The sequence below is a fragment of the Amblyomma americanum genome, chromosome 3, assembly GCF_052857255.1.
Source record: "Amblyomma americanum isolate KBUSLIRL-KWMA chromosome 3, ASM5285725v1, whole genome shotgun sequence".
NCBI lineage: Eukaryota > Metazoa > Arthropoda > Arachnida > Ixodida > Ixodidae > Amblyomma > Amblyomma americanum.
Genome location: NC_135499.1, coordinates 36,670,364 through 36,790,495, shown reverse-complemented (window position 1 = coordinate 36,790,495; position 120,132 = coordinate 36,670,364). Strand labels below are relative to the sequence as shown.

Genomic DNA, 120,132 nt, shown 5'->3' with positions numbered 1-120,132 from the left:
AAGCCCTGCCAATGCGTCAGGGGATGTTACTCGGATATTCCGCGTGGAACGCCCAAGATTCACTAATTCAAACCCTTCCAACGGCGCGTCAAGTAGGGAGCCCTGGTTATGTGCCGCTGGCTCTGACAGCATAAACAAAGACTGCAAGTCACTCCTGTCGGCTGCCATCCTTTGTTAGGGAGACGGTAGTCGTTTGCTCCAACAAAGGTCACTGCTCAATTGCCTAGTTCGCCCCACGTTCTGGCGACAAGATATGGGGTCACTCTACGTCCAGCCGGCCGGGAAGGCGAGCTTCTGTGCAAGCTACACGCAGGCGTTATTCAAGTACGCAACACGTTTCCCCAACCCGTGGCGCAGAGTCGCAGCCACGGCAGGTCCGGACGAAATAGGCAACGGCAGGGCACGCTAGGAAATAGTTTAGGAAGTAGTTCTCGCAATTGAAGAATACAAAGAAACACAAGGACGAGACATGTTTTTGTTCTTCCTTCTATGTTTGTCATTTTGTTTTCACAAGTTAACAGTAGATGTTCGTTGTAGTTTCACTTTTTGAGGAAAATGGGGAAGGGGTTGTTCATCTTGAGACATACAGCCCAAAAGACAGAGCACAGGAGTGGCTCACACATTAGTGTTTGCGTTTTGTTCCTACTGTTCTGTGTGCTTGCACCCCTTGTCCCCAAATGAGGCATTGACATGATCTTACGTGGTGCTATGCTGGTAAAGGATGTCTGCTGCATGCATATGGGTGTGTGGCATTCAGTTTCAAGCACCAACACACGGCTTCTAGTGCAGTAGGAATTATGGGAGCAAAAAAACCTCAAGGATGTGGATGAATAGTTTAGCTCTTCTACACGATAGCAAGGCGGGCGAGTTGGTGATACATATTTAAAAAACTAACAGCGCGGAAAACGGGGACTTCAAGGGTACAAAACACAGGACAAGCGCTTGTCCTGTGTTTTCTATCCTTGAAGTCCCCGTTTTCCGCGCTGTTATCTTTTTAACTCCTCAGTTTGCCTTTTCTGAAAAAATTCTGTGACAGGAGGTTCTAATACATGTCAGCCCACCCCTCATGTAATACTCCCTTGTGGCCCTTTGAAGTACAAATAATGTACAAATAAATAAAAAAAGTAGTGCCCTTTCAAACAGTATAATTTGCAACTTTGGTGCAAGATTTTCAGTGGCCCCTTCAGGGAGTGTTTGTCCAGTGCTTGTAGTGATTGCTTAATGTCACTTGGTCCCAAGAACCAGACAGTTAACCAATTGCCCTTGTGCCTCTTGATGAGAAAATCTGAGAGGTAAAAATGACAATTTACCATAGCTGTGAACAGTAATGAGCTGGATGTATTGCCGAAGAGAATCGAAGTCATCTACTTGACAGTGGTAAGAATTTTGGGTTGGTTAGGGCATAGATGGCTTAACATCATCTTCCGTATCTTAATAGATGTGGCATTGTTGAGCTCAGGGCAAGAGCTTTGAGCGAGGCCACTGCACTACGTCCTTGTTGTACATTTGGCTTTCATGGTGCTCCAACTTCCTCCTTCCCCCACCTCTGTTAGGAATGTCGCCATGGGGCCGAGCGAAAGTGGTAGGGTGTAATTAGAGCAGTTGCATGGCGATAAGGTCCATCCGAACAGTACTGCGTAAGACTTGTTTGCTGGATTGGCCCCGCAGTCAGAACTGAGGTGAGTTATGAGTGGGCCACTGTGGAGAAAGATAGTAGAGCAGCGGAAAACATGCCACGAATGGTGGAGAGCTATAGTTTGGAGGCAACCTTTGATGCCTTTGTTGCCATTGCGGTGAAAGTTATCTGCGAGACCATCAAGGGCAGCACCTGTTCTGAATGTATCGCATAGCAATAGATCAGAGCTTCAATTTTATAGTTGGATCATGGGCATTACTGCAGGAGGTGTATGAATCGGTTCAGATTTCACGTTGAGACGCATCAAATTCAGCAACGTTAGTACTCACAGGTACAGTAAAACCTCGTTAAGGCATACCTCGCGGCACTGTGGAAAAACTGTGCAAAGCGGCAATATTGTCACGAAGACGACGAAGCTGGCAGTGGTGCGGGAACGGAAAAGTCACGTTATAGGCGAGCGGCCATTAAAATCACCTCACTGCCATCGTTCATCGCCGCTTATTATTCGGCTGGTCGCCACTTAACATTTGGTGTGAGATGCGGGGTATCATCCCCATCCTGGTCCTGGATTCCTTCACTTGTGGAGTTGTACTGAATCTCTGTTCACAATGTTGAAAGCCGTCGCAAAGCTCTGGAAATATTTTATTTTGGGTCGGCGTAGACATCAGGTGAGATGAGCAAATGTGAAAAGGTGATATAGCACTAATAAAGATAGTGTTTGCCTTGTATTTAGATTCTTCTAAGGGGCCATTGAAGATAATTATGTGATACGCTCCTCCGGCCTGACCTATACGACATATTTGCAATTCCGGGGCAGAGTATTTACTTCACCTAACTGTTCATAACGCCCTTTAAGCGTATAGGATACCACCTTCACCTGAACATGCCCACAGATTGCTAGCGGAAAAGTCCTTCAACAAGACCGCCGTTTCAAGAAGTGTGGATTCCAAAAACGTTTGAGAGAAAACCCGTATTAGCAGCTGCGGCAATGTGCTAATTAGAAGTTTTGTTTCAACCGTAAGGAGAGGGATAGCTACCGCACCGAGCCTCTACCTGACTGAAGTTTTTTTAATAACCATTTTATGCACTGCAAAAACTGGCTAACATGTATTTTTAATTGCCCTTCTCTTAATTTTATGCACTACTTTTATGTTCTTGATCCGACATCGAATTATTTTTAGGAAGCGGGGTTTTCGGCATATAAGGAACGTGCGGCTTGAATTCCAATATTCCTCAGGTACGAGTATAATGCAATGCTGTTTTTCTGATCTACTTTTGAATGCAGACAAAAAGAAATACAACGTCGCGTATTCATCATTTCTGCCATCTCTTTTTATGCACTGCAGAATTTCAGAGGTCAGCACTGCCTTCAATAGCATCGATGACGAGGACGAATCAAAGGCAACGGAGGATTTCCAAGGCGCTGCCGTCCACGCCTCGGTCCATCGCAGACATCGTATTAGATAGAGAACTCGTGCAGTTGGCCAGAGGTGACAATTTTCTGCTCTTCGATGGTGGACCGGGAGACCCAGAGAGACTCATTCTTCTTGGAACGAAGGAAAACCTTGAAAACCTGGCCTCCTGTCCACACTGGTTCGCGGATGGAACATTTTCAGTGGCGCCAGCTGTGTTTTATCAGCTGTACACAATTCACGCTCTGCAGTCTGGCAGGGTGCTGCGAATAGTGTATTGTCTGCTAAAGAGGAAAACGACAGCAACCTATACACGGGTGCTCAAGAAAATGCTGGAACTCGAGCCGGCTCGGTCCCTAATGAGTTTGCTCACAGATTTCGAGCAAGCAGTCTGTCCGAAGGAAGGTCCGAGAGATCGGCCTTATCCGAAAGAACGCTACCGACTCCTACTTCCGTGAAGCAGTGCAGCTACTTCCAGCGTTGAGTTTCCTGAGAGCGGAAGATGTTGCCAAAGGTGAGTTGGGCTCTTGCAGCCCATGTTTCTTTCAAGTATTTGTTAAGAAGTTAAGGTAATTACCTCCTACCTCCAATGCACACGCGTTCGACGCCCGAAAATTTTCGCTAAAACGCCGACTTTGCATATGTGAAAGAATGCAGTTCTGCCTTCATACGCTTAAAAATGTGCTTAAGGCGAAGCATTTAGAACAATGGTAAAAATAAGTGAAGGGAATGTCTCCCGTAAGTGCAGTTGTAGGGTGTGCATTTGTTTTCGTTTTAATTAATAATGGGCTTCCAAATTTTCCAGGCTACGAAGAGCTTCAGGACCATGTGCAAGTCCTGGACCACCAAGAGTCAGAAGTTTTTGACTATTTTGGCGGACATACGTAGCTGTCCCATGTGGACGAAATCGAACGCGGAAGGACAGCCCGTTTGCGCCCACTTTGTAGCTGCCACGACCCCGTGCTGGATGGTCTGCTGAAGCATGACACAACCGCCTGCAGCAATCGCTAGGTTTCCGACACCCAGACCCCTACCGCCTCATTGCGGCCCTGACGCAGGAGCAGTCCCTAACGTAGCAAAAGCAGGCGGAGGCTAGACGTGGGATTGCAGTTCCCCAAAGGGCAGCCTATGCTAACATCGCTGAGGGCCTGCAAGGAGTCCTGGCAAACTACTCAACGACGCCTTTAATAGATATTATGCTAGGCTGCCGGTTTGCTTACGAGTCGTAAACCTCTACAGTGCGAGCTTCTCGCGAAATAAATGTTTTCTACAAGCTCCTACTTCTATTAGCCGTCGTGTTGGTTTCTCGCCGCAGTCCTGAAGCATGCCGTGGGTTTGACACGCATTTATTCTTTACATCCTCATTTTTCTTGATTCCGCTCTCTCTCTCTCTTTTATTTGCACGCTTCACTGATAGTGGCCGAGTTGGTGCCGATTGACGGGTTCATGCCCATTCTTGTTTATAAATCTACTTACTAGTACCACTAGTCTATTTGTGGAAACCCGTCTTGCCTTTCCCGATACACCTGCCCACTAGGCCACACAACGGCGACAAACTAATTAAGAATGAGCGCCGTCGTTTGGCGTGTCTCGTAGCCCACAATGTCACTTTGGGACGTATAGAAATTCATCAGTAAATCAGCAGCGTACGTAGACGGATATTTTAGTAAAGCATTGTGCGAAATTCTGTCATAGGCGTAATTGTTAAATTCCGCTTGTCTTAATATTATTTTATAATTATAATTCATAATAATTAGCAATAAAGGTATTGAGTAATTCAAGAACATCAAGAGAATTCCAGAAGATCGTGATGCACCCTTCGATTCCTGCGAAAAAGGTCATGGTTTATTGCGCTACTATGACAAACATTATTCCAGCTGTTTTGCGAGCCGTGCGTGAAAGGTACACAACAGTGGGATTTTGAAATATTTAGAAAAATTTATCATGCCACAGTAGTCATTCCAAGTATTTTCTCAGATTGTTCAAAATGCAAAGAAGCCGAGAAAATTGTTTCAAACATCAGGAAACATAAGTCGTGTCAGATTAGAAATTCTAAATTTGAGAAAATTTGCTTCTTGCGCCATATTCAGGCCTCATTTTCGCAGTGAGGTGTTCGTCAAAATATGGAAGTTGGTGCGTAGGACAGCACGATTCATTGCTTTTATTTCCGGAACACTTTTTTTTAAGGGAAGAAATAATTTTTAATGCTGCGTCCCCGCGTCTGATTCCGGCGTTGCCCTGTACCTGCTCTTCATTGCAGTACATTTCGCCGCCGGCTGCGAACATACACAGAACCAGCTCCCCACTGCACTGGGATTGGAGGCTGCCAGTTTCGGCAATGCAGATATATGCTCAAGGGCACGGTCACAGAAAAACGAAAATGAAGCGGCCACGTAGCCGGAGCATCAGGATAACGGGAGATGCGGACAAAAGAGCACTGCAGCCACGCTCCCCACCCCGCAGCTGCGAGAAGCACTGTGAAATGCAGGTGCCGCTTCAGATCCGAGCACAAGCAGACTGGCTAGTGTTCCACCAGGCCAACAGTACTGCTCTGCCCTCCTGCCAGGAAGCACAATTTGCGTTCTGATAACAAGGAGAGTGAAAGCCGCCCCAAGAGATCGTGCCGCATTCTGTGAGCGAATCGGAGTTGTGCTTTTCGTGAGTTTGGCCACGGGAGATCCAGCGGCCGTGGTTTGATTGTGCCCATGGGCGGAAAAAAGTAGAACCGAACGAGATGGCCATTTTACACCTCCTTTTGCAGCAGACGAAGGTGCTGCGCAGCAAGAACCAGTATTTAGAGGCCATAGAGAGGACAGGTACTGACTCCTTATGAGCTACTTACAGGACGGAGAAAACTATAAAGTCTGCCGTAGCCCTCTGGATGCCAGAAGAACTTATTCAAGAAAAAAAGTTTGACTGACTCGACGGTTAGAAAGCGCACTGCCTTTGAACGGAATACGGGCAATTCATCACATCAAGCCTTCACCTGTCTCAAATGGATCATTACACTATTGTTTAGGCTCATCGTCAAAGTTCAGAAAAATCGACTGCTGGGCGAGTTGGTGCATGACTCGACGATACAAGGCGCAGGAGTAGGCAGGACGAACAAAGAAGGAACACGGACAAGGCGCTTACTGCAACCGTAGTTTAAGGGACGAGCTCGCCTTTTACAGTCGGATGCAACTCATTTTATTATTTTCTCGCTTAAAATAAAAAGCTACAAACAGCCACGCTTTCCGCTGCGCTGCCTTGGAGCACTCGACCACTGCAGCAGCCTCTTCAGCGCTGCACCGCACTGCGCTGCGCTTTTCTGTCGTCGTGCTGTTTTGTCGCTGTGCCGTTCTGTCGCTGCGCCGTTTTGTCCGGCGTTCCGTTTTGACGCATGCTGTTTTGTCGCCATGCTCTTTTTTCCCTGCGCTATTTTGTTGCTGCGCTGTTTCTTCCCTGCGCTGTTTCATCGCATGCTGTTTTGTCGTGTGCTGTTCTTTCGTGTCCCCGGCACTGCCACTCACCCCAAACTGTTCTGCCATCGCCAAAGCAGGGAGCTCCGGCCCACGCGTCGGCGCCCCGCAGGATTTCCCCCTGCCGGGAAAGGCCTAAAACTAACACATTCGCTGCTTCGCGGTCCCCCACCACCTCTGGATGTAACTCTCACTCCGCCTGCTTTGCAGCGGTGGAACAGATCTCTCGAGTGAAAAAAGGACAGAGCCCCGATAACGGGCCCAGAAAACTAAATTCCTTCCGTTTCATGATTACCCAGAAAACACAAACATATGACCTTTGTGGCTCTATGGAACTGTAGAGCACTGCTGAGGAATTACAGTGACATAACACATATTTTTGGGTCAATGTTGCCTCTAGCTTTGTGTCTTCGGGATACCAGAAATGGCCCACAACATGTGAATATCTTAAAACACATGCCTTTTCGACGCGATCGCGAGCCGGCAAATAGACTCTCGGGAGGCGTCGCAGTTGTCATTCAAAGCGCCGTCCCTGCTCAAGAAATCAAACTTAACACAAAACTTGAGGCAGTTGCCGTTAGCGTCGATGCGTACATAACAAAAATTGGCAGTGGCTTATTCTCTCAAGTAATGTCCGTCTCTTAAATACGGGAAAAGCCATATATTGTTGCCCAAGCTCAGCAAAAATCAGCTTCCTCGATTTAGCTTTCGCATAACCATTAACCATTAGTGCGGCGTTCGCGTGTCCCGGCAAGGAAGAAGCGATAAGAAGGCTGCGTAGTACTGTACTGGGCGACAGCTCGGATGCTTTTTTCAGGCTGCGCTCATGCAGGTGCTCGCGTTTTGTAGAGCCACTGTTGACGTCACTTGGCGCGTCACTTATCACGCCGGTAACACTGCGGCGGCACGCATCACTTCCTCCATCGCAATTTGGAGAGTCACGGTGGCTGGTATCGGTCAGGCGGCTTCCTGACTCGTTGACGGCACCGCCTCGCAGGGCTGTTTCCGCTGACCACGGGTGCAGGGCTTGTTGCGGAGCCAGCGGTTGATGGTGGCGGACAGTCTGAAAGTTCTGGATAACAGGTGTCGGTATCTCCTCCCCCACCGCAAATGGGGACGCCGTCGTCGCAGCAAATGGTCGTAATTGTGCCGCCTCCACGTGCAGGATCCGTTGGGTGTCTGCACCTTGGCCTCGTACGACACTGGCCCGGTGCGCTGCAAGGTAGTTGCGTTGAGCCTCCTTGGTCCGCTCCAGAAATTGTGCACCAGAACCTGTTTATCCACTTGACAAACAGCATGATCAGCAATTCGCAGCGTCGTTTGCTGGAACTGGCTTGCACTGACTGTATGCGACAGGGCGGGCTTTAAAGCGCCCAAATGAGTGCGCAGCTGCCGACCGAGGAAAAGATAATTAGACGGTGTCTCAAGTGTCGTCGCATGCGGTGTGTTCCGATATGCCGTCAGGAATTTACATAATGTTTCTTCAAGGCTTTCTGTTGCCGGGCCTTTGCGTAAGGCGCTCTTTACCGTCGGCACAAAGCTTTCAGCCAGTCCATTGCTGTTTGGGTGATAGGCACAAGTGAAAACTTGCCGAACGGCGTGCTCTTTCATGAACGCTTTGAGCTCTGACGATGTGAACTGTGCGCCGTTATCACTTACAACTGTCTCCGGCGCGCCGTATCGAGCGAACAAATCGCGTAATCTTGCTATGGTTGCTTGCGCGGACGCACATGTCATGACGTACACCTCCGGCCATTTTGAATGTGCGTCTACAGCCACTAGCAGCATATGATTACGGAACGGACCCGCAAAGTCAATATGGACACGTCACCATGGACGCGTAGGCCACGACCACGGGTGCAATGACGCCTTTTGTGGCATGTTGCACTGCTGCAGGCATAGCATGCAGTGTATCGCTTGATTTTCGAGGTCTTTGTCCACGGATGGCCACCATACGTAGCTTCGGGCGAGTTCCTTGCTTCGTACGATACCTGGAAGTCTCTGGTGTAGCTTCTCCAAAACAGGATGTTGTAGCTCTGGTGGCACGACCACTCGCATTCCATGCATCAGGCATCCTTCGTGGACAGTCAGTTCACTGCGTCTGTCAAAGTAGGGTTTCAGGAATTTATCAATATGCGAAGGCCACCCTTTCTTGGTGAAATTCAGGACTAGGCTGAGAACAGGATCACGAGCTGTGTGGCGCGCGATCTCTTTGCTTGTCACAGGACGAGATGCCAAGCGAAGCGCATAAGATGTCTCACTCGTGTTGTCCTCACCACCCATTGTTCATAACGGAAGTCGCGGAAAACAATCCGCGTCAACGTTGTCGGCTGACTTTCGGTAGTCAAGGTTATACTTGTAAGCTGAAAGCGTTACAGCCCACCGTTGTAGTCTTGTGGCAGCTATTGCTGGGATGCCGCTCTTCGGGCCAAGAATTGTTTGTAGGGGCTTATGGTCAGCGATTAACGTAAATTGCCGACCATAAATATAGAAATGAAATTTCTTGATGCCAAAAATTAAGGCAAGCGCCTCCTTTTCAATCCGGCTATAGTTCTCTTCTGCCTTTGATAGAGTCCTGGAAGCGTAAGCAATTAGTCTCACCGAGTTGTGTTTCATAACATGCGATAACACGGCGCCGAGACCGTACGCAGACGCATCGCACGACAGTTGCAGCGGTAGTGCCGGGTCGTAGTGCGCAAGCACTTTGGCTGATAACAACACTGCTTTGATGGCTTGAAACGAGTCCTTGCATTTTCGGTCCCAGGACCAGGAGACGTCCTACTGTAACAATCTGTAGAAGGGTCTTGCAAGCGTTGCCAGTTGCGGCGCAAACTTGCCATAGTAGTTAATGAGACCAAGTAGGGAGCGCAGCTGTGCCACGTTAGTAGGCGCCGGGGCTCTTTCTGCTTCAACAGCTTCAAGATTTCTTAGGTTATCTTCGGCAGTAGCTCCTGTCACAAGAATGTCGTCTAGATAGCATATTAGTCCTGACAGTCCCTTCAAAAGGTTATCCATAATACGCTGAAACAACGAAGATGCTGAGGCGACTCCGAAGGGTAGCCTGTTTACAGCAAACAGCCCTTTATGCGCATTCAACGCGAGGAGCTTTTTAGAGCCCTCCGACATAGGCTCTGTTTAGATCCAGCTTCGAAAAGTACCGCCCTCCTGCAGGTGCACATAGTATCTCATCAAGCCTAGGGAGAGGGTACTGCTCTGTGTGTAAAACAGGGTTCACAGTCGTCTTGTCCCCTCACACACGTATTGTCCGTCCCTTTTAACAACCGGCACGATAGGTGATGCAAACTCGCTAGTATAATCTTCCGTAATGACGCCCATCTCCTCTAGCTTTCGCAGCTCTTCCTCCTCTGCTGAACGTAGTGCGAAAGGCACGTTTCTAGCTTTGAGAAACGTTGGACGTTTTTCCTTAAGAAATAAAGAAGCTTGCTCACCTTCTATTTTGCCAAAGGTATCGTCAAAAATGGTGCTATATTTGTCTAGGAGTACTTTCAGTCGCGCGCCGTAGCTATCTTGGCTTGCGTCAAGGTGTGAATCGTTGCCTAGCTTGTGCAAACTGCAGATTTCGTCCCCGTCCAAGCACAAATTAAGCTTCGAGCCTCTCGCGTCTTAGAAGAGCTGGTCCGCCGTAGTCTATGACGTACAACAGAAGGTCATCGGCTTGATCTTTGTACCTTACGGCTGCTTTGAAGACGCCGCAGGGCTGGACAACTTCTCCTGTGTATGTTTTCAGTCGAGGTTCCGTCGGGTGGAGTTTTAAAGGCGGCCTAAGTCTCTTGAACTGTTGCCTTGATATTACAGACAGCGTAGCGCCTGTGTCTAACTCCGTATCACCTTGAATTTCGACATCGACGGTAATGGGACAACGGGTTTTCGGAGACAGCATCTGGACGTTTCCCGTGTATCCACTTCCTTGAACTCGTTGGCTCCTGCTTGGGACCACGGCAGGCACGTTGAACGTGGCCTTTCTTGCCGCAGTTCGTGCACTTATCTGCGATATGCGGACAAGCGCGGGAAAAATGCTTGTCAGAGCCGCAGGGATAACACCCGAAAGAATGCTTTCTTTGGGCTGAGCCTTCAGCGCTCATTTTGTGAAACTCGTCGACAGCTTCTGTAGCGTGCGCTTCCTGAACATTTTTTCTGAGCGTCTTCCAAAGCAAGTGCGCGCTCAACGACTTTTTGGAATGTCAGCGTTTTGTCTTCCGAAAATAAGTATCGCTGAATGTCGGTGCGGAATAAACCGCACACAAACCTGTCACGAAGCGATTCGTCCAAAAAGGTGCCGAATTCACAAGTCTGAGTGTTTTTTCTGAGCTCGCCTACGTACTGTGCGATACTTTCATGTTGCAGCTGACATCTTCTGTAAAAATTTGCTCGCGCTCCGGTCACCGACACTCTCGGGGTGAAGTTCCTTGAACGTCTTTTCCGACGGCTTGTTTGGTGCAGTCAAAGATTTCAAGAGGCTGTATGACTTCGGCCCAATAACGCTTAGCAAAGCATGCACGGGCGCCTTAGCGTTTTTTTATGGAGGAAAAACGCTAAGGCGCCCGTGTGCTGTGCGATGTCAGTGCACGTTAAAGATCCCCAGGAGGTCGAAATTATTCCGGAGCCCTCCACTACGGTACCTCTTTCTTACTTTCTTCTTTCACTCCCTCCTTTATCCCTTCCCTTACGGCGCGGTTCGGGTGTCCAACGATATATGAGACAGATACTGCGCCATTTTCTTTCCCCCAAAACCAATTATTAAAGTGACCAGTCGGCGAGGTGAATTTTCCAGCGCCATGGTTTTGTGGGGATGATTAGAGTAGACGACGAGAGGCCTACTGGTCACTTGTTACAGCAAGTGCCACACTATAAAAAGAATTTTTGTCAAAACCTCAGCATAAATAAAATTAATGAAAATTTACTACATGCATAATATTGCTCGCTACACTAGCTACGTCACAAACAGATCTCGTACAGAAGAAACGCAAAGTATGGTGGACACAAGAGTGCACATTGGCAAAAAACAAACAAACAGCAAAGTAAAGCCTCGGTGTCACATATATTTAGGACCCTAAATTAAATTTTAAAGGAAAGAGGTGTGAAGAAGACGAAGTGGATTAACCGAAGAATAAAGAAGAGGAAGAAGCATTCGATGAGGTGGAGAAAGATGATTGGTGGAGAAGCATTCGGTGAGGTGGAGAAAGATCATTGGTGGAGAAGAGAAGAAGACGACAAGGCATACGTGGACTAACACCGAGGCTATAAAAGGGCGAGGGAGAGCGTGGCACGGGGGATGCGAATGTCCGGACCCCGTAGAGTATCTGTTACGGGTCCAATTGGACTTATTTTTGGAAATGTGGCGGAGAGTTTGAAGGATGCTTCACTCCCGCCACCGGTTGGCGCGGTATTGCACTACCTCCGGGATCGGCCTTGTCTTTAGCGCGTCTTTACTATCGTGTCTTTCTATCCCATCTTTCATATCTCCTACTATCTGCACGTGGTAGCGATTGTGGCTCGGCTTGAGCCAGTGAGCAGGCCTGTGCACTTTCCTTTTCTTTCTTCCTGGCAACCACAGACAGACAGACGTGGCACGGGGGGGAACAGCAGAGAAGCAGCAGAGAAGCGGAAGCTCCGGCGGGTCAGGGACACATCGGCTGGAAGAGAGCGACGCCGGCTACTGCTCCGGTGAGCTCGCGTTCTACGGCTTCGCATCGTGGACTTCCTGCCGTGCCTGAGCCCGTTCTGGGGAGTCAACGGAGGACGCTACCACCTGCTACGGCCAGGGGTGTCTCCAGCGCTGTTGCCACCCATCCGGGTGGTGCCCCCAACGCCAACAACAGCATAACCTCCACGGGCGCTTGTACGGCGAAACCAGCGACGCCAGCCCAAGCACGTCAAAAGCCGCATCGACGCCGGCTACTGGATCCATACAACGCCGCAGCCGCACCGAACCAACCGTGAGCACGAACGCCGACCGCTAACAGTAGGACGCTAATAGTAGACGCTTGTAGCAGTGATCCCGCGTCGTGTGTATTTATAGTCTTTGTGTGTTGGTTAGCTTTGTTAGTTTTGTGTGCCAGTGTGTGTGTCACGTAGGGTGATTAAATGTGCTTGTGTGTGGGTACACCTGTCGCCTAGTCCACTCTTTCGGTCCGAGTGTTCTCCGGGGAAATCCGTGACAAAGAGAACTCGAAGAGAAGGAACGCAAAGTATGGTGGACACAAGAGTCCACATTGACAAAAAAAAACAGCAAAGTAAAGCCTGGGGCACTCTCCATAGATATCCCACTACGGAGAACTTGCTCACCTTTAAAGGGCTACAGAAAGGGGTGTTTGAGCTTGATTTTTAAAATGCTTGCGCTATGTAGAGTACAGACCACCGAGCGTCCACGCCGCGTACAAGACCTCAAAAGCGAGCGGGAAATTTACAAAACATTTTTTTTAAAATTCCCGCTTTCGCACCTCGCGGTGGCGGGCTTTCGCGCGAAAACCTGGCATACGACGTCACTTCGTGCAAATGACGTCAGCAGCCGGGGAGTTATCAAATTCTTTCAGACGTCACGCGCGCCGCAGCCGGAGGAGGTAAGGGAGGGGCCGAGTGAGCGGGGCCAGGCGATAAGCGTCGCCGTTCTGGCGTGCGAGAGGAGAGGGAAAGGCTCGGAGACGCGGAAGTTCAAATTTTATCTGCATATAACTCAGCTTCCACAAAACGCATTAAATAATTCTTGCTGGAGGATAATTATGAACCGTCGTCTTTTAACATCCCAGACATATCGCACCTTTACTGAGACCCCCTTTCTGGGTCCCTTTAAGAGGACCAAGGCCAGAGCTCGATTCATTCGAAGAAATGCTGAGAAATCCTCGTGGCAGAAATGTGTCAGTAAAAAGTTCAATGCCGTCAAAGAAGTACTTTTTTGCATGCAGTCTACAGTTCATCTCACTATGCACTCATTCCTAAAATACAAAAACACAACTGGAAAACAGATTGCCGACAAGTCACGGTACAAATGAATCTTATAATTTGACGATTATGGATTTTTATGGCGCATGGGCGTCTATGGCCAAAGAGCGCTCCATGGCACAAGGTACTTTCGACTTCTCAAGGTGGGGTCAAAGGTCCATTTCCCAAGCATTTCACCCTAAATAAGCCGAGCACCAGACCAGGGGAAAGCTTGTACCCATGTATCACCGGTTGGTATCCGGCGGCACTGGGGATCGAACCCCGCACCTCCAGCATGCGAGGCGGATGCTCAACCACTTGGCCACCGCTGCGGTAATCTTAAAACCTACTTACAGTTCAGGAAATTCACAAAGTCCTGTCTGCCGGCAAGCAGACTGCAAACGGCCCTGATAAAGTACATTATCAAATGCTAGCCCATCTCTCTGAACTACCTGTAGAGGCACTTTGAAATTTTTTTAGCTAAGTTCGGGTATCGGAGAGAATGCCTGAAGCCTGGAAGAAGGCCATTATTGTTCCATTTTTAAAACCCGGAAAACCACATAACATTGCTAGCAGCTATAGGGCGATAGCCCTCACCAGCTGTCTAGCGAAATCCTTTGAAAGTGTATTGCATATCAGAATAATCTTCGCGCTCGGCTACTGGCCCGGAGCTCCCAGGTTCGAACCCGACCTCGGCGGCTGCGTTTTTATGGAAGCACAACGCTAAGGCGCCCGTGTGCTGTGCGATGTCAATGCACGTTAAAGATCCCCAGGTGGTCGAAATTATTCCGGAGCCCTCCACTACGGCACCTCATTCTTCCTTTCACTCCCTCCTTTATCCCCTCCATTACGGGCCCGGTTCAGTTGTCCAACGATAGGAGACAGATACTGCGCTATTCCATTCCCCAAAAACCAATTATTATTATTATCATTAACCTTCGTGTTAGAAGACCGTGAGCTTCTCGATCAGAGGTGGGCATTTGACCTAAAAATCTCGACCTCACCTCAACATAAAAAAAAAATTGGCGGTGGTTTAGCTCTGGTTAAACCTGGAGTGACGCGATAGCTACAGCTGGCCGGGTGGAACTTGCTCAGTTGTGTTGCAAAGTCAGTCCTTCGCCGCTCCGTTTCGCTGGGCGTTCCTTCATCTTCGTCCCACTTGACACGGCGCATGCGCGCAGCTGTTGCAACTCGGTTCACCCTAGCTCGGTTTCGCCGGTGCGCCGCCAGCAGCTGCTCCGCACTACGTGACCAACAACGTGACAACGTGGCGGCGCAGCCACAGGGTGGCGGTGCCGCCACGCTGAAGGCTCGAAATGCTACTGTAATGTAGCGATCGCTACAAAAATTTGTCGACCTCACTCAACCTCATCAGGTGAGGTCTCCTGAGATGCCCTCACCTCACTTTTCCTGAGGCCACTGGCGACTGCACTCAACCTCAAATTTGAGGTCGGCTGCTCGACCTCAGAAAACAAAAACGAAAAGCGATTAACAATTTGTTCAGTGAAAAACAATTTTGAGAATCTGTTGAGACAGGAAAGCCAAAATGATGATGGTTTTATTGTGATGACAATAGCGGCACTAAGCTTTCTGTAATTATTTATTAAGGTGCATACAGATTCTATTTATGTGCACGAATTAGGAGCTTATAATCTGGGATGAACCCTTGGTGAGTTTATGGCCTACGGGTAGGGGTGTCCCTTACGCGGTTACCATGAGTATGTCGGAGGTACTTTGTTGATTAAGTTTGCTCCACTAGTGTAATAACATAATTAGTGATGACATATGAGTGCGACCTCATACCAGGTCACGTGACAACGATGTACTGTGACGTCATACCAGGTCCCCACCTGCCCCCCTTTTAAGGTCCATATGGATCCCACCTTGCTACACATGCGCGCATGAAGCATTACAATGAGTGCCCACAACCTGGTCCACATTAATGACACTGGGATTTTCCAGTAGGTAAACACGCGAGCTCTCATGTACGACTACCGCAACGATCATGAAACGACCCGCCGTTGACCCTCGAGATGTTGGCGATGATGATATTGTGACGAAGAAGACAACGAATTATGCAGTGGTGAGAGCAGGAGCGCTCGTGCTCCGCCAGCAGCCATTAAATTCACCTCACTGCCATCGATCATCGCGTCTCTTTCTTCGGCTGGCCACCACGCAACATTTGGTGGAGCTTGCGGGGTATCATCGGCATCCCGCGCGTCAGCCATGGTCGTCGGCTGCGAGTTCTTGGCCTGCGTCGCCTGGCCGTGCCCCAGCCTTTCAGACCCAAACAGACCTCGCCTTGCATAGTTTTGCATTTTTTGGTGCAATAACACCGCTATGCTGGTACGTTCGCCCTGTGCTGCGGTGTCAGCATAACATTTGATTTTCCAAGGAAAAACAAGGAACAGGATGCTAAAGAAACCTTATTTGGAAGGATATAAAATGAAATTGTATTTGCATCTGCTTGCATTATGGAACGGGAATATACAGAAGTAGTGCGAGATTCGAAAGGGGAAGACACCGATCAAAAGCCTCGATGATGTTATACAGGGTTTTCTGGCTTCGTGATTTCATCATCAGATCAGCAGATGTCCTTGTTAGGAACCGCCTGAATCCCATCCATTCTCTCACCTGTGCCGATTGCTCCAGTTTCTGTTAAGTCGCTGTGTAATGTACAGCCCGATCCCCCTTACTCGATTCCAAGGCAAGCGACGTCAGCGCCAGCAACGAGCATCACAAAAACCAAGCAGTCTTGCTTTCGGCCATCCACGCGGTGACGGATTCATTGCATGTTGGACTGAACTTATTTGTTTGCGGCATCAGCCAGAGCTACCACGGGTCAACGTGAGTTATGTGCTTTGCGCACTCCCGGGAGTTTGAGCCGACCGGCAGGCAGCTACGACTGCTATGCCAACGGAGAAGCGGGAGGAAGAGTGGTGAGCCGTGATAGCAGCACTCCTTCCAGGAAGACGAGAGGGGTGCCTCCTCCTGTAAGCTAGGGCTTAGCGGACATTACAGTGCCGCACCAAAGGCTGGCTAAGAGCGGACTACGGCATCCGGTTGTGCAGACAGGGGAAACTGAACGCCAGCGTCATTGTATGAATACTGCGGTGGTGCACTCAAACTCCACTTTAGAAGCGGCACTCGTCGGAGTAAGTCGCGGCAACTGAAAAAAGTCTCGACCTCAACGAACGACCTCACTCAACCTCAAGTGTGAGGCTAAGGTCTGATTTGCTGACCTCACTTACAAAATTTCGAGCCGTCGCTGACCTCACCGCACGACATAAGTCTGAGGTCATTTTAAGGTTGAGGTCGACCTCTTGAGGTTGCCCACCTCTGTGGTTTTAAAAAGGTGTGTTCCACTACCGATCACCTGGTTCGTCTTGGAAATACTGTCCGAGAAGCTTTCATACACAAACAGCACTGCCTTGCTGTATTTTTAATTTGGAGAAGGCATATGACACAATGTGGAGATTTGGGATTATTCAGGACCTGGTTGAACTGGGCATCAATGGCAGGATGTTGAAATGCCTTAAAGACTTTTTGTCTAACCGTTCATTTAATTTCTGTCTAGGCTCTACCCTTTCGACGCAATTTATTCAGGAAGAGGAGTACCTCAGGGGTGCATTTTAAGCACACCTCTATTGTAAAAATGAATTTTCTTAGGAAAGTAATTCCAAGGTCCGTTATATATTCTATGTAGGCGATTTCCAGATAGCTTGCACATCCTCCAACACATCAACATGTGAAAGACAAACAATAGACTGGCCACTTGGGCAGACAGAAGTGGCTTCCGTTTTTCTCCACAGAAATCGCCGGCCATTCTTTTCTCGCTCAGATGAGGCATAGAGATAGAGCCCACCCTACACCTGAATGAAATAGATTTACCCGTGAAAAATAAACAAATTTCTAGGCATAAAATTTGACAAAGCTCACTTTCCTGCCTCACATAAACGCATTGAAAAAGAAAGCCTCTCGATCCCTGAACATACTCAAAGTGCTGTTGCAAAAACGCTGGGGGGCCGATAAGGCATGTCTCTTACAAGTTTACCATTTCGTAGTACGCTTTACCCTGGATTATGGATGTATTATGTATGGGTCAGCGGTACCGTCGTACCTTAAACAAATGGTCCCAGTACGTAATTTAGGTTTGCGTTTTTCCACTGGTGCATACAGGACGTCGCCCATAAACAGCCTTTATGTAGAAGCTAACAAGCCATCACTTGCAGACAGAACGGTGCTCACATGTTCATACATTCTAAAAATTCGTTCACTACCTAAGCACGCCTGTCATGAAATAGTCACAAAGTGTCCATCTAAAACACTGTTTAACAACAGGCCGCAAAGCACCAGGCCACTGCTCTTGCATTTTTAAGAGATGTGCCAAAACCTCGGCGTACTGGACACATTACCTGGCATTGCTGGAAGATGAGATCTACTACTGCCATGGTGCAATTTCCCTGAAAATTGATTTCACTCTTACACAGTTCCGCAAAAAACAAACTCCACAACAACATACAATGAAAGAATTTCTTGCACTCGAGGAAAAAATACGGTACTTGCATAGCTTTTCATACAGATGGCTCAAAAACAGATGTTTATGTTGGAAGTGCAGTGGTACAAGGGAACTACAATCAAATAGTAAGGCTAACATCTGCCTTCACTGTTGAATGTTATGCAGTCTGTGTAGCCATTGAAGAAATAGTAAACGAGAATCTCTCAAACAGTATTACTTAGACTCCTTAAGTTTACTTACTCATCTCCACCCTAGAAATGCTATCACTCCTATACTTGGTGGTATCATACACAACATAGCAAGAGCCACAGTTCAAGGACAAAACATAAAACTCTACTGGGTACAGAGTCATTCGGAATTAAAAGGCGGCGAGAGAGCATACTTATGCGCTGCTCCATCTCGTGACAATAAAAAAAGGTAAATATACCTTTAAAGATTGCAGTAACTTAGTTCATCGTAACATAAGGAAGGAATGCCAGTCCACATGCAACAACGAAGTAAATAATAAACTGCACATGGTGAAACCAGTTTTAGGTGAATAGAAGTCCTGCACCCACAAGGAACATTTCAAGGAAATGATTATCTGCCGTCTTCGTATAGGACACACACACACCTCCCACACAATTTCGTACTGACAAAACAACATAAATCTGTTTGCGAAAAATGTGGAGATAAACTTACAGTTAACCATATTTTATTCTCGTGTGAAACTGGAAAAACAAAGGACAAAGTACTTTATGGAATTTCATAACGAACACATTCTTCATTCTACACTACTTTAGGAGATAATGCAATTGATATGTCATGTGTTTTTAGCTTTTTTAGAGAAATGGAATTTCTTAAACAATTTTTTACTGACTGGTCTGTTTGAATTTTAATAAACCTCAGCCATTTTCTCACCCTTAGAAAAAGGCTGAGTCTTTTATTTAATTCGTTGGAAGCCTCGAGATCCTTGCCCAGCCAAAGATAGCTGCTGAGACTACCCAACCCTCTTAAAAGCTTTTACTAGCACCCATTTCTATCCAATGTGTTCACTAGGTAGTAGTAACTTTTGAGGCCCTGAACACCATGTATGGTTTTTCAGATTTCTATAAAATTCAGCAGAAAACTTTTCCTCTCACTCATGCTCGGCGCATGATGGCCTTAGTTGCCTATGTGCCATAAAACACAACACAACAACTTACCAACTCTATCGCACAGCTTTTGCAGATTTCATGGAAGTTTTAAGGTTTTCATTTGAAACGCCCTTGTATATAGCTATGCATGTTTGCTGAAATTAGTACAGTGGTGTTGAAATGAACACTTTCGTGATTCTAACAAAACAGTCAGCATCGCTACTCTGAATTAAGTCCACGCTTAGTGGTATTTGCCACTTGATCACATTTGCTTTCGCAGTGAGGGATAGTAGCGCGCCGCCGCTTATTCGCTCTATGTATCTCTGGCGGGGCGTCGCACCGGCGGGATGATTCTTGCCGCGCGCACTTCTTCAAAAAAAATGTCGCATGTATTCCGGGCTTTACGAAGAAAAGTTGTCATCGAATGTAATAACTTTTCAGCTCCTTATTGCCTGAACCTGGCTATGATTTGCAGCACCACAGGCTTGGTCACCCATTCTTGTACAAACAACGCGGTGGGCATAAAACAAGACTAGCTGTATTTTTTTTTTGTAGGCTGCTGCAAGCAACTGCAATGAAGCATCTGTTGACTTGTCTTTGCAACTTGGGTGGGACAAAAAGTTAAGAAACAGTCCTTCCACAATTTATTATAAAAAACGCATGAGTGGGGCAGCAGAGAGGCAATTTACAAATGAGGACGTCCAGCGTTCTCTGAAAGGAGGTCCTGCTCACTGCCGAAAGATCAGCATCGTGACGAGGCCTGCACAAAGAAAAAGTCATGAGACACATATTGTGTTGGGACAATGCTCAAACCAAGTTGCAATGCTGAAGCACTACTGTACGTCACTCTCATAGTGACTGAAAAAGCTTGGAACGCTTCTACTCTGCAGCAATGTTGTTGAAAAAATAACATTATTAGCACCATCAAACATGCAGCTTTCACAAGGCTGAAATGCCATTTTGCTCCGCAACACACAGAATATGAGGAGCATCTTTTTTTGCAAATCATACTCAAGGCAACTTTGATAGTTATGGTGCAATTTTCACAAAATTTCTGCAGTATAATGAATGATGGCAGCAGAATGAAAGAGCGAATAAAACAATATGCCTGCATAGCTTCAATTCACTGCCGAGTGACAGCAAACAACCTCTGAAAAAATCCTGCATTAAAACCAGAGAGGGTGAGAAGAGATTGTCAGGTAAGGGAGGGCAACTTGCTCAAGGTGGGGATGAGGTTAATGAAAAGGGTTAAGCTTAAGGACAACGCATCGAGCTATGGAAAGAAAAATGATAGGTGTAATGTTAAGAGACCGGAACCGGGCCGAGTGGGTGAGGGAACAAACGAGTGTTAATCATATCCTAGTTGAAATAAAGAGGAAGAAATGGGCTTGGGCAGGGCATGTAATCCGAAGGCATGATATCAGACCACCGCAGCACTGTCAGTTTCACCATGTGTTCTGTGGTAAAATAAACCGCTTATAACAATGCTGTCTTTGCGCATCATCGGTTATAACAAATGAATCTGGTTACTGACAGCCAACCTTAAAAGATACAAAACCACGGAAATGCTAGAATGACACCAGCCAAACCACGCTCAACACAAAAGTGCACGTTGTAGTGAAAGAGCATATACAGTAGCCAAAAGGTGATTCGGACTCCAATAATTCGGACTTGTAGGATATTTCGGACCTCGATGAGACACCATCAGTCACCCCATAGAAGCGCATACATATTCGTGATGGATATTTCGTACTTAAAAAGTCCGAAAGTTCGATGTTTCGGACTAATTTCAGTCGCCTGCGATCCAAAATCGGCCACCATATCGGCTTTTCGCCGGCGCAAAAGGCGCCATCTTGGATTGAGGTGGATTTACGCTGCAGTTGGATTGGCTTGACATACAACTTTCGGTACCTCATTTTTGCCAGTAGAGGTCCCTGTGATCTCTTACACTTCGAGGTGGCAGCCAGATTGTCATCGCCGTCAACTTCCTTTTGTTGCCGACGTGAAGGTGGCCAGATTGGAAAGGTGTGAAAACCGGCGTGGGAAACATGGCCCCGCAGCGTGCCGAGGCCGTGCGGCGGCGCTGACGGCAGAGGCGCGGTAAGGCGCGCAGCGAAAATGAGCGCATCGCGTAGGCTAAATTTAACCACTGAAGCGAAAATGAGCCCCGTTTGCATATCGCGCGTTTTCTACTAGTGTCAAAGAATGGATCTTTATCATAAAATAGTGTTTCGTCAACTTGCATCATTATTCCCATGAAATGTGCTGCTTCACAAGCAGAGTTTGCATTGCATAGCTGGACTGAAGCGCATTTTGTGCGTGCACATTTAGGACTTGAGGGACTCTGTTAATGCCCGAAATAATTTAAATAATAATATTAATTGGTTTTTGGGGAAAGGAAATCCCTAAGGGAAGGAATAAGGAGGGACTAAGAGAAGAAAGGGGTGCCGTAGTGGAGGGCTCCGGAATAATTTCCACCACCTGGGGATCTTTAACCACAGCACACAGGTGCCTTAGCGTTTTTGCTCCATAAAAACGCAGCCGCCGTGGTCGGGTTCGAACCCAAGAACTCCGGATCAGTAGCCGAGCGCTCTAACCACTAGTAGCCACCGCGGTGGGTAGGATGAAGGCGCCCCAAAGCACAAACCAGGTGCCCCAACGCACGAACCGGTTTTTTTTTGCCGCTTGCGAACCTGTAGCATGTATGCCATCTTGACGCTCATGTTAGCAATGAAGCAGCACATCTGGCCATGAAATCGTTTATTTACAAGTGAGGGGGAAAATTTTTCAGAATTTGATCTACAACACACAAAGCTTCGGTGTTTTCCGTTTCTTCTCACTATCCTCCTGATTTATATATATCCTTAAGGAAAAAAATAATCCTTGTGAGGAAATAAAAACGTACAACTATGCTGTCAGCGTAACAGAATGCTCAAAACGACTAATTATTGGCACATATCACTAATTGACTGTAAAATACCTCTTCCGCAGCTTCGACATGCAAGCGCGTTCGGCTGAATGCATGCGCAAGTTCGTTTTCAAGGATGGTGACAATACTGTAAAATGATACTGAAGGCCTTGTCGGCACTTGGGATCGCTCGAGACCACTTGGCAAACATTACCTGGCAGGCAGGGGAAGGGAACAGAAAGTTTTTTTTTGTTTTTCTGTATCCCATGCCACACCCAGGCGCAAAGCACAAATGCCCCACCTTCTTTTTTGTTGTTGAAGGCATCTCGCCCTCGGATGAGAAAACGCTGCTACAGACACTCCAATACAGGCGACGAAACGAACTGAACTGACTAACTGCTACGGGGTGCGCAAGGCCGACGCGGCTGAGCTTACCGCGCCACTAATAGCAGCGCCACATTCCTCCTGGCGGCATCGGTGTACAGAGGGGTCACGTGTGGCCGACGGAAAGCGCCGCGGTCTTCACACTTTCCCAATCTAGCCACCTTACCGACGTTGTCGCGGGCAGTTATTGCTTGTCCCATACGTTGAAAATTGGTTGTTGGGGGAAGGAAATTGTGCAGGAGTTATCTCACACCTTGGTGGAAAGGGATAAAGGAGGGACTGAGAGAAGAAAAGAAGAAAGAGGTGCCGTAATGGAGGGCTTTGGTATAATTCCGACCACCTGGGGATCTTTAACGTGCACTGACATAGCACAGCACACGGGTGCCTTTGCACTTCGCCTCCACCGAAAAGCGGTCACCGCGGCCGGGTTACAACCCGGGTACTCCGCATCAGTAGCCGAGCGCCCTAACCACTAAGCCACCGTGGCTGGGCCCCTTACGTTTGCCATTCACCGTTTCGTCACTTGGGTTTCTCTGACCCCGTCGACCGAGTGGCGCTCAGTCTTCACGAAGTTACATCCATTCGCCGTTTTGTGATTGCGTCCGGCGGTTCCGCCGCTTTGACCGAAAAGTGCCTTATCTTTGTGTGTGTTTGACGAGCAGTGTGGTGCACACTCGGGTTGTGGACAACATGGCCCTGCCGGGTCCGTCAAAGAAGCATGGGAAGTATTCCATCTAAATGCGGTGACCTTGCTGTCTAGCATGTACGGTGAAAGCACAACTTTGGCGCGAATACAGGTGCAAATCGTCGCCAGCAAGAGAAAGTTGCCATAAGGCAAAATCAGCGACATTTTTAAGCCGATTTCATCTCAATAAAGTGATTTTTTTGAACTTCACGGATTTTTCGGACTGTGATTATTTGGACCATTTTTCGGGTCCCTTCGAGTGCAAAAAATCCGTCGGCGACTGTACCTCTAGTTTCATGAATTAACCAGCGGACTCTTTCTGGTATTATCCCTGGGTTGCGTTGGTGCCCGCAAAGACTTAATTAGCCACTTCACCGTCCAACGGTGAGTCACGGGGGTCCGCTTCTACGAAAAAAAAAGCTTGCTTGCTTTCACCAATGTTCGTGATTCTTACTTCTGCAGAATTCCATGAAAACATCTAAGAGAGAACGTCCCAGACCAGCCCATTCAACGAGCAGAACACGTCATGTTCAGGAACGACACGTGATCCCCTTTCTCTCTCTCTTGCTTCGCCGCCCACTGTGCTACTGCGGCTCCTGGAAGCTTGAGAAGGTTCTAGGAACTGACCGGGAAAAGTTCCAAGAAAACGGAAGATTCCCAGCTGTAGCATTGGGATACGCGTCCATGATTCTTCCCAAGGGTCGTGCCCATGAAACCTGCTGCTTGGCTGGCAAGGGCGAGAACTGGAGGCGAAAACTCTATTAAAGGGCACCTGTCTGCCTCATCGGGAGGACTTCCGTCATCATTTCTTATCCTGTACAGTCTTTCATTTGCTGCATGATGTAAAGAGAAATGTCTTGTTTTCTCCGAGTCTCCCTCCCAGTCTCCTCCTAATTTCTCTTGCGGGCCACCACTGTGGAATGTGGCACACAACAACATGTGTGCGATGCACACCTGACCATGCATATGAATACAGTGGGCACACTGGGGAAGCTTGCATGCCACAGCGATGCAAAGAAAGATAAAAGATTTTCTACTGTGCCAAGGCAAAGGAGAAAGTGGGGGTCCTTTCAGTGGAGAAGTCCATTACTTTGAGGTGTGCCACTGATAAAAAACACACCAGTGCATTTTTTTTTTTTTTTGCATTCTGTACGGAGACTGACCACGAGAACTCAAGTGCTGCCTAATCCTCCTTTCCCGGTTTCCCGCGGCGCGCGCTACATTGGGGATACCTATACCCTATCACCCCACTGAAGCAAGCGGTGTGTGTGTGTGTGTGTGTGTGTGTGTGTGTGTGTGTGTGTGTGTGTGTGTGTGTGTGTGTGTGTGTGTGTGTGTGTGTGTGTGTGTGTGTGTGTGTGTGTGTGTGTGTGTGTGTGTGTGTGTGTGTGTGTGTGTGTGTGTGTGTGTGTGTGTGTGTGTGTGTGTGTGTGTGTGTGTGTGTGTGTGTGTGTGTGTGTGTGTGTGTGTGTGTGTGTGTGTGTGTGTGTGTGTGTGTGTGTGTGTGTGTGTGTGTGTGTGTGTGTGTGTGTGTGTGTGTGTGTGTGTGTGTGTGTGTGTGTGTGTGTGTGTGTGTGTGTGTGTGTGTGTGTGTGTGTGTGTGTGTGTGTGTGTGTGTGTGTGTGTGTGTGTGTGTGTGTGTGTGTGTGTGTGTGTGTGTGTGTGTGTGTGTGTGTGTGTGTGTGTGTGTGTGTGTGTGTGTGTGTGTGTGTGTGTGTGTGTGTGTGTGTGTGTGTGTGTGTGTGTGTGTGTGTGTGTGTGTGTGTGTGTGTGTGTGTGTGTGTGTGTGTGTGTGTGTGTGTGTGTGTGTGTGTGTGTGTGTGTGTGTGTGTGTGTGTGTGTGTGTGTGTGTGTGTGTGTGTGTGTGTGTGTGTGTGTGTGTGTGTGTGTGTGTGTGTGTGTGTGTGTGTGTGTGTGTGTGTGTGTGTGTGTGTGTGTGTGTGTGTGTGTGTGTGTGTGTGTGCGCGCGCCGTCAACCCCGAGGAACTCCCCAGCTAGCTTTGCCTCAAGTGCTCCCAGATGATGGACATCCGACGCTTCTTCAAGTGTCAGTGGGTGTCTGACGGAGTTTGACAGCTGCCCGGTTGAAGATTCTAGTTTGTCATGTGAGAACGCTGCAGCATTTGACCAGAATTATGCAAGCTTTCATCAGCAGACAGTAGCTGAGGTCGTCGACTCAATGGAAGGGACTCCACCAACAGTGAGCTCCCGTGACGCAATAAGCCATGATGATTCTCCTTCTCCTTGCTTGGGACTAAATTGCAGTGACAACAGCGAGAAAGCAACTAACCTGTCTCAAGAATGTGACTTCGGAGAGTTTCTATGCAAAGCTAGAATCACAGGCATCCCGGACTGTTTGAAGTACACTTCCGTCCGCATTCATGACGAGATCATCACAATCTGTGGCGACATCCTGAGAGGGCAAATAGTAGCCGACGCTAACACAGTGTTTGCTTTTTTTGGCCTTACGGACGAAACTGAAGATATTGCAGGAACAGAGCAGATGTCAATAGGCATTCGCTTCATTGGCAAGGCAGGAACCAAGGTTTGCCTCCGAGAGCAGTTTTTGGGATTTGTAGGGCTGGAGCAACTGAACTTTGCTTTCAAGATCGCTGCGATCTTGAAGTTTTTAACTGATGCTGGGCTGATTCACACCTTGTTGGGCAGGGGTACAAAGGATGCCCTACAATGGCTGGAAAAGAAGCTGGACTGAAAAGAATAATACAGAAAGAGCTTCCAAAGGCACTGTTCTTCTACTACACAACCAGTCACAAACTGAACCCCGCGATAAACGATTTGAACAAGGTCTCTGAAATTCGAAATACAATAGGGATCATTAAACAAATGATAAACTTTTTCCGTGTGAGGGTGCTCTGAAGGAAATTGGTGCCTAACATTCCGATGCTGTGTGAAACAAGATGGTCTGCAAAATACAAGTCATTTAGGATCTTCTCTCAGCATTATGTGGCCATAGTCAAAGCACTCGAGGAGCTCGCATCAATGGAATCAAACTTGAACGCTGCAACTCGGCAACAAGCTCACATCTTCTAGTGTGCAACAACAAGCTCATCTTTAATTGTTGCTTGTACATTGTGGCGAAGTACAGCACACAACTGGAAACAGTTACGAACGTATTTCAAAGTGTACCATTAGACTTCCATTCTGGACATGATCCCATCACTGAGTTGCAGAATATTTTTCGTGGCCACTGGATTAATGCTGAAGAGCAGTTCTCCGACATCATGAACACAAAAAGTGAAGCGGCCAATCACTTAAACATGTTAATATCTGTACCAAGATAAGCCTCTCATCAGACCCACCAAGACAACTACGTGAATCATTCGCCAGAGGCACACTATTGCGTGGCAATATACGTGCACTACTTGGACTCTCTCACTGCCTCTTTGGCTCGTCGCTTTCCTGAAAGCAATGCGAAGAGCTTCCCCACTTCTCAGCTGCATGCCAGCTGAACTCCCGCTGCATCCCAGCAAAAATGAAGTATATTTGAGCCATGTTGAGTTTGTTGCCCTCACTGAAGAACTCCAAGGTTTTTACTGCATCGAAAACTTCAAGAAGAGGGCACCTCATGGTACGGGACGTGGAGATGCAGAACTAGGGACTCGTCAGAAATAACATACTCTGAACTTCTGTTTGAGGCCAAGGCATTCTTCCCCGCTGCTGCAAAAAGCTTTGGGGTGGCTCTGGCTTTGCAAGTTACCACTTGCACTGTTGAATGCTCCTTCAGTACAATGAGAAGAGTGTTGTGTTGGGTTTCATGGCACATAGGCAGCTAAGGCCATCATCTGCCAAACACAAGTTTTAATATGTCTGCTTGGTGTGAAGAAGTTTAAAGATTATTTTGTAACACTACAGCAGGTTTAGGACATTTTCATCTTTTAGGAACGAAACAAGAGAAGAGGTTTCGACTAGCGAATTTTCTCCTTGGAGTATGCAAGGATGTAATGGGATGTACTTGTCATAAAAGTGAGGGAAATGCTTTTTTCTAAGTTCATCAAGTTTTGTACAGGATATTATTATGTTGTTTGTGGTGACCATCTCTCTGCAGTGTACGCATGTAGGTTCGTCTTTCTTTGCAAGAATGAAGTAATGTGCTAAGGGCGTGTGTCCAATGCGAAGGTGACATAAAATAACTTCAATGAAACGCTCTCAATGACTGCATGTCTTCCATTCTTCTATAACCAGCTTTACTAGGTGCAGCTTGTGTAAGCTTTTCACCATCGGCTGCTCTCTAGCGCACCCTACGTAGGGTTGTGCGAATGGGGTGTTTGAGGCATGGCTTATGAAGAATGTGGGCGACAGCACGTTCGGCGTCTGTGGTGCGTCGGTGTGTGCGAGTGTGATGATACAGCCAGTCAACTGGCAACACTGTGACAACTGGCATAACTGTGTATGTGATCCTAAGCGAGTCCCACCTAACCTAAGTGCGAACCTAAGTGAGGTGGCTCGGTAGCTGTGTGAAAGCACAGTCTACTAATCCGTTACTTTTCGCAATGCAGGCACTTTCCGCCACAAGAAAATTCAAACAGCGCTAGACAACAGGACCAGAAAGAGGAGGAGACAAACACGGCGCTGAACTTACAACTGATTCATTTGAAGTAAGAACTCAATTTATACGTACACAACTGGGCACACATGCGCACGGTCATACATCGATGATGAGATAAAAAATCCAAAATGCCAACATACACCCGTGATGTATCTGCCTTCATATTGCCACAGTACCAAGCAATCCAGTGGCGCCATACCGCGGGCGAACTGTGTTAGATGGGACTTGCCATGCCTTGCGCACTCGAGGGGCTAGGGGGATTCGTCTTCTTCCTCGCTCGAGCTCCCTGCTGTCTTGCACTCCCAGCACGTCTAATTAAACCTGGTTTGAGTGCTTCGCCTGTTTGTCGGTGACATATTTAGTGGAGGTCCATGTACGCTGACCTCGAGGACACTCTTGACGTCAGTTCTCAACGCATGGCTACAACACCTGTCCACAAGGCGAGCCGCCGCCTGCGAGGCCTACACCCAACTCGCAAGACCAGCAAGGGCCATGACGTCCGCTACGGCTAGCCAGACAAGTCAGCATTCCGGGAATGCCCCACCGCTCGTCCTTCACACGCCTCGGTCGCCCCCATCATTCCACAGTGAGAGGTTTGAGGACGCCGAAGACTGGTTGTCAAGCTTTGACCAAGTGGCGGGTTTCAATGAGTGGGACGGCAAGCGCAAGCTGTGCAACGTCTACTTTGCGCTGCAGGACTCGGCCAAAACATGGTTTGAGAACCACGAAGCTTCCTTTACCACCTGGGAGGCTTTTCGTCAAGCGCTGCTAGCGACATTTACCAGCAGCGAAAGAAAAGAGAAGGCTGAAATCACTCTGCGCTCAAGATCACAGCAGCCGAATGAGCGTCGCGATGTTCATAGAGGACATGATGCGACTGTTCAATCGGGCCGACCCAGCTATGCCCGAAGCCCAGAAGGTACGCCACTTAATACGTGATGTAAAAGGGCAGCTATTTGCCGGACTGGTCCGTGAACCGCCACGAACAGTGTCCGACTTACCAAGGAGGCAATGGGTATCGAGCGCTCTCTGCAGGAACGGGGCGCCCACTACAGACGTCAGGCTTCTGTAGCAGCCACTTCCCAGTACAAGCCTACATCGCTGCCCGCCGAAGATCTTCGGGAGCTTGTAAGAAGCCTTGTGCACGAGGAACCGGTGAAACTTCACTTTGAAGCTCCACAGGTCAGTGTCGCTGCCATAACGGACATGGTCTGTGAAGAAATCCGACGAGTTGTGCAGCCACCCCCAACTCCACACCCGGCGCCCTCCGTTATGACGTACAGCGAGGCGCTACGAAGTCCCAGGCCAGCGATGCGAGCCTTTTCCCCCGTTGCTCCTGTGCCGTACCTGCAGGAGCCAGTCGCAACTGTACCCTCCATGCTGCAGGAGTTCAGGCCACCCGTGAGCAAAGCACACAACAATCGGCCGCTCTGTTACCACTGCGGGGAGCCCGGCCACATCCTCCGCCACTGCCCCTACCGCAGAATGGGTTTCAGGGGGTTTTCACCTGACGCACCTCGACCACGCTACGGTGAAAGACCATGGGATATCGAACAGTACTTGGCTGATAACGTGCAATCTTCAACCTCGCAGCGACGCCAGTCCCGATCGCCATCCCCAAGGCGGTTCTCTTCGCCCGGCCGCCCGTCATCCTCTGGCCAGTTCAGAGGCACGTCCCCACGTCGGGAAAACTGAAGACGGCGTCCTCCGGGGGTAGGGCTGCCACTACAGGATCGAGTCAAGAGCCTCTATCAGACGATTCGCAGCGACGTTCCGACTGACGACGACGCGCTGCGACCGACTGGTCTCCACCGAAATACCGGTATCCGCCAACAACCACGACGCTACCGCACTCGTGGATACCGGCGCCGATTTTTCTGTAATGAGCAGACGGTTAGCCACGGCCTTGAGGAAGGTTCTGACCCCTTGGTCTGGGCCGCAGATCCGGACAGCTGGTGGCCACGCGGTAACTCCGATCGGTGTCTGCACTTTGCGAATCCAGATCCGCGGTGTTACTTTCCCTGGCTGCTTTGCTGTGTTACCCGAGTGCTCTAAAGACCTCATACTCGGTTTGGATTTCCTTCAGGAGTACGGTGCCGTTGTCAACCTCCAGGAGCTAATAGTGTCGTTTTCCACCCAAGGCCCTGTCGACGACGATACCGAGCCACGCAGGGCGAAGTTATGCGTCTGTGACGACCATGTATTGATCCCGTCCAGAGCCAGCATGTTTGTTACCATCGAGTGTGATAACAGCCCCAGCACTCGTGGCATCGCTGAAACCAACATCTCACTGCTCCTGTGTCGGCAAATCTGTAGCCCGCGGAATTATTGAATTGAACAGTGGGGGAACCGAACCTTTAGTGACCAATTTTGGTTCTGAACTCCAGTGTTTGCCTGACAAAACAGCTATAGCATATTTCGAAGAACTTAGCGAATTTGTGGGACAGCACTCGCTGTCCGAAATCCCGGCATCAGTGGAGGCACCGACCACTCCCGTAAAAACCGACATGAACCCGAACCTCCCGTCTAATCAGAAACGCTGCCTCGGGAACATTTATCGAATCTTTCCGCGACTGTTTTGCCTCGACCTCCAAGGTTGGGCAGACTCCGCTCATAAAGCACCGCATTATAGTTGACACAAACCAGCGACCGTTATGCCAGCCGCCTTATCGGATCTCTTCGAAGGAACGGGATGCCATTCGCCGACAAGTTCAAGAAATGCTCCAAGACGACGTGATACAACCGTCGACGAGCCCGTGGGCATCGCCTGTTGTTCTAGTGACGAAGAAAGATGGAACCATACGGTTCTGTGCTGATTACAGGCATCTTAACAAAGTCACCAAAAAAGACGTTTATCCTCTGCCACGCATTGATGACTTCATAGACCGGTTACGCCATGCCACGCACTTCTCGTCACTAGATTTAAGCAGTGGCTATTGGCAAATCGAGGTGGACGAACGCGACCGAGAAAAGACCACCTTTATTACACCAGATGGTCCGTACGAATTCCGGGTGCTTCCTTTTGGCCTGTGCACGGCTCCTGCTACCTTTCAGCGGATGATGGACACCGTGCTTGCCGATCTAAAATGGCAGTCCTGCCTAGTGTACCTAGATGACGTAGTCATCTTTTCCGCCACGTTCGAAGAGCACCTGAGGTGCCTGCGCGCTGTGTTTGTGGCAATTCGTTCGGCCGGTCTTTCCCTCAAGCCCGAAAAGTGTCACTTCGCCTTCCAGGAGTTGAAGTTTCTCGGCCGCATCGTGAGCGCTAAGGGAGTCGGTCCTGACCCTGATAAGACAGCCGCCGTCGCTGCTTTTCCTGTGCCAACCGATAAGCGCAGTGTGCACTGCTTTCTGGGTCTCTGCGCCTATTATCAGCGTTTTGTGCCGAACTTTTCCCAGATCGCTGAGCCCCTCACCTGCCTCACGAAAGATGCCGAGCCGTTCCTCTGGGGCCAGGAGCAACAACAGGCCTTCGAAGACCCCCGCACTCGTCTCCAGAGTACGCCCATCCTTGGCCACTTCGATGAGTCAGCCGACACTGAACTGCACACCGACACCATCAACATCGGCCTCGGTGTGGTCCTTGTGCAGTGGCAGGATGGTATCGAACGTGTCATCGCATATGCAAGCTGCACCTTGTCACGCTTGGAGGCGAACTATTCCACTACTGAAAAAGAATGCCTGGCAATTCTGTGTGGAGTGACCAAATTTCGCCCGTATTTATACGGCCGCCCTTTTAGAGTCGTCAATGATCACCATTCGCTTTGTTGGCTGGCGAACCTCAAAGATCCCTCGGGACGGCTTGCATGCTGGAACCTTCGCCTTCAAGAGTTTGATGTCACCATCGTTTATAAGTCCGGAAGGAAGCACAGTGATGCCGACTGTCTGTCTCGTGCTCCTATCGAGGATAACCGAGCTGATCCCGACGACGATTCTATTTTTCTCGGCGCCATCTCCACGTCCGTCCTCACTCAACACCAAAGGGACGACAGTGAACTACGGCCTCTCATTGAGTACCGTATTTACTCGCGTAATCCTCGCACTTTTTTCCCTGAAAATCAACGCGAAGTTTGGGGGTGCGATAATTATGCGGGGAAAATTTTCAAGCAAACGTTTCGGAGTGTTAAATGCAAAGATGAATGGGTGCAAGATCAGGATTGTCAGGTCTGCAATTGTAAATATAACGAAAACATTACTTTCAAGCGTAACTTACCTTCGTTATGAAAGTACAGGGTGACCATAAGCTCAAGCTGCTAAAGCACTTTATTTGCCGCGCGCAACCTCCCCATCACTACTCACGTTGCGTACGTCCTGCAGGCAATTCTACTCTTCATCAGAGTCCGTGTCGACAATGGACTCGATGGTTTCTTCATCTTCCGATGCTTCTTCGTCGTCCCACACCAGGTGGTCCTCGGTCGCATCCAGGGCGTTCGAAATTCCCGTTTTCTTGAAGCTTCTGGCCACCATGTTTACATCAATCATCCCCCATGCCTCTGATACCCAGCTGCACAGCAGCTCCACGGACGGTCTTTTGATCTTGCCGCCCGGCGTCAGAGCATGTTCACCTTCGGCCATCCATTCTGCGTACAGCCTCCGAACGTTATCTTTAAATGGCTTGTTCAAAGATACGTCAAGAGGCTGTAGCATTGATGTGAGGCCGCCGGGTATAACAGCCAGCCAGGTCCGTGCGCAGTTCCTTGAACTTCGCCCGAACCGACTCTTGAAGATGGCCCCGAAAGCTATCAAGCACGAGGAGCGACGGAAAAAGAAGCGCTCCCGGTCGCCGCCCCCACACAGTCTTCACCCAGTCCACCATAAGGTCCGCGGTCATCCACCCCTTTTCTTGGATGTGCATGTGTATACCAGGGGGGAGCTTTCCTTTCGGGAGGGTCTTCCGCTTGAAAATGACGTACGGTGGGAGCTTCCGCCCGTCCGCCGTCACGCCTAGCATGACCGTGCACCTGTTTTCCGGCACCTGTAGTCCTGACGTGCACAGTCCGAGCACCTGTCTGTTCGACTGTCCTGCTGCTGGGCATATCGAAATTCAGCGGAGTTTGGTCCGCGTTCCCTATCTGGGAGAGCAAGAAGTTTTTCTCCTGCCGGATCCTGATAACGAATCGATGGAAGTCCACTATTTTCTCTTCATAGGCTGCGGGCAGGCGCTGGCAAAGCGTCGTTCGCCTCCTGAGTGAGAGTCCATTGCGCAGCATAAATCGTGTGGCCCACCCGTTACTAGCGCGGAAGTCTTGCACCGGGATGCCCTCCTTTCTTGCGATTACGAACGCCTGGTTCCGTATCAAATCAATCGACACAGCACACCCATCCGCTCGTCGAGCCTTGGTATATTCCAGTAAAGAGGATTCGACGGCAGGAAATTTCCCAGTCTTCGGTCCACGGAAGGCCCGGCACGTCTTACCTGTCGTCTTGAGTTCGTCGTGCTGCCGTCTCCAATACCGGACGCAAAACTCGTTGACGCCGAAGTGTCTGCTCGCGGCGCAGTTGCCATGTTCCAACGCATACTCAATAGCTTTTAGCTTAAAAGCAGCTGTGTAGCTTGCGTAGCGTCCCACGGCGAAGCGGCACAAAGAGCACGGTGCAACACGCAAACAAGGCAAACGAGGCCTACGAGACACCGGAGAGCTGGAGACACCTTCGCAAAATGGCGTAGCGGTGGTGAGTGGATGAGCGATAGCGGCGGTGGCAGCGGATGATAGCACAGTACCGCCGCTTAGTAGCACGCGCGCCCAACCATGGCAGTTAGTTGTGGCCGCAGTCAATAGATGGCGATCACTACGACAAGCAGACGGCTCGCGGCAGTAATTTTGGGGGTGCGATGATTATGCGGGGAAAAAAAATTTCCCAATTTTTGATAGCCAATGTGGGGGGTGCGAGATTATGCGAGTAAATAGGGTATCTTGAAGGAAGTGCTGCGTCGCCCCCGCGAATCTTCTCACGTGGACTGTCATCATTCTGTTTGTGCAATGGCGTTCTGTATAAAAAAAACTACAACCCGACGGAAGCTGCCTATCTGCTCGTCGTACCTGCGGCCTTGCGCGACGAAGTCCTGCAGGCGTGCCATGATGACCCATCTTCTGGTCACCTGGGTTTTTCCCGCACTTTGGCGTGGATACGCCAAAAGTACTACTGGCCCAGGGTGGCTGCAATTGTCCAGCATTACGTCAGAACTTGCCGCGAGTGCCAACGTCGCAAGATGCCGCCGACTAAGCCAGCCGGACTACTGCAGCCTATTGATCCGCCACAAGTCCCCTTCCACCAAGTCGGCATGGACTTACTCGGCCCTTTCCGGAGACCTCGCTGGGTGACCATTACATTGTTGTCGCCACCCGCTACCTCAGCCGGTACTGTGAAACTAAAGCTCTCCCTCCTGGTACCGCTGACGAAATTGCGAACTTTTCGTTCAGAATACTGTGCTTTGTCACGGTGCACCCATCATCATTGTAACTGACAGGGGAACGGCGTTCACCTCGGCCCTTACGCAGGAAGTTATGCGCATGAGCGGCACAAGTCACCGCAACACAACAGCTTACCACCCTCAAACGAACGGACTCATCGAACGGCTCAACAAGACGATCGCTGACATGATTTCTATGTATGTTGACGCAGACCACCGCAACCGGGACGCCATACTCCCTTACGTCACATTTGCCTACAACACTGCTCTACAAGAAACGACACGATTCACTCCATTTCATTTAGTGCATGGTCGCGAAGCCACAACCATGCTGGACGCCATGTTGCTTCCGACTCGTAGTACGTTATCTGTTATGGGTGCTGCCCAATTCGTTCGTCACGCCGAGGCCGCCCGTCAACTCGCCCGACAGCGCATCCGACACCAGCAAGCCCTCGACGCTCGCCGCTATAACTTCCGCCACCGAGCTGTTAGTTCCCAGCCTGGCGAACAAGTCTGGGTTTGGAGCCCAATCCGTATGCGTCGGCGCTCCGAAAAGCTTCTGCGCCGATATTTTGGCCCCTACAAGGTACTCCGCCAAGTCAGTGAGGTGAACTATGAAGTTCTCCCCCAGGGAACAGTTCGCTCCTTTAGACGGCCGACCCCCGAAGTCATCCATGTCGCACGGATGAAGCCTTACCACGCCTGCTAGCGCTTCAGGCGTGTCTATACCAGCCGCCGGAACATTTGCCGTCCCTTGCTTTCCTGCTTCTCATTGCTGTGGCACCAAGTCATTGCCCTTCAGAGAGGGTGAGTAACGCCACAGTACCAAGCAATCCAGTGGCGCCATACCCCGGCCGAACTGTTTTAGATGGGACTTGCCATGCCTTGCGCACTCGAGGGGCTAGGGGGATTCGTCTTCTTCCTCGCTCGAGCTCCCTGCTGTCTTGCACTCCCAGCACGTCTAATTAAACCTGGTATGAGTGCTTCGCCTGTTTGTCGGTGACAATATCTACCCTTTATGCAGCAATGTTTGTAACAATGGAACACCAGCTCGCCCAATCTGCCGTCCTACTTTCCGTCACCGTCCAACTGGTCTTTGCCACTTTGCTGGCTGCCTCCCCCCCTTGGATCTTCATCACACGTGTTCATCACAGAAGATGAACATTGAACCAATCTCGGAATAACATCGTCATCGATACTGGATTTGCCTGCGCATCCAGCCGCCACAATATCGCCTCCCGGACATTGGATGGCTACCATCATCGATGTCACCTTCAACGACTTCGCCGGCTATAAAAGGTGCACATCTGTCGCCGCCGCTATGTGGACTCGCTTGGTAACAGTGTGAGAGCACAGTCTACCACATCCGTTCCGCTTCGCAATGCAGGTTGGTAATATGTTCTCTCTTTATGCTCAGAAAATCAGCAATTACATACTAATGCAGCTGCCGAGCCCGCAGTGCTGCGCTAGTGTTGTTATGGAATGCTTACGCATGATCCGTATGCTTCTACTCCTGTCGGGTGATGTGGGGACCAATCCTGGGCTGAACAACTATGAAACCGTAATTTCCGAACTGCAGAAATTAACAGCTGGCCAAATTACCCTAATCTCCGACTTGCAGGACATTAAGACACAGCTCAGAACAACTGACTCAACTCTGGCCAATTTAAGCAAGCGCATGATTGCTCTGAAATCTCACTACGCTACGCTTTCTACAACCAATTTTAAAATAGACAGCCTTAAAACTTTACCCAACTAAGCCAACAGATCGTGAGATTGGAAGCCCGTGTAGACGATGCTGAAAACCCCTATCGCCGTAATAACCCAATATTTTTTACAATATTCCCGACACTAATCCTTCTGAAAGTTTTGCGGATTCAGAGGAAACAAGTAATTAGCCACTGCTCTACGCATCTAGATTTCCCCATACTTCCTAATCAAATCAAGCACGCTCACCGCCTTGGGCACCGCTCGACAGATCGCAACCGGCCGATCATCGTAAAATTCATGTCGTTCAAAACTGAAGGGACAGACTACAGCATTGGCAAAGACTTTTCTCCTCTTGTTTGTCATGTTCGCGAACAGCTAGTTGCCCATGCGCGGTCAATAACAGATAAATTCATCTTGCATTTCACAGTTTCAAAACACTACACATCGGTCTAAAACTTTATATCTTCGACGAGACATCGCAAACCGTAAAAGAAGCACAGTAGCAATCATCTCAGCAACAAATTTCGGCAAAGCGTTTGAAACATTCACCGCAACCCGCTTTTTCCTTGTCAGCAACCTTCACGAATGTTTGCAGTTTTATTTCAAAGCAGGACATCGTTTCTAATCTCGTCTCATAGTCTTCCAGTAACTTAACCCTGATTGAAACGTGGCTCAACACTGACATATCTGACAGTGAAGTCCTCGCTGACTTGCCAAATTTCCGTGTTTATCGCAATGACTGCAAAGATAGGAGGGAAGGCGTACTTATAGCAACCAGGCAAGAAATGTCATGCACGGCCATCAACCTTTCATCAGACATCGAAATATTGTGGATCCTATTCCACTCTTCACCACAATCAGTTGTCACTGGCGTTTGCTATAAACCCCCTCATAACAGTCCAAATTTTCCATACAAATTTAATAATGCATTAAATGAAATCAAAACTAAGCATTCTAATGCCGGCATTTTCGTCGTCGGTAACTTAGATTTTCCTAGCATTGACTTAACCGCTACAGATAGCAATGAAGCGAACGAATTTCATGATGTCTGCCTTAATTTTAACCTGCTACAAGTAATATCTGAACCAACGCATGTAACAGAAGGCAGCGCTAATACCCTTGATCTAATATTAACCGATAATCCAGAACGTGTTCATTCCATCACGTATCATCCAGGTGTTCGCGATCACAAAATAATACATGCATGCCTCACCATTAAACTGCTGCCCCGCGCAACCCATAGACAAACCATCTGATTATATGCTCAGGGAAACTATGCTGCTATTAATAACGAACTTCGCGCCTCCCTAGCCCTTGTTGAACCCAACTTTCATCAAAGAACGATTCATGAAAACTGGTTATTATTCAAAAGGAAAATTGAAGAATTGGTAGACAAATTTATTCCAAAAGTGATCATATGAAACAGCCCGCGAAACCCACGGTTCAACAGTTGTCTGAAACATCTGGAAAAAAAAAAGAAACACCTCTTCCGCTCAGCAAAATTGCAACCCAGTGAGAATGCTTGAAAAAAATAATATGGGGCAGAAAAAGCGTACCTAAAAAAAACTCGTGAAACAAAGCGTGCTCTTTTTCAGTCAAATTTGCCTAAAATGTTCACATCTATTTCCCGTAAATTCTGGCAACCCACAGCACACGCATAACATTTCTCTTGCCAATGCATCAGGTGAACCCATCTCAGATACAGACTGCACCAATCTATTTAATGAGGCCTTTTCATCTGTGTTTACGAAGAAGCTAGCATGTCACTTCTTTCAGAACCATATATATTATGGAACTTATGCCTCTGCTAATATTTTCTCCAACAGGAATCTCATCATTAATAGAAAAAATGAAGCTGTAATCCTCTGCCGTCACCGACAACATCAACACTAAAATACTAAAAAACACAAAAGATAATGTGCGTCTTTCTTGTTGTTATTCATGCAGTCACTCCTCACTGGCCAACTGCCCAAGGATTGGAAACATGGGAGGTCGTTCCAGTCTACAAATCAGGTGACAAAAATTTGTCCTTAAATTACCGCCGTGTACCCTGCAAAATCATGGAGCACGTCATCTATACCCATATCATGGCCTTCCTTGACTCTAACAACTTTTTTCACCTGGCACAGCATGGATTTCGCAGGGGCTACTCCTGCGAGACCCAACTGGCAACTTTCTTACAAGATCTGCGCATCAACGTTCATTCTAATCAACAAACCGACGGCATATATTTAGATTTCGTTAAAGCCTTCGATAAAGTATCCCATAAACGCTTACTGACAAAACTTTCCAGATTAAATTTTCACCCCTGCATAATGAAATGGATTGAAGCCTTCCTATCTAATCGTTCCCGATTTGTTTCTGTCAACAATAATAACTCTGTCTTCCGGTAACAGCAGGTGTTCCAACAGGGATCTGTACTCTGCCCGCTACTTTTCCTAATATACGTTAATGATTTACCATCACAAGCCACGTCTAATATACGAATGTTTGCTGACGACTGTGTAATTTATCGTGCAGTTACTAAACCCGCTAACCAAGCATCTCTGCATCTCTTCAAAGTGACCTTAATGCTGTCCAGAAATGGTGTAACCAATGGCTAATGGAACTCAACCCTCATAAGTGCAAGCCTTTATTCGTCCACCGCTATCGTAATCCTGTTATTCGTTCCTATGTAATCTCTGATGTGTCCATAGAACCAGTCTTACAAGTATTTAGGCGTAACACTTTCTAGTGGTCTTTCCTAGAGTTTGCATATCACTAACACAATATCATCAGCTAACAGAACATTAGGATTCTTAAAACGTCATCTAATCACGCTCCTCGACATGTTAAGTTACTAACCTATAAATCGTTCATTAGGTCAAAGTTGGAATTCGCATCACCAGTTTGGAATCCTCATCAAGCTTATCTCATTCTCTTGAGTCCATTCAAAAACGCGCAGCCAGGTTTATTGATGCATCCTATGCTTATGACATTAGCATTTCCGCCTTGAAAATGGCATCCGGTTTACCGTCCTTACTACTCTGCCGTCGCACTTCCAGCTTATCTTTAATAGCTCCATGCGCACTGCTCCTTATATTCTTCCATATCCAGCACGCATATCACTCTGCACCAGCCATCATTTTCATGTGGCCCGTCCACTCTCGCGCACTGTCACCTTTGTCAGTTTCTTTTTTCCCCCACAGCTGCAGACTAGAATGGCCTTCCAGGCGACATTGCCACCATCACCTGCTGATCCAAGTTCAATGAAAATGTAAAAAATTATGTACAATTGTAAGAATGCTTTTTTGATTATGAGTTCTCACCCCTTATGTAATACCCCAGTCACGGGGCCTTTAAGGAAATAAAATGAAATGAAATGAAATCACCATTTAAGCGCAACTTCATTAAATCATTTTCTTCTCATCAACGTGCGTCTCACCCAGTGGTACTGAGTGACTTTGCATGAATATAGCATTTCAGAAGTGGGATACTAGGCCTAACATACTCAACAGTATTGGTGAACGGCGCCATGAACAAAGACGAAGCCCCAAGTGGAAGCGTCTCAGCCGACAGTGACAACGTGAGTGGTCTGACTGATGCGACTGTGCGTGATTCTGTTTCATAAATGAGTGCAGACCAAGGTGATGGTGTTACCGTGCGGGAACTGTCGAATGCCCTAATGGAAAAAGACTGCGTACTGACAATTTTACTGGAAAGCTCGACTCAGTCAGTGACGCCACAGCCAATGTCAGCGGGGACGCCCGGTAGCATCACTGCGTTCCTGGTAATGCCCAACCACATAATGAGTTTTGACGGCTGTGACGATGCACCCTCAGCAAAAGATTAGATTGAGAATCTTCGTACGATTCCGATCCTGCACAGCTGGCCTGAGTCTTTCATGCTTGAGACCGCAATGTCCCATTTGAATGGACTTGCGAGAGATTGGCTGCGTTCGAGAAGATCCGAAATCCGAACTTGAAGGGATTTCGGGAGAGCGTTTCCAGAGAACACTGGCGCAAAATGCACGAGCGTGTGCAACAGTGCAGCAAAAGCTCAGTGGCTTATTTTCACGCTAAGGTGCGGTTGTGCAGAGAGGCAAACTTTGACTTCTGGGACACTCGTGAACACGGAACTGCGCTCAAAACAACTTAGCCCGATGCTGCCTGGAAAAAGTAATGAAGACAACTGTCAGACATGCATCTTTAGGCGGTGTCAAGTGGCTGCCCGTATTTATTGTGGTGATGTTTAATATATACAGAAGCGGTGATCACATGCCTTTTGTTATAGTGCTGAATATCAGAGTGAAAGAAGCATGCTCGTTCTTATCAACATCTTTCCTTTTTTTGAAGCTAAGTACATTCATAGGAACTCTACAACACAGCTCAGAGTTAATCATTGATTCCAAGTCGTTTCGGCTGCAGCGTGTGGCTCTGTGATGTCCGGTAGCTTTACTGGCTTGTTGACCACCATCTGAGGGCTGCTGTACATCAGCATACTTCACTGGCAACGCGGAAGAAACTTGCGGCTTCTTCGGTGTTGCATCAATCCCCTCTGGGTGCTGATCCCATTGAATCGTCGATGATGCCCTATCGTCGTTTTCAGCCTCTGGCAATAGGAAGAGGTGGCGTCTGTTGCGGCGAACTACACCATTGTCTGTACCAACCCAGTAGGACCGTGGTGTTTGGGATGGTCGTAGGACAGTTCCGGAAGCACCCTTGTCTTTCTGCCATACCCGATTCCCTGCACAAAGTCTGGGCAAAGATCGAGCAGCATGACGCTTGTCAAAGTATTTTTTCTGCCTGTTCCTGTACTCCTCGTGTGTTTTCTGCTAGGAGGAACTAATGACAGAAGGCTTTAGCCTAGACTGAACACAGGGTATTCTTGAGCGCAGCTGACGGCTCATCAAAAGTTGCACTGGACTGTTAACCTGTGAGACCTGGTGAGTTCCGGTAGTTCAGCAAGGAAATGTAGGGGTCCTCTGGTTTCTACAAAAGTAGCTTTAGCGTTCTTACCATGCGCTCAGCTTCAGCATTAGCTTGCAAGAAGCGAGGACTAGTTGTAACGTGCTTGAACCTGTAGACATTTGAACACTTCTTGAAAAGAAACGAGACAAACTGCGGCCCTTTATCTCAAACCACAGTGTTTGGGATGGTGTGCCCGACGAAGATGCTCTTCGAACTGGATAGTGACGCCGTTGATCGGCTTTCCTTTTCAACGTTTGGGATCATTTGGCAAGAAACCGGTGACTGCTTCTGGCAACACTCGGCCATTGGCAGCGAGATCTGCTTTCCCGGACTTCAACGGGGGGCGTATTTCGTGGTGAATTTTGGAAGCGACGGCAGCTCGAGCAACAAGTCGATAACGTTGTTCTTCTGCACATTGCAGGTTGGTGGTCGTCACTTGCTCTTGCCGATTATCGCGTGCTTTCGCTGCCGTTGTTGCCAACTTGCTGCAGTGTTGAATGTTTGAACTGCGTTAAGTGCCTCGCTGTTGTACTTGTCGCGAGACGCTTCGCGATGACGAGCCTACAATCGTTTGCTCTGAGTGGGGGTTTGGCTTTCACGCTGTTGAATGTTCAGGCATGACAGAAGAAGCGTTCAATTCTAAAAGTCGTCAATCAAAACAGTCCTGGAAATGTGAAATTTGCAATCCACATGGTGCTAAGGGTAGCAATGCCATGGCATCTAGAAAGGAGGATGCCAAGCTGAAGTTACTATTCTTGGAGATTAATCAGAAGCTATCCACCCTTCTTCCTTTCACCGAGAAAGTAGACGGGATTGGACTCTCGATTCAGATGCTGTCAAACCAGTTTGATGCAGTAAAAGAAAAACTAGATGTACAAGAATAGGAAAGGAAAAGGGACTGCCCCCGTTTATTGCGATGATGTCCAATATATACAGATGCGCTTATCACATGACTTTTGTGATAGTGCTGAATGTCTGAGCGAAAGAAGCGTGCTCATTCTTATAAACAGGCTGATGTCACAACGACGCCATCCTACATGACATACAAGGATTTGAGAGGATTGAGCGTGAGAGACAAGAGTTTTTCGATTCAGTGCGTGACCATAGACCTGTGAGCGACAAAGCACGTGCTCAGAGTGCTAGCGTGCTGCACGCAAGAAAGCCAGTAGACGAGGGAAGCGCCAAGGACAAGCGGCCCCCCCTGTCAAACGAAAAAGAACGCAAGTGCTACAACTGTAGCCAGTACAGTCATACGACAAGAGACTGTCCTCAACCAAAACGACTGATGAAATGTTTCTGCTGCAACAGAACAGACCACACGCAGTCACTGCAAGGAGGTGCCACAGCGAAATGAAGCAATCACAGTGAATGAGCCAATATGTGAAGTAAAGAGCGCAAGCGCCTAACTGAAAGAAGTAACAATGAACAGAAGGTCCACTCTAGATGGACTCATTGAGATAGGCAGCTCTGGCTGTCTCTTGCGAGTCACTGCAGCAGTGCGATGTGGCACTGAAATTGTTACTTAGGCAACAGCACTGTATGGGTTTGGAAATAGTAATGTGCCTGCGACAAAAAGTGTTAGAAAATGCAGGGCAGACCTATGTATTGACAGCGTTTTGGCAAAGGACGTACCCATCTTCGTAGTCCCAGATGAAGCCCAATCTGTGGATTTGTTGGTCGGGAGGACATTCACTGAGTTGCCTTACATCACGTATGCAAAGGTAGGAAGTCGCCTGCGATTTTGGCATTCCAATGAGTGTCTGTTTGCTCATCTGGAGCCCTACGAAAAGCACCACAGACTGGTTGAAACCTAGAGAGGAGCCCGTACTTGAGAAGGACACCGTGAACTGGATCACATTGACTGCCGAGCAAAGGCTCTCAACCCCCATCGTGTACAGGCACAGCGGTCAAGATATCCTGCTCGACAATGACACTTGGAGAAGTCACTGTTCCCATGCAACCAGTAGGTGACTGAGAGGCTCTCATACAAAAGGGTCAGCCGCTTCGACGAGCAAAACCAGTAGAGGTACTAGAAGTTTCTGCTGGAAGCTCCAGTGCAGTGTGGATCACACTGATCAGGAAGGGAGCACAATGAAATAGGTGTGCGCATCAACTGAGCGACAACCAATACGGCTGTGTGAAGTGAACGTCGGACCCTCTGTGACAGAGTTGCAGCATTCAGAACTGGTGGACGTTTTGATCGAATTCCGAGAGTGTTTCGCGATGAACACGGCAGAAGTAGGTTGCATGAGAGCGCTGGAGATGGACATCGTTGAAGACCCGGGCAGCACCCCTGTGGCATTTTGACCTCGTTGGAAAAATGCTGAAGGGCGAGAAACAGTTCGAAGAATCATTAGGGAGTGGAAGGACCTTGGTTTGGTGACCGAAACGAGCTCCGATTATGCCAGCCCTGTGCTTGTAATAGATAAAAAGAATGACGAAAAGCACGTGGTTGTTGACTATTGCAGGCTAAATGTGCTAACAGTGAAGGACAGGTATCCCCTTCCAAACATAGACGATCCATTTGAAGACCTCACAGGAGCAACCCTCTACATCGTTCAGGATCTGGCTCAGGGCTACCTTCAAGTGCCCATGACAGAAGAAGCCAAGAAGAAAACAGCATTCATCACTCCAGATGAGACAGGTCAGTTCAACCGAATGATGTCCGGCCTTACAAATGTGCCTGCAGTGTTCCAGCGGCTTATGAATCGAGTACTCAGACCACTAAAAGGTGAAATCGTGAAGTGTTATCTACATGACGTGCAGTTGCGTCAAGTGCTGCAGGGATTCAGGGATGCAGGCTTGACACTGAGGACCTCCTGGGGTTTTGTCTGGTCAGGGGACAGGTACAACCAGGTGAAGCCAAAACAAATGCAATTGCCCAGTTCCCAAGCCCAAAAAATGTGCACGACGTTAGGTGCTCCCTTGGATTGAGTGAATTTTTCAGGAAATTCATCCACAGATATGCCTTGGTTGCTGAACCACTCACTAGGTTAACCAAGAAGGAAACTGTTCAAATGGAAGGCAGATCAAGAAAAGAGTTTGCAGGAACTGAAGAGGAAACTTGCATCAAAGCAAGTGTTGCAGTTGTTTGATCCTGGAGTAGAAACTGAACTGCCCATTGACACCAGTTCCAAGGGAATAACAGGAATGTTGCTACAAAGAAAAGGGAACAACTGGCATTTCATCTACTGTGTAAGCAAGGAGACAGCTCAGATTGGAACTGATGGCCATCTTGTGGTGCGTCGATCGGCTGCGGTTCCTACCCTTGGGCATTCATTTTACAGTCGTTACAGACTGGCAGGCCCTCATTTATTGGAACGCACAGCGTACACAGAAAGCCCAGATCGCTCGTTGGTATGACCTCATCCAAGAATTTGACTTCACAGTGAGGCATCGACCAGGTGCACAGATGAAGCACGTTGACCAGTGGAGTCGGAAACCAGTGGAGTGCCCAAGTGATACCATGGATGACCTTCCAGAGAAACGCTTCGAGGTGTGTCTGGCCTGCAGTATAGAATACCAGATAGCGGCCACTCAATTAGGAGACGAAGAACTGCGGCAACTTATACAGATTCTTGAACAGCTGGAACATAAACGCTCAAGAGAAGACAAGAACAGAACGAAAGACTATGTTCTCAAGGACGGCTGGCTTAAGCGGATTAACGACTCTGACAACAAGATGGTAATGTAGTTTGTGTTGCCAAAGTGTATGAGGAAGGCAGTCGTGGTGTGATGTCATGACCTTCTTGGCCATTTTTCGGTGGACCGAACCGTAGTAAGAAACCAGGAGACTGTCTAGTTTCCTTGGACGCGCAGTCATGTGCGAAATCGCATCTTGCAGTGCTTCGAGAGCACATTTAAAAAGGTCCCAGGTGGCAAGAAAGAAGGACTTCTCAACCCCATTCCACCTGGTAAGCACCCCTTTGAGACTGTGCACCTAGACCCCATGGGTCCGTTTGTTCCGAGTAAGAGACGGAACCGACACCTTCTGGTAATTGTTGACAACTAAAGTTTGTTCATCTGTCTCCCTCTCGTGATACATGACTAAGCATGTACTGTGTGCAATGGAAGAATACAGACTCGAGAAAGGCCTGCCTCGGACCATCATCACGGACTGAGGAAGTTGTTTCACTTAGAGAGCCGTGCGAAGTTTTGTGCGACACGGACAGTTCGACACGTCCTGAACTCCTCACGCCACCCCCAAACCAATGGGCAAGTGGAATGAGTGAATCACACAGTGCTACCCGTCATCACTACAGCAATGAAGGATCCAGAGCATCGGGATTGGGATGCCAACCTTAAGTATGTTGAGTGCAACCTAAACAACGCTGTGAAAAAAAGCACGGGCAAGACCCCGTTTGAAATGCTTCATGATTACAAACCTGCCGTTTATGGATTGGCCCTGCAAGGGTCAAAAATGGATGGTGAAGATGCTTGGAAGAACCCGAGTGAGTTAAGAGAGACTGCGCGGCAGCACCTGCTTGAAGAACAAGAAAGAAGTAAGCAAGCGTACGACAACCGGCATTACCCTACAGAGTACAGAGGTCCTTTAGTGATAACTGAAATGTTGCCCGCCAACATATACAGAGTGGCGGAGCTCAGCAAGAACACCGGAACCAGATTTGCAACAACAGCGCATGTTTCGCAGTTGAAGGTGTCAACGACAAGTAAGACATCTCATCTAGATGACAATGAAACATCAGATGAATCAGAGAGCCAACTGGATGACTGTCAGCTCGATGAGCCTTTAGCAGTTACATGCCCACATAGACAACAAGCAACAAGCCAGACTACGAGACTGTGTTCTTTGTAACAGCCATCGTTTCTTTTTCCTTTTCTGTGCGCATAGTTATGCTTTGCGTTTTTCCTTAATGAGGGCGTTTCAGGACAGCAGAGTGTAGGCTTTTCATCATTGACTGCTCACTAGCGCCCCTTACGTTGGGTTGTGCGAATCGTGTGCTCGAGACACGGCTTATGAATAGTGTGCGTGACAGCTCGTTTGGCGTCGCTGGTGCGTCGGTGTGTGCGAGCGCGATGAAACAGTCAGTAAACGTGCGTGTTTGACAACTGGCGTGACTGTGTGTGCGATCGTGAGTCCCATGTATCACCCTTTAAGTGCACCTTCATTAAATCGTTTTCTTCTCATCAACCTGCGTCTCATCCAGTGGCACTGAGTGACTACGCGTGTATATAACACTTATTTACTTCATTATACCATTCTTCCTGCCATTTTTCTCTTAGTTTTCTTTGTACCAATTTTATAATATCATTATGTGGCATCTTTACTTTCTGCATTTTAGCATCAGTACAGGCAGCTGCAGCACATATACATCAGCTCTTTTGTTATTGTAGATTCCTACGTGACTTGGTACCCAGCAGAATTTAATTTTAAGCCCTTGCGTTTTGGCTGCTACTACATTGTGAACATCCTTTTAAAGGTTTTGTTGCATTTTTTGGATGTACTGATGTACCGTATAAAGCGTGTAAGAGCAGCACTTTTTTTTTCCAGATTTGAGGGCCAATTTTCTGGGTGTGGCCTATATACGCGATATGCAAAAATGTTTTTTTTTTAAAGTAAAAACACACCAATCGGGGAATGAGCGTCATTTATTCTATGTTGAATCATCACTCGCAGAGTATTCCAACTCTGAGCTGGGGCTGTGCTCTGGTGCACGCTCATCCCACAAGAAGTCGTGCAGCATGCCCGCTGTCAACGAATAGCTGTTGTTTTGCGCTTCCATCCCTTAGCAGAGCAGCTCTTCTTCCAGTTCAGGAAACTTGCAGGGCTTGTCTCGGAAAGCGCGCTTTTTGAAACTTGTGTTCCTCAAAGCATCCTTTTAGTTGCACCATTGTCGGACACACTTCTCGGCCACATCGAATTTCCTGCCCACCGCACGCTTGCCGTGTTCGAGAGCAAACTCCCAGCTGTGTAGCTATTAAGGTGCTTGCCACTCGTGCTAAAACTGCAACGCTCGGCGGCAGCACGCGAAAGCCAGTAATACAGTGAACTAACATGCTGCCACAACTCCCGTGCCTTTGACAGCCACAAAAAAGCTGGAGCTGGTGATACGGTGATACTGATGCCGATACGAATAGCGGGAGCTCGCGGTGGAGGAAAAAGTTGACAATGATGATAAGCCGCGGCCTCGAGCGCCATCCGTGGTCGGCACATGGAAACTCCCGTGCACTTGCATCACCTCCGCGATTAAGTGCATCGTTGCTCGCAGCCGAAGCTGATCGCGGAGGCCATGGCACGTGCATTTCGAAGGCTATACCCGCGTGGGTCGTGGAAAGTTTGGGTGCAGCCTTTACAGGGATATTATTTTTTTTTGAAATATTTCCTTGGGGAAAACAAGGTGCCACCCATACATGGGTGTGGCCCTTACACGTGTTTATACAGTAATTACGCTGAGGGAGTCTGTATAAATGATTCTGTTTTCAATGTTGTTCCTCAGTATTTTTTTTTACAGCTAGGGTTATGGCATAACATTCGACGGCAAAAACTGACACACACTGAGGCAGCCTTACTATTTTTTCTTGTCTTCTACTACAGCACAGCCAACATAGTGTTTTGGAACGATCCGTATGAAAAGCTGCATGATCACTATTTCTCATTCAGTGCCAAAAACTCCTGTATAATGAGTTCATGAGGTGTTTGTGTTTTATGAAAGTGTGTTAATGAGAGGTAACATACAACAGGGAAGTTGTCCCAAGGTGACAATGAATCAGGTGCCTATGCAATATCAGGAAGTGCATCCAGTATGTTGAGTTCCAGGCACTGCTCTTCAAAATGAATTGAGTACTCTGGTAGCTTAGGGTTTGCTGTTAATGCCGGGAACTGAACCCGTGTACGTGTCGCGACTCGCCATGACACATCTGAATTTCTGTGCGCAGTGAGCATGCCAGCGTTAAAGCCACAGCAGTTGCGCCTCTGAGGCAGTGCTGGCTGGGCTTCTGCATGCGGTGGTGAAACCGTGCTTAAAGCAGCATGAGGCATCTGTTCTGTAGCTTCTTATCCACAGGCCATGGCTATAGTTATGCAGACAGTATGGTGAAAATTAACAACTGGCTCTCTTTTAACCCCTCATGGTGGCTAAACACAAAAGGTGTGCACGGGAAACACAAAAGATGTGCTGTGGAAGGTCAGTGCATTATTCCAGAGCCCTCCACTACGGCACCTCTTTCTATCCCTTCCCTTAGGGCACAGTTCAGGTGCATGGTTAGGATATCCAACCAGGTATGTATGCAAGACAGTTACTGAGACATTTCCTTTCCTCAAAAACCAATTTTAAAAAACTTGCACTGCCATAGAATGTGCCCATGACACCACACAAAAAGACAATGACATCAAAATGGCAGCCAATGCTTGTGTGCTTTTATCAGCATGAGCTACAGATAGTAACAGCTGTCATTTGTTTCGTGGGGGTGCCACCTGCGTGCTATTTTTATTGTTTTTACGCGTTACACTATTTTATGAATACAAAGACAAAACCTCGAATCTAAGCCGACCTAAGAGTCATATCTCGCGTTTTTGAAAAGTATCGGCCTAGACTCGAATAAGTATGGTATGTTAAGGAGACACTAGACAAGAGTCCGAAGCCAACAAAGCACAGAAGAAAACTTCCGGATGACCAAGTGCAGGCAGTCTAGTGAGGCATAGTGCTACCTGAAGCACGAGAATCAGCACAAGTGGAGAAAAAAGATGCTGCCACCGCCTGGAAGACGTTGAAGTAACGAGCGTTAGCTGTTTGGTTTACTAGAATTGATATGGATGAGATTACAGTGAGGTACACCAATGAAAATACAAATTTGACATCTTGGATTTATAAGTGAAATCACCAATAAATCACCAATTGGATATATCAATGATGTCACCAATCAATCACCAACTGGATATATCAATGACGTCAACAAGCAGTCACCAATTCGATATACTAATGACATCACGAATCAATCACCAATTGGGTTGCTATATCGATTTACTATGGGGGCTGCCATATTGAATTCCTCGGACTTGGAAAATTTCACGCCGAAGGGAGTTGGTAGCAGACCCTAAGAAATTGAGAAACGTGATGAGTAAGAGCTAATGCTCTTAAAACTGCAGGCATAATCAGACCCCTGGCACCACGCTTCAGCCACTCCAGGCCGCTATGTTGATGAAAGCAGAGGCGACTGTCACATATAATAGGGAGTCTGGCATAAAAGTATGAACGAAAGAGGTTTGAAGAAGATGACGAGGATGGCAATAAGGATGACGTGGATTAAACGAAGACTAAAGAAGATGAATAAGAAGTATTCAGAGAGGTGGGAAGAGATGATTGGTGGAGAAGAGAAGAAGGAGAAGACGACGACAAGGATTGCGTGGACTAACACCAAGGTTATAAAAGTGCGAGGGTGAGCAAGGCACGGAGGGTATAAACTGAAAAGCGGAGGCTCCGGCGGGTCAGGAACACTTCGGCTGGAAGAGAGCAACACCGGCTACTGCTCTGGCGAGCTCGAGTTCTATGGTGTCGCACCGTGGACTTCCTGTATTTCCTGAGCCCGTTCCGGGGAGTCAACAGAAGACGCCACCACCTGCCACGGCCAGGGGTGTCTCCAGCACTGTTGGCACCCATCCAGGTGGTGCCCCCAACGCCAACATCACCGGCATCACCTCCACGGGCGCTTGGACCAGGAGCTTGTACGACGCAGCCAGCGACGCCAGCCTGAGCACGCCGAACGCTACCTCGACGCCGGCTACTGGACCCATGCAAAACCGCATCAGCACCGAACCAACCGTGAGCACGAATGCTGACCGCTGACAGTAGAACGCTAGTAATAGACGCTAGTAGCCGTATTGACAGTCTTTGTGTTAGTTTTGTGTGCTAGTGTGTGTCACGTAGGATGCATTAAATGTGCGTCTGTGTGGGTACAACTGTCGCCTAGTCCATTCTTTTGGTCCGAGTGTTCTCTGGGGAGATCAGTGACAGTGACGCTGCATTCCCATAGACAGAAAAATATAAGGTACTGGCAGGTTCAACTTTGCGCACGGCCGACTATGCATATCAGACTCTTCACTGATCACTATGTCAATTAGTGTGAGGCGGTAGGATTGGACTGGATTTACAAGTAGCTCCGGCGCTATGTGACCAGACTAGGAGAAGGATTTGTCCAAACGCAGGAGGCTTCTGGAAGATTTTCACTTTTGTCATACAATAGTACAGACTATCAAAATCTGGGAGTCTGCCAGATTATTCGGGAGACCTGATAGGTATGAAAATGTCCTCCTTGGAGTATGCCACGCTATCTCCTAAAGGTGGTCATTGAACCAGAAAACTGCCTTCTTTGTCTGCAATTGCTACCTTGCTGGAAACAACATGCCCAAAAAGCAGATTGGGCTTGTTGCTTTTTCATCCTCAAGTAGCAGCACAGAACGTAGATGGGAGCACATTTTGTCAGTGCTCATTGTGTCACCTTCTCGCCTCATGCTGCTACTTGAGAACCACATGCCAGCTAAATGCAGATCTTTGTTGAAAACAGAAAGCAAGCCGGAACTTGCTTTGCATCCGGTGCTACTGAAGCCAGCGGCGAATGAACTTGCTTTCTCCTGGAGCATCGTGCCCGACACCGGAATGTTTTGAAGCCTAGCCTCCTCTTAAACAATGTATGGATAGCTTCGTCCACATTCTCACGACTGCCAAGTTCAAGACAGTCACAACAGCTGACAGCGCAGTGCCTTTTTTTTTTGATAGCGTTGTTTATTGCCTCTGGGCATAAGGGGAGAGTTGTGAAGAAAAGAGAAAAGAAAGAAAAGAGTGGGTGGGTGTTAAATAAAGCATGAAAGATGTGCCGATCTAATGAAGGCGAGGAGGGAGTGGTGATGTGGCCCCTGCGTCCAATCAATATATGAGGACAGGTTGTCCGAGTGGAGACCCGCTGCTGCCAGGTAGCGAATTCTAGTTAGCTTCAGTGCCGGGCAATCCCACAACAAGTGGTGAATGTCAGCCTCAGTGTCTTGTGAGTTGCAGACTGGACATCCTAGGTGGGGATATAAGTGGCGAAATTGAGGCCACGTCCGAGTTACGGCAGGAGTGAGGGCGACTCCGACCCGGATCCTCCGGAGCACAACCTCCTCTGCACTGGTAAGACTGCGGGGGAGGGTTATCGCACACGGAGGGACGAACAATATAGTCGCGGAACATGATAGTCTTCTACCCCGCGGCTCAATTATTATATATGTTGATGCCAGTATCCAGGGCTGTGTAACGACGACTGCACTTTACTGTCCCTGCCAGCCTGCACTTAACAAGACGGCCAGGTTTCGATTCGCGGAACCCCCTACTTCCTTCTGTGCTGAGCTGCTTGCTATACAAGATGCGCTTCACTCTGTAGTCGCAGTTACTTTGCTCCTTACAGCCCACATTATCATCCGTACTGACGTCCTTCAAGCAACTCGTCTACTCCGACGCATCAGCCGCAGCCCAGAAATGTGCCAGAATATACCGTATTTACTCGAATCTAACGCGCCCTCGATTGTAACGCGCACCCGTTTTCCTTCGCAAAAAAAAAAAGTACCATGCACCTCATGCTTTCATACACTAATACAACTTTGTCTCGTTTGGAAAAACAAAGGTTTAATCTCGATGCGCTAAAGTTGCGATAATAAAACACACACACACACAAAAGGAATTGGCTTATCTTGCCAAGATTGTTTTCGCTCGTCGTCGCTGTCACTGTCCTTATCACTGTCGACGGACCAAAGCATTTCATCCTCAGTGCCGTCCATGGCATTCAATATACCACATTTTTTAAAGGCCTTGCTGACCATGGCAGACAGTATCGTGCACCACGCATCTTCCGCCCATCCAGTGAAGTCTTGCAGCGAGGGACGCTTAATTCTGTTGCTGGGAGTGAATTCATGGCTGCCATTCACAAGCCATTCGGTGTAGAGTGCCCGAATCCTGTCTTTAACCGGCTAGTTTAAACAAACATCGAGCGGCTGGAGCTGCGATGTCATGCCGCCGGGTATCACGACAAGGTCGGTGTTGCATGCAGCGAGCTTGTCCTTGATGCGTTCGTCGAGATGGCACCTGAACGCGTCAAGCACAAGCATCGCACGCAGGCCCAAACTGCCGCCGGGTCTCTTGCGCCAGACGTGATCGATCCGGTCGGCGACCAAGTCCGTCGTCATCCAACCTTTTTAATTTGCGCGCACAATCACGCCACTCGGAAACACGATTCCTTTCGGGAGCGTCTTGCGTCTCAATATAAGATACAGGGGCAGCTTGTGTCCATCCGCGGTGCAACAAAGCACTGCGGTGATGCGTGTTTTTTCGTGGCCGGAAGACAACATGCGCACTTGCTTCGCCCCCTTCTTTTCAACAGTTGTGGTGGCAGGCATGTCGAAGTAGAGCGGTGTCTGATCAGCATTTCCAATCTGGCCGAGATGGTAGCCGTTCCTGCGGCGCAAATTCAAAACGTACCGCTGAAAACTGTGCAGCTTTTCTTCATACTCCTCGGGCAACTTCTGGCATATCCCCGTCCGCCTTCGAAGAGAAAGCCCTTTTCTCTTCATAAAATTTGACAGTCAGCACCTGCTCGCTGTGAAGTCGCTCCGCGTGAGCACCGTTTGTAGGGCTAACTGCATCGCCCGGACTTTGAGCAGATCAGTCGTCACTGGCCGCTGCGCCGCTCGCTGCTCTTGCACGTATTCTGCAAGCCGCTCTTCTATTTCGGCGAACCGGCCCTGCTTCGGTCCACTGAAACCCTTTCGTGTAGCCTTGCTGGCGAAAATCTTTTCCTTCTGCTTGCACCAGTCCCGCACGCATGTTTCTGGAACTCCGAATGCGCCTGATGCCGTCTCTGCACGCATGATGACTTTCCTTTTAAATGCGGCATCATGATGAACTCGACGTATCTTCGCTGTTGGCACGTCCATGCTGGTAGATCAAACGCAGAAAACGGGTAGACGAAGCACGAGGAGGATGCGACTGCAGCTAGGCTGGCTAGGCATAGACAGCTAGGCTCGAAGTGCGTACGAGGCGGCCATTTTGAAATGCCGATGGCGATATGATATCGGAGATTTAGTGTTGTACTCGATTCTAACACGCACCCATTTTTGGACCCGATATATCAAAAAAAAGGTGCGCATTAGATTCGAGTAAATACGGTACATTGCCTGGTGGCTCGCATACCGCAAGCCATTCGAATTGAGTGGGTCCCACGTGACCTACTCTATTCACAAAGATCTGCACAGTGCCTTGCTCCTTGCAAACACTGACTTGCTATTTGCTGGCGTCCAGTTGTTGAATTTCCACCTTCTCTTTTAGTGAAAACTGATGTGTGTGTTTTACGCGGGGGCCAGAACTCATTGCGAAGCATTCAGACTTAGTACTATGCAGAACTAACTTTCGAGTCTTTGAGAAGCTCGGACAAAAATGAGGCAGCTGATAGTCCTGGTTACATGGATGCGACAGAAGTCAACAGCAGTCCACTTTCTGAGGGGAAGAGAAAAACATCGAGGAAGAGAGCAGAGGACGAGTCACACCTTTCCTTCTTAAAACCTGCTCTTTGTCTCAAAAAGTCAACTTAAGATTCATTCTGTTGCATTCATGTAAACTCAGCTCATGAGGCCTCATCAACACCAACATTCATGAAAACAAACAACAAAATCAATGAAAACAAACAACAAAGTCTAGCGTTTGGCATCACAAAGACAGTCCTGCACCTAATTTCCGGTCTGATATGAATAATGATGACGAAGATAGTTAACCAGTTAAGATGCACGGCAGCAAGTGCATTCTAATCGAATGCGAGTTTTGACGCTGCTAATTTCAAGGAAGTTTGTAATAACGAGGTATATTGCCATGGGGGAGCAAATAAATTAAGCACATTATTCTGAAATGTTCGGTATTTTGGAATTCACAGTAGTGAAATATTTCTATGTTGAAAATGCTGCCATTCTGGCGGGTATTTTCGAAAACTTCATAAATCTGAAAAAAAATCATAAATGTGGCCGGAAAATTTCCACTTCATGAGATTTCTTTATATAGCCTTAATATAAAATCCCAATTTCAAGGCTTTTATTCCGTTTAAGCAACACTTTCATTCAACCGGACTCCATTTAGCATCAGTAATCTGCAGTAGCTGGTTGTGGTGCAAGAATGGAGGTGTGAACGCTCGTTCTTGTTTTCCAGCTTTGTGTGGCCGTGCAGCTGAGTCCTCAAAGCCATTTTATTGAAGGGCCATTTATTTCTGCCAAAACAAACAGGAGTTTTTTTTCTTGACGTTGGCGGCTTCTTTCCTTGCCACGCAAGCCACAGCTAATGAACCTTTTTCAAGAAGTTCCTGGCATTAGGGGGTTCAACTAGCGCGAATTCAAGAAGGACATATGGGAAGAGCACAAAAGACCACTGCAGTGACTGCCTCACCACATGAAAAGAACTCTACACAGAAGCTCCTAAAGAAGTTGCGTGGCAGCCGTTTACACCACACAGCTTTTATAGTGCTCACCATCCGCAACATTTTTTACATGACTACACTGAATTCTGGTGACCGCACAGTCTCGATGTACTGGCCCCTTCTTCGACTATACACACTTCGTGATTCCGAAATAAAATTCAGTTGATAGAGAGTGCCCGTGGGTGCCTTTCATTGTCCTTTTGTCACTGTGCCTGGTGCTGTATATTCACCACATTCTCCAGGTCACACTATTCTTCAGTGCACCCAGTTTGGACAAACAAACCCTCCACAATAATGGATGGAAAAAACCCCTGTGCTGCCTTCTCCCTTGGATGCAGGCAGAGACAAGAGGAGCAACCAAACTGGACGACAGGCCTCTACTGTTGCAACCATGCCGCACTACAGGTGAGGAAAACTGCCCCAGCAACTAGCACCCACCGAGAATGTAGGCAGCGACCAGCTTCTGCTGGTGGCTCAGCTGCAGGTAGGCAGGCAGCAGAGAGTGGTGGCCCTCACCCCCTGCCCCCTCTAGTGGCAGCAGCAGGGCCACTAGGCAGGCAAGGGCGACAACAAGCATTGGGGGGCTGGCCCCGGTACTCGTGGAGGCCCGACTGCCGGCTCGGCTGGACCGGCGCAGCGCCAATGACGTAGGCTCCAGAGAGATGGAGCCTGCATACAAAGAGGTGCAAAGAGAAAACCAGTCAACTCACAGGCCCCACAGCTAAGGCTAGGCTGGGAAATATTTTTGTATTGCATGTGCGTGACAAAAGTGACCGCTGTGGCTGTGTATCTATCCTCCAACCATGTGCTCAGAAGAACGACACACAGTGGAATCTCGTTGATGTGATTCTCACGGGCACTGAAAATAAAAACGTATTATCGGAAAATCACATTATCCAAAAACGGGCTCTAAAAAATCCCGAATAATACATTCATGGCACAGAACTTGATTTTATTACAGCACTTTAAAATAATTTGTCACTTTGCAATGCACTTTTTGTTTTTCGATGTCCTGCAGCAAGCTTTTTTGAAACTCATACAAACGAGTGCAAGTTTCATGACTGAGCTCCGCACATGCAACAAAGCCACGAAGCTTGTCCAAAGCTTTGAGTACACTGTCAGTAGTTAATGGCCGATGATCGCCACGGCAATCTCCGGCGTCTTGGTTGTCATTGTCGTCACTCTCCTCTTCAGCAGTAACATCTGCTATGATGTCGTGGACAGTGCGTAATTCACATGTCCCCAGTTGGTCGTCCGCTGATACAAACTCTTCTGGAGACACTTCGACGTTGAGGTCACCCCAGTCCGCGATGTCAATCTTTGCGCCGTCATCGTCAATTTCCACCAGATGCACAAAAAAATCCCCCCTTTTTGAAGCAGTTGGCGATCGTTTCCGGTTTGACGAGATCTCATGACATCGCCAGGAGATGGATAGCATCAAGAAGATCCTCCTTCAAGTTGGCATTTTTCCAGTCAATCTTGGCCACAAAGCATTGGACCAACAAGCTCCTGAAGTGAAATTTGACATTTTTTTACGATGCCTGCATCTAGGGCTGCAAGTGACTAGTGCAGTTGGATGGCAGGAAGATTACCTTCACATTCTGCAGCCACGAAGTATCAACAGGGTGCGTGGCACAATTGTCGAGAAGGAAAAGAATTTTACGGTTCTCGGCAAGCATCTGGCTATCCAGGTGAGGAACTCTGTGAAAAAGGCTCTGGTCATCCATGCCTTCCTATTCGCTTTGTAAACGACAGGAAGGCGCGGATTACGCGAGAAGCAGCACGGCTTCCAGAACTTTCCAGTGATAGTAGGCTTAAGCTTCTCAGTCCCATCAGCATTGCAGCACAACAATACGGCTACTCTTTCTTTGCTTTTTTTCCCTCCTTGACACGTCTCACCTTTCACGCTGAGACTTTTCTCGGGCTGAAGGTTGATGAACAATCCAGCTTCATCTGTGTTAAACACGTCCCTTGGCTTGTACTGCGAAATCACCACCGGCAGAGCCGAAAGCCAGTTGGAGACCTGATCTTTGTCGGCAGATTTCCCTTCGCCGGAAACGATCTTATATGACAGGCCATGCCGTGTTTTGAAACGGTGGAGCCACCCACCCAAAGCTTTGAAATCGTTGATGCCCAATGAGAGCGCAATCTAACCTGCTTTCTCGCCCACCACCCTTACTTCAATCAATCAATGAATGTTTTATTATCTTCATGAATATAAACAATTTACAAACAGTGCTTGGACCCATAGCCAGGGGGTAGGTTTGGGTCCAAAGATAAAAGTGCATGGGGTCAGGCAGTCTTCACAATTGGAATGATATGGGCCTGCGAATTTAACAATATATTGTAGACTAAAAAAAATAAAAAATATTAATCACGGAACCAGGTAGCGGCACATAATTTCCGAAGGACAGCATGGTATACACGAACTCTTATACATAAAACAAGATACTGGTGCTGCAGGAAAGTGCAAAACACAAGATGTTTTAGACTGAACAATACTCAATGCGTTGGCATAACAGAAATTTCCGCATTTTCCTTAAGACAACAAGTTTTCAAATTTTTGATAAAAGTGTGTTCCAGCCTTAAATCAACTGGTATTTTGTTCCAAACTTTGGCTCCAACGTACAGAATCAGCCGCTTGCCATAGACCGCTTGCCATAGACATTTTTTGCAGGGGGAATATTGAAATTTCCAGGTGTGAAGTTTCTTGTGGGTCTTAGAGGGCTATAGAGTAAGGACACCGGAAGTGGATGGTTTTATCGAGCTATGCTGTGTACACAGCGTGCTGTTTGTACTTCACACAAATGATCAAATGGCAACAACTTCAGATGGCCAAAGAGTGGTTTACTAGGCTCATTATATTTCGCGAAGTTTATTATTCTGATTGCTCGCTTTTGTAAGCATCTAATGGAGTAAAAATATGAGGGGTGAGCCCAGCCCCAGGATTAAGTACAGTACGTCAGGTGACTATAGGGACCCCAAACTAAAGTTTGCTGTGCCGACAGCACCGTGCTCCTCCCATAGCGGGGGAATTCTGAGGTGCTGATTACGCGCGACGGCGCCGCGGCGCTCTGACTGGCAGTGTCTGCGTGCTACACACGCTTTCTCCGCGTGCTGCTTGTGCCTGTGCGCTCGTTTCCTGGCAGGCATGGTGGATGCAAGCACAGCCTGACGACTGCACAGTGCGCCGATTATGTCCATCGGTGGGCAGTTTTTATGCGGTGATCGAAGTGGCACGTGGCACCGTCGTTGCCTAAAGGCGAGGAAGCATCTTGCTTGACTTGTGGGCTTCCCTGAAATGACGCATTTGGTTACCGCCATGACAGAAATCGCACAGGTGGCAGGAATCGTTCAATGCGAAGTACCAGTGCAGTATCAGGCACTGCAGTTTTCATTACAAAACAGTACTAATGATCAATCCCCTGCGGCGACAGGAGAGAGCGCTGGCGGGCCTTTAATATAGGTCTCCTCGGTTTGGCTGCACTTTCTGCACTAGTTCACGAAAGTGCCATGCCAGTGTAGTGTCAGTTCTTGAGGCGCGAGTGTAGCCCGACAGTAGTGCTGTCGGTGCAGCGGACAAATCGAGTGCAAAAGTGCAGAAACTTTCGTCTGCAGTGGCCATGTGCTGGTGTTTGTCACGTGTTTTTACATATGCGCAAGATTGTGCTAGCTGCATTGAACGCTGTGCAAATTTGCTCGAAGTGGCACATCTCGTGGAGCGGCTATAAAATTTGTTAATTCCAAAAGTGGTGAAGAATTTGACACCGTTCTTTCCGTTGCGTTTGCAAAGTGACGCAGGCCGGTCGACCGCCACTGATTCAACGGGTACTTTGAAGAGGCAACAATGAATTCGAGAGGTTATTGAGACTACCGCTCGAGATGATCTTTTACAGTCCATACGTGTGGTTCAGGCTGCTTCCGTTTTATCGAAAAGTGACTGCGGTTGTCCGCCAAGAGTTGCCTGATCTATATTTGAACTCAACTCAATCGCGTTCACTTTCGGCGGGCTGTGACGGCGAAGTGACTGTCAGAGGCTAACTGGCAGGCAAAGGTGTGGGCTGACGGCGACCTCAAGCCCAGTCGCTGTCGTAAGCGGAGGTACTGATGTCGCAGCGAGTCACAAACGTTGCGATCGCCCATGTATTATAAAACATCTCACAATCTGCATCTTATGGCAGTGCTCCATCATGCTGCGTCTATTATAATAATTGCACACAAAAGAGAAATGGTGTAAGCAACGTGCGAGGCTGGACAGGAAGACGAGAACCCATACGCAGCACGTACGTGCGCCATGACAGCCAGTCGCTTAAACACACGTATACGCACTGTCATTTTAGCTGTTTGGTGAGGGCCCGGCGCAGATGCCGCGTCTTTCATGGGTACGCGTCCGTCTCAATCATGGTCTCAACGTCGCTCACTAAAACAAGCATAGCCACCGGAGCATGGCCGCGGAGCCGTCTGCTACGGAGCGCGCCAAGCACCTTGCACTGCTTGCACGAGAAGAGAACTCACCAGGCTAGTGCAGCAGTGCAGAAGAACTTGTGCAGCACGAAGCGAAATCCGAGTGCGAGAGTGCCGCACTTCCTGAACTGGTTTGTGCAGAAAGTGCAGCGAAATCAAGGAGACCTTATGTGTGCCCTTACTCAGCCAACACCATGTAAACCGGCAGTGCATAAAACTGCGAAGGCGAAGATGGCAGACATCATCCCACATTTGAACTAACCTTGTGTCAAACACACGCAGTACCAGTGCGGCTCTGTACCACGGACTGTAGACCTCCTCGGGCTGCCGCGCAATAGCGTTACATGCCCCATCGATGCGCATCAAAACTGAGTCGTGCCAGCGGTTTGTGAGCTTAACGTCTCAAGGCTGTAAGTAGCCTTTGTTGGCATGAGATGTGCGACGTCTATGTCATTGCTCGAAATGGCTACATTCAGCTGCTCAGCAGTATGTTGTAGGATCCGATGCAGATTTTCGTCTTCAGTCAAGGGAACGCCTTTCATTTCAGTATTGTTACGCCTGCCGTACTACTTCACCTCAACAATCTGTTTCCTGATATCCTTCAGTTCTTTGTTCAATCTTTGGTTTTCTAAGCGTTGCGGCGATGCCGAGCTTCTGTTGCGTGTATGGATGCAACAACCGTGGAGGCAGTGTTAAAAGAATTTTTGTAATTCCGTCTGGGAAAAGCAACGCGGCTCGCCGAAAGTTTTGGCTGCACAGGATCAGCCGGGCGAACTTCGATAATGTGCTGGATCTGCGACTTTGTGAGGTGAGTGGCCGTTCTTTAGTTGTCAGTAGTGTTTTTTTTTTTTTTCTGGGCGATTTGGTACGAAACACGAGCGACTGCAGTCTTTCTTCGCAGTAAATGCTGTTTGGCATGGTTGTAGATGGGCTCGTTCGCTCGTAGGCTACGAAAGCTGTGCTTCTTGTTGTCTTATGGCCACCGTGCCAGCTCTGCTAGATTCTGCAGGTGCAGCTTTGATGTTGCACGCATTTCGAGGCGTGGCGACGTGGTTGCAGTCGGACTCGTTCGCAGGCCCTACTCGGAAGTTACGCTTCATATTGTTCCAGCCCCCATGCTTACGTTGCTCGCGTTAGAGGCCTAGCTTTCATCTTGCGCACTGCTGCAGGAATATTTGTCGCAGTTGGACTCCTTCGCTTACAAAACCCATACTAAAGAGGCGGTTCTCGCTGTTTGATACCCGCTTTACATGCTGCTCGCAATATAGGCCTAGCTTTTATGTTGCGGGCATTGCTTGCCGTATTTGTGTTGTTACAGATGGACTCCTTCGCTCATGAATTCAATACTGAAAGGGCGGTTCTTGCTGTTTGAGCCTATGCTGTTCATGTTGGCCGCATCGCTGGACGTATTTGTTTTGTTGTACAGTCGAGTCCACTTATAACAATGTTCAAGTGCCACGAACATTCCATTGTTATAACCGATCATTGTTATAAACGGATTGCATGAAAAAAAGCATAACAACTGCAAAGAGGGGTCACGGACGGCAAGCGACATGCGAGCTCCGCCTAGGCATCGTTTTGGTGGCACCGAAAGGGGCATTGTAAAAAATACGAGAAGGTTGCTGCAGCTGCCTCTCAGCTTGAAAAATCCCCTAGTGCCCGAAAAAAAACAAAGAAAACATGAAAACTTGAAAGCATTTAAATAGGGCAAAATAGCTTGCACTTCTCACTTCTTTGCTGAAACAAACCTGCAATCGGTGAGTTTCGACTGCTTCGCGGCAATCTTGCTGATATCGTTCTGGAGGGCATCCAAATGTTGGACATGTCCGAGTGAAAGGTTTTTTGCAAAAATGAAGTCCCGCAGGGACTCGATCATTCTTGAGGCCTCCTGATGAGAGACAACTTGTACAGGCTCCGGTTCATCTTCGTTATCGCTGCTGTCATCGTCTTCCGCGCCGGTGACTGCTGCAACAATCGCCTCGTCAGTCAATTCTTCGTTTGTGGTGACCGCATCGTCGGCGTGCATGAATTCTTCAAGCCCTTCCGCGTCGCCGTCATCACCGCGCACCGTAGACCAAAGTTCTGTAATTGCTCCATCGGCAGGAGCTTCGCGACACTCCGCGTCACTGATATCCCCGGCGAAGCCCGCTTTTCGGAAGCAATTCACGACGGTGGAGGAGCTGACTTCTGCCCATGCCCCAAAAATGAATTGAACAGCCATCAGGAGCGAAATCTTAGGAGCGGGTCGGCATTCACGCACAGCAATACCCAGGTTAAGAGCAAGCCTGCTCAACACACGCCAGCGATACAATGCCTTGAAGCACGCAATCACGCCTGCGTCCATGGGCTGCAAGCCTGCAGTCGTGTTCAGCGGCAGGAAGAAAATTTTCACATGCAACAGCTTCTGGGCAGTCTGGTGTGCAGTACAGTTATCAAGGACCAACGCCGCCTTCCTGCCATCATGCTGCATCTGCTGACCGAACTCGCACAGCCACTCGTGAAAAAGTTCACGCGTCATCCACGCTTTATTATGACGGTAACGAACTGGAATCCTCGCAGCACCACGGAAACAGCGGGGATTCCTAGATTTTCCAATTACGAAGGCGGGGCACTTGTCGCTGCCGTCCATATTCACACAGAGGAAAACGGTTGCCCGCAATTTGCTCTGCTTGCCCCCCTTACAGGGATCACCTTTGAGTGCATGAGTCTTCGACGGAAGCATTTGGAAGAATAGCCCGGTCTCATCACCATTGTACAAGTCCTGGTCTGCATATGCTTCGCGGATGTACGGCAGTGTCTCTTCCAACCACTTCCGTCTAGCGTCGACATCGAGCGACCCTGCCTCGCCCACAACTGCCTTGTAGACGATACCGTGCCTCTCCTTGAAGCGCTGAATCCAGCCACCACCAGGCTGGAAATCGGTGTTTTGAAGGAGATACGCAAAGTTCTTCACCTTCTCTGCTAAAATCGGGCCACTAATTGGCATGTTCATAGCACGTGCGCTAAGGAACCACAAATACAGTGCCTCCTCTATGTCTTTGTAGGCACCATGCCGAATCCTCTTCCGGCCGTCCTCCATAGCATGGCCAGCACTAGCATGGCATTCGTTTTCAGTCATCTTGAGCGCGTTGCGGATAATGGTTGAAACCGTCGGCTGTGACAGGCCATACTTGCGTACTAAGTTGCACACTTTTTCACAACCTCGGTGCTCCCTCAAGATGTTCCGCTTCGTTTCCAAAGATATTGTCGCTCACTTTCTCTTCTGCGGCAGTTGATCTGGTAGAGCCACGCTGGCCGTGCTTCCTGAAGGAGAATCGTCCATTGTTGAACTCTGGGGAGGAATCCGATGGGCTTGCAGAACCAGCAGGACCGAGGCCGGTGATGGCAGATGATAAAAACCACGCTGGCAACGCACGTGCTTTGACGCTGTACGCTGCCCTCAAAACATGTGCAGCTCATGAAGCAGGAGCCAAAGGAAGTGGGAAAGATGGGGCAGCCCACGATAAAATGCCGTGACGCGTTTTCAACGGGCGGCACACCCTCAGAATGGACTGCTCCCCGCGCAGATACAAAAGCAACAAAAGGAAGCGCCTCCCTACCCTCTCCACCTCTGCCCAGAGGAAAGTGCCCGTCTTTTCTCCTCCTCCGAGTCATAGAAGCTTCTCTGGCTCACCCCATGCGCCTCCTCGCCTTGTATGCGTCGCCACATGATCTTTTCGCAGCCGCTGTGCGCCGTAAGCGTAGTTTGGCTGGCGTGGTAGCTGCGTTTGCGAGTTTTTTTCTTTGAGGGTTGGCTCCAAATGACTACATTTAATTGTTATAACCGACAATCTAGTATGATAGCATTGTTATAAGCGGTTTATTTTACCACAGAACACATTGCAATGGTGACGGTGCCGCGGCTGTCCATTGCTATATCCGATATATTGTTAAAAGCAGTATTGTTATAAGTGAGTTTGACTGTAGTTGGACTCCGTCGCTCACGAACTCGATGCCAAAGGGGTGGTTATCGTTGTTGAGGCTCCCGCTGTTCATGCTGCTCGCGATTCAAGTCTAGCTTTCATGTTGCGCGCATTGCTGAATGTATTTGTCAGGCAGGGTCCATACCAAAATCGGGTGTTACTGTGCCTAGGCACAGTAACACAGCTATCGCTTGAATACTTGATATCTGCATGGATAATAATTGAGAATGCAAGCGAGGACTTCCATTAAACATATCTGTAGACATTTTGGGTTCAAGGCAGTCGTCGCTGCTGCGAATTCGTGCAAAAACCACGCTGTGTGGAACTTTGTAATGGGGATAGGTGGCGTCAAATGAATCAGCAACGCAGGGGTGCGTGCACTGATACTGACTATTTCTAACGTCCGACTTTGGCAAAGCTCTTATGGCCTTTTGTGGGGCCTGCTGACGTGTTAACACTTGTGCATGTTTTTCAAGTAATGAAAGCTCACGCTCTCTAAATATTTTTCGTGCTTTGTATCGTTCCTCGTAAGGTTGTGTCATACAAAATCTTACTTTATTCGTCTTAGGATCACTTCACCGAAGACCAGTTTGAGAGCCATGTCCTTCGGAATTACGGTATAAGGAAATTAAGGCCAGATGCAGTACCAAGCCTTTTTGTGCATTGAAAGCGGCCCACACCCAGGAAGCCTCCAGCTAAGCGTAATATGATTGTGGTTTGGTTATTTACTCCTCATCTAAAAAAAATACCGTATTAACGCGTGTAAGGGCCACACCCCGTATTCCCAAAGGAAATATTTGAAAAAAAAAAAAAAAATCCGTGTAAGGGCCGCACCCAAACTTTCCAGGAAACACGCAAGAATAGCCTTCGAAATACATGCGCACAGGAGCTTCGAGGTGCCGCCCATGGATGGCGCCCGAGGCCGCGGGTCATCATCATCATCTTTTCTTCTGCCGCGAGCTTCTGCTACTGTACTTCCGCTATCCGTATCGGCATCGGTATCGCCAGGTCTAACTTTGTTCTGTTCTGGCTGTCAAAGCATGCGTTTTTTGGTGGTTGTGTTAGCGTGGTCGTTTGGTATAGTTGTTGCTCTCGTGCGCTGTCGTTCTTCACTTTTTCATGAACTGCCTCCGAGCATTGTCACTGTTGCACGATGGGCAAGCACCTCAACAACTACACGGCGGGCTTTAAACTGAAAGTAGTGGAGTTCGCTCTCGAACACGGCAAGCGTGCCGCGGGCAGAAAATTTGAAGTGGACGAGAAGTGTGTCCGACGGTGGTGCGGACAAAGGGATGCGTTGAAGAATACCAGCTCCAAAAAGCGCGCTTTCCGAGGCAAGCCATGCAAATTTCCTGAGCTAGAAGAAGAGCTGCTATGCTATTCAATGGAAGTGCGGAACAACGGCTACGCGTTGACAACGGACATGCTGCGCGTGAGGGCACAAGCCTTGGCGCGTGCTAAAAGCATACCGCACGAGGACTTCAAGGCAAGTGCCGGCTGGGTAAGAAGATTTCTGAAGAGGAAGGGCCTATCATTTCGGCGAAGGACCACGCTGTGCCAGCGGCTGCCCCCCGACTACACCGACAAGGTGCTCAGCTTTCAGAAGTATGTCATCGGTCTGCGTCGTGAGCACAACTATATATTTTCGCAGATAGCGAACGCCGACCAGACCCCCGTATGGTTCGACTGTCCCGAGAGCTGCACAGTTGAACTGAAAGGAAAGAAGAGTGTTTTCGTGCGGACAACCGGCACGGAGCGCCAACGGTGTACCGTTATGCTGTGCGTCACCGCGGACGGGCGGAAGCTGCCCCCCTATGTCATCCTGAAAAGAAAAACGATTCCTAAAGGCGTTTTCCCCAAGGGAATTGTAGTTCGCGCCCAAGAAAAGGGCTGGATGGACGATGAGCTTGTGCTCGACTGGGTAAAAAGCGTTTGGGAGAAGCGCCCAGGCGCCATGCTGGCCCGACGATCGCTCCTCGTCTTGGACAGCTTCCGCGGTCACTTGACGGGTAGGGTTAAGGAACGCCTGCGCGGTATCCGCACAGACATGGCCGTGATACCGGGCGGCCTCACCGGCATGCTGCAACCCCTGGATGTAAGCGTCAATCGGCCTTTTAAGGTTGAATTTCGAAGGCAGTATTCAGAATGGATGGCCAATGGCAATCACGACGAGATGCCGACAGGGCGGCTTAAGAGGGCACCGCTCGCTACTGTGCTTGGATGGATTTTGTCCGCGTGGAATTCCGTGTTGACCGACATTGTAACCCGGAGTTTCAAAGTGACCGAAATTTCAAACAGTTTAGATGGGACCGAAAACGACTTTCTGTGGGCTGAACATTTACCTGAACACAGCACCAGCTCGGAGTCTGAAGGCTCCGTAAGTGATGCCTGAACGGTAAATAAATGCCGCGCATTCCAGATTGGTTTGATTTCACTTGAAAAAAAAATTTTTTTTCGAAAATCGCGTGTATGGGCCGCACCCCGAAATTTGCCCCCCGAATCTGGGAAAAAAAGTGCGGCCCTTATACGCGTTTATACGGTATAATGCTAACAATGTGCTATGGAGTAGAATTGCCAGTAGTACATGCCAGCAACGTGGGTCGGGGCAGTTATTTGGGTAAGTAATTTCTGCATCTCCCATGCCACACGGCCGAATCAGAGGCAGAAAATGCAACAAAAAATTCATTCGGGCGCGCAGTCCACTGCACGCCAAAGCGCTGGCGTTGGGAACACAACGTGCTGAGTATATTCACTATAGTGCCGCGAACTCACTCGCGCACGCCACTTCCAACGTATGCTCCGCAATGAAAGCAATCGCAGGAAAAAAAGTTTCGATAAAGCAGCGCAGCGTTGGTCGCGGCAGTTATTTCAGTAACTGATTTTTCGATCTTCCCTGTCATCATGTCATTTCGACCGAAGCCAAGGCAAAAAACGCAACACAAAATTCATTCAGGCGTGCGGTCTGCTGCACGTCAAAAGGCGAGTGTTGGGAGCGTCTGCTAGCATCCCCCTGCCTAGGTGCCGCCACCGTCGGCGCCCGGGAGGAGCCGAGAGAAGGAGCGCCAGCACAGGAGAAGGAGGGAGGAGATGTCGTTACTTTTAGTCTATTGAGGGGCTTTAGTCACTTCTCATGGGTTCCCTCTGTCGGTCTTCCAGAGTATCACTGCCCACGGAAACAAGACAGTTCTTGCTCTGCATGGTGTGTGCATTCGTTCACGCCATGATCTGAGCCCCCTGCCGCACAATCAGGTACTGTGACACAAGGTGGCGTGGACATGACGAAAGCATGATCTTGGCTCAGAAATGGTCTAATGTTGCTTACGAACTAATCGTGGGGAGCAGCGTAACACAAGATTTTTAAACACAGTTTACTGCAGAAAAGTGATTTTCTTTTGGAGTTCATGAATTTTCAGACTGTTCAACTATTCGAACCATTTTTCTGATCTTTCCGGTTTCGAAAAATCGGTCAGCGACTGAATAACGCAAACGTTATGGGATAAGCAACTACAGCACAATAAAAAATTTAAGAATGCTTTGGGCACCCGCAACCTCAGGTAAGAGGTCACTGCAGTAATCAGACAGATAAATGAATGCCTTTTAAATGTCATTTGTGGGGAGAGTTTCTTTTTTTTCATTTATTCATAATGCCTTATGAGTACTGAGTAAGGGGGACACAAAAAACGACATATGTACAAGAGAAGCTAATTAACACAACATATTTCCTCAAAGGTCTCATGTTGACACATTACATGAGGGAGTGGACGTTCTAGGGCAAACGAATATAATAAAAATCACAGTGAAGGTTATCAATCAGCTGCTTGAATACTAGTGAGTCGATGATGGTGGGTTGGCGTCTGAAAGGAATAGCTTAAAGGGGGGTTGTGTCCCACAAGCAACATGTCCCACAAGTAGTGATGAATGCAGGAGCAACCCACCCGTGGTGCTGGCAGCTAGTAGTCCTCCCCCACCATCGGCAGACTCCCCTCTCCGACTGGCGTGCAAGGTGGCAGGTACATCCCGGTGGCCGTGCAGCTGGCCACCTTCCTCGCGCATGATGATGCGCAGGTGGTCCCGGCGCCCCACGTTGGCTTCTGACGCCTCCCGGTGCCGCACCACTCTGCCGAGAAGAAAACACTGGGACCCACCAGCAAGGACTCGAAGGGACGACACATGAGCACAGCCAAGGTCCTCAAGGGAGCTTCTCAAGTCACAGTAGACCCATCTGCTCTCGGCACAGGTCACACATGTGGTCCCAGTCCCCTTTTCACTCCCAGCCAGCCATCTGAACAATCGCGTTTCTGCACATTTGCTCTGAACTTGCAACATGGTGTCAGATATGGGACACTGCTTTCTCTGAAGAGTTTAGTGAGACAGAAGCCCTTTAACAAAAGAAGGGAATTTAGCCGAGGGTTAAAAGTTGCTGACATGCTGCTGTGCATGGGGAGGGGGATTGAGGAGAGAACAAAGGAAGGAGAGGGGTGCAGAAAATTTTAAATAGAAAAATTTTTTCAAAATAAAAATAAGTGGGACCATTGCATTTTAGCCGAGATAAAGATAAAAAATGGTGGAGTGCAGGAACCATGTTGGCCAAGGCAGCAATTCTCCAGGCTTTGCACTGAAGCTGCTTAAGCCTTCCACACTCAAATGGTTATTTAAACAGCTGACATGCATCCAGTCTGATGCAAACAAGACCAGGGCATGCAAGTGAAAGTTTTACTTCTTACAGCATGCCACCAACAAAGGCAAATTTTCAACATGTTCTCACTTTGCACCGAAGATGCCAAAGGCAAATTTTGGCACGGCCGCTTAACCAGCCATTGATCTGAGTGATATAAGGCCTGTGGAAGTCGGCACCAACAGCTTTTTGTTGGTCGCAAAGACCCACACAGGCCTGTTGTGCCTGCAAATTTTGCTGGGGTTCCAAGGAGCCACCAACTGGTAAAGGAAACTTTAGCAGCAGCTTCGGGAAAAGCATTTTAAGTTGTCAGAATTTTTCATGCAACTGTGACATGAAAAATAAAAGTCTGATCAAGTGCCATCTACACAGTACAACTCAGGTGCCCTTGTGCAAAAAATCATGCCAGGTTTGTTAGTACAAAACAAAGATGTACAATAAAACCTTGGTAATTTGCACTTGGTTCTTTCGAAATCCTGGGTAATTCATAGAATTTCTGCAGTCACATAATTTGTAATGTAAATTTTATCGGCTAATTTGAGCCAGCAGCTTCCACTGCCTCGGTTAATTCGACACACTGGGATCCTATGCAGAAATGGCAGAGTTAGTCACAAAACGAGGGGCATCACAGTTCAAGTAGCAACACAAACACAGCACCGTGTCACTTAAAATCTATGTGTGAGCCTGCATTAAAAAGTGCAACATTTAATCAGACTTCCCACTCCATCACATAGAGAGCAGCAACACAGTGACAAGCAAGCCACTACAAAGTCACGCTGGCAAAGTGACCCTCTGGAGTTCACTGATGCCTGACCACCATTTGGTAGCACCAACATGCTCAGACCGCACCGGCACTGACTGAGAGCATTTTTTATTTTGTGCATAACACGTGCACTCTTCTAGTCGCTCCTTTTCAACCGACAGCTGCAGTTCTATGTATGCACCTTAACTGTTTCGTTATCACGCAACTATGCATCGATCACCGCTGATCAACAGATTCAAAGCGCAATTTCAACGCTGCTGGGGCCGTTGATGATTTTTTGTGCTATCTAGTTTGTGGTTTAAACACTCTGCTTTAGTTTCTTGCATAGTTCGTATTTTTCCAGCAAAGCGGTTGTTTTTCGAAATGTCCTTGAAGTTGATGCTCCACCATAGTGTGCTCGCTCACGGGACGGCGTCAGCCGTAGAAACAGTGTGCGCTTGGAAAAATGCCACTTCGCGCAATTCTGTTGCATCTGCAGCAAATTTTTTCAGTGCTTCAAGCAGCAGTGACTATGAAGATCATATTACATTGTTGGAATTTGATTGACGAAGAAACTACACAACCTCAGCACAAAATGTGGGCACCTGTCCGCCCATAAGCTTCGTTTTCAGCTTCTTTTCTGTTTTTTCGCTCATGGAACCGGTTTACGGATCGCAATGATGTAATGAATGATAAGCTTTGTTTCTGTGTCTCAATAGGCTCCAGGTCCACTAGAAATCAGGGCCCCGACCTTGGATTAACACTTCGTATTATCCCAAAGCTCTTCATGACAGCTGTGGATGTCTTTAGACTGGCCCCAAATCGTCAAAAACGTGTGTAAAATGAAGGGATTGTAGAGCATTTTCAAGCAATTTAGAGTCAGCCCTCCTTATAACAAACATGGATATTATGAATGGTTGGCAATATCGAAGTGTTCGTAAACATCTTCAATGAAAACACATTTCTTACTTTATACAGTACAATCTCGGTGATACGAACACGGTTCACACGAATTTTGCGATGATACGAATTCACGGAATTTCGGATGTTCCTCTCTCCCTCACCTTTACGGATAAGAATGCGCAAGCCGCGACCGCACCCTCGAGCACTAAGCGCGGCCTGCTCATCGCCAAAGTAGCGATCGCTAATCAGGCGGCACGCACCGCGGGCAGTCAGCAGCGGTGCGCAGCCTGCACATCACAAAAGTAGCGATCGCTAATGGCGTGGTACGCACCGCGTGCACTCAGCGGCGGTGCGCGGCCCGCACATCACCACAGTCGCGATTGCAAATTGAGCGGTACGCACTGCGCACCCTCAGCGGCGGTGCGCGGCCCCGCACATCGCCAAAGTCGCGATCGCTAATCGCGTGGTACGCATCGCAAGTAGCGATGGCCGTGGCAGCACAGCAGTGAATAAATACCGTCAGCCGTAAACAGATCTGTGTTCATGCATTTTTCATGCTTCTGCATACAAATTTTGTTCGTTTGGATGATACAAAATTTCGGATGTTATGAATTTTTTCGCGACTCCGTGAGATTCGTATCACCGAGATTATACTGCATATCGAATGCCGTTTGCCATAAAACGGATGAATCGAACTGGCGAGAGTCAAGCCATGCCCACTGTGGTGGCAGGCGGCAGGCTTTCCTTCGCTACATCAATGCATAGTGGTGGTGAGACAAGCGTTAACGCCACGATTCACGCTTTACCTCACTTTTTCCAGCACTGCTATAAAAAATATAATAGCGAAAACAGCTGGTAGCAATGTGGTCAGCACCTGACCACCTCCTGCGTCAGCAACTGATTTGCGTCTATCGCACCTGAGTGCATCGGAACTAGTAACACGGTAGGTTGTCATAGTTTTCCAGCAGTCATCTGCTCACGTCGAATATTAAGGAGCAGAGGTAGTGACAAAGGCAATACATTTCGACCTGGCTTCCAATTTTTTACATAACACCACTGTAATGCGAGGAAGCTACCCTAGCTGGCATTTGGCCTGCCGCCATCGCGTGCCGCAGTGCTTTGCAAAGAAGCCAACCTAGCTCATGCTCTCTGCTCATTTTTTTGCGGCCTCTGCTATCGCCGCTAGCGGCTTTGAAACGGTGGTAAAACTATGGGAAAGTGTCTCCCAGTTGCTGTTCTTTCGCCGCCTAAATTTTTCTTCTCCAGCGTTAGTTTAGATAAATTTCATTATACAAACTTTGACTATGTTGAACGATTTTATAATTTTTTACCTAAATGCCATAAGGTGATACCACTGCATTACCTTCTGTTCCTCGCAAACGGTATGGAAGATATACTTTTTGTCTTCTGCAATTTTTTTGTTGTTTCGTTAACAAACCTTTTTAGCTCAAACTAATTATGTCGAAAAGTACATTTGTCATGCTATATTTTGATATACTACATTTTACTACATTAAAATTTTTTACTCGCTGCAGAAAATCTATATCAAACACACCTTGAAAACAGGTCTTTTCATGTAATGTCTGAAAATTTTCTAGTTAGAAATGTTTTTGTGTTATAAACTGAAACCATTGGCGGCTAGTTAAATTGAGAACATTTTGTGCATTCCAGACTGTTTTTAATATTTTTTCTCCAAAACATATTGTTTTGTCAAAACAATTTTTTTTCTAAATTTTTCTACTTTTTGTGTGTTTGCAGATTTTTTTCACAATATTCACTCAAAGTATTTGAGTTGAAATAAATGTCTTCTGAAAACACTTTCTACAGTTAAAACTCGATTTAACGAAGTTGACGGGAGCCACAAATTATTTCATTAAATCGGGAAATTTGTTAAATCGAGTGATGCATTTCTTGGTCACTTAATTCGATACAATGGATTATATGGTGCAGCCGCGTTCAGAAAGATACCGCGGCATCATATTTGCGAAGCATAAATACGGCCAAAATGAAACTGAGGCCAGCGGAAACGACTGACACTGCTAGCGCATATGAAAAGAAACAAAAATTATTACTGCAACAAGAAGGGCCCCAGGGGACAACAAATTTATTTACCAGCAAAAAAGTCGGTAATCATTGCTTGTGTGCAATTCGTAAGCAATGGCCGCACGGATTTCTCATAAGTCTTAAGTACGTCCAGCGCGTCTTCAGTACCTCTGTGTGTTCCGGCAAACTGCCGCAGCAGGTCAAGAGCATCCATCACTTAAACTGGTGTCGGCACGGGAGCTTAGTGATCACCATGCTTGTGATCGTCAGTGTTGTTGTCAGCACCTTCGGCCGCCTTTCCCACCACGCTTCCCACAAGCCGCAAGATACCGGTGTCATCCGAAACTTCCGTTGTGACTGAGTTTGCGTCGGCACTCACGTAGTCGATGAAACTTATTTCTATGGGCACTTCATCCATTGAGCATAGATACTCCCAGCCATCTTCATTCTGGTGCACGTGCAGTCCGGTGCAGGTTCGGCAGTTTCAAAGCCTAGCGTATCGAAGCCACCAGCCCTGAAGCAGTTGACAATTACCAATTGCTTCATTGCTCTCCAAGCCGCCGCCACCATCTCACTTGCCATGAAAACATCTATCTTCGTCTCGCGCTTCAGTTCCAGGTTCAGAAGAACTCTGCCAATGACTTGATGCCTGTATGCGCACTTAACGCTATTAATAATTTCTTGATCCAGAGGCTAAACCACGGACGTTGCATTTGGGGGAAGTAGCAAAGCTCCACGCTGGTCACCTCGACTTCTGGCTAGTAGTGGGCCATGCAACTGTCCAGCAACAGGCACACTTTCTTTCTCTGACAGCGCATGCCGCTGTCAAATTCCTGGAGCCATGTAGCGAAAATGGCACGTGACATCCAAGCTTTTGAGTTCGCAACGCACTTCACAGGAAGCTTTTTTGTGCCTTTATAACATCCTGGCCTCGCACTCTTTCCGGTGACAAGTGGGTCTCGTTTGTTGGTGCCATCCAAGTTGACGCACAAAAAAAGGGTTAGCCTCTGCGTTCTGTGTTCACCACCGTGGCACCCCTGGCCCTTCAGAGTGAGCGTTTTTTTGGGCAGAATCTTGTAGAAGAGGACGCTCTCATCGGCGTTGTAGATGTCGCTGGGAGCATATTTTCCAAGAATGTCAGGCACGTTTCTCAACATCCAGTTGCCGACTAAATCCATGTTCACGGAGCTCGCTTCAGCACTGAGCACTTTCCCGGTGCTGCCGTACCGTTCTTTGAAGTGCGACAGCCAGCTGGGACATGCCTTGAGCTAGTCCTCACCCAGCAAGCACATGAATGAGCGACCTTTTTGTTGGAGGAGATCTCCGCTCACGGGCATGTTCTTCGCCCGCAAAGCCATAAACCATGCGTAGAGGGCCTCTTCCACCTTGCCATGAGGAGTAGTCTTCAGCGCTTTTTGGGTAAGAGATTCCCCGACGAAGAAGCGCAGAGGATGTCATCTTTCCCTTTCGATATGGTAGAGAGGGTACTGGCTGGAATACCATGTGCTGCAGCCACATCAAATTTCTTTTGTCCACTTATTACAGCACGAATTATGTCCGCTTTCTCGTCCAGAGTAAGCCTTTTTCTTTTCTTATGGGGCTCCATGTCCGACACACTAGTTAGTAGAGTTAGTGGCGCACTTGTTTGCACACACCACGTCTGCGTCCACGGGTAGCAAGGCTAGACTGACTATAGGTGCTGTAGGCCTAACAAGCTGAGCTTGGCAAACACGACATAACATTCGCAAAGAGAATAGAAAGAGGAAGAAGGGCGAAAGCACGGGGTAATATCCGCAGAAGAAGCCACTACAGCACCATATATGGCATGTGGGACGAAACTTTCTACCCCTGGCGATATTGGTCAACTCAAAACTATCTCGTTTTCACGGCTGCGCGCTTGCGAAGAGCGCTCGCTCCGCTCCAGACCAGCTGTGCAGTTTTGTGCCACACAGATTGTTAAAAGCGGGATGAAGGCGCTCCACGGTGTGGTCGTTGGCTTGCGTCAGTAAACCTTGGGGCGTTCTCTACAAAATAGACTGAAAATTGCGTTCTCTACAAAATAGACCGAAAATGAACACTTTTTCGCCCTCGTTTTTCGAGGAAAGGTTTGTTAAATCGGGACAGATAACGACATTGGTTTCGTTATTTCGAGTCAGTCAAACAATTGGACCTGAAGGTGAATCAGGATATCTTCGTTAAATCGGGTTTCGTTAAATCGAGTTTTGACTATTTCCATTATGTCTGCGAAAGTTTTGCATTTTTAAACCTCACATATTTTACAGAAAAAAATCATATCTCGTAGCTATCAAAAAGTCATTTTTTCCCCTGGTAACAAAAGAGTTAAAAGCCAAGCCGTGCCACAAAACTGACAAATTTAAACTTGGCCACCACCCTTTCACGCACTGAGAACGTCAGAGTATGGAACTGCCAGTAAACTGCCAAGATCTTTGCTAATAACAAATTTACGTAGAGAGAGGTGCCAGACAACGAAGTGGTAATAAACACATAGGAAATGACAGATGTTAAAAAACTTCTGACTCATCCCCAAGCGGTCAGGATTGAGTTTGGGCTACTCTGGCCTCATGATCATTAGCCTGACTACACCCACTGCGGGACACCGGATTAAATCACTGCCCCTAATACAGGGGCCCACTGCCTGGAACCAAAGGATTTCAAGCTCCAACAGAGTTGTAGAATTTCTTGCAAAGGCTGACTCGTACCTTTGGGTTCAACATAGACGTCAAAGGTCTGCTTTATTCACTTCTGCATGATGCACTCATGAACTGTGCAAAAAGTTGCATTTCTGATTTCAATGATGAAGTCCGATTTAGAAACGATTCTGGTATGTCAGTCGAGTCCCTATTAAAATTACGCGTTTTACTTAAAGTCTACTTTTGTTGGCCAGCGGGGCAAATCCCTCCTCCAGAAAGCCAACATTTGTATTGGGTCCTGAGTTGCCCGTTTTGTGCGACATCTTTCTCAGCCACATCGACGGAGCGCTGCAGGCTAATTAATCTGGACTGACTCTAGGTCTGTTCCGGTATGTTTGTGACTATTTAGCCCTTGTTTTTCGACTCCCCCACTATGTAGTAGACATTTTACAAGTGTTTAGAGCATGTGGACTGGGACTCAGGTTCACATTTGAACTGCCTGTTGAAAATGTTTTACAGTTCTTAGACCTGCCACTCTGTTTTAAAAACAGGCATGTGTGCTGGAGATACTGCCACAGGTCCTTGTTTCATTCTGGGCATTCAAAGGCTTTCTCATGCTTTAGGTCAATGCTCACAAAAATGTGTGCAGATCTGCGCAGGCGTGCCATGGTACTATGGGCACGCCCGCGCATGGCAGCCAATAGCAGCTGGAGATAAAGGTGGGTTCAGACGAGCGAAGTGGATCGCGGATGGTCCGCACGCATCAGCACGGTTTCGTGACACGTGACCAAGCATCCGCGAGTCAGTCTGGACATTGAGCATTCGCACGAATGCAGCGGAGAGTCCGCACATACTCTCCTCCAGCGTGCTTGCGCTGTTTGCGTGGCTCCAAAAACTGTTACCGAGAGTTTCAACGACGTCCAGCAAAAACGTCGTCTCGCTGCACTGGCTGTAGTCAATGAAGTGTCTGAGGACGACAAAGAAGCCTTCGAGGCTAAAAAGCGATTTTGGTGGACAAAGCCATGGCTGGAAAAAAGCACGAGTAAAACCACCGCTTGCCATCATAAATTTTGTCGGTGCCCTGGCCATCCTTCATCGCTCTCAATTTTTTACGTTCATTTCGAAACATTCGGCACCTATTTCCAAACAATGCCTTCAAGAATCCTTCGTAGAGAATCGTTACAAAGTGAAATGCACAGGAAGGGCAAGTTCGTAAGCCCACTTAGCTCGAAGGTTTCAGTAAAAAAAATAAATAAAAACATTACAGTGCCGACTGTGTACGGGGCTTACTCGGGATGTCGAACATCCATTGCCGTCGCGATCTTTTGCCACAACCTATTTCTTAGCGCCATGTTGAGGTGGTCAGTGTGTTCAATATTACATATCGGTTGGCAGCTCTCAACAAGCGCTAAAAACGTGACGGTCGCTTTGTCACTGAGGGCCTTCTTTCCAGCTTCACTCATATTAGCAGAAACAACAAAGCAATGCAGGCACTCACGCACGCGCACACGCTCAAACACACAATAACAATACAGTGCAGCAAATATGGAGCGAACAATGCAGTGAACGAAACATGAAAAGGAGAACACACAATGATGTACTCGAGCTGCAAATACGGTGAAAAGCGCGCCAAAACGAAAGGCGCCAGCATAGAGCAAAGCCGATTCTACTCCGGACAGCTAGCCAGACAGCGCGCGCTCTTGAGCCAACGTTGACAGACCTAGAAGCAAAAAAGAGCAAAAACAATCTTGGTCTGTCGCCCAACCCGCAGACTGAATAAGGCGCTCGCCCTTTCCATCCGGTCCGCGGTCCAGGCCCGGAAAAGACCACGCCACCCGCTCAAGGTCACTCAGAGCAGCGACGTTCACGTCGCGCGGCACGCAAACAGCGTTGATGCGCCCGGACCACCCGTGATCCGGTCCACTCGTCTGAGCCCACCTTAAGCGGCGGTATCAAAGGCCAAGCTTAAACGACCAAGTTTTTTTTTTTTCTTCTGAAGTGTGATATGGGGGGGTCGACTTACAATCGTGTAAATATGGTACACACTGCGCACAGCAAGTGAACGGCCCATGAATCGAGTGCATACTCACACGTCGGTGAAGGAGTGTGGCTTTAGCATTCCCTCAGGCTCAGCGACGGCATAGCGTCTGGGCGCATTGGACAGCACTGCACACAACAGAGGCATCCCAGATAAGCATGCTACAATAAAGCATCAGTAAAAAGGATGTCCAGACTGCAGCATTTAAACTGGTCCCAGCTACAATTTACAAAGAAAAAAATAAGAACGATTTAATAAGTTAAAATTAAATGTGATGAAGGTTCACTACTTTAACCGCACTTTCGTTGGCATAGAACACCAGCTACATCCCAAGCCCAATGTAGTTTTTCACTGTCTGCAGCAATCTGAACATGCAAACAAAACTGCCGTGATGCAAATGTTCTTTCCTTTTGCACATGCTGTCCTTTCCTTTTAATGTGAAGCATGTATCCTTCGTTCCAATGACTTGTAGCTATCATGTAACCTGTTTCATCTTGGGAGCAACTACAGTAGAATCCCTATGATAAAAACTCAGTTTCACGATGATTTGAATCTGTAAAATTTGCCGGCCGGAGTGCATTGTTGTGTTAAATGTTAAACACTAGTGTCAAATAGCATATGAAAAACTAACTCTACTCCCCCATTCAAATGATTCATTTTGCCTGTTTGTAATAGAAATGCTTCTAATGGTAATTTTAACCTAACAATCCATAACAATGCATATGGTGAGAATCGCTAACTTCATCAGGACAAGGGTCTGGAATACACTGACAATAGGAATAAATTTCCTGAGAAATTTTAGGAGTTCTTCAAAGTTAATTTTCTTGCACAATCAAGTAAAGATTTCATTTTGCTATTTCCATTTTGTTTGATTTCAATAAGTGTAAAGTAAACCCTCAACTCGAACTCGCATATCTCGAGATCTCGGTTAAGTTTTCTATGCCACGCCTTCACTTCCTATAGGTGTTATGTATTTGCTCCCCTTTACCTCGAAGCATTTTTCGGGCGTAATACGGATATTTTGAAATTTTGATCAGGAGGACTGAAGGCAAAGGCCAATACCGAAAGGCGATACAGGCTCGGAGTGAGCAGTTGGTTCCTGCTAATTGCCGAAGGCGGTCACGATGGAAGGGTGAATACAAAATTTCCGTGGACGCAGCGGCTTTCCGTTAACTGCTTCAAGCAACGTTGGGAGCAGTAGGGTGCGCACCGCTTGCTTGTGAGGGCTTATGGGTCTCATCGTTTGGTCAGTCCAGTCAGAGGAGGCTATGGAGCGTGTGCACACTAAGAAGAGCGCCCTGGGTGATTGCGTGGTGTGTGCAAAGGACGACAATGTTCCGCCCCAAGCAGTGCAAATCCCTGATGCTGGAGAAACAAAGAAGTTTGATTTGGTTTATTGGGATTTAACGTCCCAGAGCGACTCAGGCTATGAGGGAAGGGCTCCGGAAGTTCTGACCACCTGGGGTTCTTTACCATGCACTGACATCACACAGTACACGGGCCTCTAGAGTTTCGCCTTCATAGAAAATCCGCCACCGCGGCCGGGATCAAACCTGCGTCTTTTGGGTCAGCGAGCCACCGCGGCGGGTTTAATCAAGGAAGTGGACAAAGCAGTAAGGTGCAAGACAAGCATCACCAAAGAATTCGGCATTCCTTTGTCGACACTATCGACAGTGTTAAAAAACAGGCAGAAGGTCCTGAAAGGCTTCGAGCAAAGCTTCTCTAGCAAGTGGAAGCAGATTCGGGCTTTGAAATTACCGGATGTCAAAGCAGCACTTATGTTGTGGCTACAGAATGCCAGGGCAACCAACCTTCCCGTGACCACCCAAATGATGATGGAGAAGGCAGACGCCCTCGCATTGCAGAAGGGCCATGCAGACTTCGAAAAGAAATAACGCAGCCTCTAAGCCTATCCATGGCAAAAATGGGGGCCATCGATGAAGGAGCTGCAGACACCTGGCGCAACCACCGCCTCGCCGAACTGCAAAAGGCTTACGCAGACAAGGACATTTTCAATCTCGACAAAGCAGCTCACTTCTATAAGATGCTGCCTAGCCGCACATACACCCCGAAGGGAGAAGTGTGCTCAGGAGCTAAGGAGCGTAAACACAGAGTGACAATACTTTTTGGAGCCAACTCCACCGGTGATGAAAAGCTGCCGCCGCTTGTTATCGGCAAGTCGCTCAACCCGAGGTGCTTTTGGAATGCACAGCTCCCGAGAGATTTGACGTACCACGCCAATAAAATGGCGTGAATGACTGCAGCACTCTTTGAAGAATATGTCTGTACTCCTGACCACAAAAAAGCAAATGACAATCGGAAAGTGTTGTTCATATTGGACAACTGTCCCGACCATGGAAAAATTGACAAGTTGGAGGCAGTCACACTGGAGTTCCTGCCGGCTAACATGACGTCCGTGCTCCAGCCGATGGCCCAAGGAGTCATTGAGATTGCTCGCAAGTTCTATAGGAAGAGCTTGCTGCACTGAATTTTGTGTTCTCACGACAATGGTAAGAACTACGAGATAGATTTGCTGGGTGCAGTCCACCTCATTGCCGAAGCCTGGCGACAAATCCGTCCATTGACAATTGTGAATTGTTTTCTGCACGCAGGATTTTCTTGGGCCGAGAAATCGCTTGAACCGGACACTGACGTGTTAAGTGGCTGTGATGAACTTTGCAGCGAGGTTCGCAAGGCAAATAGCTGTGCCAGCGGTGCCGAAGACGACGAGGTCATTTTTGAATAGTACACTCTATATGGACTAGACATGCCCGTTACCAGAATGCTATCTAACACCAATATCGTTGAAATGGCAGTGGATGATGAAGATAATCATGTTGGCGACGAAGAGCCTTGGGAGGTGCCGACAACTGCTGAAACAAGAAACTTGCTGCGCTTGCTCCGCTACGCAGCTGAATGCAGCGGCAGCGACGAACAGCCATGCGATGCGTTCAGCAGCTCGAAGACGCTTTTCTTAGGCCGAATGCAAACGCGAAGTAGGCAAGCATCACCCATTCTTCTTTGCAAAATAATAAAATTGAGATTTTCCTGCGAATTGTTTAGCGTTTATTACAAAAGCTCCCATTGTGCACTGGAGCATTTGTTAGTACTGGTTGTTATGGGCTCTTTCAGTGACGCGGGCACTGAAATTTTCGGCATGTTGCTCAACTAGAAACTCCGTTTATTTCGATCGGATTTTACAACTTTGAGTTAACAAGGGTTTACTTGCATTTGTGTTTGGTTTAATGGCACATAGGCAGCTAAGGCCATGATGTTTTAATGGCACATAGTCAGCTAAGGCCATCATGCACCAAGCACAAGGTATAGGAACATTTACTGCAGAATTTTAGACAAATGTGAAAAATTATCAGTGGTGTATATGGCCTAAATCGCTATTTTTACTATCTAGTGATGCCAAAGGAAAGACATTTCAAGAATGGACACTAGTAAAAGCTTTAAAGAAAGTCTGGTAACCTCTGCAACCATCCTTGCCTGCACAAGGATATCGAGGCTCCAAACCAGTCTAATAACGACCTCAGCCTTCTTCTCAGGAATGAGAAATTGGCTGAGGTGTATCAGTGTATAGAAGCACAGGGTTAGAAAATTAGTTTGTGAAGAATACCGGCAAAAAACCTAAAAAGATACGACGTAACAACCCGTGTATCTTCGCCTAAAATCAATAATGGATGAAAACGAATGTGTTCTTTGTAAAATACAGTAAAATATTTCTTCCTCGGTGATTCAAGTTTTCGGCATGAGAATAATATGTGGTTAACTGTAAGTTCATCTCCGCACTTCTCACAATCAGGTCTGCCCTCTTTTGTAAGTAGGAAGTTGTGCGTGAGGTGTGTGTGTCCAATACGGAGACGGCATAAAATAACTTCGATGAAATGTTCTTGGTGTGAGCATTACTTCCATTCTTCTATGATGGGTTTTACTAAGTGTAGCTTATTACTTCTTTCAGTGTTACATTGAGGCTGTCATTTATCTCTGATTTTACCAGCTTCATGTCATCTTTGTATGGAATGTCCACTTTCTTTCTTTGTTCCAAGCTTTTGCAGCACATGCATCCGCCTTCTTATTGCCTGTGATTCTGATGTGGCTTGGCACCCAGCAAAATCTTATGTCTTCTACCTGTGTTGTGGCTCTTTTTATGTTATGTATGATGTCACCAATAAAGAGGTATAACTACATTTCTATGGTGAAGTGAGGTGAGTACGTTCCGAGAATTAGTGTAAATGATATTATTCTCAATGTTCTCATTTTAATTTTTTCTACAGTCACAGAGACTGCGTAACACTCAGCCGTGAAAATGGATGCTGACTCAGGCAGCCGTACTGTTACTTCCGACGTAGTGTGCAGATTTTGATCTAACAGCATAAAATGCTCTGTATTCTCCGTATTTTTCGTTTAGGGCTAAATATTCTTGTAATATATGCTCATGTGGTGTTTGTTTTTTCTGAAATTGTGTTAATGTGAAGCCGCACACAGAGGGCAGGCAGTACCAAGGCGGGAGTGGGTCAGGTTTGTAGGCAATATGTCCATTACATCTAGTTCTTGGCATTTCTCTTCAAAGCGCAGAAAAAGTGGTCTGATTGCCAGAGGTTTGTTGGTAAACAGTGTTTGAGATAGGCACTTTGTAACTATTGGGTAGCATATGTGTTTTGGCATGGAACGAATTTTAAAAATGTATGAGCATGTGAGCATAGTTGTGTCTGAGTGATAGTTTGTTAGTTTCAACATAAAGACTGTTTATGGGCGACATCCTGTAAGCACCAGTTGAAAGACCTAAACCTAAGTAGTGCACTGGGTTGAGTCGTTCAACGTAAGATGGCCTTGCTGAACCATACACTATGCAACCATATTCTAAAATGGAACGTATGACTGGGTTGAGTCGTTTCACGTAAGATGGCATTGCTGAACCATACACTATGCAACCATATTCTAAAATGGAACGTACTACAAGCAATAAATCTGCAGAAGCCATACCCTATCAGAACTACAGTGTTTGCGTGAAAGGACTTTCAGTATGTTCAAAGACTGCGATGCTTTCTTTTCCAGTGCGTTTATGTGGGGCAGGGAAGTAAGTTTTTTATCGAAAGTTATGCCTAGGGATTTGTGTTCATTGTTAAACGGTAACTGGGTTACGTTTAGGCATAGAGTGGGATCTGTCTGTAAGCCTCATTTGAGTGAAAAAAGTAAGGCCACTGTTTTCTGTGGAGAGAACTGCAAACCATTCTTGTCTGCCCATGTTGCCAGTTTATTTATTGTAAGCTGTATTTGTCTTTTGCATGTACATGCTATCTGAAGATCGTCAACATAGACAGAATACATAATGGACCTTGGGATTATTTTCCTAGTAGAATTCATTTTTACTACGAAGAGTGTTGTACTTAAAATACATCCTTGAGGCAATCCATTCTCCTCAGTAAAATTCTTTGAAAGGATTGAGCCTAGGCGCACATGGAATGAACGGTTGGATAAAAAAGCTTTTAAGCAATTCAAGATACTGCCTCGGATGCCAAGTTCGGCAAGATCTTGAAGAATCCCAAACCTCCAGGTTGTGCAATATTCCTTTTCCAAGTCAAAAATGATTGCAAGACAGCGTTGTTTGCGTATAAAAGCATCTCTGACAGCACCGTAAAAACTGCGTATATTACGAGGTTTTTTAAACATAATTAGCGTCCTAAATTTCCACCTCGTACTATTTGCGGATCCGAACAAACATTTTCAAAGTTGCTCTAAGTTTTGGTTTGGTTAGTGAGGCGTGGCTACGACTTCGCTTTGCTATTGGCGTGTGGCTACAGCTTGGCTTCGTTCCTATCGACAAACGACGTCACAATGTCGTTTCTTTATTGTTTATCCGTTGGGTGTGCCCGGGGTTCGTGGTGTGCTGTGTGCCTGTTAACAATGCACGTGCTCATATGTAAGCCACACTTCGAGAAGTGGATGTTTTTTTGGGAGCAAGACGTCAGGGTCTCGAAAACAGTATTTGGCTGCTTTCAAGCGAAAAGTGATTTTAGCTGCAGAGAACATTGGCAACACTGCGGCCAGGAAGCAGTTTGGTGTCGTCGAAGGAAGCATTCGTAGATGGTGACGGCAGAAAGAAGCCCTTTTCGCATGCAGCGAAACGCGACAAAGCTTTTCGCGGAGGGGAGGATAGGAAAAGGCGACTGCCGATTTCCCCCGGTCGGGTCAGGCCGGAGGTGCCGTCTAAAGGAAGCTGGGGCCAAAGTGGTGTGTTGCCTCCGCCGAGGGGCCTTAAAGGTCCAAGCGCTCGGCATCGGCTCAACCACCAGGAACCACGCACGGTGAAGCGTGGGTGTTCGGGTCTGTGGTGATGCACTTTTCACCATCATACCCTTGTGGGGATGTCCCTGCGGATGCTCGGGAACCCCTGGTGTCGCCCCTCACCAACACCTGCAAGCTGCAGACGCCCCCTTGTGAGGAGCTCAGGAGACAAAGAACGGCTTAGGGCGGCTCAGCAGAAGGTGGCCGTGAGACGTTCGTGCGTCGACGGCAAAGCCACGCAACATGACCTGGCAAGCCGCAGAAGTAGCAGATCAGGCGGTTGTCAGGCGTGCGCCAGGAGTTTCCCAGTTGAGCAGGTAGTTGATTATTATCAGGCGTGCCCCAGGAGGCTCGCAAATGAGCAGGCGGTGAAAGCAGCGGGTTCTCGAACGGGATCAGGAGGCGGAGCATAGGTAGGTAGGCGAGGTCGCGCAACAACGTCCGCATGTGTCACTGGGGCTGCAAGAGGTGTGGGCTGAGGGGCTTGAGGGAGAGCCTCAGTGACCTGTTCTTGAATGATGTCCTGCAGATTTAGAGTTATGTGTGGTGATGGCTCTTGATGACCGTGAAGTAAGCGAGAGCTGCCGAGCAACTTCTTCATGGATGAAGCTCTCAATGTGTGGCAGGAGCGATGACTGGTCTCTTGCATTGTTCAGGCCAGCAAGTGAGTCGACGTTTGTGCTGTGTTCGCACGTCAAAGTTCTCTGCTTGCGTAGTTAGTCAAAGCTCTGACATAGGCTGACGACTTCCGCGATGGTGCGCAGGTCTCACGCCAACAACATCTGAAAGGCGTCATCAATGCCCTTGAGAGTATGCCTGATCTTGTCGGCTTCGGACATCTGTGCGTTCACCCCCTTGCACAGATAGACGACATCCTCGATGTAACTCGTGAAGTTCTCTCCCACCTGTTGCGACAGCGCACACAAGCGCCGTTCGGCACGGAGTTTTCTGACAGCCGGACAGCCGAATACCTCTGAGAAGTTTGTTTTGAAAACGGATCATGATGTGATGTCCACCTCGTGATTCCGATACCACAGACTCGCCACGCCCGTCAGATAGAAAATCGCATTGTTCAGTTTGGTTTCCGCATCCCACTTGTATGCGCTCACCCGCTCATCAATGTGAGCCAATCCTCAACATCATGATCATCCGTGCCGCTGAAGATAGCGGGGTCTCGCTGGCGGAGAGAACCAGCACAGACGACGGCGGCCGGGCTCACTTGTACAGCTTGGTGGTTGGCATCCGAAGGCATAGCGGTAGGTGGTAGCGTTCGGCTGCGGAGTTCCAGGGCTCTCGAGAGGATATTATCCGGCACCTGCACCAAATGTAAGGTGGGGTTTATTCAGAGAAGCTTCTTAACAGGAGCAGGGCCAACAGCAGTCCGAGGTCAGCTAGTCCAGCCAGGAGTGTGCACCAGGCGATGGCCATGTGGCTCGTGCGTGTGCCCGCCGTCTCCCTTACACCCAGAACAAAATCCTCTATAATTCGTCCTCGGGTGTCCGTTTTTTCACTCCCCCAGAATGAGGAATGTGTGTTAAAATCACCAACTACCAAATAGGGCTCTGGGTAGCTGCTCTAAAAGATCAATTCATGTATTGTTAATATGAAATTAGGGTCAAGGTATATACAACACAGTGTTATTGTTTTGTGAGCGAGCAGAGTGGCTGCAACAGCTTCAAATTAGTCTTTAGTTTTAGCTCACGAGCCGGGACGCAGTTTTTTACTATGATAGCAATGCCACCTGAGAGCCAGCTTGCTTTCTCTCAGTCGGGGCGAAATACTTTATGTTTCTTAGGTACATTTGTGTTTTTGGAACCCAAGTTTGTTTCTAGAATACATAAGGCCACGGGTGAGAATGAGGCTAAGATGTCTTTTATATTGCTTAAGTTGTTAAATAATCCCCGACAATTCCAGTGTATTAGGAATGCCATTATGATTTTTTGGGGCTGTATTTTGAAATATTATCGTAAAAACCGGAATACAGGTCAAACTTTTTTTAAAAAAACCATGGTGAAAAGTCGACCCCCGTCGTATATACTGGTCATTGGCAGAAAAACTACGGACGTCTTGCAACAATGGGCGGCAGAACTCAACAGCCTCCATCACCATCGCCATCAGCAGCAGTTCCGCCGTTTTGCGTTTCCGTAGTTGCAAAGCTATTTTGGTTAAAGGCTGCTTTTTCAAATTTTATTTCAAAATGAGCAGAAGCCGACGGCAATTCACCGTCGCCTTCAAGAAAAACGAGACTGAGTACGTGGAAATTCACGATAACGTGGCGGCACAGCGTGAATTTGCAGTATCAGAAAAGAGCATTCAGTACTGGCGGAGGCCGAAGCTGCATATTACAACTTGCAGCAACCAGAAGAAAACATCTCGTGGGCAGACCGCAGCGCATCCAGAATTGGAAGGAAAGGTTGCGCTGCGTGCAAGATAGCTGCCTGTGACTGCCGAATGCATCAGCGTGAAAGCAGTAGAGATCGCGCGTGCCTCTAGACTCACGAGGGCGCAATTCAAGGGCTTGCCATCCTGGGTGCGGCAATTCATGAAGCGGAAAGGCTTTGCTCTACGGCGTCGAACTTCTGTGTGCCAAAAACAAATACGTGGGTCGATGGGCGCACGATAGTGTTAAAAAATTGGCCAGGTGTACATACGAGCAGCATTTAAATGAAAATAAATACTGTGGCCATTATGCAACCTGTCGAGTTGCATTTGTTTCAAGGTAAGGGCGTCTGCCGGTACTTTTGCCACTGAAAAATATTTTTTTCATTTTTAAAATTAGTTAGTAGGGGGGTCAACCTATATTTCGGTCGAACCTATAGTCCGGTTTTTACAGTAGGTCCCTATTTCTTTGGGGTTATTAGGATTGTTCCTTTTTTTTCTGTCAAGAGAGCTCCGCTGCCGCTGCAGCGGAGGTGAGCTCGGTGTTACGTCTATCGCCTTGCCAGAGGTTCTCGCATGCCGCGAAGAGCCCACAGGTGTACTGTTTGTAGGCCTCTCCCGACTGGGAGAAGCCTTACGGGCGGCTGACCCAGAGGCCAGTGGGCCGTTTTTCGAGAGTGGCAGGGCAGCCTTCGCTGCGTCTGCCTGGGGCGCGGATGGCCCTGCCTCAGGCTCACTGTGTGTGGCCTGGGCAGATGCCAAAGCCTGGTGTGGTGCCCCGCCCCGTCGCACCACATTGGTGAAATTTGTATTTGCTGTGAACAAGAAAGTTCCCTGAGTTTGTGCAAATCTTTTCTGTGCTTCCTGGAATGTTATGTTCTCTTTAGTTTTTATAGTAATTATTTCCTTCTCTTTCTTCCAGGGTGGGCAAGACCTAAAATATGTGGGGTGGTCCCCTTCACAGTTAGCGCGCTTTGGTGCTGCATTGCAGACATCGGATTCGTGTTCATTAGATGCATATTTGGCAAAGGTTTGGCGGCCACGACAACTCTGTGATATATGGCCAAACCTTTGCCACTTGAAACAGCGGCGAGGATTGGGGATGTATGGTCGGATTGCTATTTTCATGTAACCTACTTCTATGGTATCAGGGAGTTGGCTGGAGGCAAAAGTCAGAAGTAAGTGCTTTGTTGAAATTTCTTTGTCAACTTTTCTGATTTTTATGCACTGTACATCAGTGACATTCTGGTCCTTCAGACCGTCTAGCTAATTTCTGCTTCTGTCAGAGTGAGAAAGTCTTGTTCTGAAATCACGCCTTTGACAGTGTTAAGGGATCTATGTGCACTAATGGAAACAGGTATTTCTCCAAAGGCCACGATGTTTGAGAGCTTGGAATGCTGTGTTTTGTCTCTGATCTGGAGGAGTAGATCACCACTGGCCAGCTTCGTCACCTTGTAGCCAAGGCCTAATGATTCTGTGAGTGATTTCGAAACTAAAAAAGGGGAGATAATTCTAGCTTGATTTTTCAGGTACCTCAATGTGTACGACTTGGTATCTGGGGAAGATTTCTTTTTTTTTTTAGCAGGAACTGCGTAGTGACATCGGTCCGCCCTCGTTTATGCGGGCGACCATTTGTTGAAGAAAAGGAATCCATAAAAAAAAATTGTTTTTCAGCTGCGGTAGCACCCACCCACCACGAAGCCCGACATGGGGACGGGGCAGGAAGTTGCAAGCAAGTCCTGCCCACGTCACCGCAACTATAACCGAATATGACGAAGCTCAGGGTAGTTGGTCACACAAGGTTAACCCTCGCTACCAGGAAAAAAGGAAAAACCAAGAAGTGAGTAGGAGACAGGAGAGTTGTGAGAAAGAGATAGGAAAGTGAAAGATGAAGGGGAGGGTAGGAAAAGGCGACTGCCGATTTCCCTCAGTCAGGTCAGGCCAAAGGTGCCGTCTAAAGGAAGCTGGGGCCAATATGGTGTGTTGCCTCAGCCGAGGGGCCTTAAGGGCCCAAACGCTCAGCATCGGCTCAACCACCAGGATCCCCTCTTCCCCGGACACGGCGATGCCGTGCATGGCTAGGCGCGGGTGCTCAGGTCTGTGGTGATGCACTGTTCACCATCATCCCCCTGCGGGGATGTCCCTGCGGATGCTAAGGAACCCGTGTTGTCGCACTCACCAACATCTGCATGTAGCAGACGCCCTTGAGAGGTTAACGAGGGTTTACTGTATTTGGTCCAAATCCTGGTTTGCATCTTTCTATATAAAACAAATGCTTTGTTTTTTACTTGAATATAATACAAATGCTTTTTTTTATATTCAACCAAAAACCAGATGATTTTGCTGCCTTATTTAAATAACACAGTTTAAATTTTGTTGAAATCTTAGTTTACACATTTCTTATTGCAGTTTCCCAAATGTAGTTTTGTATTGGACTGGATACTAGTCATGTAGGCTATTGGTCTGAAAATTTCGTGCAAATTTTCCATGAATGAGCAAATAACGCTTCCTTTGACTAACTGAGCACAAAGTGTAGAATTCTGGGTGTTCCAAACTCTCTCCTGCACCACTACGCAAGACACGAATGCGCGAACTATAACTGCACCGTCGAGCACTAAGCGCTCCCCCGTACATCACCAGACCAATGCCGCGACCACTAATCGTGCAATACACACCGCGAGCAGTGAGTGGCGATGCGCGGCCCGCACACTGCTGATGTTGCAATCCCTAATTGTATGGTACGCACCGCGAGCAGTGAGCGGCGGTGCGCCGCATGTGCATCACTAACGTCGCAATCGCCAATCACACTGTACGCACCGCGAGTAGTGTGCTGTGGCCACATAGCCGTGAATAAATCATGTCTATCATAAACAGATCTGATTGAATGAATTTTTTAAGCTTCTGCATACAAATTCGTTTGGATGATACCAATTTTTTTCACTACCCCATGAGATTCGTGTCACCAAGATTCTACTGTAGTGTGACGCGATTTCTCTCTTTCCACACTGATGCAGTTGGCACGACACTTGGTTGCAGCTGTCGCAACAGCTGCATACACGGCATGGCAACAATGCATCTGTACCAGTCAGTTCAAATGGCTTAGAAAAGAAATACCTCTTAAGAGACTCAGGCATTCCAGTAAGATAAAATGTATGCAGTGCCAATTAAGAGCCAAAGAAGGAATGAATGATATGTAAACATAAATGAAACTCCTATAAGCAGTTTGTCAAATTCACCACTTCAAAGCTGCTGTCTGCAGTGAAACCTCAGTGCCCCAATCGTAGAACATTGATGACACATTCACAGTCTGTCAGAAATACTTGCACGGTCAGCATGCTCACGGTTTGACATGGGCACACCTTGCCTTGCATAGACAGTGGCCCATTCACAAAGATTTAAGCTGAATTCACATTTGCAAGTTTAGAAGGGAGTGCGACGACCAATTCCCACTACCGGCAAGGAATGGATCAAGAGGACAAAAGTTCACATTATAAAGTGAATTTTCCTGTACGGTCTGGCTTGGATGAGAAATGTTGGTATTGACTGCGACTGGCAATGAGAAGCCAGATGTAAGAACACATTTCTGTTCATTTTCAAGGTGCATCTGATTGGTTTAGCAGTGTGCGATTCACTCGGGGCTGCAAGGCTGGAAAATCAAGACGCATGCACCCATCCCCCGACTATAACTTTTCGACCAAAACAGTTGCACAACCGCTGTAACTCGCTAGGGTGAGAAAAGTTGCAAGGGTAGAAAATCACGAAACATGTGACTGTCCAGCACGAGTCACTTTTCAACCGATGCAACCATCTGCACTGTAAATTTTCAATCAAAACAGTCGCACAACCTCGGCACATGTGAGCACACCTTAACAACAGCAGAAGAAAGGACCACTTCCCCGAATGCCACCATTGTTATGCTAGTCTTATGAACAACCATATGGTGATGCTATAGGAGAGGTACTCACGCTGGAAGTACACGGGGAATTCATTGATGTTGTAGAGGGTCAGGACTTGCTTGTGGCTGTCCTGGTGCTCAACATAGAAGTCAATCTGTGATGGGCACACCACCACGGGCATGCGGCCCGCTGGGGCATGCCGGCCAAGCTCGGCGGCCATCAGGGGAGGCCCCCTGAATGCCTGGAACAGATCACCTGCAGAAGCACCACCCATCAGACAACTCACTGCTGCACCGTTTGTTGCACATTACTTGCACACTTCATACACTTGGCATACAGAGCAAAAGCTTTGCCAAAACTGTTGTCAGGAGTACATGAAAGCAAGAAAATAATAATAAAAGGGGTTTCTGGCATTGGTACTGGCGTACAAGCACAGGGCTTGAAGTACACTCCACGCCACCGCAATTAGTTTCACTGGAATGCAGCCAAGAAAACAGGTTTTTCAGCGACACCATTCTGCAGTGTTTCTTCTACCGTCGATGAGCCAAGCATTTAGAGTAAGTAAAAAAAATTACATAGCATACATCCATAGCACATGCCAGACTCTGGGACACCTTGTAATGATTGATGTCAGGTTGAAATTTTAGGCTCGACTTGAAGGCAATGGTTGGTTCAAGTTCGGGTGTGCAGTCACATTTGAACCATGTATTTGTTACTTTTTTTTCTTTAAAAAAATGCAGGAGTATGCGAATACAGTGGAACACCGTTCATACGTTTTTCACCGGACCGCGACAAAAAAACGTAACAGCCGGGAAAATGCAACAGTGAGGAAAGGTCCGAAAATTAATGAAAACAGTGCAGCTTTGCCTTGAAACAATTTATTTCGACATCACGTGAGCTTAGGTCTGAAAAAAATCGAGAATGGTCGATTGCCGTTTTTTCCGCTCGCTGGAAAACACCATGCGTTTCTCGATGGCCTGGAAAGCCCCATTGCTCTCAGCGTCGCTTTTAGGTGCGACGTACCTGCGGAGGAGGTCCAGAGCCGCGACGGTTTCTCCAAAGCTCGGGTCCACCAACTCCCCGGAATCATGCGGCTCGTGCTCCTCGTCGTCATCACAGTCTGAGGCTTCACTCGCGACCGAGTCTGCAACGATCTCGGCGATATTCTGACACTCGGACGTCATGACACCAGCATCCACGGTGACGTAGTCGTCATACGTGACTCCCGTGGCACCCAGCGCATTCAAAGCTTCACTCAGCTCTTGATCATGAGAGGCTGCTTCCGTGGCAGTTTCCTCTCTGCCGTCCATGCGAAAGCCACACCGCGCGAAGCAGTGCTGTGCAGTTGACGCGCTCACTGCAGTCCACGCTGAAGCGACGTAGTGCATAGCGTCCAGTATAGAAACGATCGTAGGCTGGTGTCCGCGATCAATACGTGCCACACAGCGCTTTACGATGAACTTCCTGTACGAGTGCTTTAAGTTCTTTATGACGCCGGTATCCAACGGCTGCAAGTGGCTTGGAGTGTTTGCAGTAAAAAAAACAAGCATAACGTTCTGAAGAAACGACGGGTCTCTCGGGTGGGCAGCACAATTGTCCAGAAAAAGGGCAACACTCCTGCACTGGGAGCCCATCTTGTTGTCGAAGTAACGAAGAAATTCTTCGAACAAAGAACCCGTCATCCATGCATCACTGTTGCTTCTATAGTGACATGGCAGCAGGCGAATGCTCTTTAAGCATCGTGGGTTTCGGTATTCTCCGATTACCCATGGCTTCAGCTTGTCCGAGCCATCCATGTTGCCGCAAAGGAGCACCGTCAATCGTTCTTTGCTGCATTTGCCTCCGTGGCATGCTTCGCCCTTCAGGCTTAACGACTTGGATGGCTGCACCCGAAAGAAAAGGCATGTTTCGTCGGCATTGTAAATGTCACGAGGCTCATACCCCTCAATTATGGCAGATAGTGTGGCCTTCCAATCGTCGACTGTTTCCAAGTTTACACTTGCTGGTTCCCCGGATACCGTCTTATACGCGATGCCGTGCCTCTTCCGGAAACGGTCGATCCAGCCATTTGACGCCGCAAAGTCACTGATGCCCAGTCGGTCCGCTATTTCCATCGCCTTCTCGTGCAAAATGCTGCCGTCGAAGTTAACACCGGCAGCGCGAGCTTGTTTAAACCAAGTAAAAAGCGACTTGTTGAGGTTTCCATACTTGGCGCCACGAGCCTGCTTAGCTTTCGGGCCGAAAAGCGCGGCATTCCCTTGTATCTCGGCACGCTTCGAGACGATGCTGTTAAGCGTCGAGGGTGGCAGGCCAAGACCCTTGGCGATGTCGACTCTTTTCCGCGCTGGCTGCCTGTTGTTACGTCTCGCCTACGACGCGCGGTATAGCCGGCGCGGATGCAACGGACGCCGCGGCTTTGTTCAAAGCGGCGGTCATTTGGACCCGTTCATCGCTGCCGCAACGCCTCCCGCCAAGCGCGTCCAGGCAAGTTTCAGTGCCACGTGTCGTCGTGCGTGCGTGTGTGTGTGTGTGCATGTTGGTGCCCACGCTTGTCAAAGCGCGGCAGCCGGGGAGAGGAGCTCCCCAACTGGGAGGCGAGGAGGTCTGACCGGCGCCGGCCTGGCGGACGCGCCCGTCACGTCTGGACATGTTGAAGCGTCGCCGTATCGGGCGCCTCTTCCCAAGCCGTTCCCTCTTGCCCTCGACTCCGAGGGTATAAAACGCCGCTGCCCCGGACGCCGAGGAGAGACTTCGATTTCTTCCTTCGAGTAACGTGGTCGCCCTGACCGGCTGCTCTTTTGCAATGCCAGAATAAACAAGTTGTTCTGTTGCCAGTCGACTCATCCTTTGCCGGGACCTTCGGATGTTTCCAGCTTTGCCCTAGGCCGCCAGGCCAACGCTACCCTTGGGGCTTGCAACCCAAATGCAACAACTGGTTGCCAGCGGTGAGATCCCGACAACGGAGGCCAGCAGCGAAGATATGCGGTCAACTGTATGCTGAGCAGCACAACGACCATCCGGGAGCAGTGCAACGAGCCCTGTGTGATGACTGGTTGCCTGCAGCGGAACGACTGCGCTGAATTCGTGGCTGCGAGGTTTGGTGAGTGCGGGACTTTCTTCTTCTGAGTTTTGCCAGGCTTTTGTTAGTGTCAGAAACAGAGCTGGTAATTGTGTTGTCGTTGCTGAAGGGTTAGTTTGCGGCAAGACAATAGTAGGCAGTAGAGAAAGCAGCATTCGGAGCAGCCATGGATTTGAAGTCGTTGCGCAAACCGAAATTGCTGGAGCTTGCAAGAGAGTTGGGTCTGGATGTCTCAGACAAACTCAGAAAACCAGAACTGCTAAGGGCTATTCTTGAGTTGGAGGCTGAGGATGACGAGCTGTCGGAATGCCTTGAGACCATTGAGGAGAGGGAGCAAAAAGAGAAAGACGAGTGCGAACGTAAAGAACAAAAAGAGAAAGACGAGCGCGAATGTAAACAACAAAAAGAGAAAGAGGAGTGCGAACGTAAAGAGCAAAAAGAGAAAGAAGAGCGCGACCACGCTTTAGAAATGAAGCGTCTCGAGGTAGAGATGGAACGCGCTCGTAATGGAAGTCAGGCACACGGTGCAGGAGAACGGGTATCGTTCAAAATGACTGACCTGATGCGGCCGTTTAAGCTTGGAGAGGACATTGGTTTGTTCCTGGTTAACTTTGAGCGAACGTGCGAGAAGCAGGGGTTCTCTCGGGAAACGTGGCCACAGCGCTTGCTCACTTTGTTACCCGGCGAGGCGGCCGACGTAGTCGCTCGCTTGAAGAGAGAGGAGGCAGAGGATTTCGACCAAGTGAAATCGAGTCTGCTAAAAAAGTACAGGCTGTCAGCGGAGGCGTTCCGTCGGAAGTTTCGGGAAAATGAAAAAGGCAGAAGCGAGTCATATACAGAGTTTGCCTACAGGCTTATGTCAAACATGCAGGAGTGGCTCAAAGAAGAGAAAGCGTTTGGTGACCACGAGAAAATTCTGCAGTGTTTCGGGCTGGAACAGTTTTACAGTCGGTTACCTGAGAACGTGCGGTACTGGGTCTTGGATAGGCCAGACGTTAGTACAGTGGCTAAAGCCGCCGAGCTAGCCGAGGAGTTTGTGACGCGTCGGGCTCGCGGAGCTAAGGACGGTCAAAAGGGTGAATTTGGCTCCAAGTCTGAGAGGCCGAAGTTCACACCCATGAGAGCAAGGGGGGACACACGTAGTGCGGATGCGAGTGAAAGCAGTCCGACCGAACGTAAGGAGACGGCGGCAGCCGAAGCCGAACGCAGAAAGCGGTTCGAGACGAGGCAAGCGCGCGTGTGTTATACGTGTCAGAAGCCGGGTCTCTTTTCGGCGCAGTGTCCAGAAACAAAAACAAAAGTCGTGTTTTTGTCATTATGCAGCACTGACGAGAACATGAAGCTTCTCGAGCCTTACATGCGAGACTTCCTCGTGAACGGGAAAGAGTGCCGAGTGCTTCGTGATTCCGCAGCTACAATGGATGTAGTTCACCCCTCTTACGTAGAACCCGATATGTTCACGGGCGAGTGCGCATGGATCAAGCAAGCCGTGGAAGCTCACAGCGTGTGTCTGCCCGTAGCAAAAGTGGTTATTGAAGGACCTTTCGGAGCAATTGAGACGGAGGCCGCAGTGTCATCTATGCTGCCCCCCCAGTACCCGTACCTATTTTCGAACAGGTCCGATCACCTCCTGCGCGAGAAGGGGCTTTTGTTTGGTGAGGCTAGCGTTCAGGCCTTAACCAGATCGAGAGTTCGGGAGCTCGCTGCAAAGGCGGTAGTTGCGGGGCCGACGTTGTCGAACAATGAGAAAGGGTCGGAGGCCCAGCAAGCTGATATTCAGAGCACGTCCGAACTGAATAAAATTGAGCCTGTAGCGCTGAAGGCACCAGGTACTGGAGAGGAAACGCCCGACACGGGAAAGTTAGAAGAGCTATCTGCAGATTTGCTCATCGCGCCTACGTCCGATGGACTTAATAGGTTGCTAAAAGTCAGCCGGTCGGCTTTGATAGCCGAGCAAAAAAAGGATGGCAGCCTAGAAAACATGCGCTGCAATGTCAAAGAAGGTATCGCCAAGAAAAATGCTCGTTTTGTGGAAAGAGGTGGGGTCCTGTACCGGAAGTATCTAGACCGCAGAGGAGTCGAGTTCGATCAGCTGATCGTGCCTCAATGCTACCGTCAGGATCTGTTGCGCTTGTCGCATGGCGGTTCGTGGTCCGGACACCTAGGAGTTAAGAAGACTAAGGACCGTCTCTTGCAAGAGTACTATTGGCCAGGGTGTTTTCGTGACGTAGAACACTTTGTGAGGACATGTGACACCTGTCAGCGGGTTGGCAAACCAGGGGACAAATCGAGGGCGCCGTTGAAGTTGGTACCTATCATTACGGAGCCTTTTAGACGGCTCGTTATTGATACAGTGGGACCTCTGCCGGTAACAGCCACAGGGTACAGACACATTTTGACTGTGATCTGCCCAGCGACAAAGTTCCCTGAAGCAGTGCCGCTTAAAGACCTCAGCTCAGTTGAGATAGTCAATGCACTACTGTCCATATTTGCGCGAGTTGGTTTTCCTGCGGAAATCCAGTCAGATCAGGGCACAGTGTTTACGAGCGCTTTGACGACAGCCTTTCTCGAAAGGTGTGGGGTAAAGCTGTTACACAGCTCAGTGTACCACCCACAGTCGAATTCCGTGGAGAAGCTCCACTCCGTCATGAAGCGCGTGTTGAGAGCATTGTGTTTTCAGCAACAAAGTGATTGGGAGCTGTGTCTGCCTGGGGTGATGTTTGCATTAAGGACCGCGCCGCATGCGGCTACGGGGTTTTCGCCAGCTGAGCTGGTGTACGGTCGCTCGCTGCGGTCTCCGCTTCGCATGCTTCGAGACTCGTGGGAAGGCAGGGGCGACGACCCAGTCGTGGTCGAGTACGTGCTTAGTCTCCTCGAACGCTTAAGAAGGGCACAGGAGTTGTCAGGTGAAGCAATGGCAAAGGCCCAGCAGAGGGCCAAGGTTTATTATGATCGGACAGCCAGGGCCCGTCGTTTTGAGGTGGGCGATGAGGTAATGGTATTGCGCACATCGCTAAAAAACAAACTCGACGTGCAGTGGGAGGGCCCAGCACGGATTGTTCAAAAACTGTCAGATGTTAACTACGTGGTGAGTCTGCCAGGAAAGCGGAAAGCACAGCAAGTTTACCACTGTAATCTGCTCAAACCCTATAGACAACGGGAAGCAGTGGTGTGTATGATGGTAAACGTTCCCGAAGAGCTTCCGGTCGAGCTTCCGGGACTAGGCTCAGTGACGAACAGGGAAGACACTGATCAGGTCATTAGTGACTTAATCATTAAAGCACCGCTGTCGGCTGAGCAGAAAACCGAACTACACCAACTCTTACAAGAGTTTCAAGGTCAGTTCTCTGAGAGGCCTGGTAGGACTTCTGTCCTTACTCATGATATAGAACTTACCTCCCCAGAGCCAGTACGATCCAAGGCGTACCGGGTGTCACCCCGCCAGCGCGATATTATGGAGGCTGAGGTAAAGAAAATGCTACAGCTCGGTGTTATTGAGGCGGGTGAGAGTGATTATACCTCCCCTTTGATTTTAGTTGAGGTACCGGGCAAGGAACCTCGTCCTTGCGTCGACTACCGCAGGCTTAATTCTATCACTAAGGATCAAATTTATCCGATCCCTAACATCGAGGAGCGCCTTGAGAAAGTTAGTAGCGCTCAGTTTATTTCCACCCTAGATCTTGTCAGGGGTTATTGGCAGGTTCCACTTACAGAAGAGGCTAGTAGGTATGCGGCGTTCATTTCACCAATGGGAACATTCCGTCCTAAAGTTTTGAGTTTTGGTTTGAAGAACGCGCCATACTGCTTTTCAAGCCTCATGGACAAAGTGTTGCGGGGACAGGAAGAATTTGCTTTACCGTATTTAGACGACGTAGCGATATTCTCCGCATCCTGGTCTGAGCATATGGCACACTTGCGGGCAGTGCTAACCCGCCTGCGCGAAGCGGACTTGACAATCAAGGCTCCCAAGTGCCAATTAGCACAGGCCGAGGTTGTCTACCTCGGTTACGTGATTGGACAGGGTCGTCGCCGCCCCTCTGAAATAAAGGTGGCCGCTGTGCGAGACTTCCTGCAACCGCGCACGAAGACCGATATTCGGTCGTTCTTAGGTGTCGCCGGCTACTATCAGAGGTACATCCCCAGGTACTCCGATATCGCGGCTCCCCTGACGGATGCTCTAAGAAAAACAGAGCCCCAAACAGTCGCCTGGAGCGAGACAAAGGAAAGAGCATTTAGCGCCCTAAAGAGCGCCCTAACAAGCCAGCCTGTGCTACGATCGCCAGACTACACAAAAGGGTTCGTTGTTCAGTGCGATGCTAGTGAGCGAGGCATGGGCGTTGTACTGTGCCAACGGGAAAATGGAGAAGTGGAACACCCCGTCCTTTATGCTAGTCGTAAGCTGACCTGTCGTGAGCAGGCGTACAGCGCCACCGAGAAAGAGTGTGCGTGTCTCGTGTGAGCCGTTCAGAAATTGTCATGCTACCTAGCCGGCTCGAGGTTTATCATTGAGACGGATCACTGCCCTCTCCAATGGCTGCAGACCATCTCTCCCAAAAATGGCCGCCTCCTGCGCTGGAGCCTCGCTTTGCAACAATATTCCTTTGAGGTGCGTTACAAAAAGGGGAGTCTCAACGGTAACGCCGATGGCTTAAGTCGAAGCCCCTAGCGTGGGAATCCGCCTCAAAGTTGTTTGTTACTGATGTTTTCTTCCTGAGGCAGGATTTTTAACATATTGCTTTTGTTTAGTTTCAAAGTGATTATGTGCTTTCTAGTGAAATTTTCCAATTTGTGGACGCGTTCTGAGTGCTGCTTAACTACTGTAAGGAACTAGGCAGTAGTATAAAAGGGGAAAGAGCCTGGCAGAGCTTAGTGAGGGTTGTCTCGTGCTTGCTGACTGAGCGGTTGCGTTTCGGCGTAGTTCTAACGCTTGCTGGGAACGAGCACAAAAATGGCAACTCTCCCGAAGTGACTTTGCAGTGTCCTATGTGATCCTGAACCCGAGAACGAGGCCTTCTCTGTGCGCTGCGATCAAGCAACGTCGAGGGACGACCGGTTTCGATTACGAGCATCATCGAGCGACATCCCTCTGGACAGCGGATGCAGTCCCCTGACCATCGGGATCTCCTTCTCCCGGCGGGGCGGTCTGTTACGTCTCGCCTACGACGCGCGGTATAGCCGGCGCGGATGCAACGGACGCCGCGGCTTTGTTCAAAGCGGCGGTCATTTGGACCCGTTCATCGCTGCCGCAACGCCTCCCGCCAAGCGCGTCCAGGCAGGTTTCAGTGCCACGTGTCGTCGTGCGTGCGTGTGTGTGTGTGTGCATGTTGGTGCCCACGCTTGTCAAAGCGCGGCAGCCGGGGAGAGGAGCTCCCCAACTGGGAGGCGAGGAGGTCTGACCGGCGCCGGCCTGGCGGACGCGCCCGTCACGTCTGGACATGTTGAAGCGTCGCCGTATCGGGCGCCTCTTCCCAAGCCGTTCCCTCTTGCCCTCGACTCCGAGGGTATAAAACGCCGCTGCCCCGGACGCCGAGGAGAGACTTCGATTTCTTCCTTCGAGTAACGTGGTCGCCCTGACCGGCTGCTCTTTTGCAATGCCAGAATAAACAAGTTGTTCTGTTGCCAGTCGACTCATCCTTTGCCGGGACCTTCGGATGTTTCCAGCTTTGCCCTAGGCCGCCAGGCCAACGCTACCCTTGGGGCTTGCAACCCATTTGCAACACTGTCGACTGCGTTGCGAACATCCAGCTTTTCCTCGAGGGAAAGCGCCTTGCACTTGCGCGATGCCATCAAAGGACGACAAATCGCTCGCGATGTTAGCGAGGCCCGACGAGGCGTAGGCAGCGTAGGTGTTGACGGGAGGACACGGACGACTCGGATGGGTTGAACCGCACAGACAAGAAAGACTGGATTAGCGAGGCCTGACGAGGCGTAGGCAGCGTAGCTGTTGGCGGAAGGACATGGACGACTCGGATGGGTTGAACCGCACAAACAAGAAAGACTGGATTGCTGCGGGCCCGCGGGTTTTACTCGCTTCGATGGATGGATGGATGGATGGATACGGCTGAACCCTTTACATCGGGCGGTGGCTCAAGCCACCTAGCCATGTCTTGTGAAATTTTACTCCCGTCTTGCTTTTAGCCACCAATCGGATAACCTTCGCTTGGTTACTTCTAACCTCTTAAAATCCACTTTCCCTTCACTATCCCTAAACCCCAATGCCTTGGGTAAGTCAGCCCCGCTGCTTTCCACTGTAGGGTGAAGCCCTTTACAGAAAAGTATTATCAAGTGTTCAGCCGTTTCCTACTCCTCTCCGCACGCAATGCACAAAGTGTCTATCTCGTGGTACCTGACTCTATACGTCTTAGTCCGCAAAACTCCAGTCCTGGCCTCAAACAACAAAGAGCTTCCCCTACAATTATCATAGATATTTTCTTTGACAATTTCCTGTTTAAAGGTCCGGTATGTTCCCAGTGCCGATTTCGTCAGCATCCCTATTTTCCACAGAGCTCTCTCTGTTTCTTTAACCTTTTTCTTAACCGATAATTGCTGATTTGCCCCCTTACTGCTGTCCAGATATTTGCTTGTCAATTTTCTAGTTCGCTTTCTCCATTTCGTGTCAACATTCTTTATATACAGGTATCTGAAAACTTTCCTAGCCCACTGCTTTTCCTCCATCTTTCTCAACCGTTCCTCAAATGCTATCTTACTGCTAACCCCTCTGCTCTCGAAAGACGCCCATCCCATATCACACTGTACCCCCTGATTTGGTGTATTGCCATGTGCTCCCAAAGCTAACCTCCCTACTCCACGTTGCTTAATTTCCAGCCTTGCTTGAACATCTGGCCTCATACACAGGTCCGCATTACCGAAGGTCAGGCTAGGGACCATCACCCCTTTCCAGATCCTTCTTACCACCTCATACCTATTGTAATTCCACAGTGCCCTATTTTTCATGACAGCTGCATTCCTACTAGCTTTATTCATTACATACTTTTCATGCTCTGTCAGATACTCAGCACTGCTATTTATCCACACCCCAAGATACTTATACTCATTCACTACTTTTAGCACAAACTCCTGTATTCTATGCTCGCCGCCCTCTTCATTAAATATCATGACTGCAGATTTTTCCTTACTATACTTGAAGCCTAATCTATCTCCCTCTGTACTGCATATGTCTAACAACTTCTGCAGGTCTTCCTTATTGTCAGCCATTATCACTATATTGTCCACGTATATTAGTCCCGGTAATGTCTGTTTAATCAATTCCCCTTGCTTGAAAAAAGATAGGTTGAAGTCTAGTCCGCTCCCCTCTAGCTTGGTCTCCAACCCTTACAGGTACAACATGAACAACAAAGGGGACAGAGGACATCCTTGTCTAAGCCCCCGCTGTATCTCTACAGGCCCTGATACATTTTTTTCCCACTTTATGAGCACTCTGTTACCTCTATATATATCTTTTAAAAGATTAATTACTCCATTTTCCACATCCAATGTGCCCAGTATGTCCCACAAATGCTCCTGAGTAACGTTGTCATAGGCTCCCCTAATATCCAGAAATGCTAGCCATAAGGGCCTATGTTCCTTTTCCGCAATTTCTATACACTGTGTCAATGAAAATAGATTGTCCTCCAACCTCCTTTGTTTCCGGAACCCATTCTGTAGTTCCCCTAACACCCCCTCGTTCTCCACCCAAGCCTGCAGTCTATCCTTTATAATTTGCATCACCACCCTGTAAACCACAGATGTCACTGTTATGGGACGATACTTACGTCTGCTTTGTCCCCCTTTCCCTTATATATCATGTTCATTCTACTTAATCGCCATTCATCGGGGACTTTCTCATCCACTATCATTTTGTTCACTACCTGTATCAATGTTTGCTTGGATTTTGGTCCTAACTTCTTTATCAACATAATCGGGATACCACCTGGTCCTGTTGATGTGCCACTAGAAACCTTCTTCTTTGCCCTTTCCCACTCTCCTTGCTCAAGTGAAACTATTGCTGTAACCGGTCTATCCTCCTTCGATAAATTATGTACCACGTGCTTTGCTGTAAATTTTTCCGTCATCCTTGTTCCTATGTGTTTTATTGCTTCATCCCCTTCTAGTCGAATACCCTCATCTGTAACAATAAACCTTTGTTCTAGCCTAGTCTCATTACTCTTTGCATTTAGATGTTTCCAGAATTTTTGGACTGCTTTTCTATCTTTTTTATTTACTTTTGACATCCATTGGGCACCCTTTCTTCTAATTTTCTCATTTATCAAATAGGATGCGTCCCTTCTACACTTTATGAAGGTATCCCATTTTCTGTCTACTTCGGGTTTTGGTTCCCCCCTCTTCTTGGAATATCTGTGTTCCCTGGACGCTTCCTGGCGCTTTTCTATTGCCCTCTTGACCTCCTCATCCCACCAACTCTTGGGTTTGCATCTTTTCCCTTTTAGCTTTACTCGCACCTTAGCTAGCTCTAGCTCCAGTAATCGAGCTAATTTGGTATAAGTCCATTCTGTTTCACTATCCTCAAAAATTACTTTCTCGATTTGTTTGGCTGCTGCTTCCAATTGCTTTACTGAGTAAAAATTCCCCCCTGATTGTTCATCTCGCTTCAGTCCTACATTGCTTTTTCTTCTGAAGCTCAACTTGATACGCTTGTGGTCACTACCTAGACTTCTGGAACCATCTTCATCTATGTTCATTACCCCTAATCTATTATACATCCTCTGTGACATTAGTGCATAATCTATCGTCTCCCATGTTATGAGCCCTTCACACTTCTCTGTGCTGTTGCATACAACTAAATCATGGCTGTCACAAATGTCCTGCAGCATGTTTCCTGTCGAATCCGTGTACCCATCCAGGTCTTCTATGTGTGCATTCATGTCGCCCGATATAATTATCTCGCCCTGTCCTCCTAGCTCATCAATGTCACTTGCAATACATTCTAACATTTTCCTGTTTTCCTCTTTGGCATTAACCCCTGTCCACAGGTATACAAAGCCAAGGAGTGTTTGCTTGCCTGCCACTGTTCCTTTTAGCCATAAATGTTCCCTGCATCCCAGTCTAACCCTTTGAAAATTCATACTTTTATGAATGAATGCCCCAATTCCACCTCCCTTTCTACTGCCCTCTGTTCTATTGCAATATTCCCATACGTAGTCTGGGTTACAGGGTGGTTGCTCCATGTCTCTAAGATGTGTTTCCCCTAAACCATATACCATTAACTCCTCCTACCTTAACTGTTCTTCTATTTCCTCCCATTTCAGTCTATTCCTGCCACCTTGCATGTTAATGAAACCTATATCTGAATTAACTTGGCCCTGGCGCTTGCGTCTCTTTCTTCCCCTAAGGTTCCATTGTCCGTTTGATCTTAATTCTTCCTTCTCTAGACTGTTTCCTTCAGAGCTGTGGGTCCCCCCAAAAAAGCTGTTGCCTGGCGACCTATCCTACTACCCACCTTCTTGCCAGTGGCACCACCGTAGTGGATGCCATCCTGTACAAAAGGGTGGGGCCTAACCGCGTACACTTCCCTGTTGACCTCCATCACCTCGTATCTTAGTCGTCGACTCAATAGCCTAATTACGCGGTTAGCCTCAACGACCCTCCTTTGCGTTTCGCGAGCCTGCCTCTGGACCTCTGGGATTGTGCATATGGTCACATGCACACTCCCAGAGGCCTCTCTAAGCCTACGCATCCCCACCTCCAACTGCGTCTCAAGATTCTGGCTCCTCCCCTGCAGCACATCATTGAGACCAGCATGGATAACGACACGGTGTTCGCCATCCATGCTGCCCACCACCACCTCCCGGGCTTTGGCCATTGCATCCACCATGCACTTCCCCGACTGAGCCTCCACCTGCACCCGCCTGTCTGCCTTCACTGCCGTCAGAACGCCTCCCTCAACCCTCGCCACGTTCAAGTCCCCGACCACCAGAACCCTCCTACGCCCTAACCATTCGCTTCCTAACTCCATCTGTTGGCCTCCGGATCGCTCTAGCTGACTCTCCTGCCGCTGTACGCTATTGTCGCGAATCTCCATGCCCGCTTTAACCTCTTTCATCTCGTTCTCATTTTTCTCACTCAATGCTCGCTGCGCTACAGCACTGTAGGATCGACGAGCCTCGTACCCCACCTGACACTTCTCCGAACTGGGGTGCCCAGCCGGCCGCAACCTGAGCGCTTCAACCTGTTTTTCTAGCTGGGTCCGCTTTTCCCGCTCTTCTTTCATCTCGCCCACAATTCGCTTCAACAGGGCGGCATTATTCTCCTCCTTTTTAATCAAATCGGCGACCTGAGCTTCCAGCTTAATCCGTGCCTCTCGTTCTACCTTCAGGTTCGCATCAAGTGCATTAAACCCAGCTTCCCATTCCCCTTTTAACGTATGAACGGCATCCCCAAACCGCTTACACATCTTACATGCGAAGCTAGCTTTATCCACCTCGGCTAAGCTCCCGAACCCAGTCTCATCTAAATAACACCAACGGTCGCACTCCTGGCATTGTACTAACTCCCCGTCCTCGTCCACCTTAACTTTTCTAGCTTGCCGACCCATCGTCCGGCCGACTACGCCTTGTGAAAGGCCACCAAAATCCTATGCCGTTAGTCCTCGGCCCTGCGCAACGTAAAAGCCCGCCAAAAATTATTCTCACACACCTCCGCTGGCCTCCCTATTCTTAACTCGGTCTAAAACTACCGCCCGACAGCATGTATACAAGAGCAAATACCAAAAGCACTTAGCTTCGGACGTAGTTGTTGCAGCTCCCAGCCACGTTGCTTCCACGTTCCCGACAAGCAGCGCCCTCTGCCTCGGTTCGGTGGACGAGGCAGTGGCCATCTAGTGGCAATCTCTCCAACTCGCGTGCAGCTTTTTATGGCCTCCATGATTACCCACACGCGTGCAGGGGGTGATCTCGGAGGCCATGGTCTTGTAGCCAATTCCGTAGCCAAGCCTGGCCAAGACTCATCAAAATGGCGGTTGGCGCGCGTTGCCCGGCCGGGTTCGGGGTGCCAGGTTGCGATGTATCATGCGGGAACGTTTTCACAGCTACAACGTAACAGCGGGGTACCCAATACATTGGATCCTATGGGAGCCATGCCGGGACCGGACGAATACGACGTAACAGCCGGGAAAACGCAGCAGTGAGGAACGTAACAGCGGGGTTCTACTTGTAGTATTTTTTCCAAACCAAATACAAATACTAAAGCTTTGCTACCAAATCACACACTAATCGAACAGTGAGAGAACCGAATTGAATATGAATCGAATACTTTTATGAATATTCGCTGCTTGTGTGAATATTTAATGAACAACCATGAAAAATAGCAAAGCACTGCTTTCGCAGTTAAAGCTGTATCTGTTAAAAGGAATCTGAAGCTACTTCTGAGGAAAGCACATTAACTCGCTCATTCACTGCATTGTGTTGTCATAAACACCTGAGCCAAATAATAAACTTCTACATGCAGCACAGAACCCACAATCACGAGCGAAAGTTCAGTTCAGTTCAGTTCAGTTTTATTCCTTAAAGGCCCCCATTTCAGTGGGTGTTACATAAGGGGTGGGATTACATTTGTAGTGAGGAAAACAAACAGCGATGGTAATTTAACATTGAAGGTGATCTGTTACGCTTTCTTGAAAAGCAGATGTTGAAGCGATGGCGACGATGTCATGGGGTAGGCCGTTCCAGTCCGTGGCTGCTCGAAGAAATAACGAAGCTGAAAACGTAGTAGTGCGTGATAGTGGGCGGGCAACTTGAAGGGGATGACTGGTGCGGTGAGATATGCGTGATGCGGCGGCAATATACGGTGCTTGATTGAGAGAAGAATAAAAGAATTTGTGATAAAGGGTGAGGCTAGCAATGCGACGACGAAAAGAGAGGGGTGGCAGTCCGGATGTAGCTTTCAAGGATGAGACACTGACGTCATATGAGTATGAGGAATGAATGAATCGGGCAGCACGATTCTGCACAGCTTCCAATGCGGTGATTAGATATGCTTGTTGTGGGCTCCAGATGGGGGATGCATATTCTAATTTGGGTCTTATAAGTGATTTATACGCGAGCAATTTAACATTTGGTGGGGCAAGACGAAGGTGACGTTTTAGAAAACCGAGTGTTTTGTTTGATGCTGAAATGATGTTACCAATATGAACCTGCCATGATAGATTAGAAGAGAGGGTGACTCCTAGATATTTATGTGATTGTACTGCGAGCCCTTTCCGGTGACTTTTTCATGCTCGCACCCTTGTCTGTCGCTCGCACCTGCGAATACAAGTTGAGAAGTGGCTACTGGTTAGATTCTTTCAGGCGGCAGGCAGCTACCGTAGCTGCCGCCAGTAAAACGCATAGCTCCGGTGGGTCACGATGCTCAGCCCCCGCAGGTGGGGCCAGCGGAGGAGCGCCGACCTTCCAGCGTGCAAAAGTGATGAGAGGTGTGGGAAAGGCGCAAAGACACTGAAATTCAAATTTTAACCGCAAATAGCTTAGCTTCTACAAAGCACATTAAGATATTCTTGCTGGAAAATATATGTGAATCGGCGTGATTTAACATGTCAGGCATACCGCAACTTTATTAGAGCCCCTTTGAGCGCCCCTTTAAAAAGACGCAACACTGACCTCAATTTGGGGGGTCAGAACACAAAGTCAGTGAATTACGTTTTTCATTGTCATGTTATGTGCATTGGAAAAGTATCTTTTCCTGTACATAACAAAAGGTAATAAACTAGCACCTCATCTAAGTGCATGAGACGGGCAACGTATGATGCATGGTCTCCTATGTCATGCATAAAAGCAAGGTTCTATGAACCTGCTTGGGCCCTGTCATGTCAACCTATCTCTGAGGCCACATATGAGGATTTTGAACCCCACCATGCGAATGGGCCGCACCGCAATGCTGAACCCTTCATACCGCGCATACCAATCGTGACAGCATGATTCACAGCGCATATGGTCCCCGTTTTTGGAACAGTCAAGGAAGAAAATAATGGTAGGCCTGATTCAAACTTCATGCCAATTATTCAAAAATATTCTAGAACTTAGGGATATATCCGATTCGTTTAGCATATAGGAAGATATTTGATTTGGTATTTGAAATTTCCAAATATTCGCACACCCTTAAAAAAATGGGGTTCAGCATAGACTTCCTAAGCAAAATTTCTCGTTTGAGGGGGGGAGAGTGTTCCCATCAAGTAAATCTGCCCCTGACTGATGCTGAACAAGTTACCAACATAAAGTGCAGCCACCAAGGTATATGCAAGCATCACAAGAAGCATACGATTACACAACACAAATACTTGGTCCTGGAATGGGTGACCAGTTTTCCAAGCAATTCCCTACTGGAAAATCCAAGCGCAAAGCCAGTGTACACAAGTATCTATTTACGCTTTAACCGTCAAATTAGTGTCCAAAAAACAGAACAAAATCACCAATTGTTTGGCAATTTCTAGCAAAAATGACTACTGTTGGCTTAAAAAAGACAGGCAAAAGGCGCGAAACACTTTTCATGGACAACTACCCCCTTCTAGAGCTGAAAATTGCAGTCAACGAAACTGCTGACCATAACTAGTCTTAGGCAGTGGGCGCAGTGCAACATCAAGCCAGACGAGTGTGACTCGTCATTGGTAATTTGGTACAATCTCCCGTGATGAGTACAGCTCATTGTTGGTGGTGAAAAGAATAAGAAAGCTGGTGCGTTCCTTGCAGATCTGAGATTTGAATCGAGTACCTCCCACCTGCGAGGTGAATGTTCAACCACTGGGCCTTTGCTGCAAGCCCTTTTGACAAGGTTCCAAGCTCATGCCTATACTACCCTGTCCAGTGGGTGCACATTACACAAGGGCTGCTCAATGAGTTTTGCCTCTTGTTGAGGGTAGTCACAGTGCAAAAGAGACAGCACAAACACAAAAATAGGGCACACACAGACTATGAACTCACGAGCTTTTTCAAAAGGTCATCAATTTATACAACAATCACTGCATGACAAAACCAAATCACGATGCGGAGAACATACAAGGTCACCAAGTGACGTGAACAATAGAGATTTGCAATCTATTTAAGAGGAATTCAATTTCCTTCTTTGTTAAAGAAAGTGATTGGTCACTGACACATGGAGAATGGTGCTTTGCAATGTGGTAGGCCTCTTTTTATCTCCCCCGTTGGCTGGGATTAGCCCTTAGCCTCTAATATGACAGCCTCTGTAAATCTGCTGGTATTTTCCGTCGCTGCATATGCAAGAGTGGACAGCCAGGTTCCCAGATGAGGCTTTACTGTCCACATTTTGTGCTCTTGCAGACACACATTAACACACCTGCCTGTCTGCTCGATATAAAGGCCACCACATGAGGGGCAAGGGTAAAAAAACAAAAACAATAGCGCTCGCTCGGACAATATGACAGAAATGCTTGAGCAGCCATTGTTACGAACTATGCTCAATGACCACACACCAATTTCTTTTTCTTTTATTTTTCCTTCTTGATGTCCTCGTTATCGCCATTGTTCAAAGCCGAGATATCAGTCATTCTGTACTTTACATTCATAAATCCCTGGGAGTCTTCATACCACTCCAGGTGCAGTGATGCAGCAGTTAAGCGATGCGTCACTGCCCTGCAATGGCAGGTGCTTCCATCAGTGGCATAGAGTTTCTTACTATTAACTAGAGGGAAAGCTGGCACCCCGCCTATGGGAGTTTGCAAGGAACTTCCTCGAGACCACCTGTACCACCATGGGCGCTCTAAACATCATCGGGCGATGAGCTACTTGGTGAGAGGGTGTTACTGAGATGTCCCGTTCCGTATCCACGGCACACCCCATGTGCAAGAGTTTGGCGCAAACGTAGTGCGCAAAAGCCATAGTAGCAAAAACACAACAGCACACAACACCAATAAAAGGTTTTTGGTTTCCTAAGTGGCATTAAAAACCTCTTAAAGTGTTCAGACAACATTTTTTTGCAAACATTTATTTTTAAAAGTATGCCTGTTAAGCACGAATTATTGGCCTTTGTGGTCTGCAATATTTTACCAATAGGAGAGCAAGCCATCGCTTATTTTGGGCCAACTTTATATTTACATGCTTTCCTGCTTGTTTGTTGCAATTTATAGACAGGATATTAAATGCTAAGGCATTCTTGATTATCGAACGTTTGTTTTTTCATTATTTTTTGGCCAAAAGTTGTGGTTCTGCAGTCGATAGCTCTCCGCCCCATGGTGCTTAGAGCGCCCATGGTGGCTGAGGTGGTCTTGAAGAAGCTACATGCAAACTCCCGTAGGCGGGACGCTAGCTTTCCCTCTAGTTAATAGTAAGAAACTCCATGATCAGTGGGCTTGTGCAACCCAGGTTGCTCTTCTTGGCAACCTCTTGCAACCAATAATTTAACAGCCACCTGCCATGGTGAGCAGTTTGCTCACAACCTGCTGGGCAAGGCTTCACTCCTAGAGCTTCAATTTCTTCACGACATATCCCCTATAATTCTCATGCATTAGTCGCGTTGGACAAATCAGTTTTGATTAATGATGTGACAACCATTCGGAGGAGCTTCTGGAACATGGAGAAAGTTTACAAGCCTAACCACCTTTATTAACTTGTTAGGAGCAGAAAATAAGACTAACTTTCTGCTGATTTCCGACTGTCTCTAGGTGGTGGAAAAAACCGTACAGATACTGTACAACCATTGTCTTCCTATACTGGTCACGTGCACCCGATGAAGTGTCAGCTGCCATTCTTTGCTTCCGTTTTCAAGATATGATGAGGTATGTAATAGGCCATTGTCATTGTTTCTATTTGATCTTTAAAACTTGCTTCTGCATAGTGTGAGCAGGTTTCTACGCAAGGCGTTGCGCATGCACAAGTTTGGTATCGCCTCTTAGCCAGTTTAGAATAAGCAGACTAGTGCACTTATAGTGATTTTGTTGCTTTAGGCTCATACTTCCAAACAACATGAGATGACTTGAAGAAAAGCATAAGGTCAAGGAACCTAATCAAACCATTATGTGGTATTTGGTGAGTCAGGGTCAGATGGTGCCAGTTAAAACGAAACATATCCAAGGTTGTGCTGTGTTGGGCTCTATGGCACATAGGCAACTACGGCCACCTTGAGCCAAATGCAAGGTTCGACATGTCTGTTTGGTAGGCAGGAGTTAAAAAGTTTTTAAAATACTACAACTGGTTTAGAAGCTTTGCTTTCTTAATAACGATATAATATGCATCCAAGGTGTCGCTATTATACTGTGCTATACAGCTATGGATGAACCGATACATATGCCTTGCTTCTAAGGTAGTGCTGCTTTCCCAAGTGGAAAATGTGGAAGAGACAATCAATCAAAGAAGCCGTCAATGGACATGCCCGTCATGTTCTGAACGCTTAGTGCCCTGAAACTGCCAATACTCTCTTCAAAAGATGTTAATAGATCTGTATGGCGAATGGAATAATACAAGTCCAGATATTGCAGAAATAAACATGCCGCTAAAATTTTCAAGCACATAACTTGATTCAAACCTTTTAATAGAAATGGGTTGTCTACATGCAGAATTTTAAATTTCTCCTGCAGGAAGGATGCAACCAGTCACTGCCACAATTTTTTTCCGATAAAATAACCCAAAGGGGCCAGTCAGACTACCCCTTCGTTACCCACAGGATGTTTATTTCCCTGGCACCACTCCCATGTGCCACTGCTAGTACAACTGAGAGTACTTTTGACATCATGGCTGTAGACGGAGTTTCTGCTCTAGATGGAACCGGTAAAGTTGCCCTGGTAAAAATTTTCCGAAAGAGACAGTCAGAGCAATCTAGTGTAACATTTATTCTTGCCATGTGTTCACACATGAATTCTGTCCAACTTCATCCTTGACGTGATAAACTGCAGTATGGCTGGCCTGATGGAGGAGATGTGAAGGAGAGCTGCCCATTCCTTTGCAGCTCTCCGCTTTTCCTTGAGCATCCCTTGCGTTCCACAATGAGAAATTGCAATACAGCCCATTTATACATTCATATTACCGATTCTCTGTGTGCCAACTTATTCCTTCCTATCAAATATTTCATGTTCTCATGGAGAGAGAATCCATGGGCACCTATAACAAATGCACTTCGTGACCCAAATTCATGCCTCGAAGGAAACGCTGCAAAGGTTAGCTTGCGGGAAATGTCTACTGTTTGCATCCGTAAACGTTTATGCAAAGGTCATTGCATGCTAACCCTGAAATTATGACCATTACTACAGCAAAAACCTGCAACTATGTGAGCAAAAAAGCCACATGTTTAAGTTTCGTACAGCTGAAGCTAAACAACGTGCAGTAGCTTTCCCATAAGATTTAACCGCACCCTTTGGTGACCATTTACTACTGCTACTTTCTTGCTATGAAAATTTCTGAAGCAGCACAATATTTTAACTCACCTTAATTTTCTAGAGAATCACAAGTGCTGCACAAGCAGGACATAAGTAACAAAGTGGCTTGTTGGACTATGTGGGGATTCGCACCGAGGTCCCTTTTTCGTTTGCTTTCCTGCGATGCACCGTGCAGCAGAAGCCTCGCCTCGAGGAGGGGCACAGAGAGCCTCTTCGGCTGGGATCGTCAGCGCGAGCGAAGGTGTCGCTCGTGGCTCCGCTCTTCGCCAGTGGGGCGAGGAAATGGCGCGGAGACTTACTCCCGTATCTCGTCCCGTCCGGCCTCGGAGTACCCCTTGCCCTAGCGCGAGCAAACATTCGCTCCTAATCTTGCTGGTGAGCCGGATGACCTCGATTCCTCAGCGTATTGTTACGAGCAATTCGAAAGAGCACCTCTGGAGGAGACATGTAAAACTGCGGCGGTCCCTAAGTGGTTCGAGCGCGCAAGCGAGAGAGAACCATCTTCTTTCTCTACAAATGCAGGCGCTTCTACTTCTTCTACAGTGGCACGTATCTGTATTTTGTTGCTAGCTGGCTTTATTGTTGCTGTAGCAATAAATGCCTTGTTTGTGTCAGCCAGTGAGTCGTTCCTTTGTTCCCACAGAGCCGTGGTTGGCGTGCGCTTGGTAACGTGTGTGATCACGGGGTGGGGTCCTGGCGGCTTTGAATAGTGTCAGCCACGGTTAAGCGGGGAGAACATATTTATCTTCCCCTATTAAAACCCCACAACAGGTAGGCAATGCATTTATCCAAATCAGCCCTTCAAGACACAGATAGACAGAGAGTGTCCGTGCATTCAAGAACTGGCCTGCATAAAAACAGCTTCCAGCAAGTTTTTGTCTTCCAATAGTATTCGTCGACAAAGCGGGAAGGCTTAGCAACACCACTACTAAGTATTCTGGATGCTGTTGGGCTCAAATAACGCCTCATTACAAACGTGTGCACGAGGGCAGAAACAATACACAAGCAGCAAATTAACAACAATACATCACCATGACCACTGAAATTAAGATGTAAGAGTGATGTGTGATTAGGCACTTTCACAAAGTAATCTAATTCACATCCATAACAGTTAGTGCATTTGGGTCACTTCACTACTGGTGTTTTTCTGTAAAATGAACGGGCAAGTATAGCAACCACCAGAATACGGTTCATGAAAAAAACTGAACAGAGCAGGCAGTAATGATGCAACAACCTAATCAGGGATGCATGAATATTTTACAACTTAAAATATGAATGTCATATTTCTCGCTATCTGGAATGCATTCAATTCAACAATTCAGCATTTGGCACCGTTATACATTCCTGTCTTTTGCCTTACACCTGCAGCTTTAACCAATGATGTAGTTTACCAGTCTGCAGCAGCAGCATGAACTATGGCATAGTAGAATTATATCAAGCTTGTTTCTGTGTGTGGCTGAGATTAATTATCAGCTTTACATTACTGCATAAAAATTTGCTTTGACGTAGTTATTGTTGTGTGGACCACATTGTTGAACTGCTGCCACTGTCACGATCACAAGAACTGCACTGACATTTGACTTGTTATTATCTAACATGCTGTCTAGTTAGCTCTTCAAAATGTAAAAGACAACATAAGCTCGGAAGAAACAAAAATATTGTCTCTCCTGCTCTATTCCTCTCGGCCATTCAGGATCCATATATGAATCAGTTTTCAAACATAATTTTTTCGCCAATAATTTCCTGCCCAACTTAAATAGAACATATCCCATTACACACGAATGAGTTTTGACTTTGTCCTTTGCAGAATTATGATACCTACTAGGAGGCATTACACCACAGAGAGCTGCAAAAATAGGCGATTTAAATACAGCGAAAAGTTGTTCAGCCCTATATCGCAACATTAGCAAAACAACAAAAATGTGGCTAATCGACACAAGTACAAATCCTGCCCTCACTCGGGAAATTGATCCCCGTTGATTTCAGTGACTACCGAGTGGTTGCCCTTGCTCGAGAAAGGAATGCCGACAGTGATGCGTTTCACGTCTCCTGCTAACCTGCTGGAAGCGCTGAATTTCAGCTACCTCACTGCGCGTTCTAAGTGCCAATAATGCGTTTAGTATGCGAGCTATAAACGCTTTTCTCTGACCCCGTACGCCTCGCTACAAAGCGCGATTAACCAATGCTTGCACTGTATCGCGTTTGCGAGGGTCGCGCGATCGAGAAGAGGCACCAGAAGCAATGCAAACGTTCAGTGAACAAAGGCACCATGGCGCAGAAATAACTTGCGAGCGCGACAACCACCACAGCTCCGCGCGGACGCGCGTCCACTCGTTGCTCACGCAGAGGTTCCCCGCACATCATTACCTCGCGCCAGCAGCCAGGAAGGCAAGCGTGAGAGAAAAGAAGCCAGCACAGTGGACACCTCGCCTTTGCGGCTGGCCGATGTTCGCGGAAGCACTTCTGTTCCCCTAAGCCCGGTAACAGCTGTGCCAGAATCTTTCACAACGGCCCTCCCGACGCGTGGAGCCATGTCGAAATCGGCCGTCACGGCGACCACCACCGTCGGCGCGCTTGCAAAGGGAAGGCCACTCACCATCGTCGACGGCAGCCGCCAGCCACACAGCGTACGCGCAGTCGCTAAGCCGTGCCCAAGGAGCAGCGCGTATTATTCGCCCGGTGCGCCGTCACAGCCTAAACAACTGACATGCAGCCCCTGCGGGCCCCAAGGTAAATCCGCCTTGCGGGCCCTGCTGGCCCTGTATGCACCCGGAGATGTGTGTACACAACACCTTGTAGTACACAGTACGGGCCACAAGATGTGATGACGTCATTTTTTGATTTGCCTCGTCACATCTAGATGAACAAAACAATAGTAATTAATATGACAGAAACTTAAGCAAACACTCCTGAACCAATACCCAAAGCCCAAAAGAAGTAGCTTAACATCGCGCATCATTTTGCTGAAAAACAAAAAGAAAGACATTTAAAAGGTACAACAATGCAGTTCAACTATTTTGTTTCAGCAGCAAACTAATCAATGCTTCAATGCTACTTTTTTACAACCTACATTTCATTCATTTCCTGAAAAGCTTGCGGCCACATGGCCATCACCACCACCCATCCAGCTGAAGCCAATTTTCGAGACAAAACTATCGAAAACGAAGTGGCGTTCTAGCCGCTGTGCCAGCGTTCTAGTGGTTCTAGTTCACTCTAGCAGCGTGTGCGGTAGCACTGTTGGGCGGTCAGCTGAACGCGTTGGATCTCGGTAACGTCGTGAACTGCCTTCTGCAGCCGGAGCACCTTCGGTGGAAACCTCTGCGCTTCCCGAGACAGTGTTCGCTTCGCCATGAACAGCGATTCGGCGGCGAAGGCCACAGCATTGGCGTCGCTGACGGAGACGTACACCGACTCCGAAGGCGAGTTGGACTCGGACCCTGAGGAGAGCGGTGAGGCTGCGGCAGCGGCGGCTCCTTTGTCAACGCAGCCGAGCGTCGAGAGCACGCCCAGCTCACAGAGCGGAGGAGGGGCGCCGCTCGTCTCGTACCGCGCCGAGGACGAGGACGAGGAAGCGGCGGCCGGGGACGAGCCAGAGTCCGGCCGCGTCGTGTACGTGCGTCCCGAGTCGCCGGTCTCTTTCCACCGATGCCTGCAGAGCTTGGGGCCCAACGGCGTCTTCCTGCCGCCAGAGCCGCCGGGCCGGTGCGCGCCGGCGCTGCAGGAGAAGATCGCGCGCCTGTACGAACGCAAGCAGCGCGACGGTCGCGACATGAACGCGTCCATCCAGATGCGCAAGGACTTCCGCAACCCGAGCATCTACGAGAAGCTCATTGCGTACTGCGGCATCGACGAGCTGGGCACCAACTACCCGCCCGAGACGTACGACCCGCACAGCTGGGGGCCGGACTCGTACTACGAGGAGCTGTCGAGGCGCCAGAAAGAGGAGATGGACAAGCGCGAACGCGAGAAGAAGACCAAGGTGGAGTTCCTCACGGGCACCGCCAAGAAGCCCGAGCCGCGGAAAAGCAAGTGGGACGTGGGCGCCGCGCAGCCCGTGCTGGGAGTCGCCAGACCCGTGTTGCCCGCTCTGGCCACCCGGCCCACCGTCATCTCGGCCTTCGGAACGCTCAAGCCGCCTGCCAAGCCCTGAATTCTTTTCTTTGCATTGGTGTTTTTGTTAATGGAGCATTACTACGGAATGCAGGGGCCACGTTGTTTTGGACAGAGCTTTTTTTCACTCTCCATGGACCCACCTTTGCTCTCGATCATTTTCAAAATGGGGCAAAAGGACGTTGCAGTAGATGAGACACGAGTGCTAATGTGTGCTGCTGCGCTGAGGAAAAGCTGCCCTCAGACATCAGCATAACTTTTTTTTGCGGCGACCATGTTCTTTTGTGCTACCTTTCAGTACAGTTGGGCTTACTGTCTATATTAGCCGTACTACTGCAAAAACCTAATCCTTTCTATTGCAAGAACAAAAAAAAAGTATATATGAGGACTGTTACCTGCCTAGTTGCATCTTTTGCATTGTTGCCCTTTGATCCCTCTTACAGCAAGTGTTGCTTCTGGACACCCGTTGGACACCCCTTCTCCTCATTGGAAAGCAGGAACTCCTCTTTTTGATTACTTCCTTGATGACTTCTTTTTGATGACTACCAGTCTGGCAGCTTGTAACTTTGCATAGGAGTCTCTGGAATGTTTAATTTACAGTGACATGCATAGTGCCACGTGTTTCAAAGCCGACTTACCATTGCTGTGTCTGTTGTTCTTAGGATCTCTCCATTTTTTCTACATTGAAGAGACATAAGTGAAATATAGTTCATGCAGAGGATTGTGATCAGTGTACTTCTCCAGCGTATTGGAACACTACTGGGGATCAAGAGCAGTGACGTGAAGTCAGCAACTGGTGTTCAGGCTTCCTGTCGGCATTGCTTGCTGTAACCGAATTTTAAGCACTTGTCTGCGGCCAGGTTCAGTGGACTGCAACAATTCTTAAAAAACAGAACAGCATGGCCCTTCAGTATGATTTTTTTTTGCAAAAGGAGTCGCGAGTGAGACAGCGCTAGTCCTGTTCCCTTACTCGTTTGTGTTGCCATTTTTGCGTTCTCATGTCTTTCACGACTCACTTCCAGCTTCAACTCGAACAGTTTCACAAGTGCAGTTTGCGACAAGGCTAGACAGGCAGCCGTTCATCATCCAGGACCCAAGGTGCGCTGCAATGCATAGTTGAGTTTTCACATACACCTCCTGTTGTGCCCCTGTGTGTTCAGTAGTCAAATAAAGAAGTTTCCACATGCTCCTGTTCAGGTCAAGTGAGCAAATTTGTTATCATTTTTGAACGAAAATAGTAACAGTGATCTCATTGATTTTATTAGCTTTCAGTTTGTGCCATTATTTGCAGTACGCCAAGGTCCCCTTTTGTTAGCACTTTGCATGAGGAGTGAGCAAGTCAAGAAACTTTAGTGGCCTTGAAATGGACTGCTTGCGTAAGCGACAGGAGTTGTGGGAAGATTTTTTATAATCCGTGGCTGTGATTAAAAAAAAATTGCCGCCGCTTACTGAGGGTGCGAATGGTGGGCGATATCTAGCTGCTTCGCGAAACTCTGTGCTCACGCCACGCATGACGGCACGAGGATTACATCTACGTTAACGGAGGGTTACAATGAGCTCTTTGACCATGAAAGAGTCGTCGCGGGTATTATCGAGCAACGCTTTTGCGGCGAGCGTTCCGGCGGTATCCTAGATACAGATCTGAGTCCGACATGTGCCGACCCGCACACCGGGCACGACGCTCTGTTTCGGCTGCGTCCGTAGCCTTCTCGCAACGCGACTGACGTGTTTGTCATGGGAGAGTTACATGAAGGCTTCATGATGTGGGCATGGACCTAAGATCTTGATACGCAGCGCGTTTAGAGCGTTCGTCCTCTGTTCGATCCGCCGCGCGTTTGCGGCTCTGGCGTCACGCAGCGGCGTTCACTCAAAACCGGGCCACCGCGACGCTCCACGTCGGTTGCGCCCATGGCCTTCACGGAACAAAAGATGGCCCGCAGTGTTGGAATGCTGCGCCAGTTGTACCACACTGCATCATTGCACGCCATTCAAACAGAAATGGGAAATTGCACCAAACTGCTCCGAGTAATTTGGCGTTCGCTAGCTACCCATACAGTCGTACCCTTAGTTGTCGCCGCCGTTTCAAATCTTTAGGTCCGTTGAAGCCCCCCGTGTAACGAACGTAACTGTCACGTGGCGTTCGTTCCTTAGTCCTAAAGTTGGCAGTAAATGAACTAATGCAGACTCCCATAGTACACTTTTAGCGCCATATAGGCGCGAACCACCTTCCTTCCCCTCGGTTAGAAAACACGAGCGCGATGGAGGCCGATCGACGTCCTCAGGCCTGCACCGTACTTTTCGTCGGCATGACTGGCCGATTAGGCCTAGCGTGAGTCACACGATCGTATGCGGGAGACAGCGTGTGGAGAGGGCCCGCGCCGACGCTACGCGTAGGTGCGTCGTAACAGCGCAGCGTATTTAGGGGGTGGTGGAAATATACTTATTGCTCAGGTTGTGGGGGACTTCGGTCTGGGAGTGGAGACCTCAGCCCAGGGCCCCAACGGCCTTCATGGCTGCCACAGCCCGGGCAACCAGCTAGCGGTTATCAACCAGGTGGGGCGACCGGAGGGCATGCTCCCAGCTGGCAATATTAGGAACGGGCAGCCCAAGGGCTGCCCTAATGGCCTGGCAGTCCCAGACGGTGTGAAATAACAGTTGCATCCGTAGCGCGTAACGCGCTCTATTGTGGTTGAGGTGTCCACCGTGAAGCGACACAGTGCAGTTCCTTTCCTCTAAACTAACCGGCGGCCCACTTCCGCTGTTCGCTCTCTCCCATCGAATGGAAAGAGCGAAAGCACACAGGCGCCTTTCGCATTCATCGAAACGCTGCCGCCGCGGTCAGGTTCGAACCCGGGCCAAGGGTGTGACATTCCCGTCCCCGGGCACTCCGTCCAAGTAGCCGAGCACTCAATGGATGGATGGAAGGTAGGAGCGGCCCCTTTGAAACGGGATGATGCTGGTTGCCACCTTGCTGAGCTTTTTTCCCCTTTATTTTGGTTTAACTGTGTTACAATTTATTAAAATTCGCCATTTTCTTTAACACGCTTTCCTACACTTTTAACCTAATGGCCCCTCTCTGCTTTTGCGCCACCAATCGCTTTTTGCTAATTTCAAATGCAGATTTATTTACATGACCATTGTTATCTCTAAACCCTAGGGCCTCAGGAAGAGTGACTGTGCCTGCATCGACATCGGGATAAATACCATCACATTTTAGTATGAGGTGTTCTATTTTTACTACAGATTTACCACGCACAGCACATGTGTCATCTTCGTTAAATTTTTTTTTTTAGCTGCGCGTTCTAAGACACCCTTACCTAGCTTCAAAGAGGAGGGCACTGCCTCTTGAGTTATCATAAAACGCTTCCTTCCTGAACTGCCTTTTTCCTGTATCGATACTACACTTTTTTCCATTGAATTTATCAAATTTTTACCTTCCGCATTGTTGACCTGTCGTTTAATGTTCTTTCCTTCTCCGTCCTCGTGTCTGGCATACTTACTGGTTAGCTTCCTAGTTCTTTTCCTCCATTGTGAGTCAACGCTCTTTCTGTATAGGTATTTCAATACCTTAGCTGCCCACCTGTTATCGGCCAATCCCCTCAGGCGTTCTTCGTATAGTACTTTACTCTGAGATTCCAGTGTTTCGAACGTTGCCCAGCCCATACCCCCTTCTACTGCCTCGTTTGTGGTTTTCCCATGGGCACCTAGTGCTAATCTTCCAACAGCTCTATGATTTACTTTTAATCTGGACTGAACTTCTGCCCTTAAACACAGAGCCGCATTCCCGCAAGTAAGACCCGGCACCATCAGTTTTCCTTTCCGAATACCTCTCAGTAGTTCACATTTGTTGTACCCCCATAATAGCCTATATTTCACTATCCCGGCAGCTCTTCGCCCTTTTGCTATGAAAGACTGTTCGTGATTTTCCGTATACATCTGCCCTTTGTTTACCCATACCGCGAGATATTTGTATTCGGACACGGGGTATTTCGTGGCCTTGTAAGCACCTGATCAGTTGTATCGTTGAAAACCATACCACCTGACTTAGTTGCGCTAAAACTGAAACCTAGAGTGTCTCCTTCGTCTCCACTGCAATTAACCACTAGTTCGCAAATTTTCCTGGCTATCTGCTAACAATACAATATCGTTTGCATACATTAAACCCGTTAGTCGTTGCTCAACAACTTTTCCACCTAATCTGTACAACAGATTGCAACCTAGATTGCTTCCTTGTAGCCTTCTTTCCTTACTTAACATATAAAGCATGAACAGCAGCGGTGATAGATGGCAACCTTGCCTTAGTCTGCGATCCCAGGGCGAAGTACTAAGCGTGGCCCAGCTACCCAGGCTGCGGGGTAGCGGCTAAGTACCTGGCGGTGTTGCGCTAGCTTGCTAAATTTATCCTTCTTTTTGTCTGTGCCTGCTTGCTCCTGTTCTGGGGTGATTGGGCGCGGGACGAGAGCTTCTCCTGGCCAGGGGTTTTCCCCTTGGTCGGCATCTCTTCCTCAAGACCAGCTCCCAACTGATCTTTTTCCGCAGTGGAGTTTCGAGCATTCCGGTCCCTTTAGTGCCTTCCGATGGAGGCGCTATCCGACTGAACAACCCGGTGGCAGTACAGGTGGCTCTTCAATCCACATCCAAGCACTTCATGCGCATTACGGATATCCGGCAGTTCGGCAGGGGTGGTATTTTGTGCAGGTCACCGGATAAAGACTGCGGCGTCTCTCATGGTCTGAGTCGCTTTGTGACGTTGAACCCCCATAAAATTAAATTAAAGACTGCATTGAAGATCTGCTAAGGTGGACGACCTTCGTCAACCACCTGGTGAGCGCATTCATCCCGCCTCATCTAGCATGTTCCAAGGGCTTGGTCCGAGGTATCGGCTCTCGATTGAGCCCCGTGGAAACGCTTGAGAACCTCTCGCCTGCGGGAGTGATTGCTGTCCATCGATGCAGCAGGATGGTTGATGGAGTAAAAATTCCTACTGAGTCCGTCATTGCCACATTTGCAGGAATATTTTGCCCGTCAGTGATTAAGGTGTGGCCTTCTCAAAATGTACGTCAAAACTGCTGGCGATTTGGCTACAGCGACAAAGCCTGCAAATCGGCCTTACGCTATTGTGCCTGTGGGGAACGTCATTGCAGAGAGGAATGTCCTGAACAGCAAGATAAATGTTGTTTGTGTAGTGGTGCTAACCCTGCTGATTCGCCTGACTGTCCTGCACGAGCACAAGAAGTTCAGGTGCTCGAGCTTATAGACAAGCGCAGATGCACGCGGAGAGAGGCTTTTGCCGCAGTCAAGGAGAGAGCCTCAGGCTACTCTAGTGTGGCCGCCAAATGCCCATCCATAATGGATTCTAGTTGGTCCCAGGATATTACAGCGGCAGTTGAGAAAGCTGTGGCAAATGCAATGGATCGCATTATGGAAACCGTATCCACGTGCACTTCGCAGGTCATAGCTGCTCAGATGACCAATCTTCTGCAGGTGTCCACCGCTCCGCTCTTGCCTTCCTTGGCTTCGGAAGCTACTCCTCCTTCTTTAGTAATCGATTCCGCTCCACTAGGCCAAAAACAATGTGAGCAACAAAAGACCTCTCAGGCCTCTCCTTCGAACAGCGTTATGGACGCATCCTCTATGGACTGTATGGATATGGAGTCTGATCTCCGCGCCCAGAAACGAAGTCGGTCTCTTCTGAATATTGCAGGTCCATCTTGCCCCCAGTCAAAGACAAAGAAAAGTAACGCAAGTCAAAATGCTAAGAGCAGGATTCGAGAAAAGGCAGTCGCGGCTGCGGCTCTCCCGCCAAGATAGGGTTCTTAAGTGTACTACAGTGGAATTGTCGATCTATATTCTCAGCTTCAACAGATTTAAATTGCCTATGCAATCAGCTTCTACCAGATTTAGTTGCTTTACAGGAAACATGGCTAACTACAAATTTCAATTATCATCTCAAGGATTACCGTCCGTTCCGGCTTGACCGGTAATCACGAGGGGGAGGGTTGTTAATGCTCATCTCTACAAAGTTTTGCCAAAGGGCACGCATTTCTTTCCAATATGCGGACAATGAATGTGAAATCCTTACGGTAGCTAATGCATATTTCCCGTCTGGTGTGCGACATTCGGCCCCTTGACTCACTCATGTCTAGTAGCCGATCTCAGGTTCTATTACTTGGAGACTTCAATTCGCACCATGTGAAGTGGGGGTTTAAAACAGACAGCTTTGGTTCTAGACTATTTGATTGGGCTTCTGACAACAACTTGATCTGCAACAATTCCGGATTGCCTACGTTTGTTCGGAGTCATTACCGCTCTGCCTTGGATTTAACTTTTTCCTCCCAAGGAGTCTCTGCCATGTCTTGGGCGCCTGTTGACTGTGCAACAAACAGTGATCATCTACCGATTAGTTTCAAGTTTGCGTGTAAATTAACTCTTCCTGAGCGACATCAGCGCACGTTAATAAATTACAGTTGCTTTAAAGACACGCTAAAATCAGCCCTCCAAACCACTTCAGGCCCTTGCGCTCAGACAAGTGCCGAAAGCAAGGCTGCACATCTATGTTCAATACTGGACCATGCAAGGCAAAATTCTGAATTTTTGGTTAAGGGAACCAAGGGTGCATTCGCGAACAATTGGTGGAATGCTGAGTGCACGCGTGCATATAGATGACGGAAAGCAGCTTGGAAGAAACTTCTCATCAATCAATGCCCAAAAAATTGATTGAATTATAAGTATGTTGCAGTAACATTCAAGCGCACTGTCGCCCGTGCAAAGGAGGAGTATAATGCAAATCATTATGATTTCCTTTCACAATCAGGATATAAACGAGCTTTGTTTAATTTCATGAGGCGCAACAAGGTGATTCCACTGGCTGCCAACATTGAATCCCTCGTTCAGTCCTCTGCTGACATCGCAAAGGCCTTAGAAGATATTGCGCGTGGCCTAGAGCTTCGCTTTACATCTGCTCTACCTTCTCCTGCTGTATTCACATGCACCTCAAGTGCTTTCACTGAGATCTCTATGCCTGAGCTGTCGCAAATTGTTCTGCGCTTATCCCCAGCGGCTCCTGGCCCCGATAAGGTCACAGCATCTATGATCAAAATTTGTTTCAATGAATGTCATGCAGACCTGTTGGCTCTGGTTAACCATTTTCTTAAAGGTCCTTGGATACCTCATGAGTGGCGTCTTGCTGAAATAGTTCCATTGCTTAAAAAGCAAGGGGAGGGCTTAACTTTAGACAACATACGCCCTATTTCATTTACATCGAACCTTGTGAAATTGGCGGAAAGGGTCCTTCTCATCCGTACCATGTCATTCATTTCGGAAAATGCCCTCTTGAATACATGCAAAATTGGATTCAGGCCTGGTTGTTCAATTTGGTGTGCTCATACTGACCTAGAGAGTCGTATTAAATTAGCTCGCAGTAGAAA

The 120,132-nt window shown here is 48.2% G+C and overlaps 2 protein-coding genes and 1 pseudogene across 3 annotated transcripts; 1 reads left to right on the top strand and 2 right to left on the bottom strand.

The window, feature by feature from the left end:
• Positions 1-5,569: 5,569 nt before the first annotated feature.
• Positions 5,570-10,612, bottom strand: LOC144123681 (uncharacterized; annotated as a pseudogene).
• Positions 10,613-19,703: 9,091 nt separating this feature from the next.
• LOC144124520 (motile sperm domain-containing protein 1) lies at positions 19,704-111,415 on the bottom strand. 2 transcript variants are annotated; one of them, XM_077657243.1, is made up of 6 exons: positions 111,192-111,411; positions 88,254-88,439; positions 75,671-75,746; positions 66,502-66,683; positions 54,579-54,809; positions 19,704-19,842 (listed from the first exon to the last, which is right to left on the bottom strand). In XM_077657243.1, exons 2-6 carry the CDS (start codon positions 88,402-88,404, stop codon positions 19,811-19,813), a joined length of 672 nt encoding a protein of 223 aa, XP_077513369.1. In that variant the 5' UTR covers positions 88,405-88,439; positions 111,192-111,411; the 3' UTR covers positions 19,704-19,810. The 2 variants fall into 2 exon arrangements, with proteins under 2 accessions (XP_077513369.1, XP_077513368.1); XM_077657242.1 differs by lacking the exon at positions 19,704-19,842 and adding an exon at positions 28,882-28,973 and having other exon boundaries at positions 111,192-111,415.
• Positions 111,416-111,719: 304 nt separating this feature from the next.
• Positions 111,720-113,907, top strand: LOC144124519 (SAP30-binding protein-like). Its single transcript, XM_077657241.1, has one exon. The coding sequence runs from the start codon at positions 111,945-111,947 to the stop codon at positions 112,743-112,745; it is 801 nt and encodes a 266-aa protein (XP_077513367.1). The 5' UTR covers positions 111,720-111,944; the 3' UTR covers positions 112,746-113,907.
• Positions 113,908-120,132: the final 6,225 nt, after the last annotated feature.

Excerpts from the sequence above, each read along its gene's own strand:
- LOC144124520 (XM_077657242.1), bottom strand. The coding sequence starts at position 88,404 with ATGGCCGCCGAGCTTGGCCGGCATGCCCCAGCGGGCCGCATGCCCGTG. Across the intron at positions 54,810-66,501 it reads ACTAGCTGCCAGCACCACGG|GCTCCATCTCTCTGGAGCCT; the intron begins GTGGGTTGCTCC and ends CTTTGTATGCAG. Across the intron at positions 28,974-54,578 it reads GGTCGCTGCCTACATTCTCG|GTACGGCACAGGAGCAACGG; the intron begins GTGGGTGCTAGT and ends TGGCTCCTGCAG.
- LOC144124519 (XM_077657241.1), top strand. The coding sequence starts at position 111,945 with ATGAACAGCGATTCGGCGGCGAAGGCCACAGCATTGGCGTCGCTGACG.